At 38.1% G+C, this 144,179-nt stretch overlaps 1 protein-coding gene across 1 annotated transcript; it reads right to left on the bottom strand.

Moving 5' to 3' along the window:
- Positions 1–27,732: 27,732 nt before the first annotated feature.
- On the bottom strand, positions 27,733–127,441 carry FYB1 (FYN binding protein 1). Its single transcript, XM_052659099.1, has 18 exons — positions 126,286–127,441; positions 73,011–73,167; positions 62,005–62,051; positions 59,644–59,663; positions 59,166–59,200; positions 58,073–58,193; positions 55,112–55,271; positions 54,469–54,613; positions 49,311–49,333; positions 48,178–48,244; positions 47,030–47,167; positions 45,376–45,401; positions 43,383–43,449; positions 40,404–40,494; positions 39,257–39,419; positions 30,928–30,961; positions 28,540–28,571; positions 27,733–27,755 (listed from the first exon to the last, which is right to left on the bottom strand). The coding sequence occupies exons 1-18, from the start codon at positions 127,418–127,420 to the stop codon at positions 27,733–27,735; spliced, it is 2,484 nt and encodes an 827-aa protein (XP_052515059.1). The 5' UTR covers positions 127,421–127,441.
- Between the last annotated feature and the right edge of the window lie 16,738 nt (positions 127,442–144,179).

Genomic DNA, 144,179 nt, shown 5'->3' with positions numbered 1-144,179 from the left:
AGGTCCCGTGCGGGGCCGGTCCCTGCCCGCGGCCCCCAACCCCGGCTCCTCCCCAGTAGGACGCCCTCGCCAGCGCCCTGCGTTACCTCGGGTCAGATCCAGCGGGACGTTCTCCTCGCCGCTGTCATTCCGCCCTGCGCGAAACAGACACATAGCCCCAATTAGGATTCGCTCCCAGGCCAGCGGTGGCAGCCCTGGCTCCGACCAGCGCCCCGGTTCGCTCCACCCGCCCAGGGCCCGGGGGAGGCAAGTGCCAGGGGTGGCGGTTGCCGGGCGGCGAGGGGTGAGGGCTGCAGTAGACTTACCTCGTATTCGGAGGTTCTTTAGCGAGCGGCCGCGGCCGATCGCCGCCATATTGACGGGTTTCAGTCACAACACCGGAAACCTCGCCCAATCGCGCGAGAACCCCTTCCCCTCCCCGCGCGCCGCGCCTGCCCCCCGCGGCATCTCTCCCGCCCCTCGGCGGCGGCTGGCGGCGGGCAGCGGGTGGTGCCGGCTCACCCGGGGCGCGGAGGGAATAGGATGCCGACTCGGGATCTCGATAGAGCTTTCGACGGAGGGTGGAAGGCGCCGCGATGTGCTCGGCCCTCCGGAGCACGTCCGCCAGGAGGGGGCATTTCCCACGAGGGGAATCCCATTGATGCGAATTTGCAGCGTGGAGGATGCTTCCCGTCCAGCCGCCGCGGAAACCGTAATCTAAACCGACGCTAGGTGGGAGGAGGCCGTGATGCGCCGGACTGGCCACCTGCTGAAACCATCCCGGATGACTGTTTTCAAGTCCTGAAACAGCCCGTCTTCCTTATTTATCAATTAAAACGATTTTATTAAAACAATACAAAAAAAAGAAAACTTCACCGTTTTAATGTAACTAAATTCTGGCTAGAATCGCTTTGCTCCAACCAAGTTAACATATAACAAAAGTTTGTTCTCCGTCCTCGCTCAAACCTCCGTGCTAAGCAGCCTTGCGTTTGATTTTAAAAGCCACACGCAGCCAGGCTGGCTTCTTTAAGTGGAAGTGGTCGGGTGGAAGTTTTGTTTTTGACCGCTTGGAGCAGAACCCGAGAACGGGATGAAGAAGTCAGGGGTGCAGGGTGGTGGTCCCTGGCGGTGGGTGGGATTGTTCCCGCGCACGCGCGGGCGCCTGCAGGCCCGGGGAAAGGGTTTCCTTTCTTCCTGGAACCAAGAGTAGTGGCAGAAGCCTCCGTCCGGGTTTTCCCTCTGTGTAACTCCTGAAACAGTGGCTAGTGCAGATGTTGTGGACCAATGTTTTTTATAGATGAACCTAACACTTACTAAGTGTAGAGACTTTAATCACTATATAGGCATCTGGCCACAGACCCAGCAACTTTGTTTTACAGTAGATTAACTTTGTTTTTTATTAACTTTTTATTTGGTATTGGGGCACAGCTGATTAAAAACTAGATTAACTTTAAAGAGAGGGGTGACTGTTTCGTGTCTTCCTATTCCTCAACGCTTTCCTTTCTGTTCTATAAGACTGGAGGTTGATTAACAGTAGATATCTTGCTGTCTTTTCCCAGCTACCCGTTAATGCATTGTCCATAATAAATAAGTGTTCAATAAATAATGAATTATCTGAATAAATGCCCTAGATTCCTTGTTTCAACGCTCTTTTTGCTGTTTTAAAAAAAAAGCCATTTGTACATACCAATTGCAGTCGTTAATAATAAAGAACAATGGGAAAAAATAAAAGTAGGAATTATGCAGATTATTGCAGCATTTGAAAATGATGCAGGTCTAGTGTATTTGTAGGAAATAATGTTCATGATATTAAATAGCAAAAGATTAGTTCTCTTTTTTATAAACAAAATACATAAAAGTATATAAAATATTTTACATGTCTATGTATGGAGAGAAAAGTCTGATATATACATCAAAATGTTAACTTTTTTCCTTTTTAAGTGGTGGTATTAGACATAGGGTTTATCTTCTTGCTTGCTTGTCTGTACTTTTAAAATGTCCGATGATCAGTACATATCGTTTGTAAAAGTAGTAAAAATTTTAACGAGAAAAGTAAAAGCAGGATAGAGTAGCATCATCAAGAAAATAAAAAAGGAATACTTATTCCTTAAGATACCATTTTCTGTATATTTCAGGTCCTTTTCTTAGGAGATCTGCAATCAGATATCTGCTGCTGATACACTTCTTAGATTCAAGGATGTGATACAATTAGCCTACTTTTTAAAAATATACTCTGATATTAATATTCTAGTTACAGCTTAAGGCAAAACCTGAAGTCTAGTTAGAACATTAAAATTTTGTATTTCATCTCTTTATGTAGCACATTTCACCATTTTAGAAAAGCAGAAATCTAGCAATGAAATTCCACCAGCATCTTAGGATTGTTACAATTTTCAACCACCCTTTAAATCAATTAATGAAATTCTCATCTATTCTGAATTAACTCTTTCCCAGTACAATTTAACTTTGTTTTCTTTTTCAGTCTTCCATGAAAATTGAGTACAACCAATACAGTTTTAAATGACTTAAGATACTTGAGAACCTGAATCTAACAGTCTTTTATCTTTATAACTATCGATATATGTTCCTATTTAAAGATCATTATTCAATTACTCCATCTCTTTCAGGAGAAAAAAATCATCTTTCTCCAAGACTTACATCTTACAATGAAACTAGTTTTTTCCTGTGTTACTATCGCAGTCATTTGACTGGCTGTGTTCTCCATGTTTGTTCTTAAGGTGAATGGCATTTCTGGTAAACACACATTCTTAGTGTTTACAAATGACATTCATCTAGGAAGCAGGAGTTTCGGTAAATTTTAGTAGGAAATACATTTTACATTGTTATATTGGCTCTTAATTTAAACCGTAATACTACATTATTAATCTTAGGTTGTTTTAAAATCTCTATTTTCTAAACTTGCCAATAGTTAGCCATTTCTCATTTTGAAACTTGTTTTTCTTCCCTGTTTATTTTAGCCCACCCCTCTGTCTTAACTCATTTTGTTTACTTCTTACTACTTCTCCAATTTTCCAGGTCATTTTGATTCTAATCTGGTCATTGAGAATGTGACTTCCTCTTCTTAGTTTTCATTTCCCAATTAAGTTTCATTTACTGTGTGAATGACTGTTTTTTCTTGTAGTATTAGTCATTGATAAAAAATGTTACATGAGATTAGGTCCAGGACCACACCTCTGAAAGATAACTGCTTGATTCCAAAGATACAATGACTTTACTGATAGTCATTCTCTGGGTTCTATTTCTATCCAATTACACACAGTTAATAATTCTAATTATATACCAAAGTGTATCGGTTTCAGATACAGTGGTAACACTGAAAAGAAATGAAGCCTTGCCAAAATCTTAGTTCCCTTTATCTGTCTGCCTTATGACATAGGCCATATGAAGATAAAGTTAAGTCAAAAACCACAACATTTGATCAGTCTATTTTTTGGTAATTTCATCCCTTAGTTAAACCACAATTTAACATCTAGATAAAGGCCATTAAAATGACAGATGGTGGTCTAAAATAGATAATATAATCCTCCACAGGATTGACAACTACAAATTGACCTTCCCTCACCACCTCTTTGAAACAGTTCCTCAGAGCTATGAGATGCTGTCTCCCAGGCTGCAGTCCTCATTTTGCCCAAAATAAAACTCACATTGTGCATCTTTTTAGTTGACAGGATTAATTATGAGGATTCAGCCTTGTCACAGCACAAAGTTGTTTCTTAGTATTATTCCTTTCAATTTCAATCTCTGTCCCGAAACTTAATGTAAACTTCGTTTTTTAAAAAAATTCTGTAAAGTATAAAGGCCCTCAATGAAAACAGCTTTAAATGAAATTAAGAGTATGTTTGTGAAAGAAGATGAATAAATTCATAAAATCTGGAAGGGTATGTGCTAAAATTTCAACAGTGTTTATCTCTGGTTGGTAGACTTCTGAGTGATTTTATTTTTCTTTTTCTCATTTTAATTGTTTTAAAACAAAGTATTACTTATGAAAAACTTTTTTAAGGAAAACTGTTTTAGAGAAATTTTGTTGGCTGTCTTAACCACAATTATAAACATTTGATTGACCTATCAAAATTGTTTATGTATCTCATTATTTAAAAAGAACATTTCTACACATATTCTAATACATGTATATTAGCTTTTCTATTAACTAAAATATAAAGCATAAAGATGCAATTAAAATGGCTCAAAGTAATTTTTTATGTTACTTTACTAATGGCACAAGTAAAAGCAAAGGCGCTGAATATACTTCGGTATTTTAAAAATCTCTTGTTAAAATCTTCATGGTATAGCAATTCAAAAGTAATTCTAAGAAGAGTTTATTGGTATATTGAGTTTTAGTGGCTGGACAAAAAAGAAGTCAAAAGTCGAACTATTCTATTGGCTGCGGTTTTCTAAATCATAATCCTCGTTTTTTTCAAATCCATCCAAATTCCATTCATTCAAAATTTTAAAAATGTAATTGAGCTAATGAATGTCCATCTCTCCTCATGTCAATTCGCTTTCATAGCAAACCGGAAGGCATAACATTTAGAAATATTTATCAAATAATTTCAAAATGGTTTCAAAACTCTTTATCCAAAAGATTCTAAGCATGTTAATAACTCTGTTCCCATGATTTTTAAGTGTGTAGATATAAAATTTATTTAGGTGATGTATTTATATTTGTGTTCAGAAGAAGAAAAAAATAATTACAAAGCTATGTGTTTCCAAATACCTGTTATTTAAATGCTCTCTTCCTAGCACACAGTTCTCTGAAAAATCAATAGCTTTATTAGTTGGTCTCATCTTAAAGGAAAAGATTAAATTTAATCTTTTTTAAAATTTCTGATAGATACAATGCTACTGGACATAATCAATCATCACAAAAAAAAGTTTGGCACTAAATAGATAGCAAACACCTGCATGATACAAAAGCTCTTCATAGTCACTCCACTTCTCATTTCAAAGCATTTGAAAACTAAAATGTATTTTTCTGTTTCTGTGTGAATTCCTTTAATTAATTATAATTTATAGAAACCTCTGTTGTTTTTTTCATAAAACATTGCTTTTTTTAAGGTAGTTGTTTACTGCTAAGGATATATGTTCTTTGGTACATCTTTGCTTTGGTGCTACAAAATAAAGAGCAGTTATTGGTGCGTTTTACCAATGAACAGAATTTAGCAAACAACATAAGCTGAGACAAGTGTCATTTATGCTTCCATCCAAGTGCACAGAAAAGCTTTCATAATACCTATTTGTTTAAGTACCTTTTCCTTCAAATTGTCAGTTTGTTTTTTCTTTTCCTTTTTTTGTTTTGATTGGCCAATAGGACCACATGGACCTCTTTGTTGCTAAAAAGAACTATTTTTTTGCAAAGCAATTCAGTGCTTTGTTGTTGTGTTCAGTTGCACTGTCATGTCGGATTCTTTGCAGCTCCATGGACTGCAGCATGCCAGGCTTCCCTGTCCTTTGCTATCTCCCGGATTTTGCTCACTCATGTCCATTGAATCAGTAATGCCATCCAACCATGGCATCCTCTGTCACCCCCTTCTCTTCCCACCTTCAATCTTTCCCAGCATCAAGATCTTTTCCAATGAGTCAGCTCTTCAAATTCAACACTGTATAACTTCTAACATTACTGAAACAAAATAGAAAATTATTTTTATAATATCTTCAATTATCTGCATAATATTTTGAAATATTTTACTAATCAGATAGCTTTATACTATAAGTAGATAACATCCCAAGGAACAGTGTACACTTAGAGTAAAATAATATTAAAAGATAATGTGCATAAATTCATATTTCACATAATTGTAATCATTTCAATTTTTTAAAATGTTGACTGACACCTGATTACATTCAGTTCAGCTCACTCAGTCGTGTCTGACTCTGCAATGCCATAGACTGCAGCACACCAGGCTTCCCTGTCCATCACCAACTTCTGGAGCTTGCTCAGACTCACGTCCATCGGGTCAGTGATGCCATCCAACCATCTCATCCGATTACATTATCATTGCTTTTTCCTTACGATGATGTTGATAAAGTGCTAATATCAGGCACGGGAATATCTGATCTTCCATATTTTAAAATCTCCTGCTTGTGCTTTCGCTCTTTGTGTTATATACACACAGGTCCTTTGCAAGATTCTTTGTAATCTTGTATCTACCATGTATCCACTTTTTGAAAGATAGTTTAAAATATACTCCTCAAATCCACTTATCTGGATGTAATACATGGACATATGATACCCACGGGAGTGTTGTGAACTTCTCTGAGTTTCAGAACACCTAGTCTTCCCTCAGGATACCTTATATGACTCATGCCAATTTAACCTACTAATCAAATGACAGCTTGATTGTTAATCTGTGTAATAAATACCAATAGTTTATTTTATCTTTTCTTGTTCTTTTCCTAAAAAAAAAAAACTCCAAAACTTCACTAAAAGCCTAACAGTGTACTAAAATTAGAGCAACAGTGAACAAATGGAGAACTGGAAAAGCCAAGCTCTCTAGAGGGCAAAGGCTAATAGCATACCAGGGCTTTGAAGGCCAAACCACTACCAGAAGGTAGAAAAGCAGAACATTGACACTTTTCTGCTTTAAGCCCAAGATCCCAGAGGTGGACCAAAGTGGACCCAGGTTGGTAGTGCCCCCTGGCTTCCAGAAGTAGCAATTACAAATCCTTTCTGGGAAAAAGAAAAGTTAAGAAAAAGAAAGTTACATACGCTCTATGTAACTCCTAGGCTCTTCACATTTAAGATCAAACAAGTAAAAGTCCATGTTAAAAGGTCATTAAAATCATAGGAAAAAGTCACCATGAATAAGAATCAATAGAAATAAAAATCAGAATTATATCCCATCAGCTTCAGAAATTGATGATCAGAAACAGAATATAGGGCAATATCTAGTTAGATGATTGGTAGATGGATATATAAGCAGATAATTTTTTAATTAAGAATTTCTGATTCTATCCATGATGGAATAGGTGTTGGGTTTACTTTCCCACAATAGATATTAATCTAGATAAAATATATTAACAACTGTTTTTAGGCATTGGACAATATATATAGTGTGGACCATGATCTTGATATTAAGAAAGAAAGTGAAGTGGCTCAGTCATGTCCGACTCTTTGAGACCCCATGGACTGTAGTCTGCCAGGTTCCTCCGCCCATGGGATTTTCCAGGCAAGAATACTGGAGTGGGTTGCCATTTCCTTCTCCAGGGGATCTTCTCGACCCAGAGATCGAACCTGGATCTCCCACGCTGCAGGCAGACTCTATTATCTGAGCCACTAGAAAAGCCCAAGATTTAGAAGGAGATTAAGAAACAAAGTCAACTCAACATTCTCTCTTGCTTTTTGCCTGCTGACACCTTTCAAAATAAAACACACTTCTGTGGAAACAAAATAGAGAGCAGCAATCTCACTGAATGGAGGAAAGAAAGATTAAAGTTCAGAAATAATGAAGCAATTGAAGTTTGAGGGACAAAATACCAGGAAGGAGGGAGCTGTACAGAGTAGGAATTCCAGAAATCTATATATGAATCCTTTTGATTATTTAGCTGAACTTAAAGCTGCATAAGTATTGGTACTTTGTGAGACCTGGCAGAGAACAACTCCTGGGGACTCTGAACTAAACAGAGAAGATCCAGAGTTTGCAGACTGGTGAAAGACAGTATGAATTTTAACCAGGAAGTAGAGACTTCGGTGAACACTCTGAGCATTCAGTTAAGACTTCCCAAATGGCTATAATTTAGGGAAAGGGGTGAATGGAGAAACCCCAACACTTATAACTTAGGGAAAAACCTGCACCAATCCTAAAATAAAGAATACTATAGATGCATCCAAACAAAACATGAAACCAAGTCAGAACAGGATCAAACTGATTTGCCGGTATATTAGCTAATGACTAGGGGGGAAAAAATCACAAAGCCATTAAAAAGAAAACAATATCCCAGTTCTCAAACATATAGTTTTTACAATGTCCAACATATAATAAAAATTCTATTAGATGTGACAAACCAGGAAAATATGGGTCATCATTAGAAAAAGAGTCAATTAAAACAGACACAGAAATAACACAGATATTGGCACTAGCAGAATTTTATAAATATAGTTAAATATTTTACAGTTGGACATAATAAATAGACATATGGGGACTTTGGCTAAAGAAATGTATACTGTTAAAAAGAACCAAGTGAAAATTTTCAAAAAGAAAAATACAAAATTAAAATTGTAAAAATCCATTAAATGATGACACAGTAGACACTAAAAAAATAAAGGACCAATGAATTTGAAGAAAGAACAATAAAATGACTAGAGAAGAAAAAGACAAGAAAGACAAAAGAAGGAAGAACAAGTTTCTGTAATCTACGTTAAAAAAAAAAAACAAAAAAAAACAAGCACACAGCCTGAAACATATGTAATTGGAATCCCAAGAGAAGTAGAAAGAGATTGGGACAAAAAAACAGTGTTTGAAGAAATAATGCTGAAATGTTCCAAACATTATGAAAGCAAAAACACAGATCCAAGAAGCTGAAAGAATCAAAAGCAAAGAAAACCATTCCCAGATATATCATAGTCAAATTGTCAAAAATCAAAGCTAAAGAGAAGGACTTCCCTGGTGGTTCAGAGGTTGAGTCCACCTGCTAATGCAGGGGACACAAGTTTGACTCCTGATTTGGGAAGAATCTACATTTCCCCCTGATTTGGGAAGAATCTGTGGGGCAGTTAAGCCCATGTGGCAGTACTGAGCCCATGAGCTTCAGTTATTAAAGCCCACAGGCCAAAGCCCATGCTCTGCAACAAGTGAAACCACTGCAATGAGAAGCCCACACACCTCAACTAGAGAGGAGCCCCCACTTGCTGCAATTAGAGAAAAGCCCACAGGCAGCAACAAAGACCCAGTGCAGCCAAAGATAAAATAAAATTTTTAAAAATTAACAAAGAGAGAAAGAGAAAAATCTTTGTTTGTGCCATGCAGCTTACAGGAGTTTAATTCCCTGACCAGGAATTGAACCCTTAACCTTGGCAGTGAAAGTGCAGAACCCTAACAATTGGACTGCCATGGAATTCCCAAGAGAAAAATCTTGAAAGCAGAGAAGAGAACCAAAAGCAAATTAACTACAAGCAATAACAATAAGAATTACTGGTGACTTCCAGTCAGAAAAAATGTAAGCCAGGCAAAAAGAATATAAGATATCAATTAAATGACAGCTTTAAAGTGAGAAAGAAAAGAAATGTCTAAGTCTAGAATTGTGTATCTAGTAAAATCAGTTTTTAAAAAATGAAATAGAGACATTTTAAGACTTTCAAAAATTTGAAAGAATTTTTCATGAACAGATGTATTCTACAATACATGTTGAAGGTAGTTCTGCAGACAAGAGAAATAATTCCAGATGGAAATTCAGATCTACATGAAGAGACAAAGAATGCAGACAACAATGGTTAATATATACGTAAATGCAAAAGATGCTTTTTAAAAGATAATTTCTTGTTTAAAGCAAAGGTAACAACAATGTATTGTGGGTTTAAATTATAGAAGTAAAATGCATGACAAAACCAGATTGTTATAATGTTCTTGTAGTATGTATGAAATGGTGCAATATTAGTTCAAAGTATACAGTGATTAGTTAAGATAATATAAATAATTAATTAATATAATATAAACAGCTAAATAAATAACTAATTAATATAATATAAATAGCTAAATAATTAATTAATATAATATAAATAGCTACATAGGCAATTTCTGCCCTTCCATGTCAATTATTATATTAAAAGTATATAAGTTATACACTTTCTGACTTTAAAACTTACTGCAAACCAACAGTAATTAAGGCAGTGTAGACCTGGCATAAGGATAGATGAAAACAAGAGGCAAAAGCCAAAAGAACTGCAAGGATAAAGAGATAAATACACATTTGCAGTCAAAGACTTCAACTCTCCTTCATCAGTAATTAAGAAAACAAATATGCAGAAAATCAGAAAACACATTCTTTTTAATGCAACCAGAATAGATACAAGAGAGAGCACAGTCTGGGCCACAAAATAAATTCTAAGAAATCTGAAAAACTGAAATCATATGAAACATGTTCTTGGACCATACAAAGTTAAACTAGAAACCAATAGCACAAGAAGGTCTAGAAAACTTCCAAATATTTAGAAATTAAACAGAAAAGAAAGAGTCAAAGAAGAAAGAGTCAAGAGGTAAATTAAAATGTATTTTGAATTAAATAAAAATGACAGCTTAGGATACCAAAATTTTTGCATGAAGCTAAAGCAGGGAATTAACAATATTAAGTGTTTTTATTTAAAAAAAGAAAGATCTCAAATCAATTGTTTAAACTATTACCTTAAAAAACTAGAAAAAGAACAACAAATTAAAGCCAAAATGAGCAGAGGGCAATAAAAAAGTTAAGTGCAAAAATTAATGAGGACAGGAAAACAGAGAAAAACAATGAAATCAAAAGTCATTTCTTTGAAATAAATGAGTGATAAACTCCTAGCTAGATTGATCAAGAAAAAAGAAGCTGCAGATTACAAATATCAAAAGTGAAAGACGGGACATCACTGTCAAACCTCCAGATATTAAAAGACTACAAAAGGAATATTAAGAGCTTGATGCCAGCAAATTTGACAACTTAGATGAAAACTGGACCAGTTCCTTGAAAGATAGAAAATACTAATGGTTATTCAAGAATCTCATTTATAAATATTAACAAAATGACTCTAAAGTTTATAAGGAAAGGCAGAAACAGAATAGCCAAGACAATACTGAAGAAGAAAAACAAATGTGTATTTTTCACCTGGGCCATACAGCTTCTAGGGTTTTAATTCCCCTACCAGGGATCACACTGGAGACCTTGGCAGCGGTCTCCAAGTCTAACCACTGGACCACCAGGGAATTCCCAAGACAGGGTAATTTTATAGAGAAGGATAGATGTAAATGAAATGAACAAAAATAAAGAGCTCAGATATAGTCATATCTTCAATTAATTTTTTTACAAAGTTGGGAAGACAATTAAATGTTGAAAGGATAGTCTTTTCAACAAATGTGTTGAATAAATTGGATATCCACATACAAAATAATAAATTTTTATCTGCATTTCATGCTTTATGTAAAAATTAACTCTGAATAGATCATAAACCCAAATATAAAGCCTAAAACTACAAAACTTCTAAAAGAAAAGAGGAGAAAATCTTTGTAATCTTTGGGGAGGCAAGGATTTCTTAGATATGTTGCCAGAAGCATGGTCAATATGAGAGAAAAACTGATAGATTGGATTTTATGAAAAAGAATAATTTCTGCTCTTAGACAATTTTAAGAGAATAAAAAGATAAATGATAGACTTTGAGAAAATATTTTCTTTTTTAAAGTAGTGTATAATTAACAAATAAAAGGATTGCTGCTGCTGCTACTGCTGCTAAGTTGCCTCAGTCATGTCCGACTCTGTGAGACCCCATGGACTGCAGCCCACCAGGCTCCTCCGTCCATGGGATTTTCCAGGCAAGAGTACTGGAGTGGGGTGCCATTGCCTTCTCCAAAAAGGATTGCTAACATTGAGTTAATTAACACATTTCTCACCTCATAGATTTACCTTTTTTGTTATTGTTGAGAACACATCTGCTCTTTTAATAAATTTCAATGACACAATACAGTATTATCAACTATAGTCATGTTATAGATTAGATCCTCAGAATTTATCCCTCTTGTAACTTAAAGTTTGTACCCTTTTACCAACCTCTCTTTATTTCCCACACCTTCTGCCCCTGACAACCACTAAACTGCTCTCTGATTCTAGAAGTTCCATTTTTCAGAGTCCATATATAAACGAGATTATGCAGTATTTGTCTCTCTCTGTCTGGCTTATTTCACTTAGCATAATGCCCTCCAGTTTGACCCATATTGCAAACAGTAGGATTCCTTTTTTTATTGATAGTAATGGTTATGTGACTGTATGTGTTTGTTAAACTTACAGGACTGTGTATTAAAAAGGTCAAATTTATCTGTGTATAATTTTGACCTTTCAAAAATGGGAGTAAAAATTACCCCAAGGTGTAGAAAATATACAGAGTGTAGTATAAGCTCTAACATACTTTAAAAGGATTCTCAGAAAGAAGGGATTGAGATATTAAAGAAGATTCAATATTTGAAGAGAGTAGGGTTTACATCTTCATGGATTTATTAAAAATTCAAATTTACAAATACCTGAAGGACTAAGTATGGCAAGCAGGATAAATAAAATGAAATTCACACCTGGACACTACATAGTGAAAGTGCAGAGCATCGAAGACAAAGAGTTCTTCAAGGCAGATGTAGAAGAAAAATATATAACCTACAGGAATCCCCAGAAGAAATAATAGATGCCAGAGGAAATTCTCTTTAAAGTGGTAATAAATATGACTGCCATCCAAATGTCTGTACTAAAAAAAAAAAATCTGTCTTTAAAGAATACAGAAAAACAAAGACATTTCTAGATAAACAATGGGAACATTCACCACCAAAAGACTTGACTATAGGACTCTTCATTATATGCATTTCAAGAAGAATAAAATGGTTTTGAAAGGATAGTCTAAGATACAAAAGAATGATGAGTAAAGAAATTAGTAACTCATATAAACAAATGTAAACAAAAAGTTTGCTTCTGAAAATATTTTAATATTAGGGATTAAAAAGGAAAGAAATAAAATACTGGACAATATTAGTTTGTTATGTAGGAATGATGATCTGAATTAATCTGTCCAAAAATACTTATATTGTTCCAAGAGAGGGGATAAGTAATTAACCAGCTTTAGACTTCTTGAAGTATCCTGAAAAAAATGCACGTATACAACTAAAAGAAAAACAATGGATTACAGAGCTTACACATGAGTGATATGGGGTTATGGAGAATGAACTAACAAAAATAGCAAAGGAAGAAATAAATCGGTCTTCAAAAAAAAGACAAGAAGGAGAACAAAGAAGCATAATACAAAACAGAAACCTGGCAAACAGAAAATATAATGCAAGATTAAAAACACATCTAATTATATGTACACAGATGGAATGCTTTATCTGTATTTAATTATAAATTGACCAGTTAAAAGTCAGAAATAATGAAATTAATTTTAAAATTCAATTATGCTATTGCTATACACTAAAATTTTTAAAAAGTTTAAAATTATACAGATGAAAAAAATGAGTGTTTATATGAATATGAGAAAAAATAGACTAAGTCAAAAAGTGTAATTAGTGGCCCAAGTTATCCCAACATAATGAAAAGAGGCTCAGCGATAAGGAAGATTTAAAATTATAAAATCATGTGTACTTAATAAAATAGTAACAATACAAAACAAAACAAAAATAGAAATAAATGAAGAAAACTTGCTGATCATTATAAGAGGAGAGTCCAAAATACTTCTTCAACTATTGTTAGTTTAGGCAGATTTCTTTTCTGATGAATGCTGTTAAAACTTGATTTTCCTGTAAGGAGTCTTATCAGAAAAAGCAAGCACAGAAGAGGAAGTAAGTAGGATTCCTTAGAAAAGAGCTTCAAAGCGGTGGTTTACTCAGGCTCTCATTTACTTTCAGTGCAGACACACAACTTGTCAGTCAGAAGAAGAGCCTTGGGACATGCCTCAGTCAGCTTTAAGAACAAATATCATAATCTGTGAGATTTCGTTTTTTCAAAAGAAGAAAAAATAATTACATGGTTGGTGCCAGTCATTTTCAGATCCTATTTTAGGATTTTCCTGAAGATCATGCTAGACATTCATAAGAATTCTTTTGTTTAAGAAAGTAATTTGTTCAATAGAATTGCTCTTCTAGGGACTGAAGTGTCTATTTCTGCTCTACGGCAGTACCCTCTTTCCAGATATACCTTGAAAACTGAGGTTGCTTTGTCAGCATGAAATCAGAGAAATCGTTTCCTTATTTTTTGATAAGTTTACTTATTTTGTGCTGTGCTGGGTCTTCACTGCTGCTCGGGCTTTTCTCTAGTTGCAGCATGCAGAGGCTACTGTCTAGTTGAGGTGCATGGGCTTCTCAATGTGGTGGCTTCGCTTGTTGCTGAGCCCAGACTCTAGGGAATGTGGGCATCAGTAGCTGTGGTGTGGCTCCCAGGCTCAGAGCACAGGCTCAATAGTTGTGGCCCATGGGCTTAGTTGCTCCATGGCGTGTGGAATCTTCCAGGACCAGGGATCAAACCCATGTCCCCTGCATTGGCAGGCAACTTCTTACCACCAGGGACAACCAATAGTTAGATTTTTTGAAGAATATTTTAATATTAGGTTTTAACAAATTGTGTCTAATATTCCTCATTAACTTTTCTGACTTTTGTAAATTTCTAATTTGTATTTATGCTTTTATTAGTCTTTTCCTTTAGTATTCCTACAAATGATAATTAATTCTTTTAATTTGCTACTATCATGGAGATTTTTAACAATTATTATGGCTTCTTTTTTAATAATTTATTGATGCTTCGGGCTTCCCTAGTAGCTCAGCTGGTAAAGAATCTGCCTGCAGTGCAAGAGAGCTGGATTCAGTCACTGGGTTGGGAAGATCCCCTGGAGGACAGCGTGGCAAACCACTCCAGTATTCTTGCCTGGAGAATCCCCATGAACAGAGGAGCCTGGTGGGCTACAGTCCATGGGGTCGCAAAGAGTTAGACATGACTAAGCAACTAAGCACAGCACAGCAGAGCACATTGAATTCTTTAAATTTTTTGTAAAAAGTGCTCAGAGTCTTGAAATTATCTGGTCAGATAGGAAGAAAAGTTCAGCATGAATTTAGCGGAAACAAACATGAAGCCCTGGGAATGAGACTCAGAACAGATATAAACGAGACCTTAGCATGTGATGGAGAATTGGTCTTGCATTTAGTGAAGACAGTTGAACCAGGCAAAAGTGGTTTGAAGGAGGAGCTTAATTGGGGTGGGGGAAAGATTCACATTTTCAGGTGGATTCAAAGAATTAAACATGGAAAACAAAATGTTCAAACTTTTAGAAGTATAGAATAACTTAATGAACGGGTAATGATTAGAGTTTCTAAAATAAGACACACAAGGACCTCCCTGTGGTCCAGTGACTAAGACTTTGTGCTCCCAATGCATGGGACTGGGGTTCAGTCCCTGGTCAGGAAACTATATCCCACTTCCAGAAACTAAAGATCTTGCATGCCACAGCTAAATATCCCACGTGATCCAACTAAGACTTGGTGCAACCAAATCAATAAATAAATATTAAAATGAAAAGAAAACCAATTGGAGATACCAAATGGAGATTTTTCTTGTGGAAGTGTCTATTCTTGTGGAGGATGCCCCATTCTAAGATTTAAAAGTACCCCTCCTGGGTATAATGACAGAGAGAACCCTCATATGTGCTCCCACAGAAACTGACATGAATTTTCACAACAGCATTATTTATGATGCCAAAAACTGGGAATATTCAAACTTAGATGGCAGTTTAAAAATAGAAGTATCTGTGATTTGCTTATTCAAAGAATGATATACCTTTTCCAAACATAATGAGGAGTGACAGAAGCAGGTTGCTGATAAGTAAATATAGTATGATACTAGTTACATCAAATTTTAACAAATAAAAAAATATTTACTGATAAATTTTGAAAGATACATACATATGTAATGAAAGTATAAAGAAGTACTTGGGAATGATGAACACCAAAATGAGGCACTGTTTTTTTCTGAGGAGGAAAGGAAGAAATAAAATGTGATTGGAATGAAGCACACAGGGAGCTTTACATATATTTATAATACTTTATTTAATGATAAAATTCACTTTTAAAAGATGGCTGAGGGAGAAATAAAAAACTGTTATACCATTATTGTAAATGTAAGATTTAAATATTCAATGAAATTTATCTTTAGATACTAAGAAAGGTTAGATGAACAAGAAAATACCATCAACTTATAGTCACAGCTTAATTGTCCATAGAAGCCTTGCTCTGATTGCTTACCCACTTTATACCCTAGATGAAGTTTAAATGGTTTTAGCCTACTTGTGAAAAACAAATCTACTTTCAAAGGATATACATTTATTATCTTTTGATAACAAAGATATTAAAAATAATTTGTTCTAAGTTCTAAAGGCAAATTTGAAGTGAAATTCTTCCTTTTTTGGCCTAAAAACAAATCTTAATCTTGTACAAACAGTTGAAACAAGTGTAGATACCTAAAATTGACTGCTTTGAAAGAAACGAAAACTAGGCTGAATGTGTAAATTTTGATATGTTTGCTAAAAAGTCCTTCACTATATATTATCTTTTTTTCCCTGAAGTTATTGTAGACTTCACAGTTCATATTCTTCAAGCTGACCTAACAATAACTGCATTTGTATTTCAGTCTTGTAAGTCTTTCTCTTGAAACTGGACTCTGTACCTTACTCAATGCTAAATTTTCTGTTTGTCATCTGTATTATAATAAAAAAAGAACCAACAGTGTTTCTAGTTTCTGACTACTTTGTGCCCTAGTGATAATTTTTATGTCTGCCTTCCTTCCATTTTTTAGTGTTCAGGAAACAGAGGGAGACGTATGTATCAGATGCATATGGAAAGCAGGTTATCACAGTAACAAGAACTCGGGTGCAAAGTGCAAGCCTCAGTGGCCATGTAACTTGGGAAAAGCATGGATCATCTCTGAGCCTTGTTTCTTCTAGTTGAATGAGCCAGATGTAGAGCTGATGATAGGTTGATGATGTAGGTTGATAAGGTTGACGTAGGGTTTAAATGGGACAAAGCTCATAGCACTCCATTCAGTCTAGCACATGGGAAACTTTCAATAAATGTTAACGAATGGTGATGATGATGACAATGCAGCATATACATACTGGAAAAGTTGGCTTAAGGTTCAACATTCAGAAAACTAAGATCATGGCATGCAGTCCTATCACTTCACGGCAAATAGATGGGGAAACAGTGGCTGAGTTTAATTTGGGGGCTCCAAAATCACTGCAGATGGTGATTGCAGCCATGAAATTAAAAGACGCTTAGTCCTTGGAAGGAAAGTTATGACCAACCTAGACAGCATATTAAAAAACAGAGACATTACTTTGTCAACAAAAGTCCATCTAGTCAAGGCTATGGTTTTTCCAGTAGTCATATATGGATGTGAGAGTTGGACTATAAAGAAAGCTGAACGCAGAAGAATTGATGCTTTTGAACTGTGGTGTTGGAGAAGAATCTTGAGAGTCCCTTGGACTGCAAGGAGATCCAACCAATCCATCCTAAAGGAGATCAGTCCTGGGTGTTCACTGGAAGGACTGATGTTGAAGCTGAAACTCCAATACTTTGGCCACCTGATGTGAAGAGCTGACTCATTTGAGAAGACCCGGATACTGGGAAAGATTGAAGGCAGGAAGAGAAGGGGATGACAGAAGATGAGATGGCTGGATGGCATCACCGGCTCAATGGAACTGAGCTTGAGTAAATTCCGGAAGTTGGTGATGGACAGGGAGGCCTGGCTTGCTGCGGTTCATGGGGTCTCAAAGAGTCAGACATGATGAGCGACTAAACTGAACTGAACTGAAGTCAATCACATACATAATTACATGTAATTATCTCACTCTTTTAAACAGTGAGATTGGATGGCTTTACCATTTGGATGAATGTATAAAAGACAGAATAATAATAAATAGGCTTATAATGAACATTCACCTTTAACTGCCTCTCAGCTTATTTACCCCGTGTACGTTTGGTGACAGATGATGCTGTAGCTGAACTGATTCGGGGTGCTGACAGGACCTTGACAAGCCAGGACAAGCCCTTAAGGATGTGAGGAGGGCTTGCTTTAGCATTTGGCTCATAAAATACACACTTTTGAATCCCTTCCAATTTGATGAGAGAACCACTATTTCTGGAGGAAACTGATTTCTGATCTATTCTTGGTAAATTTTCCTGGCAGGTGCACACATCCTTCAGCTTCTTTAAGAAGTGGCTGCTGTAAAAAAGAGTGCAGTAACGCCATTTCCATGGATGAACCTAGAGATGATCATACTAAGATATGACACAAACAAACTTATCTACAAAACAGCAACAGATTCACAGACATAGAGAACAGACTTGTGGTGCCAGAGGGTGGGTCAGAGGAGGGTTGGACTCAGAGTTTGGGACTAGAAGATGCAAACTATTGTACGTAGAATGGATAAACAGCAAGGTCCTCCTGTAGAGCACAGGGAGCTCTACTTCATACCCTGCAAAACACTATAGTGGAAAAAATATATTAAAAAAAGGAATCGCTCTGCTGTACACCAGAAACTAACACAACATTCTGAGTCAACTATACTTCAACAACCATGAAAAAATTTTTTAAGTGGCTGCTGAAGTTCACAGCTGTACCTCACTCCAGGGAGTCACCCTTGGCCCAAAGGAACAACGTTCCCCCGAGATGCATTGGAGAATGAGATTGGGAGAGGAGGAAGCCTCTGGTAGCCAAAGACTGTTGACAGGGGAACACAAGCCCAGATGCTTTGCTTCAGTGAGGGATGAGCACTGTCCCAGCACTTCCTTGTGGCATCCAGCTGACCCTGGGCTGCACCTGTACCCGTCCGTGTCTTTGCCTGCCTTCTTTTCCTGAACTATCCTGTTTCCTTTTTCCTTACAGATTTCTCCTGGGAGATCTTCCTCAACAGACACCTCACAGAAGAATTCCAGTCTCAAGTTCTGTTTCCAGAGGACACAACTTAAGAAACCTTCCTAGTAAGTCTACCTTGATAGCCATATTAGTAACAGGAGAGATTTTTGTCTTCTTTCTCTTCTAGACGAATGCCCAAAAAACTTTATATGTCCCTGAATTGTTTGGGGTTTCAGTTTTCTAGTCCTCTATGTTTCTAGTCCTCTAGTTCTTGAAAGTTAGTAACCAGCATAGCTTAGCTTACCTCTTTTACATCTATACATATTAAGAACGAGAAACCAAAAGAAAACTTTGGTCCCCTGAGGTGTCTGGGCGGCAACAGCATTTCAGTGCTTTTCTTAATGCAGTTTTACCATTTAAGGTGAAACTCCGACAAGCATATCATATTAAAGTACAACAACCTAACTTTCATCATAACTTTAAAGTTTATTCAATAGTACTGCTAGCAGTATGATGGTGAGGGAAGCTTCAGTAGCTCATGGCATGTGTTAAATCAGAAATTTGAAAGGTAAGAGAGAATTTACACGCCTGAATAAAATGCTTCACCAACTTAAAGTTTTGGAAAAATATTAACAATATTTCAAAGATCTATTTCCGAGAACTGAGATAAGAGGGTTGACATTGGTGGTCATAGAAAGTATTTCTTTGCTCACCTTTGTTTATAAGAATCTGACCACAAATGAAGAAAATAGCTTATATTAGCAACTGAATATCATTCTCAGCTGGGCAAACCCCAAACCACAATTTTGACTAGATTTCCATTCCAGGACATGGCATTTGCAGTATATCAGAGGCTAAGGAATTTGTATGTGGCAACATTAGATTTTTTATGATTGTATTCCTATTAGACCTCTCAATGGCATTTGGTGTTAAAATGGAATCTGGCTGTAACAGACACTAAATAAATTTAGTCCACCATTTACACAAAAAGACTCATTACTGGCAAGTTGGGTAGCTACACAGTGGCCTGTGTTCCGTCTCTTTGATTTCCCATCATAAATGGCTGACATTGCAGGTGGACCACATGGGTCAAATCTGGCCAATAATAATTTGGGAAAATAATTAGGGTTAATTTGTTAGGTCTGAATAGTGCTTTTAAGAAAACTTGAATCAAAAGTAAAAAACAAACAAACAAAAAAAACCCTAGGAAGTATATAAACCTTGACATCACTTCTTTTGAAAAATTGAAGACTCTGTTGACACCAGACTCACAATCCATGAGATTTGAGTCATACATCAGTAGCACCCAGGTGAGAACCAGATGTTGGTGTTCAGTTGCTCAGTCGTGTCCGAATCTTTGTGACCCCATGGACTGCAGCATGCCAGGCTTCACGGTCCATCACTATCTCCTGGAGTTTGCTCAAACTCATATCCATTGAGTTGGTGATGCCATCCAACTACCTCATCCTCTGTTGTCCCCTTCTCCTCCTGCCTTCAATTTATCCTACCATCGGGATTTTTTTCCAGTGAATTGGCTCTTTTCATCAGGTGGCCAAAGTATTGGAGCTTCAACTTCAGCATCAGTCCTTTCAGTTCAGGGTTGATTTCCTTTAGGCTTGACTGGTTTGATCTTGCAGTCCAAGGGACTCTCAGGCATCTTCTCCAGCATCACAGTTCAAAGGCATCAATTCTTCAGTGCTTAGCCTTTTTTATTGTCCAGGTCTCACGTCTGTACATGACTACTGGAAAAACCATAGCTTTCACTATACAGACCTTTGCAGGCAAAGTAATATCTCTGTCTAGCTTTTAATACACTGTCTAGCTTTTCTTCCACAGAGCAAGCATCTTTTAATTTCATGGCTGCAGTCACTGTCCACAGTGATTAAACTCAAATTGGGAAATTGGAGGAAAACTTTAAAAATGGATTGATTACACATGTGTGGACAGTGTGTGTGTGGGAACCATAAAGTAAAGAGCAGTACCCTGCTGCTGCTGCTGCTGCTAAGTCGCTTCAGTCATGTCTGACTCTGTGCGACCCCATAGATGGCAGCCCATCAGGCTCCACTGTCCCTGAGATTCTCCAGGCAAGAACACTGGAATGGGTTACCATTTCCTTCTCCAGTGCATGAAAGTGAAAAGTGAAAGAGTCATGTCCGACTCTTAGAGACTTTATGGACTGCAGCCCACCAGGCTCCTCTGTCCATGGGATTCTCCAGGCAAGAGTACTGGAGTGGGGTGCCATGAGCAGTACCCTAGAACCAGGAATCTTAGGGAGCGACTACAGTCTTGGTGGAAGGAGAGGGAGAAACAGTGGAGCCAGGGAGGCAGCGCAATGGAGAAGCCTGTCTGGTAGAGCTGTGACTTCTCATGGAGGACACAACGAGCTTGTGGACAATGCCTCAGGGAGGAAACCACAGGAACAAATAGCTAAAGTTCACTCTCTGTCCCTCTGAGTGTCTGCTAGTGCTCCTCATAGGCTGAATGAAGCTAAGTCAAGGGAGCAGCTCATAAAGGGTAGTCCCGAGGGTCACAGAAAAGAACGAAGAAGATTGGAGCAGGGATCTGCATGTCCAAGTAGGAGATTCTCAGTATAATTAGCAACTCACCCCTGTAAACAGGGGATTCCCCTGTAGCTCAGTCAGGAAAGAATCTCCTGCAATTCAGGAGACCCAGGTTCAATTCCTGGGTGGGAAAGATCCCCTGGAGAAGGAAATGGCAACCCACTCCAGTATTCTTGCCTTCAACCCACTCCATGGGAGAATCTCATGGACAGAGGAGCCTGGCAAGCTATAGTCCATGGGGTCACAAGAGTCAGATATGACTTAGCAACTAAACCAAAACCACCTGTGGACAGAGCTTATATTCCACTGTTTGCCACAGTCCCCACCATTCCTTATTGTCCTCATACCAAAGATAAGTATCAGTTGCCAGTGATCATCATGTTGACATCATGGTGTTTCTTATAGGAGAGAACCATTTCTCTATGTCTCTATCAAAAGTGAGCAAGGAAAGATAGAAGAGCAAATTCTTCAAGAGAACTCAAAATATACGAATATCTATCTATACATTTCTTATCAAGAAATATTGCTAACGTGTTTAATATGCAAACAAAATACACATTTGTCTTTCATATATATACATGCGCACATACACACCTTGGCTGCTTTACTCACGAGGTCAGGTTTCCTGTTCTTGGCAGCACTCTGATTTTTGTATTGGGAAATTATCTTCCCACCATTGAATACAGTCTTGCTTGAAAGGATGATTTTTGGTGACTTTCTTTAAATTGGGAGTCAAAGAAGTGAGAGCCTCCCTGCCCCCACCACGTAAGCAAGTACATGACTTAACCACAGTCAATGGATTTCTCTCTCTAGGGACTTTGATTCCATGAGTGAGTTATGCAAAGGCAACAGTTAATTTTGTTGCTTGCAGCCAGGAACTCTGAATTTTCATCTAAACTCGAGTAGGAAAACCATTAACAAGTTGGCGTTTAAACATACCTTTAAAAAAATTATTTAGTTAGTCATTTTTGGCTGCGGTGGGTCCTTGTTGCTGAGCACAGGCTTTCTCTAGTTACAGCAAGTGCGGGCTACTCTCTAGATGCAATGCACAGGTCTTTCCTTGTGGTGGCTTCTGTCATTGTGGAGTATGGGCTGTAGGCTGTATGAGCTCAGTGGTTGTGGCACACAGGTTTAGTTGCTCTGTGGCATGTAGGATCTTCCCCGACGAAGGATTGAACCAGTGTCTGCTGCATTGCAACGCAGACTCTGAACCACTGGACCATCAGGAAAGCCCCCTTTTGACATTTGAAAAACTCTTCTAATTCAGTAAGTTGTGAAGACACTTACAGAGGAATTGTTGCATGTGGAAAACCTCTCAAAGATGGGAGGTACCTGTTGCACATTCATTATTTTGCCAAATTTGCAGTTAAAGCTGAAGACTATGACTATGTCCTAGCCTACTCCAGGAGACCATACGCAGTTCAGTTTAGTTCAGTTCAGTCGCTCAGTCGTGTCCGACTCTTTGCGACCCCATGAATCGCAGCATGCCAGGCCTCCCTGTCCATCACCATCTCCCAGAGTTCACTCAGACTCACGTCCATTGAGTCCATGATGCCATCCAGCCATCTCCTAATATTTTCCTTAGTTAAATAGAGTGAAAACTGTCACTGAATTGGAAAATAGACTTGCTGTTCAGTTGCTAAGTCATGTCCCATTCTTTGTGACCCCATAGACTGCAGCATACCAGGCTTCTCTGTCCTCCACTATCTCCTGGAGTTTGCTCAAATTCATATCCATAGAGTAGGTGATGCTATCTAACCATCTCATATTCTGCCTCATCCTAAAGAAAGTGAAAGTGAAGTGAAGTCGCTCAGTCATGTTCGACTCTTTGCGATCCCATGGACTGTAGTCTACCAGGCTTCTCTGTCCATAGGATTTTCCATGCAAGAGTACTGGAGTGGGTTGCTATTTCCTTCTCCAGGGGATCTTCCTGACCCAGAAATTGAACCCAGGTCTCCTGCATTGCAGGCAGATGCTTTACCCTCTGAGCCACCAGGGAATCCTAAAGAAAGGTGAGCACTAAGGAATTGGTGCTTTTGAACTGTGGTGCTAGAGAAAACTCTTGAGAGTCCTTTGGACTCAAGGAGATCAAACCAGTCAATCCTAAAGGAAATTAACCCTAAATTTTCACTGGAAGAACTGATGCTGAAACTCCAATACTTCAGCCACTTGATTTGAAGAGCTGACTCGTTGGAAAGACTAGATGCTGGGAAAGATTGAAGGCAAAAGGAAATAGATGCTTCTATTATAAAAACCAGGATGATTACCTCCCTAGGTGTTTTAGGAGATATCAAATAAAAAAAAGCTGTCCATCCTGTAACCTGAAACTCAGATGTAGGAACTGGACCTGATTGAGACATTAGGTTTATTTATTATTACATTATTTATATTTATTGTGTTAAATCTTAAGTGTTTCAGTGTTACTTCCAAATTTGTTGGTGGTGTTTAGTTGCTAAGTCATGTCCGACTCTTTTGTTACCCCATGGACTGTATCCTGCCAGGCTCTTCTGTTCATGGGATTTCCCAGGCAAGAATACTGGATTTGGTTGCTATTTCCTGCTCCAGGGAATCTTCTCAACCCAGGTATAGGGGTATAAAACAAGTAAGGCAGATTCTTTACTTTTGAGAAGTTCTGCTTAATGATGAGTCATTGGACATGAAAAGTGAAGGAGCAGAAGCAGAGAAACTTTTGGGTTTTGAGCTTGAGTGAATGGATGATTGATTTGTCATGGAAATAGAATCTATAGGAGGAATCATCAGCTGAAAGGGAAAAGAGGATGAGTTCAGTTTTGAGTCACATGAAGTTAGAGGTACTTGTGGGATATCCACAGAACCTTGACTTGAGAGTAATTGTAGTGGAAACCAGACTGCAGTAAGTTGAAGACTGAATATAACTTGAGAATGTAGTAGAGGGTGAATACGGGCCAGAGCTTCACATTAAATTCATATTTGAGTGAGTGAATGAGTGAGTGAAGTTGTTCAGTTGTGTCCGACTCTTTGTGACCCCATGAACTGTAGCCTACCAGGCTCTTCCATCCATGGGATTTTCCAGGCAAGAATACTGGAGTGGGTTGCCATTTCCTTCTCCAGGAGATCTTTCCGACCCAGGGATTGAACCCAGGTCTCCCACATTGTAGGCAGACAATATTTAGAGTTAATTAAAAATTGATTAAAACGAACAAGAATCTATTGTGTTGCACAGGGGATTGTACCCAATATTTTATAATAATTATCAAACAATAATTTAATAATAGATTATATATATGCATAACTGAATCACTTTGCAGTACACCTGAAAACTAACACAACATTGTAAATCAACCATACTTCAATTAAAGAAAATTGATTGAAACATTTCTTCACCAGATATTCTGATTCAGTTGATCTGAGGAGGATGTGTATTTTTACAAACTCTCCAGTGCTACAGTGGTCCGTGCAGGTCTTCTGGAAAGCAAACAGCAAGATGGAGTGAAAATGCAGTAATATGGGAGAGGGGGGAGGGGCAAATACATGTGTCAGAGGAAATGGAAGGAAGGCAGGGAAGGCTGGAGGAATCAATAGGGAGCAAGGCAAGTCTGAACCCAGAAAGGGAGGAGGAAGAGATGGTTGGGGCAAAGCATCTCAGAGTGCTATGATGGTAAGAAAGGGTTAGCCAGGCTGCTGGAAGGTTTTGTATCTTTCAGGAACAGGCCTGCCACACCCAATTGCTGGGTACATAGGAGCAGTCTCTCGGAAGCCTGGCATTGGTAGGACTGGGGCCTTTGGTTAATTAAGCTCTCTGTGGTTGAAGGTCCATGAGGCACATTTTCCTGGCTGCCACACATAATCTACTTTTTTGGGGGTGTGGGGCACATCTCATGTGAGGGTCTTTCTTCCTTGACCAGGGATAGAACCCAGGCCCCAAGCATGGAAGCATGGAGACCTAACCACTAGACCACCAGGGAATTCCATATACCATACCATTGAAAGACAACAAGGTGAGGTAAAGAAGATAGAACAAACTGTAGTTAGAGGGGTATTTGGATAGTAGGCAAGATTTCCTGTTTTTCTAGCAGGAAAGACTTGAGTATGTTTGTAAGCCTCAAGGAGGGAATTTGCATAATGGGAGAAAAAGACAGAAAAGAGGAAATGTAGGAGGGAAAGAGGGATGGGGAAGAAGTGAGACAGGGAGGCTGAGAATGAAGTAATTGTGAAAGAAGAAGACTCCAGAGAAGGCAGGAAAATGTGAGATAACAGGTGTGGCTTTGACTCTGACTGGTAATATCTTATTTTCTGGGTTAGTGTCTGGATATGGACTAAGGCTGCACCTTGTAGGATATTCGAAGCATTTGCACTTGGTTATCTCAGTTTCTATCACAAAACAGGAAGCGGGTCTCAGGGATATCAGTGGTGGAAGGTTTGGTTTGAACCGGAGGTATCCCATCCTCTGAGGCCGAAGCCAAAAGAGATAGGAATGGGCTCAAACACAGTCTTATACAGATATGGGATCAAGTTATGGGACAGAAAGCCTGCTAGCCTTGATTTCTCGATAAGTAGGAGGCAAAGTTATCTGTGAAAGTATTATTTATTTGTCACTCTTCTCACATGACAAAATTCCTTATGTAAAACCAAAACAGAAATAATATTTAGTATATTAAAATTAATACTTCAGATATTTCCTTATATTAAGGCAATTACCTATTACATAAATCTTTCACAGGCATGTATCTGTTTCTTTGTATATGAACCAAAATTCTAAAAGATTCTCTTGATATAATTTGGCATTTTTAAAACTGACATTGTATTGAGTTTATACTATTCTCAATCGGAAGAAAAAATTACTGGAAACATACTGTCAGTGTATTCTGTATATTTGTTACCTGATTTAACAAACAAAAACCACATTTGGATGATGTAATTTTATCTGGTTTTGAAGTAAATTCATTACATGAGCAAATACTGTCTCCTTCTATCAAAAATTAGGCATCAAAATATTTCATAATTGGAAGAGGTCTTTTAAGATCAGTGTCTTCTAATCTGGGGGCCTCAGACTAGAGAAACAATAGTAGTTGATGATCTATTTTTACATTTCAAAGTACCTAATAGAAATCTCACTTAACTCATATGAAGACTTTGAATTCCTTTACAATTACTTGGAATTATTTCAATTCAGAGGGGCCACTCTTCAGACTCTCCAATGGGTGGGCCTTTGCAATATTAAAACATGGGTAATGCATTAATCATTATTTCATCACTGAATTTTAAAAATCAGGAAAAGCTTCTAAAGCACAGGGCTAGGGCAGAGGAGGATTATAGAAGTTAACTGATAGTGAAAACATTGGGAAAAACTGACTTAGTCTAATCCTGAAATTTGCAAATGAGATAACTATTAATAGGAGGAGGATTAATAATTTATCCAATATCACATCAAGGTTCATTAATAGCAGGGCCAGCATTAGGATTTGCTCAATTCATATTTTGTTTGTTTAGTCACTAAGTCCTGTCTGACTTTTTTGTGACCCCATGGACTGTAGCCAGCCAGGCTCCTCTGTCTATGGGATTTTCTAGGCAAGAATACTGGAGTGGGTTGAAGTTGAAAAAGTTTCCTAATATACTTTTTTTTGGGTGTGTTAGGTCTCTTCAGTTTGTGTCATGTTTAGTGTTCTTGGCATTTGGAACCCAAATGATTCACATTTTGTTTTGGGATTGTTTTTGGTTGGGTATGTACTAATATGAAAGACCCCAGCCCAAACGCTAAGATTTATTAATTTGTATGCCCTCTGTTGGCTAACTTTCCAGTAAAGTGGTTTAAAGTTTTTTCCATAGAGGTAATTGAAAAACAAAAACCTTTAAAAGAGTCTTCATAGCAAAGAGGTGCATTAAAGGCTAATTACTTTCAAACTTCATTCTTCATAATTTTAGGGTAGTCTTCATTCATATCCACTCTAGTTACAAGAGCACTTTAAACAGAATTATACTGTTAGCATACAATTCTACAAAAAGAAAACATTTTAAACTCTTCCACCGTTTTAATCTTAGGTGTGTATAGGAATTGCATACATTCTCATCAAATAATTAAAACATATTCACAATTAACAAATAGAGACAAACTTTATACAAAAGTTCCACTACTACTATCATTTTTAAAAACATTTAACCCACCAATAAGAGAGGAGACAGCCCTTCCTTTTAAAAGCTAGGTAATTTGAATGGAGAATATAAGATATGATCATTAGAAGTACAAACAATAGTTTCCCCTCTTAGGAAAAGTCTAAAAATTTCCTTCCTTATATTTTTTGTTGTTCTTTATGTTTCTTTAGACAGCACAGTCATTTCTTCTCAAATGATTTTTTTAGGAAGAGTTGTCTATTGATGGACTAAAAGAAGTGCCTTCATTGTAGCTGAGGCAGAACTGGGTTTTTAGTATTTCTTACATCTCATAAATACAGTCTTCTAAGACGTTGATTAGGCAGAGCTATCACTTTCCAAGTCCAAAATTTCACAATGTGTAAAAGTAATTGGAATTTTTGGATAAAAGTACTAAGTAGCTTTGTGCATTCATTTTCTATGATACTCGATAACAAGCCAATTAAAACCCAGACTTCACACTGATGTCAAATGAATGTAGCAGAAGAGCTACTGAGAGCTAGTCATTGTCATAGATGTAACCTGAAAGGAGAAAACAGAAATTTAAATTAGTTACACAAAATACATATTCTCTAAGTGTTCATAATTGGAAATATAAATGATTCATACTCTCCTGGTTTAAGATTAAGGAAAAGTAGAATTGGCTCACTTTATGAAAAAGCAGTTAACTGGAAGACCATATATTTATTTAACACTCGTTGCTTAGTGTACTTTTCCAAACAAAGTTTCTGGACAAATCTATTCTCTACCAAAATGAGACTCAGGATTATTTAATCTGAAACTTTATTAAATGTACCTTTTGAAAGTAATTCTGGATGAGGCTGAAAATATTAGACATCAGTAAGAATCGTACATTTAAAAGGAGACTAAAAGGAACATTACACTATGCTTCGTTTCAGGTGAGATTAAACTTTTAGATCGTAATTTAGAAGTGTTCAATGCTTAGATAATACTAATAAGTAATACATGTTATGAAATATGTACCTATTTACTGTCTAAGCACAAATATTTTTTGTGGATAAAAGCAATTTTTATTAAGACTCATGGTATAATGAAAAATTCACTAAATATTGTTATTCTTTTATTTTCAAAGGAAATAAAGAAGAGATTTTCTCTTGATTTCCAGTCATTTACAAAAATAAGTTTTTTTCATTATACCAAGGTATTTACATTTCCTAACATTTTCAGGTAATTCAAGTTCTGATCAGATTGGAAGGCTCTTATTAATCCAGTAAGCTATTTCCAGTATTTGTAAGAACAGTAAATTCACCATTCTTCCCTGTGGTGAGTGCCACATGAGACTTACCATCAGCAATATCATCATAAATCTCTCCATCACTGTTAAGTAGAAAATAAATTTTACTTTAATGAAATAATCTTCTTAATATTAAAGTAACATTAGGTTAAAAGTTTAATAACATTATTTCATGTGATACAAGGCATTTAAGGATGAGAAGTATTATGATGATGAGTATTACGTGTTATACATTTATAAATGGGAAGAAATTTCATATACATCTGGATCCCCTTTTATTGACTTAATCTAATCTTCTGTTTCACTCTTAAACACACATGCACACACACACCACACACATAGCTTATTCCATATCATAGACATACAAAATAGTGAAAACATGCCCCAAGAACACAGACCATGCCTTATTCATCTTTTAATTAAACTATAAGCCTAGCATATATCTGTCCTTGGTTAAGAAATATTTGTTGAACTGAACAAACTGAAAAATCAAAGCACAGTACTCTACTGGGGGCCCTCATCCAAAACTCTGATGAATTCTTTATGTTTGTTAATATCAGATGTATACTACTTTCATGTGAATTTCAAGTGTTGAAGGAAATACAAAAATATTTGGCATAGGAAATGGGTGTATCATTTTTAAAGTATTTCTAATTATAATTTATAAATATTAATTAAAAATATATAAGTATTGATTACAAAATAAGCAGCCAAGATATGGTTCATAGGTGATTCTTATGTTATATAATTTAAAAAATGTTTGTGGTTATAGGCAGCATCCCTAATGATAGTTTGTGACTTTTACACATTTCAGGTTTTATCTGATCCTGAATCTTTGTGACATACTCTATTCCATACACACGCTGAGTCCCTCCTATGTACCAGGAAATTTATAAGTAAGACACAGCCTTTATTTCTAGAAGCTTTTATAAGCTAATGGAGGAGAGAATGACATGCAAGTAATTAAAATAGAATTATAAATATTAATAGAACCTTGGAATAGAGGACACGGGTTTGAAGTGCAGAAATGTGAGGTGAGTTTGTCACTTAGTCCAGACATACTCGTGGTTCCTGTACTACCTTTGTGCATTTAGAAGCAGCAGGCTTTTCAAATTGCTGCTAATCATGGCAGATGCTGTGAGTTCCCTATGTCTTCTGTTTGAATCCTTTTTCTGAGATTGAGGAAGGATTTGGCTAATGGAAATTTGATACAAATGCAAAGAGGACAGATTTTTTTCTACTGTTCATTCAATAAGCATTTATTAACTGTTCACTTCAATAGATGGTAAAGCAATAATTACTTAGAGTACACTTTCTGAATTCTCTCTAAATCATCCTGTAATAATCACCGATGAAGATGTGGTCCCATTATTTGTCACACATTCTTTCCTTGAAATTTGTATCTTTCATAGAGTAAAGCCCATTGAAAAATCCAATGCCTACTACTGTGATTAATGCTCTGAAGAAAACAAAAGTGTTATGATTATTTTTCTCTTGATTCTTTACTAGTTTGCTGACAGAGCCCTTAACCTGCAGTTGTCTCTTTCTGATGGTGTCAGATTGTTTATGGATACAGTCTGTGAATCCTCCTTGATTTCTTAGTTATGCCGAATTCTGTAAATCTCTGGATTGGTATATGACCTACTGTGATAATGGAGCTCATTTCTTACACTGGTTTACTTGGAACAGAATCTTGTAACATTGGGGAGGGGGAGGGGGAGGGGAGTGTGACTATTAGCACTAGTACCAGACCGTGACAATGTCCTATTCATAAAAATAGAAGAATCATTGACCACTATCTTTTCTTTTTGGCATGCTTCCAAAAAAGACAACTTAATATTCTATGATGCATGGCGTGAGTAAAGAAAAGCCCTCAATTAGGAGCCAAACTATAAACTGTTAACAGGTGATATTTGTACCTACTCTGCAGAGCTATTGATCTCCGATCAATCCAATCCACTGCATTTTTGTTGTTTTGTTTTGTTTTGTTTTGTTTTGGCTATGAGGCATGAGGAATCTTAGCTCCCTGATCAGGGATCAAACCGATACCCCCTGCATCGGAAGGTGAAATCTTAACCACTGGACTGCTAGGGAAGTCCCTCAACTACATTAATAGCTAGTGAAAAGCAAAGTATTAATGAAAGTGCTAGCAATTTTGACCTGTATCCAATGTTGCTATGTCTGTCTCCAATGAATATATAAAACCAGCAATGGTATAATCATGAATGAGAAGGGCTCCTCTTTTAGATTTAAAAGAGTGATACTTAAAACTAACTTCATTATGGATACTACCATATTGACATTAGGATAGTGTATTGTTTTAAAATTTATTTATGATAGTTTAGTAGATTATGTTATTTAAATGATATTAAAAATCCTTCCTAAAGAAAAGAATATCATTCTTTTTGAAACTATAGTAGGAGGAGAAAATAGGCTTACTTGTCCACCAAGTAGCTCCGGAGGACATAACCATCTAAGAAAGAAAAAGAAAATATATTTTAGTAACAATATGAACTTGAAAACTCTCTGCTATTTTTAAAGAAATTGAAATAGAATTTAATAATTAAAAGAATATCATATAATATATTGAATAATTACATCTATCTCCAAATATGACTCATTTTTGTGTCCACTTTTCTCTTTTTTCTCTCTTTCCTGTTTTCTGCCATTTACAATATTTCCTCCTTCTCCCTTAAATTAAAAACCAATATTTTCTTTTCTAAGCTACTGTATGTTATAGCCCAAGCTTCTTTCACAGTTTAATCTACTTCTTCAAGGTGTTGCCCCTGTGGCACAATTTTAAGAATTTATTAAGCGTAATTTCTCCAGTTACAAGAGTAGGTCATGGGGGTGTGTGCTTAGTCCTTCAGTCAAGTCTGACTCTTGGAGACCCCACGGACTGTAGCCTGCCAGGCTCCTCTGTCCATGGGGATTCTCCATGCAAGAATACTGGAGTGGGTTGCATGCCCCACTCTGGGTTGGATCTTCCCAACCCAGGAACCAAACCAGGGTCTCCTGCATTGCAGGCGGATTCTTTTATCAGCTGAACCACAAGGGAAGCCCAGGTCATGGTAGGGATTTTAAATATCTCCAGGTCTAAGACTTAACTTTTCAACTTTTTTTTACACTGAACAGTCAGAATTATATCCTACGCCCCTTTCAGATCCGCAGTCTAGTGGTTACTTGGGGGAGTGTGCATTCGAAAAGGTTTCAAAACAGCTCTCTTGTAATCAGTGTGAAAGATCTTTCACTATTGCTTTTGCCGCTTGACAGAATGTCAATGTTTGTATTTTCATCTTTGATGGAACAAATAATTATTGGAAGAACAGATATCAGAGATTCCAGTGATTCCTCTGTTAAATAGAAAATAGACATTTTATACAGGAAAGCAAATTATTTTTTTCCACTTTATTTTTGCCCCTCTTGAGCAAAGTACTCCTAAGAAAAAATATGCACTATTTTTCACAAGAAAGTGTCTGCTGACATCTAATTAATTTACTAACCCTTATAGCTGTTAGTTTTGTGTTAGCACCTAGTCACTATTGCTTGCTTGCCATTAGTACCGTTTATAGTTTTGCCAATCAGCATCTAAATAATTTCTTGCACTGAGTCAATTTATTGGTTTTATTCCACCTCAGATCTGGTTTTGGGCTCTAAATCAGAGTAAATGTGTAAAAAATGACAAAGCAAGAGGTTCATAAATGAAAATTAATACCAATGCTAATAAACTTACTTAAACATGGTAATATCATATTGTCACTGACTTAACACAAAAAAACTTTAAGCTAGAATCATAACTGAAATTGTGCATTAAAATTTAAGGAAACAAACTTTCCTTTGAAATATTCCGGGGTAAAAATACTCCACCAAATATTCTGTCAACAGATTCATTGCTTTTTGATAAAAACTTTTGTTAAATTTTTTAATCTTATTTTATAAGAATCATATTTGGAAAATAAAGAATCAAAGTTATCTTTGAATTGCTGTAGCATAGAGGTAATGAAGCATGTGTCAAAATCATAAAAACAGACTAATATTTTTCTTGGAATATGAAAAAATTAGACCACGTTATATCTTCCATTTTATTTCAATTAAAGCAGATGTGGAAAAAGTTAATATAAAGGTCATCTAAAATTAATATCTATGATCCTTGGATTGCCTTTGATTCCACAGTTCTTTCGTTTCACAGTAACAAATTTAAAAAAATTTAAGGTTGAACATCATCCATTTAGCGTGATTTTTAAAGGGGGATAAGTTCATCTTTAACAAATTCAATTCTCTGTGTGTCTCTCAAAAGAGAAACTCTGCAAATAACAGACTTTTAGAACAAACTGCAGATTTTGTATCAGGGTTCCAATAGTGGAAATCTGTCTTTACCTGTACCTGTGTTTAGGGCTAACATTAAGTGTGAACCATTTCTACAGACAGTAAGAGCCATAAACTTTATTTTTTCGTTAGTTAAAACTGATGGTTATGTTTTCATTTTTAATTTTCTCTTAAAAACAAATTGGAAAATAAAACAAGTTAAGTGTTCCCGTGATATTCATGTTTAAATTAATAATTTAAAAATAACGACTGAAGCCTTCAATGATGAAGTCAATCTCTTTGTTAGTTGTCTGGGCTTTGTAAAGTATATGAACTAAAATTAGAATGTAGACAATTAGAGAAATATATAAAAAATAAGAAAATATTGCCAAAGATTGGAGTTATTCTGGCATCAAATATATTTGTTGTCATTTGTAAAAAATATTTAGAAGGTCAAAAGAAACTAAATCCAAAATAAAGAATATAACCCTCATTTTGGGAATTAAAGGTTTTTATTTTCCATTGCTAGAGGAGCCTGGGAGGCTACAGTCCATGGGGTTGCAAGAGTCAGACATGACTTAGTGACTACACCACCACCACTATAGGACATCTATTTTTTTTAAACTCAATTATGCTAAAATTGAGTCAACATGGATAAAACACTATCTGTAATTAGGCGTAAAACAGTACTTTCAGTGATCAAAGTTAATAACTCATAATACAGTTTAATTACCTAATCTCACAAAATTAATTATAAAAAATGTATTTTCTTAGCTTCTCAAACCTCGATTACATTTCCTCCTATAACTTGTCTGTTCAAGAGTTCTAACCACTTTTTCGTTAGAGGAAAGCACTAATGTTGCTGCTGTTTTTGTAGTTGTGAGATACATAAACATCAATGATTGGGAACATTATTTGAGAGCAAACATATTAAGGGGTTGGAGGAGGGTTGGTCCCGCGCTGCTCTATTTTAGTTCCCTGAAATGATGTGATCATTTAGGGCTCATTAGCTATAAAATTACTATTAAATAGCATTTCTACAGGGTGAACAACTTTTAATACAGCATAGGTTTTGCTGTCTAGTACCTTTAAAAATCTCTGCTAAAACTTCATTATATTAGAAGCATGATTCACGACAGTGTCAGAACAAGTGTCTTACTATGAGTTTTTATACAATCTCTCCATTATAGTTCCTAGAAACAAATTTTTGTTTGCGGTAGAAAATGTTCTCTTTGCTCACATGTTCCATGTACAACCATCATAGGGAACATTAATGAAAAATACAAACAAATGAAATAAACAGAAAACACACCATAGTTCTGAAACATGCAGAGGAGCTGCTGTGTTTAGTTAGCTCTATAATATGATGGACACTGGCACACCAGGGAGTCTCATATATCATATGAGATTATTATTTGGAAACTTCACATTCATAAAGCAGAACATAGAACACAATGGCTTGAAACAAATGCTTTAAAATATGCGGTGGGTTAGACCTACTTAAGAAAGTCACACCCACCCCATATACATGCCAGTTAATTTCTTCCCCTAACGTTTATTTGCTACAGGTCAGATGTATCCTAGAACTAATGACTGACCTTTCTGAAGGGTGTTGTGAATATAAAATTACCAAGGATATACAAAGCCATCTTTGGAATAAAATGAAAGAGATCGTTGTTCTAATATTTTCAAATTTTTTACTCAGTAAAAATGATGAATTGTATTATTTCCTTATCATTTCATTTGTCGTAAGCAAGCCCAGAAATAAAAATTAAATTTACTCACTTTGGCCTCATGCAGTTTAAAAACAATAAAGTCACACTGCATACTTTTACCGAGGCAAGCGAAACAATGTCCAACTTCAAGAGAAAATGCTCATAGTGGAATAGAAATTAAAAATGAAATGCAGTATAAAATACTAAATATAAATTATTATCCTAGTGTATTAGAAATGTTATCTTTCCTCTCTTTTTCTCTCCCTACTTAGTTTTAGGGTTTCAAATCAGATGAATTATTAAATTTCTGAATAAAAATTTTTTTCTTCAGTTAGCATGTGTTGTTTTAAAATGGAAAACAAAATTACTGAAGCAAAGAAATGATCAGTTGGATTGGGGACATTCAGAGTACCTTTAAAATTCCCCTTCCTTTGATGCCCAAAGGAAATGGAGAACATTTTGACCACAAATAACTCAGCTCATGTCTCATTCCACACATTTTTGTAGGAAAATTTTCTCCAGTGACAGGAGGTGGGGAAACTCCAGCTTATGAGAAATTGAGTTGAGGAAAATGCACAAATATTATCAAGAAATTCTAAACATCTGGGAATGTGCCATCAAATATATATTTAAGATCTCAATGCCGTTACAATATGCTCTTCCACAAGTCTGTGGGTGAGACTTTTTCAAATGTGCTAATGCCAGTAAAAGTGGTTTGTACTCTACTCTACAGTGAGAAGGGATTACTGTTCATGCTTTAGCCTTGGATTTCTATCATTACAATTATGTTTAAGTAAACTATGGTTTTCTCTTTTTTTGTGTGTGTGCCAGATTAAAAAAGAATAGAAAGTAAGGAAAATGTTAGGATCACCATGGTGCTGGATTGCAAATGCTATTACTGCTAATTACATGTAGAAAAAGGAACGGAAAGATTTAGAGTCTCTCAAATGATACACAAGTGAATGGAATCACTAAGGCTAAGACAGAGAACTTGTGTCTAAAAACAAGTTAAACTATTCAACAGACTTCTTCCCACAAATGTCAGTATGTCAGATTTTCATCTGGTTAAACAATTGCAGTCTCTAAATTCTTATACTCAATTCAGCGAGTCCCAAACAAGGTACCAGGCAGTGTAGAATGTATTGGCAATACAATGTTGAGAACATTTCATTGAAGTTACTCTCAAACTCAGAGTTTAATAAGAGTAACATGTTGTTAAAGCAATAAGGACAATTGCCGCAGTAATAGTAGTGGTATGGTAGAGCAAGGAGAGATTAATTGTGTTAGGGAGGAGGGAATGAGTGTGCTTCCAATTTTAGATGACAACTGGTTTGTTTTTAATAGATAATTTATGGGTGTTCCAAATAGAATACAATAGTATAGAAGGATGAAATAGCATAATTTACTCAGGGAATGACAAGTCAGTAGTCTGTATTTCTGAAGTATCACCTGCAGATGGGAAATAGTTGAAGAGGGGAAGGCGAGATCATAAAAGATTTTATATACTAACCCTAAAGACTTCATGTTTTTAAAAATAATATTCGGGTAACAGTGTGGTGAGTGGACTGGCTGAGAGTAATGGTAAGGGAGACATATCTTTTGAAAGGTTACTGGAATAATTCAGATGAGAGAGGGTTAAATCCACACAGCAATGGTCCCAAATCCTATAGTGATATTTGAGGAACGGATCAGAAATTAAGAAAATTAAAAATGTCAAGGATTCAGGTCAGGGAAAGAATAAGGAGCAATTTTGGAAAAATTAAGAAAGATAAGAGATTTGGGGAAATAAAAGGGAAATGAAATAAACCTGATCATTGAATTGTGGAATAATGCAATTGAAGATGCTTTTGATGGCTCTCCCATATACTTTCACCCTCATGATTTCAGATCTGTGGTTCGACTTGCAACTGATAGTAATTGCATTTTCTGTTTATTTACTGATGACTTTTTTTTTTTTCTGGCTTCCAGAACTCTCTTTGTCTGCTTTCTCAGTGTCCTGAATGACTGGCCACACGCCCAGGGGTAGTCTTCAATTCCTGATGGACAGGAGTTGGTGTATAAATATCCCTACTTGTTTCCCACTGGATGGGATAACACTGCTGCTTGAGCCTGCCAATGCAGGAATAAGAGATGTGGGTTCAATCCCTGGGCCAGGAAGATCCCCTGGAGGAGGGCATGGTAACCCACTCCAGTATTCTTGCTGGGAGAATCTCATGGACAGAGGAGCCTGGCAGGCTACAGTCTATAGCGTTGCAAAGAGTTGGACACAACTGAAACATCTGAGCATGCAAGCTCCACCTACCCAAGTGATACCTCTTTTTGATAACAAGGTTTTATTAGCTGCCTTCTCTTCCCAGTCTACTCTGCCACTTGCCCATGGGAGTTTCCCAGACTCACCTTCCAACTGGGGAGGCCAAACTAAGACACAGTCCAGGCCAAAGAAAGTTTTAAAATAAAAAACAACTAGTACACAAGATATAATAAGGTGATTTTCATTCTGTTTGAGATGAACCCCAAACCACCAAAGAATTGAATTAGTTATTAGTGAGCTTGGGAACTGTATACTGCATTGGTCCTACACTAGGAAAAAAAGAAAAAGATAAAAGTAACAAGGAACCCTTGATTTTATCATGTAATGTTTTCACTTCTCATTTTTAACAGATGATAAATTCTTAAGAGGATGGGAGCCCTCTGGTATTCATAGTAGTATTTAGAATGATTGATGTCCAAATAGAAAATGACAGCAGATTACGAATTATCCCTGAATGGCTGCTGCTTTTTCTCCTGTTTAAGGTCTGTTGATTCCTAGAGAGGAGTCTGCTCCAAATTTCTGTTCTTGATGCTGAATCTACATCTGCCCATCTGTATCTATACATGTTTGTTGCTGAGGTAATTTACATCCTGTTACTCAGAGTCTGTTCTGTGGACTAGCAGCATGAATTATGTGAGACCTTGGGAAAACTCCTCACCTCAGATCTACTAAATTAAAGTCTACATTTCTAACAAGATCTCTGTGAAGTGCATGTACTTTTAAGTCTAGGAGCATTGCTCTAGATGGGGTCTGTTGTTAAGGACAGGAATCTCTGGACAGCAGGTCAAAACAAGCCTGAAACTTGTCCTCTGGAGAAAGGTCCATATAACAAGCATTAGAACAATTGTCTGTTGTGAAAAATGTGACATAATTGGAAAAGCAGAGGGAAAGAAATTATCAGCTAGGCCCATCACCCTGTGCATGCGTGTATGCTCATTCGCTTCAGTTTTGTCTGACTTGCTGTGACCCTATAAACTGTAGCCTGCCAGGCTCCTCTGTCCATGGGATTCTCCAAGTAAGAACACTGCAGTGGGTTGCCATGCCCTCCTCGAGGAGATCTTCCTGACCCAGGGATTGAACCAGAGTCTCTTATGTCTCCTGCATTGGCAAGTGGATTCTTTACCTCTAGCATCACCTGATAAGCACCCCACTCCATCACCTTAATCAGCCATTATTAGCATTTTAGTTTTATTTAAATATTTTTAAAACATGGCTGTAAAGAAATCCCATCCTTTATTAAGCAGGCTTCTTATTTCTGTTACTAATGGATCATGAGCATTTCCTCATGTTATCATAATCATCCTGGAAAATATTCGATTTGGTATATTCATCATAACTTTAATAATTTAAAAACCTTGAGCATTTAAAAAATATTTTGGCAGCCCTTTAAAGCATGCAGTTATCAGCATTTAAGACTATTCCTTAGGGTGTGTGTGCACAAATCCTGGATTGAGTTGGGGTATTCTTTGTCTCCTGCAGCTCTGTCTTCAAATGATCTCCCATGACCTAGTCTTAACACTACATACCCCTGCCTGTTATCCTTTGTACCCACATTCCATTTTTCCCTTTTACAGCCAACCACACCTTGTCCATAAAAACTTTAGATCCATTTTCCCCACCCTTGAGTCACTGTGTTTTATTCTTGAAAGATCCTTTTTGGTTCCTGTCCCTGAGTCACCTTCCTGTCATTAAAATTGAACTCAAGAGTTTTCCGTGCAGACTTACTGGGCTGATATGGGACAGCCAGGCTGGCTATTCAGTTTTAAATATAGGACATCATAATTTTGACTTACTCTTCCCTGGACTTTAAATGAAATAAGCTACCTTTTAAAATTGGACAAAAACATTTCCATCTGTCAGCTTAAGTATCTGTCAGAGAGGAAAGGACTGTCTTGTATTTATTTGGAAGAGTAGGTTATATTAAATGTGCCAAATAGGAAATGAAAACAAGTGAATTTGCAAGGTAGGAAAACTGGAAATGCTAGGTGTGACATATGAGATATAATTTTAAAACCAGACCAGAGCAAGACTCACTCAGTTCTTTAGCACAGTGGCTCTCACTTTAGTGTACATAGGAACAAACTAGGGAAGACTTACAGTCTCTGTCTGACCCCCAGAGCTCATGACTCAGCAAGTCAAATGTGGGGCTAGGGTATTGCAATTGTGATAATCGCCTCAGAGTTTTCTGATGCTGGGGGTCTGTGGGACCATATTTCCAGAAACACTAATTTGGCTTTATCTTTGCAACTCAGTGCCAAATATAGCAGGTGGGAAATGAAAAAAATTAAAATGAAATACATTGATTCCAGCCCAGCAAGATCTCCAGTTTCTTAAATTCACAAAGCATGGAGCAAAAAGAGTTTGGAGTGATCACTAAAACTTGTTTAGCTGTTAAATGCTGGAGCATCATATTTCTGAATAGTAAGTAGTGACTTACATTTTCCTTCTTCATTCCTGCAGAGAACTTTTGTATCATCTGTGTTTTGTATAACTTCCAGCGATTCTCCAGGCTTTATCTGTAGATCTCTGTTGCCCCACTTTTTAGAAGATAAGGAGGGTGCAACTTTGGTGGAATAGAGGACTCTAATTTCACCATCATACTGGAAACATAAGGGAAAGCATTTATTATTGATTGATGTGTATTATTAAAGTAATTCACTTATTGACAGACTTATTAAGAAATTTTGTTAAAAATTTCAGCAAAATTTCAAATTTTGTTAAAAAAAACTAGTTCCTTGTTATCTTTTCAAAAGATAACATAAGAAGATTAAAGAAAACCTTTTTGGAGAAAAATCACTTGCTACCTCACCAACCTAAAATAATAATTATTTTTAAATTTAAAAATTTAAGATGTACATGCATTGACTTGTCACACTCATTTTCTGCAAAATGATTACTATCAAAACTTCAATTCTATTGGTTCGATCACTTTACATAATTACCATTTCTTCTTTGTAGTGAGAACACTTAAGATGTACTCTCTTAGGAATTTTCAAGTATGTAATACAGTATTGCTGACTATAATCACCATGCTGTAATTAGATCCCTAAACGTACTCGTCTTATAACTGAACATTTGTACTCTTTGACAAACAGCTCCCCCTGCTCTCCACCTCTGGTGATCACCATTTTACTCGGTTTCTGTGGGTTTGGTTTTTTTAGATTCTTCATATAAATGATATTATACAGTATTTGTCTCTGCCTCTTGTCTGACAATTTACTTAGGATAACGCTCATGAGGTCCATCCACATTGTCACAAATGGCAGGATTTCCTTGTTTTTCATGATTGAATAATATTTCATATCTCTATATATATATCACATCATTTTTAATCATTCTATTTTTAGCTTACCTTCTTATTGAGTTTCAAAGGACAGCTAAATTTAGATGATTACCACAGTATATATATTGGGCATGTACAAGAGTTTGCTTAATTTCTTAAAGGAATAAATCTAAATCTAAAACAAAGTTTGTAGAAAATAAAGGTGTTGTGATGGATAACTGTGATATTGATATTTACACAGATAAGCACCAGTTTTTTCATTAAGGCTTTGAACTTTGTATGATATTTAAATGTAACATACTTTAAATTTTTTCCTGAAGTCTTTTTCTTCTTTTTCTTGCTTTTTTAGCTTCTTAGGGTCTTTTTCTTCAGCTTTGGTCTTGACTCCTTGACTAGGATGGCAGAACATACATAAAACAGCATTTAGTTTCAAAACATAAAAAGAATAGTGTATAATGGAGAATTCATAGCATTACATTTTTGTTAAATTTCATTTTCAATTAATTTTTTCTTAGAAATCGAGTACATTCACTGTGATAAATGATGACTTTTCTTAATGTAGAATATTCTTGAAGAGAGTACAGGCTGAGTTAAAATGGAAGTTTGAGATTATCATGTTGAACAATATAAAATGACTGAAGTATAGTTTAAACATTGTTACATATCAGCAATTTCAGATGATCCAACCTATTCTTGAATCCCCTATATTTTTCAACTCTTCCTAAATAATCAAGTGGTTTGGCTAATGTCATAGAAAAAACTTTTTTAAAAAGAAACATTAAAAAAAAAATTGACCACGCCATGCAGCTTCTACGATCTCAGTTCCCTGACCGTGGAGTGAACCCATGCCCCAGCACTGAAGGTGCTAAATCCTAACCACTAGACCATGAGAGAATCCCCCCCCCCCCACCCCCCGCCCCACCACCAAAAGAACACTTTTTGAAAGACTGATTTTCATGGTTTAAAAATTTATCTATATATTAATTTTTTTATATCTACTTAAAGTGAAGCCAGGGTTGTATCTCATGATACCAACTAAAGTCAATTACTATAAGAGAAGTCAACTGGTCTAAGCTAGTGATTCTCCAGCCTGGTCACAAGTAGGATCACCTGGGGAGTTTTTTTTAAGATACCACTGCCCTTGTCTAAATCCTAGAATTTTTAATTACATTAAATTAATTAAAAATTCTAATTAATTAGGTTGAGTGAGGTCCAGGTACTGACACACATATTTTAAAAGCTCCCAGGTGATTTAATCTGCAACCAAGGTTGTGAACCATTCCCCAGTATTAAATATGGTTGCTAGGAAAAGGCTGTGAATCTCTGTAGGAAGGAATTTTAAAAAGCAGAATATTTGTGGATAATGACAGTTTTTAATCACTGATATTAATTTTATTTTGATTACCTAAGATAAAGCTTTGTTTGTAACTGAGCTATTTAAAGTTGAGTTTATTCACTGGGAAGTGAATTAGTATACACCGTCCGGCCGTAAGCTCTGCACTGTCCCTCAGCACCTTCGGTCTGCAGGCCTCCCTGGTAGCTCAGTAGTGAAACATCTGCCTGCTAATGCAGAAGACACAGATTCCATCCTTGGGTTGGAAAGATCCCTTGGAGAAGGAAATGGCAACCCATTCCAGTATTCTTGCATGGGAAATTCCACGGACAAAGGAAGCTGGTGGGCTACAGTCTACAGAGTAGGAAAGAGTCGGACCCAACTGAGCAACTAAATAATACAATCTTCTGTCTGCTGGTGTCCTGGGCAGTGATGGAGTCCCTGGCCCAGATAAGCACACTGGAGCAATCAGAACACACACAAATGTTAAAAAGGCCCCACACGTTCTCTTTAAAGATAGTTTATTGAAATTTATTTTTAAAAAATGCAGTGCTATGTTAGAGAATACACAATTGTCTTAAACTCTGAAAACAAGAATGGGAAAGAAAATAGTCCCTATTGCATAATGTTGAATCAGCTGGGGCTTATTTTGCTTAAAGAAAAGGGCCAATGGATGACTCTAGGTTCCTAGAGAGCTATTTAATGGAATGTGGTGGCATTTCTACAGTAATATTAAACACAAAAATGCATTTAAAACTATCAGGGATAGAAGTGACTTCCCTATGGTGAAGACTATTAGATTTTCTTTTCACGGAGCACTAAAAAAGGAGAATGATTCTCCTTTCACATTTCTGGTGTGTTTTGCCTGTAGAACTTGATCTTCATATATAAATAACAACATATTTTCCCCTCGGTTTCTTTGATCTTGACACTGCATCTTGTTCTGTAAAATTAGTTTAACAATGTTGGTAAAAAAATAAATATTTACTTAAGAGTTCCCTCATGCATTTTTTACCAGTACAGCTCAGAATACACCACTTACTATATTCCACTGATGTTACTTTCATCCTTTAACTGAACAATTCTGAGATCTTTTTATTCATCTTTCTTTTTTCTTGAAAAAGTTAAAGGTGTTCTTGCTTTTAGCATGTATCAGATCATCTCACATACTCACTGGAGTACAAGAAAGCATTCTATCATGTTACATTCTATTTCAGAAGAGTTTTCAAAAGGTACTCCTCTAGTATTAACTGATTTTAGATTTTCTTACAATTTTTGTCTAAAATTAAATTGAAGCCTTAGGGAAAATAAAGAATGTCACTATTCACTGTTGACTGCTTTTGTTGTTGTTGCTAGTTTGAATGGAACCTTTGAGAATCTGATGCTTTTGTAAACGTATGACGTAACTTTTAAAAGTCCTTTCAAAATACAATTCTTGCTCTCATTTTTTTCACAAGAAGAAACAATCCTCTTGAGAAGGACAGAGGAGGTTTGAAGCAGGTGGGTTAGGATTTGAGATACAAATTAAGCAATGTCTTCAAGACAAACAACGTTTGGGAAAAAGTAAAAATAAAGGGAGGGGATGAATTAGTGAGATCAATTGCTACCAGGCTTTCAGATATTTTCCCAGTGAATGAGAGAATAAATGAACATAGACATTGGTGGGTCACAGGGCAGAGGGTGACCAGGGGACCAGAAGGCCCACTGGGGAAGGGGGAAGGGGAAAGGAGAAAAGTGGGGGAGGGGAGAGAGAAAGAGGAGGAGGACCTGGGCTATCCATCCATTCACAAACCTGGCAGAGACAGCAGAGCTGGGATCAGGGAGAGGAGAACAGAGCCAACAGGATGGCACATAGTACAAACGCACCCCATTGGGGTTTTATCCAATTGAATGTTCTTGAACTTTTTGATTTTCATTACTTCACTGTAATGAGAACATTTTAATTACCTTATCTCTATTGGGGGAGGAGGGAAATCAGAGGCATCCACATCATCATAAACTTCATCTCCCATGTCTAACAAAAGATAGAATAGCAAATGGTGAAACACTGTTAGTGGACATTTTGATATGAGCATTCAGTGATATTTTTAATATAAAGATTGTTTTGAGGACAACAAAATAATTTTCCCCGAGGTCTCTGTACATTTCTCCTGGATGCATCATCTATTCTTTAAAGGCGAAAGATTTTTCTCTTCCTTGATGCATGTGTTAAAATTCCTTCAGCAACAACAACAGTGACAATGATTATAACTACTGTTATCAGGAAAAAACCCTCAAGTAGTGACTGAGATTATTTGAAGATCCACAAGTATGATGAAGGGCAAGATCAGTTGATTGCTGACAAACAAGTCAATATTCCTGGCCATTAGCAGCAGGTAAAGATATTGAAAAAGTACTTAAGAAACTTACCTTTGGGGTGCTATGATAATAGCTATCATTTTACGTATATGCTATGTCTTTGTCTATGTATCTGTCTTCTTATCTATTGATTTGTCTATAACTCTTTTTTTACTCACGGATCTGTTCTTCATTAACTTTAACCTTATAGTAATATTACCTGTGGCACTACCTGAAAATAAAATGTGCTTGTGATACCTGAACGTTTTGAGAATCAGTATTGGTGGAAAAGTGGCTATGACCTCAACTGCCCCAGGGATTTTTCCAATCTGTAGACACTTTTCTTCCTTCTAGACTTCTTGTTATTAAAGTTAGGAGTGCTGCTTCCTTTCCGTACCTATTAAGTTGCCCCACAGCAAATTACGCTGAAGAGATGGCTTAACAGGAGTACAAATGTTTTGAGGAATGATTAGCACAGAAAGCTTAAAATGCTCTCTAATAGTGGCAAGAATTTGATTTTCTTTAACTCCCCCCTCTTCTGTATATATGTACACACATATACATGCTGTATTTATATGTGCATATTTTCCTTCCACTCAGATTAACTAATTTCACAGCATAAAAACTTGTTCAGCTACCTGAACAATCTAGAATAAATATATAAAAAATAATGACATATCACTGATATTCAGAAGAGGAAAAATTACTGTTCCATGCGCATGCACTTAAGACATAATTAATAAAGACAAAATCAAAACAAGCAACACATTTTTACTTAATTGATCACATTTGTTCCATTTTATACCTACTCTTTGTGGAGCTAAGTTTCTTGAGTACTTTTTAAAAATTATAAGTTAAGATGTACGTTCATCATCAGTTATTAATCAATTTGAGCTAGAGACTTACATATTTTCAAATTGTTAGATGAAAACAAAGTCAGTTGAACAGTCTGGAAGAATAGATTATCTCTGTGTTTGGTCTGCTTTTTCAATTTATTTATAAATTAAAATAAACTTTTTGAAAACCTCTGAATATTCTTGCGAGATATTTTATTTTGTTCAAAGAAAATTTCAGAAAAATCCTTTAAGTCTCCGCAAGGGTAAAACATAAGATGATCAAAATTGTACAAAGGATAACTATTTGACATTTAGCAGTGGAAAAATTTCCAAAGACAATATAAACAATACATTTTTAAAAATCAAAGAAATTTAGATTCAGAAGGATCTTGGTTGCATATAGTGTGGCACGTGTTTAGAAATCTTTTTGTAGAAATCTAATACATCAAACTCTAACTAAATTGGGGTGGGATCCATTAGGATTGTTGGGGCCATCTCTACTCATTTGTCCCTTTCTCCATAGTGATCCTGTGACTGGAAGAACTGTTTAAAAATCACTGAAAGTTAAAAATTTCCTTTTCCCACTATTTTACTTTTGAGAAGCTGTGACCATCCCAGGTGAAGTTACTTGACAAAGTTACACAATTTATTATTTTCAGAGTCAGGATTTTAATTCAGATAGCGTGACTAAAGCAATCGTTTCTGCTACCCTATCTGCAAGAAGTGAGATTTAAAATATATTAACACAATTAGTTTTTATTACTTACCCACTTGTTTAGGAGGAGAAGGGAAACTGGAAAGAAAATGAGAACATAATTATAGTCAGACCAATATAAATACAGAAATTGGGTCTTTTATTTAGGAAAGGCATGAATAAGTAACAGCCTTGAGGCTTATGAAGGCTAATTAATCTGTTGAGTATTATTCCTTTCTCATCCTCCATTTCTCTGCTGAGTCCCAAGTTTTTGTCAAGCAATTTGGAATTTAGCAAGACTTTTTGTGAACTCTGGTATTGGCCAAACAAATCAAGAATCATGACATCCAGCGGTTTATTTTTCTCACAGCCATTGGACCAATGTTTTTGAATCTGTTCTATGAAGTTTGGGCATATTATCATACCAGAGTAAATGAAATGGTCTAAATATGTCGGAGTCGTTGCAGTGTAGCTCCGGACGAAAACAGTTTGACTCAAAGAATAGAAGTGTAGAGTCACAACAAAAGTCACAGGAATCTTCATATGACCATATGGTCATATGTCACAGTATGACATAATATTGTTTGATAATATGTACACATATATCCCCAAACAGAAGAAAGGTGAATAAGAGAGGAATAGCCACTGAAACTAGAGAGTGAGAACTTATTAATAAAAGTGATTTGAAATCAGGATTGGGTGACTTTTAGTTGCAACAGAAAAAGACCTTAGTTTTTATTACTTTCTGAACTTTAAACACACATACCCACATAACTGGAAGAATGGTGCACAGTTACACTGAAGTGTGAGAGGTCATTAGTAAAAGTGATTTAAATCAGAATTAGCTGGTGTGTTATTGAGCAAAAAAAAAAATCTGCTTTTATTTCTAAGTGAGGACTACATTTGAGTAATGATACATGAAGAGAAGATTTGCTACGTTTACTTACAATTTTAAGTATCTCGCTTAGTGAGTGTTGTTTTAGCGTCTCACAAAAGGATTTAAAATTAGGAATTCTATGTGTAATTGACATCTTATAAAGACTTCTGTTAAAGTGAGGTGAGTCTATTAGCATATATAAAACAACGAAAATTTGAGTGTACTTAAGGTCCTTCAAATTTATACACATGGAACTTATACTAAAGGATTATTTTTGTATAGAAAGATAAAATGTATGCTTTAGTCTTATTTATACAAACTGAAGATACTTAGAGTAATTGTAGTATAGGACAAACATGTAATTCAAGTGGAATTAATATATCATTATTGTGAAAGTTACAAAGACTTTAGATACTGTATTTAGAGAAAAGAAATTCCAAATTTTGTCCTTTTTTCTATAAGTTAACTTTTAAAACAGAATGTATATTTTAAACAGTCAGTATAAAATATTATATAGTAAAATGCAGTGTTGGAATTCTGACCTTTTAGATGTGATTTACAGCTTAAAAAAGGTCCTACTGAATGGAGGGTGAGTGTATGCATGTGTGTGTGTGTGTGTGCATGTTTGAACGGAAAACAAAATACATTTTTGATGTATATGATGATCTTATGTAAATGCATGAGTTTAAAAGTGACACAATAAATGAGACTAGAATGATTAATAGAAAAACACATTAAAATTTCTTAAGACTGTCCGAATTTGGTTATCGGTTATAAAATATTAGTAGCATTTGATTGAATTATTAGTGTAGTTATTGTGCACTGGATTTGGTGGTTGTTTGACTCTTACGATGAACCTTCATCATTGTCTGACTCAGAGTCTTTAGGTTTCTCTCGTATACTTTTCTTTTTGTCATCTTTTCCCTTTAACATCTTCAAAATCCCCCAGGACCAGGTGTTACTCTTCTCTTCAACCTGTAGCGTGGAGCTTTGGAGCATGCAGGCATTGATCAGATTTTTTATAATTATACTGTGTTGATCAGTCAGGCTGTAAGCTACTTATTGTATTCAACAAGATGAAGCTATTAAGTTTATAAGTCATGGTCTTTGAATACTGCTGTGACTAGGTAAATAGTAGGCAAGTTATTTTCTCCTATTTGGTAGATTTCTTAAACCTTGTTTCTTAAACCAGTGAGCTGAGTCAAAAGTTTTAAACATCAATTTAGCTTTGCTATGATTAAAAGTAAGTTGTTATTAGATTAAAATTTTTAAATATGTATTTAAATTTAAAAACGCACCACTTCAAAAGTTTAAACACTTAAAGGATTAAGTTTTCAATATTGCCACATATAGCCACAGATAAACATATGATCTCAATTTATCTGGATTGCTTACAACTATGATTATTATACAAGGGCTTCACTGGTGGCTCAGAAGGTAAAGAATCCACCTGCAGTGCAGGAGACCTGGGTTCAGTTCCTGGGTTGGGAAGATCCCCTGGAGAAGGGCATGGCAACCCGCTCCAGTATTCTTGCCTGGAGAATCGCCATGACAGAGAAGCCTGGCGGGCTACAGTCCATGGGATCCCAAAGAGTTGGACACGACTGAACAACCAAGCACAGCACAGCACATGATTATTATACAAAGGCTAGCCATGCAACTACAAACTTTCCAGAGATTGTCACAAAAATGAAGTATTGATTGATAAATAAATGATTGGGGAAGGTTTGAATACTTGTAACCTTTACCCTTATCCATTTCACTCCTTTTGGCATAGTTGTCAAGGTTCCAAGTGGTATATTCCAAACAGTATACCACTTCATTTGAAGTGTGGTATAATTACAATTCCTCATTTGCCATTGCTGTTAATTAAACATTTTTGGTTATGTAACAGGGAATGCTACTTTCTGCTTTTTATTCTAACCAGAAATTAAAACTAGTGACAATTTTAGTATATACAATACTTTGCAAAGAGGCAATTAAGCTGATTATTCTTACCCATCAGCAGCATCCTCCTCTTCTATCCCATCATAAATATCATCATCTGGGGGAGGTGGGAACATCCCTTCATATGAATTAGGGGGAAAAAAATCTGTTAATTTTGTAATTTGGTCACAAATGCTCACTCAAAATTTGACAATAAATGTCTTATGCAGAAATAAGATGTAGAAAGCATCTTATTTTCATATCAATTATTTAAATTAAAGTAGCTTTATTTTCCCACTCTTACACAGAAGTAAACTAATTTTTTAACATGATTTTATAAGGAATTCTTAGAAGTGAACTGTAAAAATATGAGGGATGATATAGAGTACTGTGCACAGGAGGTGATAGAAGTGGGGGAAATAACTGAGAAAAAGTAAAATTAAACAGAGGATGGAGTTGAAATTTATTGTGGAAAAAGAAGGGAAAAGTTGATAAGAAAAACTTAATTAATACTAAGGAGACATTCAGAAAAAAGCATTGATCAAGATGTAAGTAAAGGAAAGCAAATGAAAAGTGACTCTCTAAGCATTGATGGGAGCTGGGACAAAGAAAAGAACGGAAGGTGACTTTTTCATTTCTTTATTTCATTTCATCAAAGGAATATTTTAAAAGTTAAACCCTTGCTTGATTTGTTATCCTATGTTTGCTATTTGACAAATATTTCTTTAACCAATGTTTACTGACTACCTTCTTTGTAAAAATGTGTACAATAAAGTTGAAATTAGATTTTTAAGATGAGAATTTCAGCACTGCCAGGTATTAGCAACCCTTATTTTGTTGATGGGATAATGAGAAGTCTTTAGGAGTCATAGCTATGGTGATTATGTAAGGTATCATCCAAATAGGGACATTTCTGAAAGTGAAGGGGGATACTACTAGAAATTGTGCTCAGACACCTGCACAAATCAAGACTGCCCTGGGCACATGGAAGTGGAATCACCCTATGACCAGTAACGTGGAAGAAAGAAGTGACTTGTTCAGGGTCACTCAGTGGCCAGGACTGGACTCCATGTTATTGATTCCCAGTCTATCGTTCTTTCTACCACATTAAGATCCTCCTCCTTATTTGCAAACAAGAGCATTTTGTCAGTAATATACACAAGGACGTCGAAGACTTGAGAAACTGATAAAAGTGGGTAGCTTACCTCCACTTCCACTCTGACTGTGGCTAGGAGAAAAAGAGTAGACATTAATTGATATATTAACTATTTAGCTGTCAGGAAAGGAAGTACATATGGAGCAGTTAAATGAGAGAAAAAATAATATTCCAGTCAACAGTTATCAGGATGTTATTTACAATTGTCAAGATATAAAAACAACCTAAATGTCCACCAACAGATGAGTAGATAAAGAAGATGTAGTGTATATACACGATAGAATGTTCTTCAGCCATAAAAGAAGAATGAGATTTTGCTATTTGCAACAATACCAGTGGACCTGCGGGGTATTATATTTAGTGTAATAAGTCAGAGAGACAAATACTGTATGTTGTCACTTATATGTGGAATCTAAAAAATAAAACAAATGAATAAATATTACAAAACAAAAAGAGACACAGATTGGAGAACAAACTACTGGTTATCAGTGTTGGGGTGGGGGTGGGAGTTAAAGGAGTACAAACTACTATGTATAAAATAAATAGGCTATAAGGCTGGATGGCATCACTGACTCAATGGACATGAGTCTGAGTGAACTCCGGGAGTTGGTGATGGACAGGGAGGCCTGGCGTGCTGCGATTCATTGGGTCGCAGAGTCAGACATGACTGAGCGACTGAACTGAACTGAACTGAAGGATATATTGTACAGTGTAGAGAATATAGTCAATATTTGATAATAACTTTAAATGGAGTATAACTTATAAAAATGCTGAATCACTTCTATACCTAAAACTAATATAATATTATAAATCAGCTACTTTTTAATTAGAAGAAAAGTTATTAGATGTTATATGTGAAAAGGAAGAAAAATTGTTCCTTATTGTAATAGATGAGTAGTAACAAAGCAAAAAACAAAACAAAACTAATAAGGATCAAGTGAGATTCAGTACTCCATAAAATTTTCTAAACAATGATATTGTTTGTTTCTAGCATTTTACCATAAGGCAATTTTCAGGCAAATTACATCACTCCATAGATGGACTTATTAAAAAAGGAGAGTATTATTCTAGAACCGTTACTGCATTGAATTCATTTTCCTCTCAATATCTTATAATGACAGCATTTAACTTCTAGTCCAATAGCATTACATTTTTTTTTTTTTTGCAGTATAGGATTCTGCATTACATTTTTTACAAAGGGAATACTTAAAAAAAATTTGAAATCCTATTCATGAGGCCTTTGTAAAGTGTAGCTCCTAATTCTCTAAATCTCTCTTTCTATAACATTCTATACCTCCCCTCTTTTAAAATTGTTTTCTTGCCCATTTCCCCACTAAATCGTGACTTATGTGAAAGCAAAGGAAGTCATCTAGTTCATTTTGCAGAAGAAAAATTGAGGCTCTGAGAAATGAAGTGATATGACCATGTCCACTTTGATTAACTGAAAAAATGAAATAATCTCAGTGTCCTGCTTTCCTGTATGGACGACGTCATTTTTACTACACCTCGCTGTGCCCTCTGTGTCATCATTTTTGCCTTTTAGATAATCTTCTAAGAACAGATATCTGATATTACAATCGCATAGTATATTTATACAACATATGTGATCCTTAACCTTTAAGCCAGAATAACTTCAAAGTCTACTGCTAATCTAGAAATAAAAAGTATTTTCACTAATGGAACTTTGGAGAAAAACATGCTATAAATGTCTTATATACAAATAGAAATGATTTTTGATGAAGCTTAAGTATATTTGCTACTTGCTTACAAACTATTTTCACACTCACTGTCTTCAACACTTTCCTCTGAGCATGAAGTCAGCATTTAGAATTATGAGAAAAACTGCAAATTTGGTTTGGCTGCCACTTCTGGCAAATACAACATATTCCACCTTGGAGACTTCATATCCAATTTCCGAAGAATTGGGTGATCACAATCAGGAACAAAGGCACTATATATTATTTGAATTCTAGAGCAGTTCTTCATTTTCTCTTTGGAATATAAACCATTGATCTGGTGAGCTAGAGGGAAGGAAAGGAGAGTGTGAGAAAAGACAAGGAAAGAGAAAGAGGAAAGGAGAAATGGCAGGAAAAAGGTTGGGAAACACACCTAGAAGAAAAGTTTTTTATATGATGAAGGAGTGGTATTTGTACTTGTAATTTCCTTTTGTTCAACTTTTCACTTTTATTACAAAAAACTGCTTCACTGAGAAGAAAGGGAGAAGAACAGCTGCCAGGATCTATGCTTTTTAAGCCTCCTGTCTACTCTCAGAGCGTGAGGTATTCAGTTGGATCCCCTAACCCTGGAGAAATTGGGAACGAGTTGGTCAAGAACCTCCTGATAGGAGCCAGGAGGTATATGGGGGAGGGAGAGGAAAGGCTGGTGCTTTCTCTTATTCTTGCCGGAACAAGCTGCCAGCTATACTCAGCATCTCTCCTTGTTCTACTAAGGACAAAGCATGTTCTGTTATAAGATCTCTGCCAGCAGCAGCTGTAGTTTCAAAAAAAAAAACCCACAAAACAACTTGTGTAGAAGTGATGTCTCTTCTTCCATTTTCTTATTAAATATGCATAAAGAAGGAATCAGTTCAGTTCAGTTCAGTTCAGTCGCTCAGTTGTGTCCAACTCTTTGGAACCCCATGAATCGCAGCACGCCAGGCCTCCCTGTCCATCACCATCTCCCGGAGTTCACTCAAACTCACGTCCATCGAGTCGGTGATGCCATCCAGCCGTCTCATCCTCTGTCGTCCCCTTCTCCTCCTGCCCCCAATCCCTCCCAGTGTCAGAGTCTTTTCCAATGAATCAACTCTTTGCATGAGCTGGCCAAAGTACTGGAGTTTCAGCTTTAGCATCAGTCCTTCCAATGTAATAGATGTTAGTAAATACTGTGGTGCTGTACTTGTTTAAAATATTAATCAGTGAAGCTATACACTTCCTCTAACCCCATTTTATTAAACAGAAGATCCCTTTTCTGCTACATGTTTACTAACTGGAGATGTCTCGTAGAGTTGTGGAATGTATGGTGGTGGTGGTTTAGTCACTAAGCTGTGTCCTACTCTTTGCAGCCCCTGGACTGAATGTAACATGCCAGGCTCTTCTGTCCATGGGACGCCCCAGGCAAGAATACTGGAGTGGATTGCCATTTCCTTCTCCAGGGGATTTTCCCGACCCAGGGATCAAACCTGGATCTCCTGCATTGGCAGGTGGATTCTTTACTGCTGAACCATCTGGGAAGCCCTGTGGTATGTACAGACTAGTTAAATGAAAAAAGTAATGGCATTAATTTGGGAAAGTCACTTATTATGAAAATAATGCTTCATTTTAAGGATATCATCCCTTTTTGTGGATTTATTTATTTTTTGAGTATTTTCATCAGTGTAAATATATATATACATATCTCACTGCTGCTGCTGCTGCTAAGTCACTTCAGTCGTGTCTGACTCTGTGAGACCCCACAGACAGCAGCCCACCAGGCTCCCCCATCCCTTGGATTCTCCAGGCAAGAACACTGGAGTGGGTTGCCATTTCCTTCTCCGATGCATGTAAGTGAAAAGTGAAAGTGAAGTGGAGTTCTTTAATTCCAAAATAAGAGAAATTGTGTTTTTTTTTTAAGATAAAAGACAAACATAAGGTATAGTGAAGTAGTTCAGTCGTGTCCAACTCTTTGCAACCCCATGGAATATAGCATGCAGGGCTCCTCCATCCATGGGATTTTCCAGGCAAGAATACTGGAGTGGGTTGCCGTTTCCTTCTCCAGGGGATCTCAGGCAGACTCTGCCATCTGAGCCACCAGGGAAGCCCAACATAAGGTATATATACTGATAATATATATGGTAAGACACACTCATGTCCAGAAAATTCTGTAACTCTCAGAATATGGCCATTTGGAACTCTGATATCAAATTTGACATTTGCTAACTTCAAGGTAGGTCAAGGTGTTTCTTATTACTAAGGTCAATTTACAATCTGTAAACTCCAGTGCATACATGGGATGTTTTGATATGTATTGCATAATTTATGATCATAATATGTTAAGACAGCATTGCTATCAGTCATTTTAGAATGATGAACTGCCAGAAAGCAATATAAGTTTAACTGATGCCATAAGCTCAAAACCATAAAAGGGAAATTTAATTCTTTATATGTTTCATAACTATTAGTATTAATAAATATTAATATATTTCTATTTTGATCTTTTGACATTTTTAGGATGCTTAATAATAAAAACATTTTTTACTTTGAAATTTGAGTTATAAAGAATGCAGACACATTTTTTCTCAAATGAAGATCTTGCATAGATCATGTGGGGAGGTTTCCCTGTTTCACAAAGTGGACATAGAAAAATGAGGATTCCTCACTGGGTTGGAGATTTTCCTTCTCCTTTTCCTTCAGTTTAAAGAGATTATGGCTCTACCAGGAAAGGGAGATATTGGAGGAAAGAAGGAATGAAAGGAGAACAGAAAAGGGAAGAAAAAGAAAGAACAAGGAAGATCAGAGCTAGGAGAAAGAGACAGAAGAGGAGGCACCATAAAGGGAGCTGGAGACGAGAAGGAAGAGAAGGAAAGTACGAGAGAGAAGTTTGCCCTCCCTTTTGATTCCTCTAGAAAAGATGTCTTGATCTGTCCCTCTACCCCAGAAAGATGGTCCTGTAATTTTTCCAGGGAAGGTCACAACGTCCAATGGAAAGTTGAACCCTTAGTTGATTGCTAGGGATCATAGTGGATTGAGCTTTTACATTTTTACTCTTAAAGAGCAAAGTTGTCATAAAAAAGCATTTCTATTTGTTATATTTTCAAATAACAATGACAAATATATTTAGACTCAGATTTCAGAGAGAAGTATTTTATATTTTTAGAGCTAACTTTTATATCTCATGCTTCATCATTTACAAAGTCATATGTATTCTAGGCATATCCTTAAAGTCAAATCAGAATGAATATTGCAAAACAGTATTTTGGATTGACACCATATCTGCCAATGGCCCATTACATTTCAAGCAGTATTTAACACAAAGAGCCAAAGAGTAAAATGAAAGACTATAGAGTTTCAAATGAGTTATCATCCATATTGAAGTGATTGTAAATGGTAATTTAATATAGTGATAGAAAGTAGTAGGAAATTAGGAAGGTAAAATTCTAGCATCTTAAAACCCACAATCTCTGACAAAGAGATAGTTTGATTTGCTTTCCAATTTGTTTTTACGTATACCTGCTAACATTTTCCTGCTCTGCAACGTCATCATACACTTCCTGGTCATCTTCAAAAGGTCTCGATGGAAGAGTGCTGAGACAGCCTTTTTTCTGTTTCAAGGAGTCATAGTCAATCTCTACAGCTGTTGTTTTAATATAGCCATCTACCAAAAGGGGAACAATTTATGTTCAGATAACTGTAGTTTAAATATCATAGAGTTGTAAATAAAATATCAATTATACACTTTCTTTTTACATTTTCCCTTTATTTCTTTGCTTGCAATTCTGACTTAAAGACTTGTTGACACATGCTTCACTGTGCTTTGTCAAAGTCTCATGATGTTGTGCTTTGGGGTAAGTCTGGAGTCTGTTTTCAAGGTTCTAAAGTGATTCAGAAGAAATATTTTTGCTTTTTAACATCAATGAAGAACCTAATACTCTTTACTCCTCCTTGGGATATTATATTTGCATTTTTTCCCAACTAAAAATATTACACAAATGAGGTGAAGATGGAGCTATGCTTGTCATTTAAAATCTTCTTATTATTGTCTACTCTGTAGCATACTTCCAACTTAATGCTTATGACTAGTTTGGGAAGAATTTTCACATTAAGATTGGCTCAAAAGAAAACACTTTGAAGTCTTAGAAAAATATGCACTCACATGACCCCCTGGCTGTTCTGCCCAGCCATTTTCCTTCAGGGTTGTCTGTGATGCGAATTATTTCAATATTCTCTCCTTGCTTGAAGCTCAGTTCATTCTTTCCGCCTTTGACATCACAGCAAGCTTTTGCTTGATGGATTACTTGAATAGGGCCTGTTAGCTGCAAAGAGGGAAAAAAAAATCACAACCAGCTTCTTACTATTCAGGAAATCCTTAAGGAATGCAGTTTTGAAAGACTAGGTCCACTACTTGCTAACCTGCTTATTACCAACATTTACAGGTTTGAACCAGAAGTTGAGGGTGAATGTTATTTCTGGTGAGGGTTCTTATAGGAGGGGCTAGGGGAAAATTGCAGAGGTCAGACAGAGCCAGCAAAAATAGGTAAGCACGTGTTCAGGGGCCAGGAGAGAATGGCAGTGATCTGGTTAATCTTGGGAACTCTGTAGAAGATTTGAAGAGGAAGTGACTGAAAATCAAACACCACTTATATATGTGACATGCTGGGTGCTATGTGTTTTTATGGGGTATGCTGGTGTTCTGCTTACTAGACAGAGGTTATTTCCCTCTCTGCTTTGTGCAATTATTCTGATGGTTCTCTGCAGACTTAAAATAGCAAGAGAGAGAGGGTTAGTAGTGGTGGTAGGTTGTACTTGTGAGAAAAACATTTTCTTTCCTTTTTTTCCGACTTCATGGTACTTGCTGTCTATAAACTTGGAGTAGACATTACCTGTTATAAACAAGATAACAGTTTAGAAATAGCTTTGTGAATAAAAATAAATAGCAAACCAATATTATGTGATGTTTTAATAATTAATATCCTGAAGAGTACAGTGGTTTCTTGACAGCAGAGGAGTAATCTAGTTTAGAGCCCATGAATGCTAAAGTCCTAATTTCCTAATCTTTTGTCTTTTCAACAGAATTTCTTGAGTCTTTTGATATGCAAATATGCATCATGATTTTTGAAGAAGCTCTACTTTATTTATTGAACTTGTGATATGATGAATTGTGAGATACCATCATTAATTATATACTACCAAGAAAGTAAACTAGCTTGATTTAAACTTTGATGTGCCAACAATGTTACAGTGCATCCAATTTCGGAATTTTAAAATGTGAAATATTTTGTCATAGAATTAATGAAATGTGGAACTGTATAACAGTTCTCACATTTATTTATTTAATTTGAACATCTATTAACAATTCTGTGAAAGGAATATAGCGTGTGAAGTCCTAGTCTTGATAAATGTTTGAGTTCATGTTTGGCAGTGTGATTTCATATCTTATCTTTTTCTTACTAACAAATATTATTTGAATAAATGAGTGAAACCATCCAAAATTGGCTTCTCCAAAAAAAAAAAAAAAGACACCCAAAAAGAAAAGCTTTACTAATTCCTTCAAAACTATAAACAACCTCTTCATAAAAAGTATGTTATAAAGATTTTCATTTAAGAAATTAATTTTCCATATTTTCTACTTGAAAACTATGAACATTGGTAGCCATACATTCTGTATGAGTAAAATATTTTAATAGTCATATTGCAATCTTACTTTTGCTTGTATATAGTAAGCAAAATTGAATGAGAGCCTATAATAGATACCACATATTATTTTATTTAATCCCATAACAAACTTTCAGGAGAAATATTGTCTACTCACTTTAAAAATAAGAATCTGAGGTTCAGAGAAGTTTAGCAATATGTCCACTATTATATAACTCACAAATGCAGCTGGAATTTGAATCCACATCTGTCCAACTGACTCTAAGTTTTACATTTTCCCTGTGCCTGCTGTTCCTTCTTTGTTTCACTATAGTCAATATACTGGGAAATTATATATATGCCAGGCTTTTATAACTCAAACCATATATTAATGCTCTGGAGGAACTAAATATTTAAAGGAAACTTGATATGAGCCCTTTTCAAAGTGAAGAATAGTTTTGTGACTAGATAATCACTCTAAATATAGCTGACATACCAGACCCATACCAGATGGGCTGTGTCGTCAAAGCCTAGCCAAGAGAGTATAGCCTGCAAGTATAGTGGTGGTGGTGGTAGTGATAGGTGTCATCCAGCTAGAATGAAAGATGAGAGAAGACAGAGGTCAATGAGGAAGAAGGAGAAACAGAAGGTATGAGAAGTCAGCATGTACATAGGCTTAAAGTAAAGGCACAGATGTGAGTCAGGTCTAGACAGCATCAGTCAGGGTGGCTCACGGAGTTTTATTGAGATGAGTCTGCTTAATCCAGACACTTCTGTCCCATGCACCATGATAATACATGCCACAGGGATATGTATGTGTGTAGTCCTGAGCCCATATTTAATCTCTTAGTTGCTCAGTCGTGTCCAACTTTTTGCGAGCGCATGGACTGTAGCCTATCAGGCTCCTCAGTTCATGGAATTTTCCAGGCAAGAGTACTGGAGTGGCTCGCCATTTCCTTCTGCATGGGATCTTCCCGACCCAGGGATCGAACCCAGGTCTCCCACATTGCAGGCAGACACTTTACCGTCTGAACCACCAGGGAAGTAGGTTAATATGAAATGCTCAGTCATGTCTGACTCTTCGTGACCCCTCGGACTGTAGCCCACCAGGGTCCTCTGTCCATGAAATTTTCCAGGTACGATGAAACATATAACGAGGAGAATCAGAATGGATTTGAGTAACTGAGTATTCATTCACTGAACTGACATAAAATTTCTTGAGCTCCCACCATATTTTGTTTAGATTTTATCCAGATTATAAGCCATATATTTTATTTGGATTTTATTGTATTGCATTTTTAGTGCAGGGATAATGGAGTGTAGCAGACAAAAACATTACTGTTATGAAGGAAGTTACTCTTTAGAAAACAATGATTAAGTAGTTGTCCAACCATATAAGGTTTCAAAAAATGGTGCCCCTTTTGTGTGAAAGTTATAAAAAGAGAGGTTACTGTTTTTCACCCATCATCAAGCAAGCTCTTACTTTAAATTTCTTCTTTATTTCTTGTTCTTTCTTTTCTCTCTCTTTCTGTTCTTTTTTCTCCAGCTCTAATCTCTTCTTTTCCTCCTTTTCTCTTTTCTTCTCTTTTTCTTTGGATGTGTCTCTGTGGATAAAAATTTGGTTGTTTCAGCACCTGCAGGCATTTATGTGTTAGGGCTCACTATTTAGAGAGGTTCCTACCCCAAACAGAAGATAATATGTGGAATAGAGGTGAAGGTACAAAGCTAACTCTTGTCAAAATTCCTGGGTGTGTGAGACTGTTCTTAAAACCTGCAGGAGGCATTCAAAGGAGGATGCCTTCCAAAGGTCCTGCTACTTTTACAACCCCTGAGGGCAAGTGGAAGGCATTGTTTTAAAGGTTCCTGCAGCCTGTCAGCATGAATACAATTAAGCATCCCCCCATCCCACCCAATCTCTCTCACAAGAGTATGCTCACTGGTACAAGCTCACATATACATATTCACTTGTACTCATAGGTACAAATCTTCATTTAGAAACTTTACTCAGAATTAGCTGAATTCTGGGTGGGGAAGATTAACATATTTGAATCAACAAAAGTTAAAATAAGAGAAAATGCTCATTTTTATTTTCACTCATTTGCTAAGAAATTTCTTAATCCTGGTCTACCCAGAAACCCATTTGGGAACTCTTTTTAACATTTTTCTTCTTAAGCAGGTTAAAACTTTGGCATCCGGTGCTGTGTTAAATCGTCTCTCAGAGTACTGCCTAGGTGAGGACATTGTAATATATACACAAATTCATTTGCCCAGACACACTGAGAGCAAGAAATACAGATTCCTGGCCCTGTAATTCCTTGCCTGTGGGCTGTCTAGTGGGTTGCAGGACTCTGACCTCTCACACAATGGCATTTTAACAGAGTCCTCTGTAAAATCCTTAGACAAGAAAGGAATCTTTAGTCCTTTGTATTGAAATAAAGGTTATCATTATATGCCCGTCACTTGAACAGTTGAACTTTCCCCCTCCTAGTATTGAATATCCATTCATTCTCCCTCATACAAATGATTATATTCATCTAAGAAGAAAAATATCATGGTAAAAGAAATGTTGCTCATACATGTCTTCATATGTTTCTCCTTCACTCTCTTGTTCCTGTCAAGAAAAACATTAATAGTGATTTACTGCAATTATTCAATAAGGGAACAAATATATACTACATTGCTCAAATACTCAGTAAAACAAACATAAATTTGTGTGTACATTTTGCATATTTAATTTGTTTTTTTTTCCTTTTTGGAGACAGACTGGGAAAGGAAGCACAGAAAGATTTCATTTTATATCTTGCTATGTAATTCAGATTTGTAGCCAGGCTTCAGTTTCTGTTTAGCATAACAAAATTACTGAGTCAGTGAAATGACTGGGGTTTAATGTCTCAAGCATTTCGGGTGAAATAAGATTGCAGTGGAAAAATATTACCATTATTCTTAAGAGTTTTCATTTGTTGGTTTATGTCAGTAGAAAATAAATCACAGCAATTGTTACATATTCTAGTTATAGCAACATAACATGAGAAGAATAAAAAAAGAGAAACTAACCTCATCTAGATTTCCAGTACCTGAAGTGTTTAAAAAAAGGGATAATAATTAAGAAGTGCTTTAATAGAGGATTGTTAGATGTAACATAACATAATACTCAAAACAGTTCATAATGTTAACAGAATCTATACTTTACCAAAGGTTTAGAAGTAGAGAATAGAATATGTGGTTTAGATCCTTACTGTGGCTTTTCCAAACCTTGTAACTTGTTATAATATCATTTCATTAGCTTTCATAAAATAATGCAAAAGTGAAAAAAACTGAAGACACTCTTTAGTCTCTTTACGAATGGACGCTGAAAGCATCCACATTTGTTTTTTTTGGGCTTGTGTGGAACACAGGCTTTACCAGAAAATCACAGGTTCACACTTTTTGACTCATTTGTTCCCAAGGATTTGCTTTCATGTATCAAAAAATTAAGTTAATTAGGTTTTTTAAAAGATATTTTACTGCTCAAGTGTTTAATAATATCAACAAATTTTCAGGTATTAAGACATCATCTAAAACAATAACAATAAAAACCATGTGGAACTGATACATGAATGAATAGACCAGTAGAATAGAACAGAGAGCTCAGAGACAGATAAAATTTACATACACACAAATAGGAACACACATTTGTTGTTGTTTAGTTCCTAAGTCTTGTCTGACTCTTTTGCAACCCCAGGGACTGTAGCCTGTCAGTCTCCTCTGTCTGTGAGATTTCCCAGGCAAAGAATGCTGGAGTGGGTTGCCATTTCCTTCTCCAGGGAATCTTCCTGACCCAGAGGTCAAACCCAGGAACATTATGTACACACAAACACACCTATGTATGAAAACACACAAACACACCAATAGTTAATATAGTAAATGTGGTACTATAAATTAATGAGAAAAGAGTGAATTTTATAGTTTCATAATGGGAAAACTGACTTTGTATATGAGAAAAAAAATCTAGGTTTCTACTAATTCCTCAGAAGTGGACTGCAAACAATCAAAGACCTAACTATAAAGGATAAAGTTCATAGAAGAAAATAGAAGATAATATTTTTATTTCCTAGGGATAGGAATTCTTACATAAAACTTTAAAAGTACAAATTACAAAGTAAGTATTAATAGATTTGATTATATCAAAACATATTTATGTTCAATGAAGGACAGTATGGACTAAGTTAATAGACAATGGACAGAATGAGAGAAGATATTTGCAATTCCTAAAAGCTGCTGCTGCTAAGTTGCTTCAGTCGTGTCCGACTCTCTGCAACCCCATAGATGGCAGCCCATCAGGCTCCCCCATCTCTGGGATTCTCCAGGCAAGAACACTGGAGTGGGTTGCCATTTCTTTCTCCAATGCATGAAAGAGAAAAGTGAAAGTGAAGTCGCTCAGTTGTGTCTGACTCTTAGCGACCCCATGGACTGTAGCCTACCAGGCTCCTCCGTCCATGGGATTTTTCAGGCAAGAGTACTGGAGTGGGTTGCCATTGCCTTCTCCACCCTACAACTGACATGGTATTAATATCTGGAATACAAAGGAACTCCTGCAAGTCATCCAGAAAAGGATACCAACCCCAAGAAAAAATGGTCAAGGAATTGGAAGTAGCAACTTACAGAAGAGAAAACCACAAAGGCTAATAAACAAATCAAGGTTTTGAACTCAGTAGTAAGCTGAGATATGAAATTGAAACAAGACATTTTACACACAGAAGATTGGAAACAGCTGGAAAGCTGCCTCTGCACTGGTGAAAGGCAAGCATCTTGGAATCTTCATGCCCTGGGATGGGACTACACACAGATGCAGCTCTTCTGGAAAGTACTCCAGTACTACTCAGTCAGAATGAATATGCCATAGCTTACAAGCAGTCACTCTACTCCTTGATACACATCTTAAAGGAAGGCTCTCAGATATGGACAAGAAGGTGCATTGAACCATTAATATCATTTTCGGTAATAGTAAGTTGGAGGTGAAATATGCATAGGATGCATACTGTGGAGAGCTGTGCGGTAGTTAACAGAAATAAATTAAATATACATATATTCACGGGTGAGCCTCACAAAACACATTAGTCTGAGTGTAAAAAAATGACCAGAATGAGCTATAATATACTGTTTATGCAAACTCAAATATATACATATACACATACAACAATATACAAAGAATGTGTATAAAATACATATACACACTAAGTGCATTAAAATATTTTACGCCGATGAGATAAGGAAGGAAAGAGAGTGGGTCGTGAAGAAAAAAGGGAATAAATAAGTAAAACAAGAGGACTTGCATGGACTGATGATGATACTGACTCATTAATGACCCTATGAGAATAATTAACTCGAACTTTCATATCTGAGGGAACAAAAAATAAAACATCATTTGCCTCTTACCATCAGAGTGCATGACACTATCTTGATTTTCTTCATTTACAGGGCCTCTGAAAACAAGAGAGAGGAAAAAGTGAAAATGGGGTAAGTAGATGCTCCTCTTACAATGAAAAAGAAAAAAAATAAAAGGATTCTTTAAAAATAACTCTTGGGCTTCCCTGGTGGTCCAGTGGTTGGGAATCTGGCAGGGGACATGTTTGGTCTGGGAAGATCCCACATGTTGCGGGCACCTAAGCCCGTGTGCCACAGCTGCTGAAGCCATGCTCCACAGCAAGAGAAACCACCAGCACGAGAACCCCATGCCCTGCACTAGAGAGCGGCCTCTGCTCGCCACAGCCAGAGAAAGGCAGCGAGCAGCAACAAAGACCCAGTGCAGCCAATAATAGTAATAAAAATCACAAAATTTAAAAAATAAGATAAAATAACTCTTTTCTCTTTCACATCTACTCTGATTTAAAACTTCAAAGTCAGTAGAACAGGTTTTAGCTTTGTACTGACGCTGCTACTGCTGCAAAAAAGTAGAGAATTGGGGAACTTGTGTCCAGCACTGTCCATTCAAAGTGAGCACCTACAATTACTCCATAGTTTCAGGGCAATAATATGTTTTTCTGTTAAAGTGAAAGTGAAATCTCTCAGTCATGTCTGACTCTGCGACTCCATGGACTGTTGCCCACCAGGCGCCTCCGTCCATGGGATTCTCCAGGCAAGAATACTGGAGTGGGTTGCCATTTCCTTCTCCAGTGGATCTTCCTGACCCAGGGATCGAACCCACGTCTCCTGCATTGCAGGCAGACGCTTTAACCTCTAAGGACAGTATATCAATAAGTCAATTCTGAGTTCTGAAGGCAGATAATTGGCTGTACGGTATAGATTTCAAAGGCCATTAGTTTCAATCCTGGCTCCTCCCCCCTTTCTAGGTATTCTCCACCTGGCTTTGCTTCTATCAGCTGTGGCTTGGACTCCAAGGTGCTTCATTTCAAACCACTTCACTCCAACTACTCATAACAGTTATCAATACCTGGGCCCCATGAATCCCTAATGATTTATGGAACCATCTGTATTTTCTATTTCTATTCTTGGGTTGATCAGCACAGCTGGGGAAAATTGCCATCTTACTGATTTGGGAGATTACAAATAATTGACATTCAGTCTCAGCTGCACTCCCAACACTATCCTATAATCTCGTCACACCTTTTTCCTAGTCAATCTTCTCTTACATCATTCTTGATAACTATTCAAGACCTTCACTTCTTCCCTTAAATCTCCTATTTCTCTCCTTTCCTTTGTCATTAGATGATTCTGTTTCTTATTTCACTATTTAGCTGTTATTGGGAGTGAACTTTCTTAAGAAAATACGTTTCTTTAACTTCCAAGCTTATCTACAATTACACCCATCCTTACATCTCCAAAGTTCTTTCCGTCTGTGTTCTGAATGCTATCTGAATGATCAGTTATTTCATACCTTTTATTCCTTTTGTGTGTCATCATATCATTTATTTATTATTATTATTGTTCTTCTTCTTTCACTCCCCATCCCTAAATATCTCACTATAGTAAGTCCTCTACAAACAAATCTTCAAGTTGCAAGCTTTCGAAGATGTAGATGTGTGTATGTGTTTGCATATCCAGCTATGTCAGGAGTAAGTGAAACTGCAGCTTGCCCTCCGTCTCCTATTGCTGATGATCCTTCAGCTCTGCTATCTCCCACCTCTTCTCCCTCCTCCAATTAGTATCTCTTCTTGCCTGTTCACTCAATACCAGCCTCTGTATGTCAGCTATTGTAATGTTCTAGTGTATTTTGAAGACACTGTACCATAAGTGTAAAAATATTTTTTTTTTACTTTTTGTGTTTGTTTTTTATGTATTATTTATGTGAAAAGTATTATAAACCTATTACAGGACAGTACTATATAGCCCATTGTGTTAGCTGGGTACCGAGGCTTGCAGTTACAGCCTAAGCAATTCTTACAACCTAGGTTAGAACAAATGAACTTATGAGCTTTCTCTCGGAATGGACCTTGTTCATATGTAAGGGACTTATTATACTGTTTCCTCCCTCAGCTCAAGTTACTCTCATTCATAAAGAACACACATTTCTCTTCACCTTTTTAAATTCTACACGTCACCACAAGGAGGTCTTCCTCTTCCTAGTCCAAGTAGGAAAAACTGTCCGTACTCACTTTACTGGCTCTTCTCCTCTTTGTCTCTTCATTGACTGCAGTCTAACTTCCTTCGCTAATCCTGCACTGAAACTACCCTTATGGCTATTTTGCCTTCCTTTGGTTCCATGAGAAATCTCGTCTAGCTCATGTCTTGTCTCTCTGGTCTCAATCCCACAATTTTTTTTGTTTCCTCTGACTTCTCTTTTAATGATGGTGTTCTTTGTGTTCTTGTCTTGGCTTCTGCATTTTTTTCCTTCTACCTTTGCCCCCAGATGGTCTTACATTCTCACATGCTTCCTCACCTTCACAAAGTATCTTAACGTCGGTGACTTCACACTGAAATCTCTAGCCCATAGAGAATCTCATATTCTTTGTTTCAGACACATCTATCTGTCATCTGCCTATCTATATATTCATCTTTCTATCTGTGTTTGCATGTCCCACGGATGGCTCTATATTGACATCCCTGAAGTTGAGGTTTTCCTTTCTCATTTCAGCCTAAATCTATGTTTCCTACTCAGATTCCTACCTTGGTGAATTGCACCACAAATTCACTTCACCACCCAAGCCTCACTCAAAAAGTGAGAGCCTTTATTTCTCACTCTTTTACAGTGCTATGTCAAATTAATCAAGTTCCGTCACTTCTATATATTTAATGTCTCCTATAATACACTTCCCCTTCCATCTCTCTCCCCTGTCCTGCTAGACACAAGAGCAGGATTCTACCATCACTAGTGTGGAGCCCTGCAGTGGCCTTCGGGATAGTCTTTTAGTAATGAGAATTGTGCTTCATTTTTTCTACCCTTAAAGTCCTTTCTTTATTCAGCTGCCAAAGTGATCTTTCTAAAGTGAAATTAATACCATTTGAAGAATGTGAACAGGAAGAGCCTTGCTATCACTAAGGCCATAAAAAAGGCTTAGTGGATGTCCTTGTGACTCTGGAAGAAATACCTTAGATACATATATGTAGTCATAAACTTTTATCTAATAAATTCACTTAAAAAATTGAACATTTAAAAATTAACATATATGCATAGCTTACTATCTAGGTAAGTGTGAACGCCCAGTGAGATTGATCATGGCATGACACTTGTTTTTCTTCTGAATCTTAGAAGATTCAGAATTAAATACAGAAAGGATGAAGTAATTCAAACCCGTGATACAAAAATCTGTGAAATAAATTTTCTAATCATTGGGACAATAATGTATGTTCAATATTTTAAGTGTTTGTTATGTTTAAGAAATTTGTCACATTAGATATTTGTGAGTTAGGCTTATTATTTTAGTTGAAAACTCAGGACTCTTAAGTGTTGAATGTCTATGATTGCTGGCCTCACAAAACAGAGTTAGCTAAAACTATGAGCTCCTGATAAAAAAAATCCACCATCACTTAGGAAGGAGTCTTATGTCTACCTAAACAAAGAGAGAAGCATATTTAGAAAATAGAACAAAATTTGATCAAGCGCTTGTCTATATCCAACAGCCAGTTTACAGAGGAATGGGGAACACATACGCTTACTATAAGGAAGCAATCAGCACAGTGTAGACTGTGGGCAACTATAATGCCCCCCAACAACTTGATGTATTCAACAAATAAGCTGCAATAAGTAAAACGAAAGTAATGCAAGAGGAACCTATAGCTTGAAAGAGAATTGCAAAACATATAAACCACAAACTTTGCTTGGATTCTTACTCAAACAAACAAAAAGACCCACACAGGATTTAAGAGACAACTGAATAGTGGCTTGATGTTTTATATTAAAACAAAGGGTCTATTTTTAGGAATACCTACTGAAATATTTATGAATGTAATTATATGATGTTTGATATTAGTTTCAAAATAATACAAGATGAGGGAAGTGGGTAGTGTATAGATAAAACAAGATTGGTAGTGAGCTTATAATTGTTGAAGTTGGGGAGGGGTATATGGGTACTCATTATATTATTCTCCTTGCCTTTTATATGCTTAACATTTTAAAAAATAAATATGTTTCTTTAAAAGTATCTGAAAAATCCAATTATAAATGAAATTAGATTATTTAAAGGAACTGGATATGATTTAATAGATTTATGAGTTGTTTACAAGTTCTTGGGAGGGTTTTGCTGAGCAAAGTTATGAAATCTGTTCAGTCAGGCATCAGAAATGCTTAAAAGTAAAATTCAGTATGTAAATTCATACATGCAATGTCAAACATGTGAATGAAGTTTATTATGAGCATAAGTATTGATATGAAAGAATTTAGTCTGAGTTGTCCAATCATTGATCAAAGATCCCCCTGAAAATAATAATTTTTATTGAAATAAAAATTACTGGGTGTATAAATAGCATAGCAAATTATGTGAATTTAAGTACTTAAAATAAATTAGGCCCTTACACTATCAACTTTAGTAAATTGAGTATTAATTAAAAGCATAAGATGTAAAACACCTCAGACATCAAAATACATTGACATCCTATAGAATAAAGCCTATTGTCCTTTTCATAGTGTACCGGTCCTGAAGATCAGTCCTGCTCTTTTACAGTTTTATTTTTCATATTTCCTCTTCTTACATTTTCTTTCCAGATATTAACACTGAATTCACTTATTCTCTGAAGACTGGTTTCTTGTTCCTCCATGCTTAGCCCATGCTATTGGCCTTCTCTGGAGTAATCCTCCCTTCTCATCATCCCCTGTGGAGGCCCTCCTTAATCTTTAAGATTCTCCTTAAACACTCCCTCCTCTGTGAAGTTATCTCAACTCTCCCAAGCTCAAGCAGTTGCTACCTCCATATGTCATACATTGCTCACTACAGAGACTATTCTGGATTACTGTAATTATACAGCAGTTACTTGCAGGTCTCTATTCCTTCACTTCATTTCACTTCATTCCTACTATGAGACCGTAAACCCTTGGTATGATGAGATTATGTCTTTGTTAGTTAATTTATTATTATGACTGTCATTTTTAGGAAGCTGTTAGAATAATTCTTGTCAGGTATAGGACTTTTGACTAAATTAATGCTGTCTTAGTAACACTAAGAAACTAGCATTTATTACTAAAGCAAACTGTTTATTATTTTTGAAAATAATATTAAGTTAAAAAGACTACTGGACTTGCAGTTAACTTCCTGAAACACACCAAAGAGTAACAAATATTTGCAAAATGAAGATCTGTGTAGCATGCTCATTCATATCTACTTACACTTAATTCAAACCATTTATTACTTATAGATAATGTTTACATGCATGCATATATTCATGGACCCAACATTATAGCATTTAAATTTTAGTTTTATATAGGTCTGAATTCAACACATATAGAACAGCAAAATATTCACTAAGTATGAAATAATATTAAGAATAGGAATAACAGTGAAGAATAAAAGGAAGAAAGATGAGGGGGAGAAGGAGGTGAGCATCATGGATAGACCCAGATCAAACTGTAAAAAAAGAAAAAAAAAGTGTTACAGGCATTGAGAAAAGCCAAACAGAGAGAAACAGACAATCAATGAAACTAGTCACAACCCAAGTCCTAGAAAATGAAGCAGAGGGAGTGGGTGAAAAAGAAAAGGAGGCTTATCAGTTGTTACAGTAAGGACGTCTATTCAAGAAGGTCTTTCACTATAGTTCTTTGTTTTTCTACTTTAGCATACAGAATTAAAAAAGAAAAGCAAAATTAATTTAATGTTATGACTGTCATGCTCAGAAAGCTATTAGAGCTCTATCTCCTGACTTTTAAAGATGGGAAGCTATTGACCTTTATACCTTATTTGCCATTCATGACCTTTATTCTGTGACTTTAGTATTTGTCAGTTTGATTTTTAAAGACAGAGGAAATCTAAGTGACACTTTGTTCCATGCCTGCCCTCACTGAAAATGAAATCCAGTGAATTTTTCTCTGGAACACGTCTTCCTGTATTTAACGCATGAGAAATTATACAATTATGATGACTTGTTTAAGCCAATGGACTTAGGTAAGTCTGTCTGGGAGTGCATGACTGATATGGCAAGTCTCAAACTCCAGAAAATGTTAAATATTTCTAACTAATAAAAAAGGTTACAATGGTGAATTCTTACATTTCCTCTAATTTTAGAGCCAGAAAAATCTTACACTAAGAATGACCTCAAAATAAGATCTGGTTAAACTTTCCTTTTTCAACTTTAGTCATTTCCATTAGTTATTATTTCTTATTATTTCACTTTTCCTGTCTCATTACTATTAATAACCATGTAATTTGCCTTGTATACTAAAATATTCAACTATTGGTTCTATATTCATATGAATAATCAGTTACATTGTTAAAATTATAATTACTTTTTTAAAGTGGCACCAAGAAATATGTTACCCTAAAGAAGTTGATTTGAACACTGAAAATGATAAATGAGCTCTTCTGATCCATTTCATTTCCTCTTCAGACATCTGAATAAAATAGAACATGGAGCTAGCTGCTTTCTGACCACTAGGTGGGGAAACAATACAATTTAAAATGCAGTATAACTTTGGCTTCAACTACTTTCTTTTAAAATATGTTTATTATTTTAAATTCTCACTTGCCTCCAATTCTTTACATTCTTAAGGAAAATTCTGACCTGAACAATATAATTACAAGTGACTTCTAGGAAGTAAGCAGGTAATAATGGCCAGGTGATCTTCTGAAATTCTTTCTTTGATCCACATTAGAAGTTCTTTTCCTTGCCTTAAGCAATACAGACTCAACACCCTGAGGGGATATGTGAACCTTATCAGTCATTTATGCCTCTTGAGAGCCAGTCCCTCACTTGAGCACTGGTTCTTTTTGTAATCCTTGGTTCTAGGAATGCACTTCCTCTGTGATCCTAACAGTGTCTGACTTGAAGCATGGAGTACACACACATGACAAACACATATTTATAACTCAGAACTCCCTTCCAGCTCTTCACTTCTTACACCTAATTGCCTCCTCAACATCTCTGCCTGCATGCACACCACAAGTTTGCACAGCTGGGCTGTCCTGATTTTCCCCACTCCCAAACTTGGCTCACATTCAGCCAGTCTCATTCAGTTATGGACGCATCATCCTTGGAGTCACTCAGGCTCAGAACCTTGGAGTCGCCCTGGATCCTCTTTTCCTTTCATACCCCAAGTCCAAATTCTGTGGTCTCTACCTTCAAAGTACATCCAGCATCTGGACCCCTGTCATCTCCACTGCACCATCCTGGGTAGAATATCTTGCCTGCATTTCTGTAGGATCTGCCTAACTGGTTTTCCTTCTTCAACATTTGCCTACTACCTCTTTCCAGACAACAATTAAGGCAATACTCACAAAACGTGAGCCTGAAAACATCACTGACTGAGCAACTTCACTTTCACTTTTCACTTTCATGCATTGGAGAAGGAAATAGCAACCCACTCCAGTGTGCTTGCCTGGAGAATCCCAGGGATGGGGAAGCCTGGTGGGCTGCCGTCTCTAGGGTCGCACAGAGTTGGACACGACTGAAGCGACTTAGCAGCAGCAGCAGCAGCAGCCACTCAAGCTCTTCAGCGTTTCCCATGTCACTTAGGATAAGAGCCATCATCTCTATCATGACTTGCAGGGCCTGCATGAGTCTGTCTCTACTACACTTTCCATCTACTTCAGCCTCAGTTACCGCTTTCCGAGTCCCTAGACATTCGAGGACTTTGTCCTGTCTGTCCTCTCTGATTAGAATGGTCTTCCTCCAGATTTGTGCATGCTTTAACGCCTTTACTGCCTTGAGTCTTTTCTCAAGTATAACTTCCTATAACGGGAGCGACTCTCATCTCTCCTTTTAAAGTTGCAACACACTGTCCCCAGCCCTCACACCACCTAACCTGCTCTACTTTATCCCATATCACTCGATATTTCCTAAAATTCTATATCCTTTACTAGTTTCTTATTTTTTCCCTTATGTCTCTTGCCACCTGCTTTATGTGAGTAGGGATCCTTATTTTGTTCACTGATAATTCCTGAACTTCTATTACAAAGGCACGAAGTGGTGCCTCACAAAATCATTACTAGAAGGGTGGTGGTGCAAAGTAAAAGCACAGAGACACCCATCTTTCACAATTTTACTTAAAGATCATTCTATAAATTTCCCTCTCACATGAAATATAAATTTGTGAGTCTGACTATCAAGACCCATTTTACTTTCATTTCCTCTTTGTGTCTTTTCTAGCTTCCCCTACTTGGGGGAAAGTTTCCAACCTAGATATTTCTTCATTTTGGATTTTACTTGGGCTCTTTGATGGAAGCCTGAAAGTCTTACACCATATACCACATTTTTACTTTTGAAAAAATAATCTTCTGACAGATATTCCTTAGCTTTCATCTTCATCTGATATTTAACTTTTAGATCTGACAGTTCCAGGGTATCTAGGCAATGTAACATCTAAATTCTTGTTTCTCAGCATCTTTTTTTTTCTGAGAATATACATTTTGAGGAGTTGGTAACTCTTAAATGAATCAGACTTTTGAATTAGGAGTCCTTAATAAAATGGAAATAAGGATGAAGTTAAGTTTATTACAACTGTTGGATTTTGCTAATTTCTAATGTTACAGGCAAAAATTTGAACCTGGTTGGTTGGTGGACTCTTTTTGACTTTGTAAGAATTTCCTACAAATGTGGGAAATTGACCAACATTGGTAGGCTGCAGTGCTCCAGGCTACCTGTCTCTTTGAAATTTGTTCTTCCTTCCACACCTGTGTATTCCTCACCTTATCACAGTGGATTCTAGGGGCAGGTTTACAGAAAAGAGTTAACATAGCAGGCCTGAAGCTGCTATTTTAAAAAGAATCTTCTACCAAGATAGTCTGTTGGCTTATATCTGGAAACTCAACTTCTAAAGCATTCCTTGCACTGATAGGAAAAGTTGCCTAATGATAAGAGTGCTTTGCTGTGCCTAGACTGTATAAACAACACGACTTATGGTGAACACCTGCTTTACTTCTAGAAGTCTGGTATTTTGGTAGTTGCTAGGCAGAAGGTGCCTAGGTGGCAGCTTTCAATAGAAAGATGACTCTAATAGGCTTCCCTGGGAAGCAATACCACACATGTATTGCATTTTTGTAGCTAGAGAAAGGAGCACTGTCCAAGTTTAGAAGAGTATGACTAGGATAAATCTTAGCCACAAGTACTCCTGTATGCTAGGTCCTGTGTGTCCTTGTGGTTGATCACCAAACTTAGGACTGGTCCTGGGGACTCTCAAACAGGAATAGTGATAAACCCACCTCAATGATTTCTTCAGTCAAAGAATTACCAGTCTTTTTGCCTTATCAATTATCAAGAATTCATACTCAAGGTATTTGCTGAAATTTCTCACTAGAATTACACAGGATCCAGAAGCCTAATTAAAGCCATCTGTTGGGATAGAGTCATTATAATAAGCCTCAAAAGTACTGAGATCAAAATGTAATGGGTTAAATTCTTCAGAGTAGGATAAAACATAGGATTTAATACATGTGAAAAGAAAGCAATTTATACAGAAATCAAGTTTATATAAGAGCACATATTAGTTATTTTAATTAAGTTAATATTTATTTGACACTCATGTGTTAGTAGGCAAATGGCTCATATTCTGCTTTGGTAGCTGGTTGTCATATAAACTAGGATTCATAAACTCGAATGCCTGGAAGGGCATGTGGTTAACATAAATGTAAAATGCAGGTTGTAAGTAAGATAGTAAACTGCTCTAACATCTTCTAGTCAGCTGGAGTTTTGCTTTTAACCAACAGCACCCCCTCACTCCCCATCAAAGCCTAATAAAGTGAAACATAGCACTAGCCACCCATGACAAGTGTGTTTTCAACTCTTGTTCTAAATTGTAATTATCAGCATTGAAGGAAAGCTGTCAATCAGACATGGTATTAACTGAGTCTATCATAAGGATTATGGATATTAAGTACTTTAGATGTAATGAACATCAATCTCGTAGGGGACTGAAGTGAAGGAGAAACAACTGTAGCTAAGTATTTTTGGCATATTTGTGGTGAAGGATAACCATGCAAAATAATTTTTTAGAAGAAGAAATCGAAGATCTACTCTGACTTGCCAATAGAATCTATGCTTGCCATTGTCTATTTCTCTTTAAAACAATATTTCATTCTATCCCAGTCTTCTGCTTGTGTTTTTCTCAGCCAGCTCTTCTGGTAAATCACGGATAAAGAGCCTGTGCATAACAACATATACAGTTTTGACATGTCTAAAAAGTACCATCTGAGAAAAGTGAGAGTGGGCTTGAATAAGTTTCCTATTTTTTAAATACACAGTCAGAAATCTGGTTACTTAGAGAAAACCGCTGTTTTTTTACTTATAGGAGGTTATTTAGCAGAGTGGTTAAAAGCATACAGGACAGTCTGCTATTGAGAGTCACTTAACCTCTGTAAAGTTCCATTTACTCATCTGTGAAATGATGAAAACACTACCCACTCAATAAAGTCATAAGGATTATATATGTAAAGTGCCTAGCACATTACAGGCCACCAATAAAATGTGGTGGTACTGGTGGTATAACGGTGGCATGAAAATGATGGTAGCAGTGATGATAATGGTAGTGGTGGTGGAAATGATGAAGATTAAGGAGATGGTGGTTGTGTTGACCTGAAGAATGCTTCAGAGCTTCCAAAAAGGCTCTAGAGATTTTCTTCAAATGAACTCTTAACGGGAAAACCATTGCCAAAGCAGATAAATAAGAATTGCGAAAGGATATGGAGGTGTGAGAGCAGCTTGCTAAGCCATCTCTTCTCCCTGCTAACTGACCACTTCTGTGGCTCCACCAGAGTCACATGGAATCCTCAGCACTCAGCCAAGCATAGTTTGAAAATTCCTGACAAGAGACTGACAAAGAAATGGTGAAATAATCTTTTGCTTACTTGAGGTCTAAGGGAGGTTTAATGTTTCTGGGAGGTAGACTTGGGGCTGGCAATTGTGTTGGGTGAGATGCTGGCAATGGTGGTTGGCTGGATGGATGGGATGGTGGAGGTGGTGGCAGGGCAGTTGTTGAGAAAGTCATTGGTCCTTTGTTGCTACCTACGAAGCAAAACAAAAAATACTGTGAATTAAGACAAATCTTCACCATGCAAGAACTGACCCTTCCAAGTATGCAGAAATGAGGATTTTAAACATAATAATGAAGGAAATGCATTGTGGGTTGAATTAATGCTTTAAATAATTTAATACTCTCAGTATCATGGGACATAGATTTTTAAATGTTCCATTTCTCCCCACCCCCCACCACCCAGTTTACTAATGTATAATTGACAAATAGAATTTTAAACTGTATAATGTGATGATTTGAGACACATATATATTGTGAAAGGTTTCTCCCCACCAAGTTAATTAATATATCTATCACTTCACGTATTTGTCTTTTTGGGAAGGGTGGCAAGAATACTTAAGTTGTACTCTTTTAACAAATTTCAGTTATACAACTGTATAGTGTTGTCACCTGATAGTGTTATCAACTGTAGTCACCATGTTCTGTTTTAGATCCTCAGACTTTATACATCTTACCCTTTGACCAACCACCTCTCTTTTTTTCCCCCCAACTCAGCCCCTGGCAACCACTTTTCTACTGCTTATATATTATATAAAAAGTTTCCTAATTCTTTTTAGATATTTCTGCCTCTCTTTATGGTAATTATTAAAAATACTATCCTTTCAGGAGCCTGGCTACAGTCCATGGGGTCGGAAAGAGTCAGACACGACTGAGCGACTTCACTTCACTCCAGTCTCTGCTCACTATCCTAGTCCTCTTGGAGTTTTAAAAATTGTCCAGTCCCTACACCCATGACTCGTGACATTGCTTGACAGGAGAAAATCTCACAGGCTTAGCTTGTGTTTTCTTTTGCCAGCCAATTTTTTTTGGGTTGAGGTAGGGATAATTAGTTCCCTTATAAATCTGATAAATGAAAATTTCTGATTACATTTATATGTTAGAGATATTTTTGTCTTTTTGTCATGAAGTTAAAGTTTTTTGATATTTAAGGCTAACTACTTTTTCTTGAATTTGATTAGTAAATTTTTTCATGGATAATTTGTCACTAGAGTTACATTTAAGAAGGCCTTCCCTACCCTCAGTTCAGTTCAGTTCAGTCACTCAGTCATGTCTGACTCTTTGCGACCCCATGAATTGCAGCAAGCCAGGCCTCCCTGTCCATCACCGACTCCCGGAGTTCACTCAAACTCACGTCCATCGAGTCAGTAATGCCATCCAGCCATCTCATCCTCGGTCGTCCCCTTTTCCTCCTGCCCCCAATCCCTCCCAGCATCAGTCTTTTCCAATGAGTCAACTCTTCGCATGAGGTGGCCAAAGTACTGGAGTTTCAGCTTTAGCATCATTCCTTCCAAAGAAATCCCAGGGCTGATCTCCTTTAGGATGGGCTGGTTAGATCTCCCTGCAGTCCAAGGGACTCTCAAGAGTCTTCTCCAACACCACAGCTCAAAAGCATCGATTCTTCAGTGCTCAGCTTTCTTCACAGTCCAACTCTCACATCCATACATGACTACTGGAAAAACCATAGCCTTGACTAGACGGACCTTTGTTGGCAAAGTAATGTCTCTGCTTTTGAATATGCTATCTAGGTTGGTCATAACTTTCCTTCCAAGGAGTAAACATCTTTTAATTTCATGGCTGCAGTCACCATCTGCAGTGATTTTGGAGCCCCCCAAAATAGAGTCTGACACTGTTTCCACTGTTTCCCCATCTATTTCCCATGAAGTGATGGGACCAGATGCCATGATCTTTGTTTTCTGAATGTTGAGCTTTAAGCCAACTTTTTCACTCTCCTCTTTCACTTTCATCAAGAGGCTTTTTAGTTCCTCTTCACTTTCTGCCATAAGGGTGATGTCATCTGCATATCTGAGGTTATTGATATTTCCTCCGGCAATCTTGATTCCAGCTTGTGCTTCTTCCAGCCCAGCATTTTTCATGATGTACTCTGCATAGAAGTTAAATAAGCAGAGTGACAATATACAGCCTTGACATATTCCTTTTCCTATTTGGAACCAGTCTGTTGTTCCATGTCCAGTTCTAACTGTTGTTTCCTGACCTGCATATAGGTTTCTCAAGAGGCAGGTCAGGTGGTCTGGTATTCCCATCTCCTTCAGAATTTTCCACAGTTTATTGTGATCCACACAGTCAAAGTCTTTGGCATAGTCAATTGAGAACACATAATTATTAACCTTATATTTTCTCCTGTTTCTAATTGGATACATGTTTTTACATTTAACTTTTAAAAATTATTAGTAATTTATTTTGGAATTAGATGTGAGATCAGGATCTATTTTTATGGGTTTATTATTGTTCTTAAGTCATTTACGAATGTCCCAGGACTATTTGTCTAATAAGGTATTATTACTCACCTCTTCTTTCATAAAACAAATATTAAAAATCCTAGTGAATGAGACAGATGAAAATGCAGATTGTTATTTTAATTTATAAATAATATGGTTTGATAGAATCATAAGTGACTTGAAAGCTTTACACAAAGAGAATAAGCCACTGTGAATGGATAATAAACCATTGGTGGTTTAGTCACCAAGTCGAGTCCAATTCTTGCCACCCCATGGACTGTAGCCCGCCAGGCTCCTCTGCCCATGGGATTTCCCAGGAAAGAGTACTGTAGGGCGTAGCCATTTCCTTCTCCAGGGGATCTTTCTGACTCAGGGATTGGACGTGGGTCTCTGCACGGCAAGCAGATTCTTTACTGACTGAGCTACCAGGGAAGCCCTAACAAACCATTATCCAAAGAGAAGAAAAATTATTTATTAGCCATTTTGACATCTTTTCACGGAAAATGTTTTGACAAGTGGGAGACCCCACCACATGAGAGTGCTCTAAGGCCTGAAGGTGAGAAATTATAGACATGGTTTGGGGAATGCTGAACTGGGTAGACTAGAACCCAACCTACCCTGAACTCTGTGCTACGGATTTATCTTTACACAGGATTAGGAGGCTTTCTGATGGGGCTGCTGGGGCGACCCCCTGCCCTTCTTCTTGCCAGGCATCAACTCCCTCTTCCCTGGTTATAATAACTTGAGCTGTCCAGAAAGTGGGGTGAGTGCCTGGACTTATAACTCCAAGGGGTCCTCAGGGAACTACGACAGCCATCTCACCATCACCACCACCAGAGGGCGTGCCTGAGGGTGCAGTCAAACTAGAGGAAGGGAGAGCTGGGTGATGGAGAACTGGATGGTTTGTTTTTTCAAATTACTTTTGGAAAACTCTTAGAGATAGTCTGACAGGCTAAATAAGACACTAAACTATAAGTGTCTTGTTCATTAAACTTGAGGGAACACACACTAAAGTATTCTTATGTTACACCAGTATTTAGCAATGGGATATTTTGCTTTGCAAAATCTATGGTCACTTTCAAATACTACAAGGAATATATTTGCATGCATACAAAATAATACTAAGGAAAAGCATCTTAGTTTTTCAGGGAGGCAAAAAACAGGTAGACTTGCCTTACTCTAATATGATTGGCTTTAAAATTTTAATGTAAACTTCAAAAATTGTGCCAAAATATAATTAATAATATCAGAATTCTCAAAAGCAAAAATCTAGTCTGATGTCATGGAAGCAAAGAATGGATATTGAATTATAATAAAGCAAATAAAGAAGAAACAGAAACAATCTATAGGAAATTTCTGAGATTAATTTTAACATTAATAAATCATTTTTTTGCTAGGAACCATTTTAGGCATTTTGCACATGGAATTTTATTTAACTTACATAACACTTCTTTAGGTGTTATCTAGTTTCCATTTGATAAGTAAGAAAACTACCCAACTTCAGAGAGTCAGTAAGCAACAGAGGTGGAATTCAAACTTAGCCAGAATATAAAACTTAGTTGATATCTTATGATGTTTGTGCCCTTTCTGCTATGTTCTGTCCATGCTCTTAAGTCATGAGATGGAAATTATTGCTAAGTTCAAATGGACGTATTAACAGATTTTCATAAGTCCAACTTTTCTAATTGGTGCTTTGCCTCTTAGTGAAATATTGAACAACTGTTTTCAGTTTTATTAGGGCAATATTAACTCTGGAGACTATAAAATAATCTAGAAAGGAATTCAAATAAAGTAGTGTTTTGGATACATGTTTCAGAATTTGACAATCAGATAGCAGGAAAGTAGACATCCAGGAGTTAGTGGAAAATAGGCCCCCAAAGATGGATGACTGATACAGGTTAACAGGGAAAAAAATGTCTCATGATTTGGAATTGAGGAGCTTGAAATAAAATCATGAAAAGATCTAAAATATATGAAATAAAACAAAGGGAAAGAACAACAAGTTTAGAATTTAGTTAGTATCAAGAATTAGAAATGTAAAATTTGAGAGTTAACAACCAAAACTCTGATCAATCTATCTATCTATATATTTGGGTCTTATCCCTCAAGTCTCAGAGATATCAATATTGCCTAGGTAGTCTGTGGCTTTACAAGAATTGAAAGACCATTTGGAATTTCTTCCTCCGAGAAATGTGCAGGGATATGGGCCACATTGTAGCAGACAGAGCAATACTACTGGACAGCCCAGGACCGCTCAGGTGCAGTGAGCTAAGCAGGTAAATTTATATCCTACTGCCCACTCTCATCCCAAGTCAGATTCAGGAATTATGTTCCTGGACCATTTAATAGGAGCTTAAGGCTTAAGGCCTTAAGTATATTTTCACCCTGCTTATTTAACTTACATGCAGAGTATATCATGAGAAATGCTGGGCTGGATGAAGCACAAGCTGAAATCAATATTGCCAGGAGAAATACCAATAACCTCAGATATGCAGATGACACCATTTATGGCAGAAAGCGAAGAAGAACTAAAGAGCCTCTTGATGAAAGTGAAAGAGGAGAGTGAAAAAGTTGGCTTAAAGCTCAACATTCAGAAAACTAAGATCATGGCATCTGGTCCCATCACTTCTGGAAATAGTGACAGATTTTATTTTCTTGGGCTCCAAAATCACTGAAGATGTTGACTGTAGCCATGAAATTAAAGATCCTTGCTCATTGGAAGAAAAGTTATGACCAACCTAGACAGCATATTAAAAAGCAAAGACATTACTTTGCCAGCAAGGTCTGTCTACTCAAAGCCATGGTTTTCTACAGTAGTCATGTATGGATGTGAGAGTTGGACTATAAAGAAAGCTGAGCACTGAAGAATTGATGCTTTTAGACTGTGGTTTTGGAGAAGACTCTTGAGAGTCCCTTGACAGCAAGAAGATCCAACCAGACCATACTCAAGGAAGTCCTGTCCTGAATATTCATTGGAAGGACTGATGCTAAAGCTGAAACTCCAATACTTTGGCCACCTGATGTGAAGAACTGACTCATTGGAAAAGACCCTGAGGCTGTGAAAGATTGAAGGTGAGAGGAGAAGGGGACAACAGAGGATGAGATGATTGTATGGCATCACTGGCTCAATGGACATGAGTTTGAGTAAGCTGCGGGAGCTGGTGATGGACAGGGAGGCCTGGCGTGCTGCAGTCCATGGGGTCACAAAGAGCTGGACATGACTGAACAACTGCCCTGAACTGAACTAAGGCTTCAAGTAGATGCTGGCCATTTTGCTAAAAAGCAGAATGGGAGTTTGACTTACACCTAGTTGTAACACTTGAACTTCCACAAGAGATGTAATAAGTTTGATAATAAAATTCTTAACCATAATTTTAAAGTATGCCTAATAGCAAAAACAAAAGAGAACTGACCGTACTTACAGTAGGGAGCAGTTCATACTGGTTACAGAAAAATGGGAAGAGTTGTGAACGAAGGGGAGCAAAATTGCAGAACTGTCTAGGACATGAAAACAGCTCTCAAGAATCTGGGAAGTTAACAACTTCTGATTTGAATTTTTCATTCTCTTTAATTTTGGGAGCTTAGTAGAGGCCTTACACAAGTCATGTGCTCTGACACATGGGTGGAACACTCGGGCCATTTTACTAGGAGGAAATGCCTGGCAGGGGCCTCCATGAGTCTGCCATCAGTCCCCAGGCATTATCTGCCCTGCCCTGAAGGGTGGTTCCAGGTTCACTGAAACACCAGCTACCCAAAGTGGTGATGTTATGTCAGGATCTAAAACTATAAATGGAAAAGCAGAATTGAAGGGGAAGGGAAGAATGAGTGGAGAGAAGGGGAGGGGATAATTAACGAAGAAACTTTGACAGTGGTAGTATACTTATATATAGAAAATGGAAATTGTGTTATTTCACAAACTTTGTACTTGAGATCTTTTTTTTGTTTTTAATAAATACTGGTTCCTGGTATTGTGACAATTCTCTTGTAATGTAAAGATCTATGAGGACTCAGGAAATCTACCCCTTAGATTCTGACACTGATGACTTTTGATGAAGAAGGGGCTTGTAACCTTCACGGTCCACGAGGTCTAGGGAGCATCTTGAGTTGCGGTTCTGGATTTCCTTTTCAATCCATGGATTCCTTAAGAAAACCAAAGATACTATGAGGACTTCTCTGGTGGTCCAGTGGCTAAGACATCACACTCCCAATGCAGGGGGCCCGGGCTTGATCCCTGATTAGGGAACTAGATCCTGTATGTCACAACTAAGGGTTTGCATGCCACAACCGAAAGATCAAAGATCACATGTGCTGCAACTAAGCCCCAGTACAGCCAAATAAATAAAATAAATATTAAAACATCCCAAAAAACAATGTATCATATCATCCCCAATTGCCATAAAACCTTGACTGTAGAGTTAATTTCCAATCATGATTTTGTTGGGATGTCTTAGAATTGAGTCAGACATTAGAAAACTGATTTTACCACCAGCTTTACACCAAACAGTCCTTTATCTTCAGCAAATCATTTAATTTCCATGTGATTTAATTTTTCTATCTGTCAAATGGGAGTGGTATGACCACTTTCATACCACCTTTCATAAAGGTTTAAAGATTAGATGAGCTGATATGTATTGAAAGCATCTTGAAAAGTCTGAAGCATAGTATAAACATAAAAGATGATCACATAAGGATGAGGAATGTGACAAATAAAAATCATTACTGAGCTATCCTGATGAGTTATTTTGAAATCAATAGTTTGAATTTTTATAAGGTCTTCAGTTATTTATTGGGGAATTATTATGTGCCTGCCCCAAGAATTGATGCTTTTGAACTGTGGTGTTGGAGAAGAGTCTTGAGAGTCCCTTGGACTACAAGGAGATCCAACCAGTCCATCCTAAAGGAGATCAGTCCTGGGTGTTCATTGGAAGAACTGATGTTGAAGCTGAAACTCCAATACTTTGGCCATCTGATGTGAAGAGCTGACTCATTTGAAAAGACTCTGATGCTGGGAAAGATTGAGGGCAGGAGGAGAAGGGGATGACAGAGGATGAGATGGTTGGATGGCATCACCGACTCAAAGGACATGGGTGTGGGTAGACTCCGGCAGTTGCTGATGGACAGGGAGGCCTGGAGTGCTGTGGTTCATGCGGTCGCAAAGAGTCAGACATAACTGAGTGACTGAACTGAACTACATTGCCCCAAGATTTAGCCATTGAACTGGCAATGTGGAATATAAACTTTTATCTTCTATACACTTGCGTAGGTCGACATATGGCTATTGTTCATCCAAATGGGACAAAAAGCTCTAGCAACTGTCTGGTATTTCCTGAATCTAGGCTGATAAACTCTGCACTAAGAACAATCTAAGTGTATATTTGATGGGGTCCCTAGTAAATGTCTGCCCAAGCGAGTCATTTACACCTACCTAAACATAGCCTCTTCAGAATCTGGTCTCACCGAGACCTTATCACGTTTACCATAATAGTTGTTTAAAAGCTCCCCACATTCCTGGACCCTCTCACTCCCTCCTCGTTCACCACGGATACTTTACCTTTTATTTTACCAAGATCATGGAGAGCACTCTACTGGACCACCCCCATTTACCTTTTGTTCTAACTTAAAACCTCCTTTCATCTTGCTTCCCTTTTTTCCTTTGCCTCTGATTCTCTGGAAAAAATGTCATTCTTACCAATACTAACTGCCATTCTTGGTTCATAATATGCCTGCTTTTTTATAGACTTTGCTCCATTAATCAATAACTCCTTCACTTTCATCAAGTAAGAAACAATTATTAAGCGCTTACTCTGTGCTCTGGACTGTATTTCAGTCTTTACGATGCACTTCCCATCTTAAACGTGGTTTGATCTCCTGTACGTTAAAGAAACACAACAATATCCTTACTTCCTTGTCCCTCACTCTAGTTAACAGCTGCTGTTTCTCATTCCCTTCACAGCCACATTTCTTGAAACAAATGTCTTATATTTGCCACTTCTATATATATCTTTATTGTGCTTCAGTGGCTTCATGGCCGAGGGAAGAATGAAAAGTTCTGGCATAGAGAGTTTTGAGTTTGAATTCAGATTTCACCACTCATATTCATTTAATTGTTTATTACTCAGTTTTGGGCCATGAGTAAGTTGCTTGACATTCCCCAAGTCTTTCTTTTCTCATCTGTGAAATAGTCATATACACCCACCTTGCAGAAGCATCTGAACATTATAGTTCTTAATAAACATTCCTATTAGCTATCACTTAATCTGGCTACATCATTGATACATGGCAGTCTCCCCATCTCAACTGTAAAAACCAAAAGCTTTTCCTCAAACCAATTATGAATAATTAGGATATGCATAATTAGGATATCAGTTAGGATATCTTGGAATGGACTAAGAATCAGGAAGTTTAACTCCTTATCCAGCCCTTCAGGTAATGAACAAACAAACATTGCTTTTACTTTCTTGATTCCTGTGTGTGTATGCTCAGTCGTGTCTGACTCGTTGTGACCCCATAGACTATAGCCTGCCAGGCTCCTCTGTCCATGGAATTTTCCAGGCAAGAATACTGGAGTGTGTTGCCATTTCCTTCTCAATTCTTGATTCCTGAACAACACCAGAAGGAAGTTTTCAGCACGGGAAGTGGAATGGTTTGATAGAATACTTGTGCTGGAATCATTCGGATCTAGGTTTGACTACCAATCCCAACTTGTAGTAGTTGTAGGGCACTGGATAATGTGTTTTGCTTTTCTGGGTTTTATATTCCCTGGATGTTAAAATGAGACTACTGCTTCCTAACATGCAGGATGGCTATGAGAATTAGAAAGAGTATGTACCTACTATTTATACGCAACAGGGGTGTTCTGCTTAAGAAGTATCCTAGCATCTAGAACCATTTTTTTCCTACATGGGACAGGCTCTTATTAAACCTTCAGGGGCACTTTTATGTCTCTATGTGTAGAGAGACTAGGATAATCAAAACTTACTATGCTTTTTTTTCTTATAATTTTTGTTGAGACATAGTGAATGTATAATACCGTGTTAGCTTCAGGTATAGCCTAGTACGATTTCTTTTAAAAGTTTTCTAGGGACTTTCTTGGCAGTGCAGTGGTTAGGACTCTGGGCTCCCAATGCAGGGGGCATGGATTCAATCCTTGGTAGGGAAACTCGGATCTACATGCATGTGAGATCAGTTGTTTCACCTGTGTCCAGCTCTCTGTGACCCTATGAACCATCGCTTGCCAAGCTCCTCTGTCCACAGGATTCTCCAGGTGAGAATGCTAGAGTGGGTTGCCATGCCCTCCCCCAGGGGATCTTCCTGACCCAGGGATCAAACCCGTGTCTGCAGTGTCTGCGGCAGATTCTTTACTGCCGAGCCACCGGGGAAGCCCAAAGATCTACATGGCAAGGCCACACACAAAAAAAGTTTTCTAAACTTCCACTTGTGCTTGAAATAACATGCTATGCTGCACTTGTGACCATTTTGCTACAAGCAAGCTTCTGACAAGCCACCTGTTTTTTTTAAGCGTCGTGTGGTTGCTCTCCTTATACTCTGGCTTGACACCATGCAGCCGAGTGCTGCTGGGCGAACTCTCTCATCTGTATACAGAGCACTCACACATGGTTTCTTATGCTAATTTTATGTTTTGTAAAGTTCCCATAAATTACGTTGTCACTTTTAAATTTAATCTCTTCCTAGTTAAATAGTAAACTGAGGGTGGGTCTGCACTGTCACCATCTGTGTCTGCCCCACAACACTTTACATCTATCATACATAGCAGGGTATTTCATGTCTTACTGATTCAGACTTTTTTTTCCCTCTCTTTTCCCTTTAGGAAAAAAAATAGTTTATTGTGGAATAAATATATGCACAGTAAAATGCTTAAGAAAAGATAAGAGGGAATACTGAAAAGAAACATCTCACATTCTAATCCCATCTCCCATTTTCCAAGGACAACTGTTATCAGCCTCATATGCGTCTTTCAAGAAATATCCCATGCATGTTGTCACATAAATTGGACCTTACTACATACAGTATTCTGTACTTTGCTCTTATAGCAAATTTTTCACAAATAGGGCAATGAAATTTTCATAACTGTGGCATTCTCCATTGCATAGATTTAGTATCATTTATTTGACCCATCTCATAATTGATGGAAATTTTGATTATTTTTTTGAAAATTATTTTATCAAGTAAGAACTATATGGGTTTAAAGAGTATACTTTAGGGACTTTCCTGGCTGCCCTGTGGTTAAGACTACCCCCTCCCAAGGCAGGGGGCACAGGTTCAAACCCTGGTTGGGGAGCTAAGATCTGTGTGGTGCAGACCAAAAAAAGAAAAAAGGAGTACAATTCTATGGAATCAATATGTTTGTATTAGTGCAATCATCATCCTAATCTAATTTTAGGACACATGAATCACCACTGAAATAAAGCTGACTGATTATTTTCCTCACCCCATCCTCTCCCCCTTACTCCTGCCTTAGGCAACCACTGATTTACTTTTGGTCTCAGTGGATTTGTTTATCCTGTGTTCTTCATTTTGATAGAATCATACAATATACGGCCTTCTGTGACTGCTTTTTTCACTTGGTTGTTTTTGAGGTTCAATCATGTTGCAGCAGATATCAAGATTTCATTCTTTCTATGGCTCGTTTATATCCTACTGTATGGATACCACATCTTATCTATTTTTCAGTTGATGGACTTTTGAATTGTTTTCATTTTTTAGCTGTTACAAACAATGTTGGTATGAACACTTGTGTACCAGTTTTTGCGTGGACATATGTTTTCATTTCTTTTTACTATTAATATATGCCCAGCATAGAATTGCTTAGTAACTGTATGTTTACTATTGGGAACTTTAGTTTGTTTTGTATTTTTTGATATCTTTGGGTTACTAGACAAGTACAATTACAAAATTATTCTTGTACTTGATCACAAGTCTGAATATATGTGTAGGGTAAATTCTTAGAAAGTGGACTTTGTGGATCGAAAAATAGAACATTAAAACACTTTGGTAAACAGTGCCATTTGTTAAGAGTTTATCAATTCATGTGTCTTCTGACACAGGAGGATTACACCTGTTTTACCATAACCTCCCTGACAGTGAGGTGTCATCACATTGTTTTGGTCTTAATTCTGATATGTAAAAAAAATGCTATGACATTTTAGCTTGCATTTCAATGTTTGCAAGTGACGTTAAGGATCTTTTCATATGGTTATAAGACATTTTGTGTGTATGTGTGTTTCCTTAATATAGTATGTTAGTGATACAGCACCCTATTTAATTAAATTGCTGAAAAAAAGAACTTACTCTTCTATGATTGACAGTTGATCGAATACATTGCTGTTTGATCTAAAGTAGAATATCATTTACAGTATAGGCATTCATGTAGATATTGCCATTTATGTCAAAGCATCTTACAAGTTTTCAGAAGATCTTCAGTAGCTTTCAAAGGTAAGGATTTGAAAGTATTTATGAGCCTATCTGGGTCACAGGCTTAGAAAAACTAGTTTTGCAGAATTCTTTTTCTTGCCTAATTCAAAGTCATCTATTCTTATCTTCAAAGAATTTATAAGCCCATAGTGGATGTAAACCCACAGAGGATGGGAAATTTTGGAAATCAGTTTAGTTGAAAACAAAGTACTGTAACTATATTAGTGAAAAACTCTTTGCTTTGAAAGCAAACTACCAAGAAAATGTTGGTCAGCTTAGAATATTCCATCAATGTGGAAAGAAAAATAATACTGAAACGTTCCTGTTTGAATAGATAATTAAGCAGAAATTAAAACGAAGGTGAAAAGTAGAGATCAAAACAAATACAATCAATTAGAGGAAAATAAGTAAAGAAAGGCTTTGATCACTATCTTAAACTTCCCCCATCTCAGATCTAACTTTAACATTCAATGTCTCTGAATCTTTTTTAATTCTTAAAAATTTACTTCCCCAATAACTTTGTTGGATAGTCACAATTTATGTAGTTATTTTTATAATTAGATGTAATCTTGAAGCGTTAAATGTTTTTATTTTCAGTTCATAAACTGACATGAAATTCAAATCGGGCAGTAATTTGACTGAAGATTGCTGGCTTCTGAATCTTTCTTTTTTAAAAAGGTTAAGGGATTTCCCTGGGGGTTCAGAGGTTAAGACTTGTGGCTTTTACTGCCAAGCCCTTGGTCTGATCCCTGCTCAGGCAGCTGAGATCCTGCAAGCAGTGCCGTGTGCGTGTGTTAGTCATTCAGTCGTGTCCAGCTCTTTTATGACCCCACGGACTGTAGTCCACCAGGCTCCTCTGTCCATGGAAATTCCCAGGCAAGAATACTAGAGTGGGTTGCTATTTCCTTCTACAAAATATTATATTAAAAGGAAAAAAGTCAGTGTATAGGAAAAGTTTTTTGTCAGAAGCTGATACTTACAGAGCACCTTTCTTTTTTCTAAGATAGAGTGCTTGGCGCAGAAGACAATAATTGAATTTCTTTTCTTCAAAGGCTAAAATTTTTTTAAAAATATACTTAAACTTATATAGGAGTAAAGGAAGTCCTACTAGAACTCAAGGTTTAGAAAAGTCTCATATGAACTGATTATATGTTGAAAGGATAGTGAATGTTTTGAGTCAATCATCATTTTTAAAATAAAAATCAATATAACCCAGAAATATAACATCTATGAGCAGAGAAGGAGTAAACATTGGTGATGCAGAGATAATATTATAGCTTCAGAATATGAGCAAATAGAGGGACATCTAAAGCAGATGCTCCAAAGTCAACTTTCAGTGGAAGCCAGGCAGCAACATGCATTTGTATGTATTGCTGGAAATTGACTGGTGAGCAGGAAATTTGTGTCGTCTTGATGGGGTCACTGCTACAGGATTCCAGCCTACTGTAAATATGTGGAGAACAGTTCTAGATTTTTCTGTGAAATCTTCCAATTTTTTAATATTGGCAACTAAGTAAACAAAACAAAACAAACACATCAAACATATACTCCCACCCCACCCCAAACTCTACACACCAAACACATCTCAGTTTTGCATTACTTTGTGATAGATGTGGAATATGTTGTGAAAATTACGTTGTGATAGATGCCTTTTCTTTTTTTTTTTTAAAGTAAGAGGAAATGCTATAAAGAAAAGGACTATTAAGGGAAATTGCCTGATCATAAGTTCATCCAGGAGGCCAGATTTTTCCTGCTAAAACTGTAAGGTTTTGAAAGGGGTAAATTAGACCATCAGACCAAGCAGACATGAATTGAGGAAAGAGAACGAGAACTGCCAAGAAAGAAGGCAGAACTTCCTTGTAGTGCATGGACAGAGTATGAAGTGACCAAGACCCAGTATAGCTGGAAGCACAGCTGTGTAGACAGACTGGTTTAAACAGAAGGTTCAATTCAATTGCATGCTCAGTCTCCCCTCCCCTGGATGAGTGCATGGAAATCCACTCCAGCATTCTTGCTTGGAAAATCCCATGGACAGAGGAGCCTGGTGGGCTGCAGTCCATGGGTTCGCAAATAGTCAGATATGACTGGTTGACTAACACTTTCATGCTTACATTAATTTTTTTTTTAGATTTTCACTAAAATGATAGTATAATTTAAGAAATATATAGAGGATCTAAGGGACTCTGAGAATTTCCAAAGGCCTCACATTGAAATATACTACCGTGACAGTTCACAACTCAGTCAGATTCGGGAATCACAAATAAAGATTTCTCCACCTCATTTACCTCATCTGTGTGCTTTGCTTAATGATTCTAACTGATCAAACAATACCAAGTTTTACTGTTCCTAAATCTAATTAATAAATTTCTTCACTATTTTATGCAAAGTAAATAATATATTACATTTACATTATGCATCTAATTTTGTATGAAGTCCAAATAGTAAATTGGTGACATTAACGTAATCAATATAATATTTAACAACCACTCATATTGATTCCTATTTTGTGTTTTCTTACTCCCTGTACCTAGCATGTGAACAATTTCTGTCAGTGCTACCCATGAAACATATTCTGAATTCGTCTTCTTGTCTCTCCCACCCTAGTCATTTCTCACCTGAAAGTCTTCTAATCAGTCTTCAGATTTATTCTTATGTGCCTACATTTTATGCTCCATGCAGCGGTCAAAGAGAAGTCCCCAAATGTAAACTAGATTATAATATTCTTCTTCATAATGCCTCCAATTTCAGTGGCTTCCTATTACAAATTCTGAACTATGACCTTCTAGAACCCAAGGAGTTTGGTCAGTGCCTACTGTTACAGCCTCATCTTGAACCACTCTCCCTTCACATAGGTATTCTAGCTGACATAAGGGCTTGCTATTTCTCTAACCACATCAAGCTGATTCTTGCCTAAGTAATTGTCACTAACTCCTTTCTGCGCAGATAATCCTTTCCCATATCACCGTGTAATTGGATCCTTTCATCATTCATGACTCTGCCTGAATATTATCTGCTCAGAGACGTCTTCACTGACTATCTCATCTAAAATCACTTCACCTTGTCTGCTACCTTCTCAATCACTTGGTTGCATCATTGGTTCTATTTTATTCACAACACTAAGCATTCTCTGAATTTGTTTACCCATTTATTTGTGTTTTATCTGCTCTTCTAACTAGGATGTAGGCTATATGAAGGCAAAAACTATATACATCATTCTTATTGCTGTATTCCCAGGCATAAAACTATGGCAGTCACTCACTAAATATTTGTTGAATAGATAAATGAATAAACAAGAGATCTTTTGCTGGAAAAAAATAGGAAATGTCAAATTCTCTTGCATCTTGCTCTTAGAACAAAAGCAAGGATTAAACATAAAGGATTTATTTTGTAATTCATGTTTATCACTAATATTCATACTAAGGATCATCATCATTTTCAGCATGAAGCAGTGAAACTGAATGCTACAGGGCACCGAACAGAAAGAATGACAGGCAAATATAGGCATAAAGTGACATAATTAGTATAAAGAATAACATTTAACATCAGACTTGGAACTGGAATAAGAAGTCATCCATAGAAAAACTCACTAGGTCAAAGTACAGTTAAATTTTAAATCAATGATTGACTGAAAGACAGTAAATCTTTGGAAATAAGAGAGTCAGTCCAGTCAGGAGTGCAGGACCAAAAGAAAGGATTCTAAATAGGTAAGAAATGGACTGGTCAAAAACCATCTAGATTAGGGGTATTTATCCCAGTTGGTGCTAGTGGTAAGGAACCTGCCTGCCAGTGAAGGAGACATAAGATATGTAAATTCCTGGGTCAGGAAGATCCCTTGGAGGAGGAAATGGCAACCCACTCTGGTATTCTTGCCTAGAGAATCCGGTGGACAGAGGAGCGTGTAGGCTGTGGTCCATAGGGTCGCATGCACGTGCAAGCACATCCTAGAAATAAAATGGGATTGAGGTGAGGAAACAGGTGGGATTATAGCTGGCCTCAAATACATGAAAGACTAATTTGAGGATGAGTCATGTATTTGAACATACTACAGAGGCAGTATGAACACCAAAGGAAGTTATAGAAAGATTTCAGTGGAAAATAAGATTAAAATTTCTAGGAGACAGAACATGCTAAGAAGCGGATTCTCTAGTCACAGGAATTTCAAGTGTAAGATGGTGCTTCCAGGGACTTCCCTGGTGGTCCAGTGGTTAAGAATCTGCCTTCTAATGCGAAGGATGCAGGTTTGATCCTTGCTCAGGAAACTAAGACCCCACATGCCATGAGGCAACGAAACCCATGCTGCAAGTACTGAGCCCATGCCTCAGCTAGAGAGAAGCCCGTGCAATACTGCATGTGTGCCACGACTAAGGCCTGATGCAGCCAAATAAGTAAATAAATTAAAAAAAAAGAGATTATGCTGCTACATAAATTGAATGAGATAATGTGCATAGTGTACCAGGTACAGATTCTGCAAGCAAGTAGGAGCTCAGCAAATAAATAATGGTCATTATGGAAACTTTGCAACTATGAGAAGACAGCCCAGGATACTGATGACTTGATAGCTTGTAGAGGCCATTCAGACTCTCCAAGGCTTCTCAGTTCCCCTGATATTGATATTGAACTATTCAATTGATATTGAGCTAATATTTGAAGAGAAAGGACAAATTTATGACTATTATTTCAGCCAATTTCTTTTATTTTGTTTTCAGGAAAAAATATTGCCAATATTCATATTCATTAAGACCTCAACAAAAGCATTATATATATATATAATATATATATAATATATATATAAAGGAATTGGTCTGGTCAAAATTCATACAGAAAGATCAGCTGGGAAGGAGAAAAGAGTCCAAGATAGGCAGCCAATGTAGAGTTTCAGTCAAAACCTTGTACTTTGGAGTTAATCAGACTTGGAGTTATGGGCAAGTTATTGAGCTTGCCCATAACTGCTCCTCTAGTCCATTCACTGAGTAATCGTTGTTACTCGGCTGCCGTGTGCCTATATATATATATATATATATATATATATATGTAATAGTTAATCATTGTTATATAACTTGTGGACAATGAAGCAAGATAGTGCTGGTAGCCTAGTAAGAAGTCATATGTGAAACAGCGATACCAGATGCAGATAATATGACTTGTTAAATGCAGATTTTGCAACCATGAAAGTTAGTGATACTGGAATTTTAGCATGATGAAACTGGGGAGGGAAGGATAAGAGGCTTAGTAAAACCCCATTTTGCTCTTTCCACATGTGTCAAGAATTCACAAATGAAATATTTTTTGTCCAACATATAATGGACACCAACCCAGTTTTCCTGAAGAACTAGGAGATATAAGAAGCTATGCTCATCTAAACTCTCCCAGTCTGATTTCTTCTGATATGCTTTGCTAACACTGTATTACTTACAGTTATCTTGGTAAACTTTAACATCTACAACTTGTGTTATAGTGTTCATTTTGACTAAACTTCTAATGCAGTCTTTTGTAGGACTGCTCAAAGGGGCATACTTAACTTAGATTGTGGATAACACCCTTGTTGAAGGGCCAACTGCTACTTTCAGTCAATTCAGTTCAGTCGCTCAGTTGCGTCCAACTCTTGCGACCCCATGAACTGCAGCATGCCAGGCCTCCCTGTCCATCACCAACTCCCAGAGTTCATTCAAACTCACATCCATCGAGTCGGTGATGCCATCCAGCCATCTCATCCTCTGTCGTCCCCTTCTCCTCCTGCCCCCAATCCCTCCCAGCATCAGAGTCTTTTCCAATGAGTCAACTCTTCACGTGAGGTGGCCAAAGTACTGGAGTTTCAGCTTTAGCAGCATTCCTTTCAAAGAACGCCTAGGGCTAATCTCCTTTAGAATGGACTGATTGAATCTCCTTGCAGTCCAAGGGACTCAAGAGTCTTCTCCAACACCACAATTCAAAAGCATCAATTCTTCGGCACTCAGCTTTCTTCACAGTCCAACTCTCACATCCATACATGTGTACAGGAAAAACCATAGCCTTGACTAGACGGACCTTTGTTGGCAAAGTAATGTCTCTGCTTTTGAGTTGCTGCCTAGGTTGGTCATAACTTTCCTTCCAAGGAGTAAGTGTCTTTTAATTTCATGGCTGCGATCACCATCTGTAGTGATTTTGGAGCCCCCAAAATAAAGTCTGACACTGTTTCCACTGTTTCCCCATCTATTTGCCATGAAGTGATGGGACCGGATGCCATGATCTTCGTTTTCTGAATGTTGAGCTTTAAGCCAACTTTTTCACTCTCCTCTTTCACTTTCATCAAGAGGCTTTTTAGTTCCTCTTCACTTTCTGCTACTTTAGAAGCTAAGAATTATATTTAAAGAAACCCCCATAAGTTAGAGATATCTAACTAGAAATCATTAAACAAGTACAAGCAAGTCAATTATTTAGTGACCAAAAAGTTAGTACATGATGGGGAAGAATTAAGGTATGTACAGCAATCACAGAAAAACTTTCAGAGTACTCTTATTTCATTATAGGTGATACATTAATAAATTATATAGCATAGCTACATATTTATATCACATGGCTATATATTTATATTGCATAGCTATATACTTATATCACATGGCTATAGTTTAATAAGATCCGGCTATGCTGGGTCTCAGTTGTGGCATGCAGAATCTCTTTTTTTAGTTGCAGCATGTTGGGGTCTAGGGATCTACCAGGGATCAAACCTAGGCCCCCTGCACTGGGAGCATGGAGTCTTAGCCACTGGACCACCAGAGAAGTGCCTATTATAGCTATTTTGAAACTTAAAATAGTTAATATTTTTAGATGTTTCAACTTAAATATCATCCCTAGTTCTAAAAAGAAATCACCTTTTAGGCTGTCATTAACTTGTCAGACTTTTCTTGTTCAAAAATTGAGTATAAGGCTGACTATTGAACTTGGAACTGTAGCAGTAGTTTTCAGAATTTAAGAATAACTTGGTGAGTATTTAATAAACAGGTTCTAGGAACCCGTCTTTAGAGATTCTGATTCAGATGCTCTCAGATGGGGCTCAGGGATCTGCATTCTTGCCTAGAATCTCAGGGAATTCTGATGCATGTAGACTATGGACCATGCTTTAAGAAACACTAGTTTTGCTATCGTCTCCTTTAAAGAAACAGTGAAACTCAAGCCAGCGAATGTTGGTACTACTGATGTGTTAAAAGGTTTAGATTAAGATAGGAAGAAATGTTTTACATAGATTGCTTAAAGAATCTTAAAAAATAACTTAGAGATAGCATTTATCCATTTTCTTCTACTTAACATTCAACAATATTTCTTAAAGTGTAGACCCAACACTAGTAGTATCAGCATCATTTGAGAACTAGTTAGAAATACGAATTCTCAGGCCCCGTCCCAGATCTAATGAATTTAGAGATTCTGGGGGTGGGTTCCAGAAATCTGCATCTTAACAAGTTTTCCAGGTTGTTCTGATGCACGTCAAGTGTGAGAATCACTGGTGCAGGCTAAATGGTGGGGATCTGGTATGATTCGAAGGGCAACAGGGTAATATAGAAGGCTGTGAAGAGACTGGTAACTTAAGTAGTCATTGTGCTACCAAGGTGTGCAACCTGTTGCCTGGATGCTGGATCCAACCGGGGCTAGACCCCAGTACCTGGAGTGTGCTATTATCACAAATTCTCTTTCTTAAAGCACAACTTGCTTATTTTGTTTTTGACCCTCATATTGGTTACTAGCTGATGCTTTCAGTTTGTACTTTATTTTCAGTTCCTTCTGGTTATTTCTTGTCCTTTCTGTAGGAACCAAACTTTACAGGATCCAACCATAGTTGTAATAAGAGAACCTGGTGATTATAAAACAGGGAAAATCTCATTAAGATGATACCACACTGAATTAGGAGGTTGGGCTTAACATATACACACCAGATCTTCCCGACCCAGGAATCAAACCCGGGTCTCCCACATTGCAGGCAGACGCTTTACCGTCTGAGCCATGAGGGAAGCCCCTAAATGCAAAATAGGTAACCACAAAATCACTGTGGATGGTGACTACAGGCATGGAATTAGAAGATGCTTGCTCCTTGGAAAGAAAGCTATGACAAACCTAGATAGCAAATAAAAAGCAGAGACATCACTTTGCTGACAAAGGTTCATATAGTCAAAGCTTTGGTTTTTCCAGTAGTCATGTATGGATGTGAGAGTTGGTTCATAAAGAAGGCTAAACCACAAAGAATTCATGCTTTCAAACTGTGGTGATGGAGAAGATTCTTGAGAGTCCCTTGGACATCAAGGAGATCCAACCAGTCTATCCTAAAGGAAATCAGTCCTGATTTCCAGTCCTTCATGGCAAGGACTGATACTGAAGCTGAAGCTCCAATACTTTGGCCACCTGATGTGAAGAGCAGACTCATTTGAAAAGACCCTGATGCTGGAAAAGATTGAGGGCAGGAGGAGAAGGGGATGACAGAGGATGAGATGGTTGGATGGTATCACTGACTCAATGGAGATGAGTTTGAGTACATTTCAGCAGATATTAAAGGACAGAGAAGCCTGGTGTGCTGTAGTCCATGGGCGTTCAAAGAGTTGGACACAACTTAGCGACTGAACAACAGCAACTAACCACGACCTACTGTATAGCACAGGGAACAATACTCAAAATTTCGAAGTAGCCTATAAGAGAAAAGAATCTGAAAAAGTATATATATACATATATGAATCGCTGTGCTGTATACCTGAAACTAACACGACATTGTAAATCAACCATACTTCAATTAAAGAAAAAAAAAACGTAAAAAAAATGATGATACCACATGACCCCTTTTATAATTGGATGGATGGGGAAATGAGAAGTAGGGGTGAAGGGTGATAATCACAAAGGCGAAGATCAGCAGATAACTTTAGGAGATGGCAGACTGAAAAGATTGGTGAAAGGAAGGCAAAGTGATTAGGAGCAATCTTTAATGAAAGTTTATAGAATACTGAATACCAGTCATCTCTCCATAAAAGAAACAGAACCAGGCAAAGGTAGATTCACGAAGGAGATAGAATTTATTTTGACTACCTATTTGCAGACATGAAATTAAAAGACGCTTACTCCTTGGAAGAAAAGTTATGACCAACCTAGATAGTATATTCAAAAGCAGAGACATTACTTTGCCGACTAAGGTCCCTCTAGTCAAGGCTATGGTTTTTCCAGTGGTCATGTATGGATGTGAGAGTTGGACTGTGAAGAAGGCTGAGCGCCGAAGAATTAATGCTTTTGAGCTGTGGTGTTGGAGAAGACTCTTGAGAGTCCCTTGGACTGCAAGGAGATCCAACCAGTCCATTCTGAAGGAGATCAACCCTGGGATTTCTTTGGAAGGAATGATGCTAAAGCTGAAACTCCAGTACTTTAGCCACTTCATGTGAAGAGCTGACTCATTGGAAAAGACTCCGATGCTGGGAGGGATTGGGGGCAGGAGGAGAAGGGGACGACCGAGGATGAGATGGCTGGGTAGCATCACTGACTTGATGGACGTGAGTCTGAGTGAACTCTGGGAGTTGGTGATGGACAGGGAGGCCTGGCGTGCTGCGATTCATGGGGTCGCAAAGAGTTGGACACAACTGAGTGACTGAACTGAACTGACCCTATACCTTTCTGGAGCAAAGAGCCTAAGAATTAGGCTATTACGTCTACTTCTCAAGACAGCCATAAAATTGTAGGACTGAAAGTTCTTGTGAGTTTACTATTTTTGTGCCTTTCACATAATTTGGCATAGAAAATTTGTTGATTGATTATGAAGCTATCTTCCTGCTTCTGCATAGAACTTTGAAACAGAGAATAAGAGAATCACTTATTCTTGTCAGCCTTGTGTGTGACAAAGCACGGAATATCTCTTTAAAAAGTCCTCAATTCTGATCAAAGATAAGAAATTATCTGAGGTCCAGATAAGTTTAGTGATTCATGAAGGAATGCAAATCTTAAAATCATGAGGTCCTGATAAAAGAATCTTGTTTTCCTTAGTGAAGTCTCATGTTCTTTCTACCATCCCTGGAAATAAAATCTCTCTCTCTCTATATATATGTAATTTGTTTCTAAACCCTAAAGTGATAAAATTTTAGCATCTTCCTTTTGAAAGTTTTTTCAGTATCTCAACATTGAAGCAACCCAAAATATACATGTTACTGTCCAAATGAAAGAAGCAGCTAAGGAGAGACTAGACAAAATAGAAAGTCAATAACTAACAGACTTATATGTAAACAGATCAGGCAGAACTATTCTCCAATAAAGAAACAGTCTCCCAGTTGTTTTTTGTGAAAGGGAGGACTGTTATAATTCCCCAAAGTCATGAGTATATGGTTGCTCACTCACATGTATGTGTGTGCATGTGTGTGCAGAGATGATTCTGGGCGTGAGCAAGGCTGATAAATAACTTTCGGGAAAGAAGGGAATTATTCATAGTTAGATCTCTGAGTTGGAGGAAGGAAGGAGGAGCTTAGGATTGGAAGACAGAGCAGAGTGGAAATTGACCCAGGCAAACTCTGTGTTGAATGTTGAGTCTTCTTTGTGGATAATCCAAGAAAATGTCAAGGAAGGGACTTTGTGGGTGGAAGGTCATGTGTCAACAGCAATCTATTTGATGGGGTTTGGAGAAGACCTCAGTTGATCGATGTTGCTGATATAAGCACAGAGCTGGGTTTGATTGTGTTGAAATGGTTCTGAGGTGAGAATGTCTCACATGGGCTGGAGCATGGATATGTGATGGTGGGAAATAGAGAGGGACTTGTTTTGACCTCATTGAGCAAAACCCCTGCTTTCTGGAGACAAAAAGAGAAGTAGGACGAAAGTTGCTGCGATAGTATAATATGTGGAATTGCCACTCTATAAGTTCATAATGAGTTCAACTATTAGTGTTTCTTTTATTGGCAGGTTTCTTACTACATAGGATGTTCCCAGAAGATTTTAAACTGAAGACTCAGACTGCAAAGTGCTCTGCTTGACCATCCTGACAGGATGCTAGGCAGAAGAGAATACCCATATGCATCTGCTCAAGGGTCCAAATGGAGGTGGTTGGCAATACCAGCTTCAAAGGAAGCATTTGGAATTGAGGCTGGGGGTGGGAGAGGAGGGGTTGATTTTGGCTGTTGATTTTGGTTGAGTGGCTAGTGAGTGCTACTTGCTTTTCAGTGGCTAGAGATCAAGGAGGCTAAAATTCTTGCCCTAGGCAAGACTGTTCTACTTGAGGAAGAATTGTGTGTCTCAGGCTGCTGGTGGCATTCCAAAATTATGAAGACTTCATTTTATACATGAGATCCAGGGGTCTCCAAAGCACAGAGCAGCCCCATTTAAATACAGAAATGTAGCATCTCTGCCCCATAGTGGCCCCCTCATGCTTGTCCTCTTTCATTCACAAAATCCCAAGTTACTTCTATCCACCCAAGGACAATATAATTATAAAGGCACACTGACACTGCTCCACTCCCGTAATCAGCAAAAGCAATTCTATATTTTCAAACAACTAAACATATAATAACTCCCCACTCTGGATGATCATATGATTAGCCTTCATTTGGCATCAATGATTAGGAGTGGCTTTACTATGAAAGTGCCAATTTTTGAAAAGATAAATCCCTCTTATCTCTCCAAATAGTCATAAATGGTAGGAAAAGAAAGTTGGAAACTTGAGAGTTTTTCAGAAGTGAGGCTTTTTGCTCGAGTTAAAAATAAAATAGAAATAGCGACACAACTTCCTGATTTTCAGATTCAAGTCATTTCACGTGCTAGTCATTTGGTTTGCCTTCCCAAGTCTACTTTAATTGAGATGGTGTAGGCAGTGAAAAGTGTACCCGTTAAACCACGAGGAGGTTTCACCTTGAGAGACAAGACAAAAACAGGAAGGTAAGAAGTCAGCCTAATTTCCAGAGACTGAGAAGTTACACTTTTAATGAGGCATTATGCACCCATAGGAGGAAGGTTGTAATCCTTCTCTTATGTAGTATTTGTGACTTTAAAAAATGTGGACTCTGGCTCAGGAGCTCTGGCCCTGGCAACCCTAGAAGATCACTTTGTGACAGCTGTCATTATTTCCAGCCCTTCATGGCCTACACTTACTATTTCAGGCCCATCCTGAATTTAGTAACATGACACAGCGGCCTGCAGGCTGGAGCCTAGACACCTATCTGGTTTCCTGAGGGCTGTGGCTAACCTCTCAAGTTCATTGTTTCTGTTGCTGCCTTCTTACTGCCATGCCCCTGCTATCCAGACAGGTCTCTATTTTCCTTGAGGAATTAACAACCAGTCTTGAGATCTGAGACCCACCTATTCCTTTAATTTCACAGATTTTCAGAGCTGCAAGGCACCTCAGGGGTGATCCAGTTCTACCCTCTCCTTTTGCAAATGAGAAGATGGTCAAAGAAATTATTTGTCCAAGATCAACTGCAGTTGACAGAGTTGAAGGGAACTCTTGACATTAAACCCAATTTTTATTAACTGCAGGTTGATTAGTCACTACTATTTATGGTGCTGAAACTGGTGGGCATCATAGAATCAGGGAACAATTCAGCATGCAAAACTACTTTTTCTCCAGTAAGTTTTTAAGCTTCAGCATTACTTTACTTCCAGCCTTTGAACCTCAAATTTTATATTGAAAAGGGTGCCACCAAAATCACCAATGTCCTTCCTCACCTCTCTCCTGTCCCTGAAGTTGTGTGTGCACGTGTGTGCTCTCTGAGAGAAGGTGTCTTACACAGCTGGCTCTGAACAACAAAGTTGCTGAAGCTGTTAGAAGCTGCAAGAATACCCACTTCCTACTTTACTGGTGACATATTTTTGCAAAGCCGTTCTCACTCAGCTTCCCCATCTCAAGCAAATTAAGAGTTAGAACAGTGACTTCAAATTCCTTTTTATGAAGTTTCTGCTCTGTATAGTAAAACAACTCAGCAGCAAAATATTTTTCACCAGTGAATTTGAATTGCATTTATCTCATGCAGCATTTCCTTCAAAGCTAGTTCCTGGGAACATTGGTCCTACTGAGCTATTTTGAGAGAGGGAGGGGAAAAAAAAAGAGGTCTGTGGTCAAATATGACTTGGAAATTGCTGCAAACTATATTTTCTGCTTGATATTCATAGTACTCAGCAGTATATTAAAGATCTGACATTAAAAAACTGCCTTTCCTTGCAATATTTCCCAAGCACACTTGAATTGCTTTTCCCCATAATATTTATTAAATCCTGCAGAACTCTCAGTAGATGGGTAATTCTGAGAAAACATTAACCTTTCGGTATATCTCAGTGTTCCAAGCACTGAATGGGAATACATTTTTTTTTAAGGCTCAAATATCAGAATTCAAAATAAGATTCTGTAGTCAAAAGGCTCAGGGTTCAATTTTGGCCACATCTCCTCATACTAGTTACATAATTTTGGGTAAATTACTTGTTTCTGCTTTATTGACTATGCCAAAGCCTTTGACTGTATGGATCACAACAAACTGTGGAAAATTCTGAAAGAGCTGGGAATACCAGACCACCTGACCTGCCTCTTGAGAAACCTATATGCAGGCCAGGAAGCAACAGTTAGAACTGGACATGGAACAACAGACTGATTCCAAATCGGGAAAGGAGTACGTCAAGGCTGTATATTGTCACCCTGCTTATTTAACTTATATGCAGACTACATCATGAGAAATGCTGGGCTGGATGAAGAACAAGCTGAAATTAAGATTGCTGGGAAAAATATCAATAACCTCAGATATGCAGATGACACCACCCTTATGGCAGAAAGTGAAGAAAAACTAAAGAGCCTCTTGATGAAAGTGAAAGAGGAGAGTGAAAAAGTTGGCTTAAAACTCAACATTCAGAAAACTAAGATTATGGCATTCTGACCCATCTCTTCATGGCAAATAGATGGGGAAACAGTGTCAGACTTAATTTTTTGGGGGCTCCAAAATCACTGCAGATGGTGATTGAAACCATGAAATTAAAAGATGCGTGCTCCTTGGAAGGAAAGTTATGACCAACCTAGACAGAATATTCAAAAGCAGAGACATTACTTTGTCAACAAAGGTCTGTCTAGTCAGGGCTATGGTTTTTCCTGTAGTCATGTATGGATATGAGAGTTGGACTATAAAGAAAGCTGAGTGCCAAAGAACCGATGTTTTTGAACTGTGGTGTTGGAGAAGACTCTTGAGAGTCCCTTGGACTGCACGGAGGTCCAACCAGTCCATCCTAAAGGAGATCAGTTCTGGGTGTTCATTGGAAGGACTGATGTTGAAGCTGAAACTCCAATACTTTGGCCACCTGATGTGAAGAACTGATTCGATTGAAAAGACTCTGATACTGGGAAAGATTGAGGGCAGGAGAAGAAGGGGACGACAGAGGATGAGACAGTTGGATGGCATCACCGACTCAATGGACATGAGTTTGAGTAAACTCTGGGAGTTGGTGATGGACAGGGAGGCCTTGAATGCTGCAGTCCATGGGATCGCAAAGAGTCGGACACAACTGAGCAACTGAACTGAACTTAGTTTCTGAGCCTCAGTGTCTTCATTGCAAAATGGGAAAAATTGGAATGGATTATAATATAATATCAGGAGAAAACGGAAAAAACCTGGTAGAATATCCAAATAAAATAAAGGAACATGAGCAATACTTGGGTTTTTTCTAACTACATGTGTGCATGCTAAGCTGCATCAGTTGTGTCCAACTCTTTGCCACTCTGTGGACTGCACCCCACCAGGCTCCTCTGTCCATAGGATTCTCCAGGCAAGAATACTAGAGTGGGTTGCCATGCCTTCCTCCAGGGGATCTTCCAGACCTAAGGATTGAACCCATGTCTCTTGTATCTCCTGCAAAGGCAGGTGGGTTCTTTACCACTAGTGCCACCTGGGAAGCCCATTTTTTTTTTTAACTACACCAAGATAAAAAAAAATACAGAAGTCCTGTCATTATGTTTCTGATAATTATCTTTAATCTTTAAAGAAATATTGCTTGGGAATTTATTATTGGATGTGATAGGACAGATTTTTTTTTCCCTTAAAATCTTTTACCATATTGTAATAGTTTTCTAACAGGTAGCTGATAATTGTCTCAAAATCTTAAGAAATCTCTAAGAAAAATATTATCTTGTAGAACACACAGAAAATTTGCCTAAATCTTAGAAAAAGTCTTCCTAGTTCTGACTCCTAGTGAATTGGTTCGCAGAGAAGGCTGTAAGTTGTTTCCCTTGGAAGTGTAGGTTAAACACTTATTTCCATGCTATCTAACAAGAGTCCTTTTAGCCCAGGCTGATAGCAAATAACATTTGTAGGGTACCTCCTATGGGCCAGGCATCTGTATTCTCAAAGTTCTGCTTTTGGAAATATTCCTATAATTCCTAAAAAAATTAGAGGTAGGTAGCCTTATTGTTCTCATACATAGATGAGGAAACATGCAGATTATTATAACTTGTCCAACGTCTGACAGCTACTGGTGGGCAGAGCTGGGACTGCCACCCACATAGTCTGGCTCCAGAAAGCGTGTGTCTAACTGCTACGCACTGACTGAATGGCAGATTCCTGTAGGGGAGAAAGAGACATAGGGTAGAGTAGAAAAAGAGAAAATAAAGAGATGAGATCGTTTCCATTTCTAGGGAACCAAGAACAGTGTGTAGGATTTAATCTTTTCAGTACTTTTTTGTATTTTCCACACCTTGTCATTTCTCCCACAGATACTCTTTGAGTTACGGAAAAGTCCACCGTGGGGCCCCTGTCAGCTCTCATTTCTCTCCAGATATCATACGTGCTTATCTCCCTCTCCACCAGCCCTTCTTTTCAGCCTCTTGCCTCTTCCCTCTCCAGTACTCTTGCCTGGCAAATCCCATGGATGGAGGAGCCTGGTGGGCTACAGTCCACAGGGTCGCGAAGAGTCGGACTCGACTGAGCGACTTCACTTTCACTCTTCACTTTCCTGCATTGGAGAAGGACATGACAACCCACTCCAGTGTTCTTGCCTGGAGAATCCCAGGGACGGGGATGCCTGGTGAGCTGCCGTCTCTGGGGTCGCACAGAGTCGGACACGACTGAAGCGACTTAGCAGCAGCAGCAGCAGCCTCTTCCTTCACTGACCTGATTGACACTCTTTTCTGAGAGGGCTGGGGGTGTCTGCTTAGGTGTCAGTTCCTCCTCCTTTAATTCCCAAGAATGTTACAACTCACAGTACCCAGTAGCCTGTGCTCTCCTCTCCTTAGAATTTATCAGGGATAGTATATGTGCCCACTGACTTGTCCACGGCTCCTAGCACGAGACTAGTGTCAGAACGGTGCAGCATTTGTTACCTCTCTGGCAGGTCCCTAGGGTCCCACACAGCACCTAGCACATGCCTGGTACTAAAGAACTATTAGCAGCTGTCCACAGCTATTGTTACTGTTGTCTAGCTGCTAAGTCCTCTCTGACTCTTTTAAGACCCCATGGACTGCAGCCCTCCAGTCTCCTCTGTCCATGGGATTCTCCAGGCAAGAATACTGGAGTGGGTTGCCATTTCCTACTCCAGGGAATCTTCCAGACCCAGAGATTGAACCCGCATCTCCTACATTGGCAAGTGGATTCTTTACTGCTGAGCCATCAGGGATGCCCCATTCCCCAGTGATTCACCATGTCCAAAATAATTATCCCTCACCTATGATTTCCTTCTTCTTTGTGCTTAAACAGAAAAATCATGTTTGACCTTACATGCCACTGGGATAAAGGAGGAGGAGTATGTTTCTACTCAAGTTTTGCTTCTTCTGTCCTGTTTCATGTGCCTCATCACCCCTCCTGGGCCCTCCACTGATGCTTAATTTCTATTCTGACCCTCCCATCCTTCTGTGTGACAAGGCAATCCCTTGTAAAAATACTGATGAACAAATACAGGTTGGGTGTTGACTAAGACTTGGGAAAGTTCCTATAGTGACCAGTCCCAGAAAGACTATGTGGCCAGAAGGCTCAACAACATCATGGTTATCTGGCCAGGTATTCTGGCCCTTGAGGGATAGAAACACAGATGCTATAGCAACAGATGTTATTCCTGTTACTGTCTCCATGAAGTGGTACCTGGTGGTATGTGCTACCCACTGAACGCTGGTCTCATTAAAGCTGAGTGTAGTAGAGACAGAAGGCAGCTCGGGAGGACACCATCTCCTTTCTCACTCCTGCCTTTCCTCTGATTATGTTTTAATTATGGGTAATAAACCCTCTTACTGAAGCTGTCTTATAAACCAGGTTATATTATTCTCTGCTTCCAAATTTCAGTAGTTATCTCACCAGTGTAAGAGATTACATAAGTGATTTTTTTCTACATATTTTGGGAACAGAATTTTAGATGTTATCTTGCTCAGTTACCCATTCATTCAAGCAGTGCTTACCAAGCACATAGTACAAAGGCCTTTGGCTGAGTGTGAGGGGACTTGAGGATGAGTAGGGTATGGTACTTGCTTTCACAGAAGTCACAGTACACAAGAGTTCAGGTACAGAAATAACTAGCACCATGTAACATGTAATTGGCGTGATATTGTTGGTGATATTAATTCAGTTTTGGAGATGTAACTGAGGCACCATTAGATCAGCATGTGTGGTATAATGTTCTAGGATGATGAGAATTTTAAAATCTGTGCTGTCTTATACTATAGTCACTAGCCATAGATAGCTACTGAACATTTAAAATGTGATGATTGCAATTAAATAACTAAATTTTAGATTTACTTGTTTAATTTAAAGTTAAATTGCTCCCTGTGGCTAATGGCTGCTGTCTTGGACAGCACAGATCTAGATAACAGCGTGTCAGACAAGCAGAAATGTAAACACTCAGAAAAGCACTGGGCCCCAAGAGTCATACTGAGCTATCAACAATGTGGAGAGAGAACTGAAGCTGCTCTGAGCACCAGACCCTTGTAACTATCTGCCTTTGTGACGGCTCAAGGACTCTCCTGATTGAACGTGTTCAAGAGAAAGATCATGGTCTTCTCACATAGCTAACCCATCATTTTCTAGTCGATATTTCTCTCCTATCCACTCTCTTTTTCCACCTCTACTGCCACCTCTTTTGTCCAAGCTCCTGCCTGGATTACTGCAGTGATCTCTTACTTCTTTATATTGTTTCTAGAACCATCCTTCCCAAACATCGAATCTAGCCAGGTCATACTCATGTTTAAGCAAAAGTCTTAAGTCCTTTACATGGTCTATAAATATAAAGTTGGACCCCTGCCTACCTCCCTGGTTCCCTCTTTTACTGCTCTTATTCCTTTCTCTCCATTGCAACCTCACTTACCTTCTTTTCTTTCCTTTGGTCAAAATATTTTACAGCATCATTCACTCATTAAAAATGTTTCTTTGAATTTTCACCTTTTAAAAGAAGTAGCCAAAAAACTTAATATTTAGCTACTAGCTGTTTTACACACTTAGGGGCATGTGTCAGAAATCTTTTTTTTCTTAATTTTATTTTTTTAAAACTTGAACTTTTATTCATTGTGGTAAAATGCACATAACATAAACTTTACCATTTAAACCAATTTTTTCTCCTTTTTTAAAAGGTTGAAGATTTACAATGCTTTAGTTTTAGGAGTTCAGCATAGCAATTCAGTCATATATATATATATATATATATATATATATATATATATATATCTTTTTCAGATTCTTTTCCCGTATGAATGCATGCATGTTAATTTGCTTTAGTTGTGTCAGACTCTGTGACTCTATGGACTGTAGCCCACCAGGCTCCTCTATCCATGGGATTCTCCAGGCAGGAATACTGGAGTCAGTTACTGTGCCCTCCTGCAGGGGATCTTCCAGGACCAGGGATTGAACTTGCATCTCTTACTTCTCTTGCATTGGCAGGAGTGTTCTTTACCACTAGTGCCACCTGGGAAGCCCTCTTTTCCTTATAGGAAGTTATAAAATACAGAGTATAGTTCCTGTGCAATATAATAGGTCCTTCTCATTTACCTTCTTATTGTCCATTAAACAATGCTAGTGTGAAGGGAGAGCAAGTGGCCTGTACAGATGCTATTAATGTGTGAGTGTGTATGTGTGTGGTTAAATATTATCTACTATTGCCATTTGGTTTCACTAAAATTTGTGGAAGCTCCCAGAAGCACTGTGCAGGTGTGTCTAAGCAATAGAAATAGATGTTTTTATTTAGGCCTGGGGTCTATATCTATTTAAAACAAGTTTTAATTAAACAGAAGGCTTTCAAAGGGACTCAGGTTATATACATCATTTTAACTAGGTTAGTGTGACCTATGCAGGAACAATGTGGGAAAAGTAAGCTTATTTGAGCACCATCATATCCCTCACTAACTTGTTCATCACAGACCTAAATCAGGGTAAAAACAAGGAGCCATAATTTAAGATCTTTGAAGGTCAGAGTATGTAGCATGTGGGTGATGTGAAATATTTAGTAAAATAAAGTACCCAGCTGGAGGCGCAGAAGAATGAGTAAGAGAAGACTTTCTTCACAGCATTTCTCTAGAGTAGTTGGCACCTTGGTTTGATGTATTTTGTGTTATTGTTTCTTTTCTGTTTGTAATTGTTATTAATTTTTTAGGTGCTTCAGGAAAATGTCATTGTCCTCAAAAGTTATTCAGGACAGAATTGTCTTCTTAGGCAAAAGGAAACAAGTGTGGGCAGGCCTAGTTCTAAGCAAAACTGAGTTGACAAAGTTCGTCTTCAAAGGTCCCTGTGTCTCCTGTTTGCAATCGTTTCTCCTTTTAGGTACTCTCAAACTCTGGTCCATGAAGAAAAGTTGTTATATTGAAGACGTCTTTTTGCCACAACCAAAATCAAGCATAGTCTATGCATTTACCTGTTTGGGCCTATCCTAAGAGCACTTGACTCTTTGAGGAAGATTGGCTGAAATCCCTAGCATGGTGGGAGAATAAACGTTGTCCAGAAGTTTTCTCTGATTCTACACAAGCTGACTGACAAATGCCAGCTCTAGTAGCACTTCAGGCCAGCCCAGCGTCTATGACAAAGTTGTATGGAATGATGGCTCAGGCCAACTGCCTGGTTTACCAGTTGTCCTTTTCTTTGATGTCTCTACCTTTCCATTCCTACTCTATCTGGGACTTACCTAAGGAAAATGAGTTTCTAACATTGCTCAAAACAAGCCATTGTTTACTTTAAGACACCAAAAAAGGCCTTTGCCCGGTAAAAAAGGGCTGATTTTAAAAAAAAGAGGAAACAAAACAAAACAAAAAAGATTTAAGTTTTCTCTATTGTCAAGGTGCATAAGTATTTCCTGCGCAGTCATTAAAAATGGAGATAACTTGGCCTCAAAGCCAGAAGTTCTGATTCAAAAAGGTGGCTATGGTGGTGGTAGAATTGTGAGGCAGCAGTGATTTTGAGTTCTGTAAAGTGCCTAAACCCATTCTGATGTAAATGGTCAACAGGCCACACCTTAAGAAGTGACAGGTAAAAAGAAAATTTTGTGACAGTTGTCAGGTGAGCTATTCTGAGAAGATGAAAATTTACTTCTAATGGAAGACCCAGTCTGCCACTTAGCAACTTAGAATAAAACCTAATTTTCAATTATTAGAGAAAACATATTAATGTATTATAAATTGATTTGCTAGGCTAATTTTGTGACCATATGAGAAAATGTGATTAAAACTATCTAAAGCAGATAGCTGCCAAAGTTTTAGGTGAATTGTAATTTAACAAATTGATTGATGAAGTCTAAAACATTTTGTAATGTTGTATGTGAAATAGAATAACAATAAGTTAAAATAATAAACAATTCAAGCATTTTAACCAAAAGAAAGTTTGGTAAGCTTTATTCTACAGGGAGGTATACTTATCCTAATTAAATCAGTAATGTGGTTACCTTTTAAAATTATTTTAAATTACCAAAAGGTAAAAACTTGAAAACAAAAGTTAAATGGGTTATTTTCGTGAATTTCAAGATGAAAATAAACTATTAGTAGTATAGTTAATTCAGCTCTCTCTTTTTTCTGTTCATTCACAGAACACAAAAAATCCCAAGGAAATTTCCAAAAAGTTTTTCCATTGGGTGATTAGGCCATTTGAAGACTATGAAAAGACTCTTTTCATTTTTGCAGAGAATATTAACAAATATGCTACTGCTATTGCAAACTGGGCTTTTACTTAAATATTCTTTGTTGAATCAAGATGCTGAAGTAACTTGCATCAGTTCACTGCTGTGACTTAGGAAAAAAAAAACTCTTTAGTAAATGCATATATCTTTAGACAGTTCATCCTGTGCCCCTAAATTTGTTTAATAGTGAGTGCTATAGAGAGATACCTGCTGAATATATGTTTTGAATCAGTGTTCATTTAAAAGTGAGAGATTGAGGGGAAAGGCAAGCAGGGATAAACTGGGAGATTGGAATTAACTTATGCAAACTACTATATATAAAATAGATAACTAGAAAAGACCTAATGTGTAGCACAGGGAATTCTACTCAATACTCTGTAATGCTCTATACGGGAAGAGAATCTAAAAAACAGTGGATATATGTACATGTATATGTAGCTGATTCATTTTGCTGTATACCTGAAACTAACAAAACATTGTAAATCAACTATATACTTCAATAAAAATTTTTAAAAATTCTCCACCAAAATAAAAGTGAGAGATGATGCACAACCTATTCTGATTTATATACCTATAAAATCTTATGGAAATTGTGTTGATTTTACTTATCAAAGATTAATTAATTTTTATCCCATAGTCATCTTTTGACTTTAATTTATTGATTTCCCCTCAAGTAAATGGAAAGCACTTCAAGTAAAAACAATTTTGACCCAGCTTTAATGAACGTGGATTCCGGATCATATACTTATAGCATTTATACCTCAAGTCTGGAATCCAAGTAAAAATCCATTTTTGAGACTACGTAATTTTTACAATGCCAAATAATGAATTATGTGTCCCTTTAAGGTGCTCAGATACATTTTTCAAAGCTCTTTCTTTAGATCTTATAAGTCCTTATAAATAGGGAAGAGTACTCATTATATGTAAACATTGTTTTTCTTGTAACATAATTCAAGAAGCGAAAAGCCCACATAAACAACTATCTTCTTTAAGATGGTTGTCTTTTATTATTACCAGGTGCAAGCTCTACACTGACACATATATACTATCAACACGTGAGGATGGTTGAATTTTTCACTGTTTTCTACACTGTGTAAATTCAAACTTTAGATGATTCTTTTAAGACAGCCCGTTAAGCACTTTTTCTAATCTTAATGCTTTACGACAGTTAAATGGCTTACTAATGTTTTTCCCTTAGATATATGATTAAACGTTCCTAGTCAAATGGCTGGTGGATTACCCACCCTAGCAACTCTGCTCACCTCAAATCTCTAGATATTGTGGAAAAGATTATTGATGAAAACAAAGAAAAACTGTAAACATACTGTAAAGCAAGAAAGTAAATCCACAATGGACCAGCCATGCGGAATCCCTAAAAGCCATGAAGAATCCCTAAAAACAGATTTGAAGAAGAGATCTACTTAAAGAAGAAACAGAAGCTCAAATGGACCACAAGAGAGAGGGCTATAAAAGAGTCAGAGAGCTCTGCGCTCAAAAGACAGAGATTGCTGGGGCAAGAAAGGTCTTTGGGGAGTGCCTGGAGGGAATGAAGCGGTATCAGTATGACCAGAGATCATGGGAACAATGACGGAGTTCTTGGGTGGGAGAAGCTGAGCAGAGCTCCAGAGGTGCAATACCCAGGAGGAAAGGGGTGTCCTGGTGAAGACAAGCCGTCAAAGCCCTGTCCCCCAGCACTCAGCTACTCCCTCACGCCACTGAGCCCTGTCTTTCCCCCAGAGCCCGCCGCACAAACAGAAACAGCAGTCTAACTAAATCTCCACTACCAACCTGCACACAAAGAATCTCCCCCAATTCAGGAAAGGCCAGCACCAAGAAAGGAGGACTCTGTAGTGAACAAACGGTAGAAATCACACCTAAGAAGACAGCAATACTTGGATGCAGGATGATAACTGCTTCTCAAAGAGAACCAAGTTAAAACTGTGAAAATGAAAATCTCGCATGCTGCATGGAAACAAAATAAAAAGTGATTTAAAGTCTGCAACAATTGGATGATGTTCTTATTAGTACTGGTTGATACCAGAGGTGACTGCTGATGGCTGCCCTTTATTATTCATCTATTTTTCAATGAGGTCTTTATTTGAACATTATCTTCATTTCTCCTTTAATAAATGTAACTAAATTTCTGCTAATGATCTGAGTCTTCAGAATACATCAGGAATAATAGTATATTTTATACCATTTCATTGAATCCTCACAACAATTCTGTGACACAAAATTGATTTCTTATCTCCATTAACAGATGAGAAAACTGGAGGCTTGAGAAGCTAAGAACCCTCCTTAGGGTCATAGTAAGTAGTTGAGCTTGTACTAGACCCTGAGTCTCCAGCAACAGATCATCTGCTCTGAATTCTCCCTGATGAAAAACAATTGTGTAAACGCTTGCATTTTTCAAAACCAAAAAAGCACTACTGTCTTTAGAATACATTCCACTTTCTCATAGATCACAGGGTGTTCAGAGCGTTTTCTGCAAGTTCGCATACTAATTTCAACAGCGAGATTAAAAAGAAAGTTTCCAGCTTACAAAAATATGGTGATAAGATTGAAAAAAATCTGGTTTTTTTTTTTTTTTTCCATGCTACATCTACCCTTTCCTTCTCTCATTAGGCTTATAAGAGCAGGAATCTGTCTGCAGCATGAAAACTTGAGACAACTTTTCTCCAAACTTGCATGGCTTTGAACATCAACAAAAACAGCACTACAGAGGAAAGTGAAGTGAAGTCACTCAGTCGTGTCTGACTCTTTGCGACCCTGTGGACTGTAGCCCTCCAGGCTCCTCCATCCATGGGATTCTCCAGGCAAGAATACTGGAGTGGGTTGTCATTTCCTTCTCCAGGGGATCTTCCCGACCCAGGGATCGAACCCAGGTCTCCCGCATTGCAGGCAGACGCTTTAACCTCTGAGCCACCAGGGGATGATTCCTTTATTTTAGGACAAACATTTAGTTTTCTTTTGCCTTGGCTAAATTTCTAAGTTCTATGTGAACACAGGCTTATTTTGAAGGTTAGCAAATTAACATACCCAGAGAAGGTGATGGCACCCCACTCCAGTACTCTTGCCTGGAAAATCCCATGGGCGGAGGAGCCTGGTGGGCTGTAGTCCGTGGGGTTGCTAAGAGTCGGATACGACTGAGAGACTTCACTTTCATGCACTGGAGAAGGAAATGGCAACCCACTCCAGTATTCTTACCTGGAGAATCCCATGGACAGAGAAGTCTGGCAGGCTACAGTCCATAGGGCCCCACAAAGTCGTGAGGGATGAGTGAAGTGACTTAGCATGCACAGCACGCACAAGGAGGGGTAACTAGGCCAGTACAGTTGCACTTGGGCACTAATCAGATTCAGAGCATAGAAACACCCAGCACTTTTAACTTTGCTCATCCCTTGGCCCTCCTGGTCAGTTTCAGTGGAGGGGACTCACAATTTCCAAGCATGGAGATCTCCCAAGGAAATAACTGTGGCCACCCTAGGCAGGACTGTAGGCTCTCCTGTTGTTCTGGCTGCCATCAATATAGTGGTAGTTCTTACAGTGATACACAATGATTCAGGTTTCCAAAGTCTCTCTGTCTGAGCACTTGCATTTTTCCCTTTGCCTTGAGTACCACCAATGGGGCTTCCCAGGTGGTGCAGTGGTTAAAAACAACAACAACAACACAAAACAGGCCTGGCAATGCAGGAGATGCAAGAGATGCGGGTTTGATCCTTGGATCAGGAAGATCCCCAGAGCAGGAAATGGTAACCCACCCCAGTATTCTTGCCTGGAGACTCCCATGGACAGAGGAGACTGGGCTATAGTCCATGGGGTCACAAAGAGTCAGTGTGACTAGAACACACACACACCACCAGTAGTGCTAAATAAGGTTTTTTAATTTGATGAATAGTAACTATAAGTGGCATGTGAAACACAATGCTGAGCTAACCCGATGGCCACTGCAGGGCAGAGGGAAGCAAAGAAATGGAAAGAGAAGAGAATTGAGAACAGAAAAAAGGAAGAAAGGAGATAGAGGGAGCAAGTGGCAAGAGCCCTTGGTGACAGGTGTTCCGTGGGGGTACACTGCACTCCTCCAGGCTGGCCGGCAGCCGGGCTGTACCAGCCAGCTGATGTGTATGATTTAACCACCAGCCTTTAAAACGGCCTAACTAGTTGAAGCTCCTGAGGGTTCCAAATACCCCCAGTCACCCCTGGATATCTCTGTCATCCAGCAGCACACAGGTTAATGCCTGGTACAGGAAAAGACTTTCAAAACTCCAGTACCAGCCACCTAGATGGTAGATATTTGAATAGCACCTTCTCACTTTCCCTAACCAAGCAAATTTTTAAGATCAACACTTGGATACTATTTGTTTACTTAAACAGATCACTAGGTCATTTCCATGTTTTGATGTAATCACTAACTTCTAGTATCCTGTCTCATTGTTTCAGAATTCCTTTTGTTTACAGGAAAATACCTCTGGCTTAGAAATCCTTCCTCTTCCGTTAGTCCCTTTACCCCTCCCCGACCAGAACAGTTCTCATAAACAGCAGTATATCTTAACTGTGGTCCAGAAACAATTTGCAACAGAACCACTTGGTAATGTTGACAACTATTCCGATTCTTGGGTTCCATCTCAGGCTTCTTGAGCTAGAAGCTTCAAGGGCATTCCTAAGCAATTTAAAGTTTGAGAAACTTTGAAGGACTAAGACCCAACTTTGATGTTCTCTTCGCTTCTTCTGAGTATATGACATATTCACTGTTGATTGGAACACCTATCCATTTGGGTCATCTTTTTCTTTAGGACCCATTTAATGTCACAATGATCTGGAAGACATGTAAGGGACATAGGTTTCCATGGCTGTCCTTGTTACATTTTAATTCAGGCAAAAGTCTGAAAACTTGCAAATCCCAGATCTGACAGAAGAAAACCACTCTCCAGCACTCTTACTTTTTAAAAAATCCCTGGTTATTAGACACTGAACGTAAACAAAAGAATAAAACTACCTGACTGACTATAGTACTATTTGGAACAATTCAGTTCCTGTACTTTTATCAGGACCAACCAAACTCTCCTGGATCTATTCTATTCATCATCAATATTTTTTCTAGTAATAAAATGCATATCAACCGCAATATAAAATAAAACTATTTCCGCTGTCCCCACCCCTGGCCATCCCTTCCTGCAAACTCCTTCCACTCTCAAAAGACGGTGAGATGGCCTTTGAATACGAGACTCCTGCTTATGTGCAAGGGAAGACCCCAGCTGAGTTCCAGGATTCGGATTAGAGACAAGTGAACTTTTCTGAATAAGGAAATGGAAAGAGTGTTCTCATTTTTCTTTACCATTGAGAAAGAGGAGTCAAAGAAGTGAGGAAAACAAAGAAGAAGGTGAGTCGCTGTGGTGGGGACAGAAGATTGAGTTGCAAAGTGCCCAACTGCTTTTGAAGAATGATGGTTGCCAAAGTTCCATCTTACACCTCTAGCCATGTGAACTGCTGTCTCCACACACACCTTCACTAAAGTCTGTCACTCACGCACACTCTTGCCTTCAGTGAGTGGTTCACAGTGAAAACTAAAGGAAAGAGCCAGGTCTTGTTTGGGTGTTGCGGTATGGAACAGGGTCAGGGCAGCAGTTGCTAAATGATCCCAGTTAACTCAGGAGCTTAAAGCAAGAAATGACCTTGAGAATTCAGGTCACATGGGTTATTCCTTTATCTTCTGAGGGGACCATTAAATTTGTCCATGAAACCTAGGCTGGCATTTGGAATGAAATTTATCCAGATTTTTCAGGAGCATGTTAGCAACTTTTATTTCCTACTTTAGCTTTTTCATTTCAAAATCACGTTGACGCATGTATTTAGCCATGCTTTCTTAGTAGTTCAGAGTTCAGTCACCTCTTTGAGCCTCATGCCTCCATAAATCTCAGCTTTTCTGCAGGTTTTATTCCCCAGGCTTCACTGTCCCCCAAGTTAAGAGATTAGTGGTGATGGTGGACAGGGATAGAAAAGAATAAGATTTTTAAAAAGGAAACATAGCTTAGAAGATGAGAATGAAGAACAAAGCAAGAAAATAGGAGGGAAGCTGATGGTTGGGGGAGTGGTGGGCTCTCATTTGCAAATTTGAGTGGCAGAGGAATGTTTGTGTTCCTCCAAAATTTACATGAAACCTAATCCTTATTGTGATGATATTTGGAAACTTTGGGAGGTAATTAGGTTAAGAGAGCGAAGCCGTAGTGAATGGGATGAATGCCTTTAAAAAACAGACCCCAGAGAGCTTTCTAGCTCCTTCTGCCATGTAAGGACACAGAGAGAAAACAGCCACCTATAAACCAGGAAGTGGGCTCTCACCAGACTCTGAATATTTTGGTTCTTTGATCTTGGACTTTCCATCCTCCAGAATTGTGAGCAATAAATGTCTGTTGTTGCAAAGTCACCAATTGATGATATTTTTGTAATAGCAGGCTGCACTGCCTAAGAAACTATGTTCACTCAAACAGAGAGACTATTAGACAATCACTCAGAGCCAGCAGAGAAAGCAGGCATTCCTAAGTGGTAGATAGAGATCGAGCCGAAGATAGTGATCTAGAAACCTTGCATGCCACTCAGCCAGAGCACGACTAACTCCTCCTCTTGAGGGCTGAGAACTCAAGTCTTCAGAGGAATCAAAGATAGCTTCTTAAAGCGTGAGATTTCCTGCTTGTCAAACTGTTTTTATCTGGTCTACAAAATCCTCTTTAACTGAGAGTAACATGAACGACTGAACTGTATTTTATAGACTTGCCTAAAATTCCTTCCACATAAAACAGCTTTTGAAAGAAAATAGCTGAGGAGCCTGTCAAGGCTGTATTGTGTGTGGGGTGTGTGTGTATGTGTGTGTGGCCTTCTTACCCCATCTAGATGAACAAGAAGCAAAAGATTGGGAGAAGTTGGAGGCTAGACCCGTAATAACTGAGAACACGTGATGTATCTCAACTTGTTTAAGGTGACCATTTGGAAGAGAAAAAGGGACTATTGCAGGATTTAAAAACAAACCACTGAGAGGGGCTCTTTTCGGCATTGCTAGAGTAATGCCTAGAAGCTTCTTTCCCCACCTAACAACAGTTGAACAACTTTCATTCTAGATGAGGGGAACAAATACTCAAACACTCCTCGGATCTCTGTGATATTTATCTGCCTTGCCGTTTTACAGGGACAGACTTTTAGCTGCCTGGTTGCAGCAATCCAATCACCACAGGGGTTGCTTCGGAAAATCAGATGATCTATCTTATTGCTCTAGTAAAGAAAACCAAGAAAAGAGAGTGGCGGGTGTTACGTGGCAAGAACTTCCCTGTGCCCCTCTCTACCTCAACAGACCCACTGTGGCCCCTGGAGAAACACCTGCCCGGTTGCCTGGAGCACGCTCGCCAAAAGAGCTGTTGTGGTGTTCAGGAACACAGCTGCAGAGAGATGCAGACTTCTGTTAACAAATGCAAACAGCTGATTCTACAATGCAAGTTCTTGCTTTGGGGAAAGAAAAACCTCACATGGGTTTTTGTACAGATTGTTTTTTTCGACAACAGATGTCTCATCTTCGGTTACTTTTTCTTGATAGCATCTTTGGGTGTTTTTTTCTACCTGTGCTTTGCCAGACAACATGAAGTATAATCTGTTTTCTTCAGCGGCAATTTAAATGGAAGAGAAATAGGTTTCTTACCTACGTATTTACTAGTTAATATGTCAGTTGGATTCTCCAGCGTATGGACTTTTTTTCTTTTTTTTCTCACATGTCGGAAAAACAATCTATTGTTCTAGATGGTTCTCTGGGCTTTAGAACCATGCCAGACCACCATGATTGTGCTTCAGTTCACTTTAGTTGCTCAGTCGATTTTGCTTCCTCTATTAATAAAAGGATAAAATATTTTCAGGTATTTTTTTTACAAAATCAAGTAGCTGAATTTCTGCTCCTGAGGCATATCTTGCTCTTCTGGAGCTATTCTTGTGTTATCAAAGTTAATTCATTTTGTTTTGAGACTAAAACATACATGCACAAAGAGGTATTTTTTGCATTCGAACTCATCATATTCAAAAATAGCTATTATCGGGAGTTAAAAAAGGAGCCTTCAATGGCAAATGAATATCATGAAATTCCAATTCTTTGAAAAAAATAAAAAGGGTTTTCTTTGGCTGAGCGCCGAAGAATTGATGCTTTTGAACTGTGGTGTTGGAGAAGACTCTTGAGAGTCCCTTGGACTGCAAGGAGATCCAACCAGTCCATTCTGAAGATCAACCCTGGGATTTCTTTGGAAGGAATGATGCTAAAGCTGAAACTCCCGTCCTTTGGCCACCTTATGTGAAGAGTTGACTCATTGGAAAAGACTCTGATTCTGGGAGGGATTGGGGGCAGGAGGACAAGGGGACGACAGAGGATGAGATGGCTGGATGGCATCACTGACTTGATGGATGTGAGTCTGAGTGAACTCTTGGAGTTGGTGATGGACAGGGAGGCCTGGCATGCTGAGATTCATGGGGTGGCAAAGAGTCAGACACGACTGAGTGACTGAAGTGAACTGAACTTGGCTTGGATTGGAAATTATTTTAGCAGATTATATGAAGCAAGAGATCTCTTGTCCAGTAACTGGACTGAATGTATGTTTGTCCCAATCTTCCTATCTAAGGTTTTTAAAAACTTTTTAAAGTGCAAGCACAATTGAAATTAAGGAAAAGCTTGTAGGTATTTGATTATTAGACTCATATATATTTGTATTTGACTCTTAGCTGTGACTTTATTTTTTACCCCCTTCTGTCCTCAAGTAAATTGCTATTTAATTTTATTGCTTTTATTTCTATGGGTTGCATGTTTAACTTTTGCCAGTTTTATTGAAATATAATTGACATACAGTACTGTGTAGGTTTCAGGAGTCCAACAAAATAATTTGACATATACAGCATGAGAAGATTACCAAAGTAGATTTAATGAACATCCATTATGGAATAAATAAAAATTAAAGAAATAGAAAAATAGTTTTTCCTTGTGATGAGAACTCTTAGGATTTACTCTCTGAACAGCTTTGCATGCTTATTTAAAGAATTAAACACTGTTGACCAAATTTGTTATATATTAAATCATTTTGTATGCATTTCATACTTTAAGAGTAAGTGAGCCAGTCAGTCATTATAAAACAATATATTCATTTATGTTATAAGTGGCCATAGCTTTTCTGTCTAGCACATATATTACGTGAATGCTAATATAATGCCAGTTGATTGGGCAATATTTCCATATTTTGCTTTATAAGTGGCTTTAAAATATGCCAATTTCTGCCCCTTGGTCACAGGAAGAATTATTATATCAGGGTAAGTCATGGTGTGTTGCTCCAAACTGGGATTTACTGAAATTTCTCTTCTCATAATGAGGAAAAGGAACAGTCCGTCTTACAGGCATGGTGACTATCACTGAAAGGAAACTTTTTCCTGTGAGTTAAATGATAAGAATGGATAATTGTGTCAAAATTAATATTAAAAGACTAGCTGGTGTCTGAGCCATTAAGAATGAATTTTGATGCCCCAGCAAGAAAACAGGAACTTCAATATTCTGAAGGGACCTTTAGTGGTGACAGTGATCCTGGAGAGGGGGACTCTGCCTTCCCCAGGAATCAGCCCGGTGGTCTTTTCCTTTTCCTGGTTCATCTTCCTAGCCGGTATTCAATTCCTCTCTTAGTCTAAATATAAGCTGATTGGATGCTAAGGCTTAAAATATGATGGCTCTCAGGGTATTGTAGTCGGTAGAGGTCAGATGTTATCAACTGTCTGAGGGAAGCCTCCATCGGGTAGCCCCCTCACCCCTTCTTGATTGTGTCCTGAAGACTCCTCAGAATAGGAGACTTGGGGTGGGGGGTAGGAGGGAGTGGTCATACAAGTGTCCACGCCCGGTAAGCCCAGTCCAGAGGGTCCACAACAAAGCTCTCCGTAGGCACTCAACGTCACATGAGTTTCCTTTCTGCCATCTTGCTGCCTGTCCTGCCGAGGGGTGAACTTCACAAGGTCCCTTTGGAAATACTGCTGACTCCTGGATTATAGCTGAAATACTTAGTTGGTATTGAACAATGAGGGAGGGACTTACAGGATGTCTCTCTTCTAATTACCAAATAAAATAGGAAAAACGAAATAAGGCAAGATAAATATTCTCCCAAACTCAGTTGCAGTCACTGCACAAGAAAAGGAAAATAACTTCATTGAATAAACTTTTAAAATTAGTGACTAAGGGAAGAAACAGAAGAGTCTGGTGCCACAGGAGGCAAGTGAGGCTTTCCACTTGTTATGTGGGCTCAGAGGCAAGATGGGATGGTGGTGGTGGTAGGGGAGACAGGTATTCTAGGGAAACCTATGGATGCTCCCTAATACACACCAGGTTGGAGAAGTGGAATGAATAGCCTGGGGAAGGTCAAGGCAAAGTCTATAGTATGAAGCCCTAAATACCACAACAGGATTTCCCCAGAGACAGAGCGGGAAATGAGCTGCTATGGTTGGCCTTGCCTGTGCACACGCTCTAAACAAGATGTCAGAAAATGGAACAGTATTCATGTCCCCTGCAAAGACTGCCCTCAAGACCAGCACAGCTCACCTTCGTTTTGCAGGTGAGCTGATTAAAAGCAATACTCAGAACTCAAATCACAGCTCTGAGGGGAAGAAACATTTATCACACTGGATTAAAGTGAGTAGATGCGTTTGTCATCCATCAGTCAGATCAAAAGAAGTGGTGACGCCTCCATGTACATGGACCAGAAAATCTCTGAGAACTAAGAGGAATATCATCTCAGAAAATACTGGTGATAGAATGACTGACACAGATACATCTTGGCTAAATTTTAAACCTTAGTAAAGACAGAAATTCCTTTGGGAATCCAGACAGAAAAGCAAGTCATTTTCAAAGAGGGGAGTTCAGGGTGGTTTCATATTTCTCTACTGCAAAATTATATGCCAGGATATAAAAACAAAGACCATGAAGATTGTTTATAATAGTGATAAAAATATTGGATAAAAACCCCCAAAGCATGCTGTTATAATACAGCAGGGGATAGGTTATTCAAGAGAACAGGGATTTGACTGAGGAGCTGGTTTATAGAAAAATGGTTGTATTGAATGTTTCCCGGTAGGTTTAATTAACCCCTATATGCACACCTGCAGGCAAGCTAGGGGTCCTTAACAACTCACACTTTGCTGTGAGGCACACACATTGGTGTCTGGGAGGAAGGCCTTTCACTACTAGCTCAGGAACCAAAAGGAACCACAGAAAAGGTTAGTTCAGAGAACATTTTGATATTTGGATTTTTTTTTTTTTTTTTTTTTAAGTTTAGGCTTTTGTACCTTCAATGATTCTGGAGAGAAGAAAAGCTAGTCATCCCATGCTCAGAAAAGTAACAGGTTATATTCAAGCTATGGTTACAAGTAAGTAACGGAATAGATCTACAATATGGGTCATTTCGTATAGATAGACCTTGGAGAGGAAAGACCAAGAATGAGAAGATCATAGTATTTGATTCAGCTTTTTCAGTGTTCTGAAACAGCGAGATGTTTCAGAGGAATTTTCCTGGGATGTTTTTAGGTACCTTGTTCTTAGAGTCCAAGCACAAAGCAGTGTAGTAATGCTTGAGGAACTCCTGCTGTAAAGGATCTGCTCAGCCTCACACTTCTTAAGTGTGCTTGAGCATTGAATCCCTTTTTCACGCAGTGGTTAGGATCAACACACACTGATATCAAACATTTTCAAATATACCATCTAATAAGGTGATTTTAAGAGAACACACATAACAGGAGAGAGAAAGAGAAGAGACATGAGAGTTTCAGAGTCTGTGATGGAAAATCTTGCCCCTCCTAGAAACAAGTGGCTTGCTGATGAAAATAACCCAAGCACCTTTTGGTTCCAAGTTAGTGCAGAATGGATTAGTTAAAGTGATACAAACGAAGAGGGAGTGGGTCAGCCACATCATTAGCCCTTTGTTATTGCCCACTGGAACCCTGGTCTTACCCCTTCAGATGTCAAGATGATGAGGTAATCATTCTCTCTCCTTCTCTCTCTCTCTCTCTTTTTTTAAAAAATATTTATTTATTTGACTGCACTGGATCTTAGTTGTGGCATGAGGGATCTTTGATTTTTGTTGCAGAATCTTTTAGTTGTAGCATTTAAACTCTCAGTTGTGGCATGTGGGATCTAGGTCCCCAACCAGGGATTGAATTTGGCCCCCTATCATTGGGAGAATGGAGTCTTAGCCACTGGACCACTAGGAAAGTCCCTGAGCTGATCATTCTTAAAACTAACATATGGAAAGATGAGTTTTAGTTTCTCTCTAGTTTTAAAAACAAGACCAGAAAAATGGTTGTATTGAATGTTTCCTGGTAGGTTTTATTAACCCCTATATGTACACCTGCAGGCAAGCTAGGGGTCCTTAACAACTCACACTTTGCTGTGAGGCACACACATTGGTGTCTGGGAGGAAAGCCTTTCACTACTAGCTCAGGAACCAAAAGGAACCACAGAAGAGGTTAGTTCAGAGAACATTTTGATATTTGGATTTTTTTTTTTTTTTTTTTTAAGTTTAGGCTTTTGTACCTTCAATGATTCTGGAGAGAAGAAAAGCTAGTCATCCCATGCTCAGAAAAGTAACAGGTTATATTCAAGCTATGGTTACAAGTAAGTAACGGAATAGATCTACAATATGGGTCATTTCGTATAGATAGACCTTGGAGAGGAAAGACCAAGAATGAGAAGATCATAGTATTTGATTCAGCTTTTTCAGTGTTCTGAAACAGCGAGATGTTTCAGAGGAATTTTCCTGGGATGTTTTTAGGTACCTTGTTCTTAGAGTCCAAGCACAAAGCAGTGTAGTAATGCTTGAGGAACTCCTGCTGTAAAGGATCTGCTCAGCCTCACACTTCTTAAGTGTGCTTGAGCATTGAATCCCTTTTTCACGCAGTGGTTAGGATCAACACACACTGATATCAAACATTTTCAAATATACCATCTAATAAGGTGATTTTAAGAGAACACACATAACAGGAGAGAGAAAGAGAAGAGACATGAGAGTTTCAGAGTCTGTGATGGAAAATCTTGCCCCTCCTAGAAACAAGTGGCTTGCTGATGAAAATAACCCAAGCACCTTTTGGTTCCAAGTTAGTGCAGAATGGATTAGTTAAAGTGATACAAACGAAGAGGGAGTGGGTCAGCCACATCATTAGCCCTTTGTTATTGCCCACTGGAACCCTGGTCTTACCCCTTCAGATGTCAAGATGATGAGGTAATCATTCTCTCTCCTTCTCTCTCTCTCTCTCTTTTTTTAAAAAATATTTATTTATTTGACTGCACTGGATCTTAGTTGTGGCATGAGGGATCTTTGATTTTTGTTGCAGAATCTTTTAGTTGTAGCATTTAAACTCTCAGTTGTGGCATGTGGGATCTAGGTCCCCAACCAGGGATTGAATTTGGCCCCCTATCATTGGGAGAATGGAGTCTTAGCCACTGGACCACTAGGAAAGTCCCTGAGCTGATCATTCTTAAAACTAACATATGGAAAGATGAGTTTTAGTTTCTCTCTAGTTTTAAAAACAAGACCAGAAAAATGGTTGTATTGAATGTTTCCTGGTAGGTTTTATTAACCCCTATATGTACACCTGCAGGCAAGCTAGGGGTCCTTAACAACTCACACTTTGCTGTGAGGCACACACATTGGTGTCTGGGAGGAAAGCCTTTCACTACTAGCTCAGGAACCAAAAGGAACCACAGAAGAGGTTAGTTCAGAGAACATTTTGATATTTGGATTTTTTTTTTTTTAAGTTTAGGCTTTTGTACCTTCAATGATTCTGGAGAGAAGAAAAGCTAGTCATCCCATGCTCAGAAAAGTAACAGGTTATATTCAAGCTATGGTTACAAGTAAGTAATGGGATAGATCTACAATATGGGTCATTTCATGTAGATATAATATTTATTTTGTATCAAAGCTTCATTCAATTGAGAATAATTCTATTGGAATGGGTTATATAGTTTGTTAAAAGTAATTGTTAAGCTATAGAGAGTATTCAGTATCACAGTAATCCAAGTGTATGCCCCAACCAGTAACGCTGAAGAAGTTGAAGTTGAGTGGTTCTATGAAGACCTACGAGACCTTTTAGAACTAACACCCAAAAAAGATGTCCTTTTCATTATAGGGGACTGGAATGCAAAAGTAGGAAGTCAAGAAACACCTGGGGTAACAGGCAAATTTGGCCTTGGAATATGGAATGAAGCAGGGCAAAGGCAAATAGAGTTTTGCCAAGAGAATGCACTGGTCATATTGTAAACACCCTCTTCCAGCAACACAAGAGAAGACTCTACACATGGACATCACCAGATGGTCAACACCGAAATCAGATTGATTATACTCTTTGCAGCCAAAGATGGAGAAGCTCTATACAGTCAGCTAAAACAAGACTGGGAGCTGACTGTGGCTCAGATCATGAACTCCTTATTGCCAAATTCAGACTTAAATTGAAGAAAGTAGGGAAAACCGCTAGACCATTCAGGTATGACCTAAATTAAATCCCTTATGATTATACAGTGGAAGTGAGAAATAGATTTAAGGGCCTAGATCTGATAGAATGCTTGATGAACTATGGACGGAGGTTTGTGACATTGTACAGGAGACAGGGATCAAGACCATCCCCATGGAAAAGAAATGCAAACAAGCAAAATGGCTGTCTGGGGAGGCCTTACAAATAGCTGTGAAAAGAAGAGAAGTGAAAAGCAAAGGAGAAAAGGAAAGATATAAGCATCTGAATGCAGAGTTCCAAAGAATAGCAAGAAGAGATAAGAAAGCCTTCCTCAGCCATCAGTGCAAAGAAATAGAGGCAAACAATAGAATAGGAAAGGCTAGAGATCTCTTCAAGAAAATTAGAGATACCAAGGGGACATTTCATGCAAAGATGGGCTTGATAAAGGACAGAAATGGTATGGACCTAACAGAAGCAGAAGATATTAAGAAGAGGTGGCAAGAATACACAGAAGAACTGTACAAAAAAGATCTTCATGACCCAGTTAATCACGATGGTGTGATCACTCACCTAGAGCCAGACATCCTGGAATGTGAAGTCAAGTGGGCCTTAGAAAGCATCACTACAAACAAAGCTAGTGGAGGTGATGGGATTCCAGTTGAGCTATTTCAAATCCTGAAAGATGATGCTGTGAAAGTGCTGCACTCAGTATGCCAGCAAATTTGGAAAACTCAGCAGTGGTCCCAGGACTGGAAAAGATCAGTTTACATTCCAATCCCAAAGAAAGGCAATGCCAAAGAATTCTTAAACTATACAACTGCTCTCATCTCACATGCTAGTAAAGTAATGCTCAAAATTCTCCAAGCCAGGCTTCAGCAATATGTGAACCGTAAACTTCCAGAAGTTCAAGCTGGTTTTAGAAAAGGCAGAGGAACCAGAGATCAAATTGCCAACATCCGCTGGATCATGGAAAGAGCAAGAGAGTTCCAGAATAACATCTATTTCTGCTTTATTGACTATGCCAAAGCCTTTGACTGTGTGGATCACAAGAAACTGTAGAAAATTCTGAAAGAGATGGGAATACCAGACCACCTGACCTGCCTCTTGAGAAATCTGTATGCAGGTCAGGAAGCAACAGTTAGAACTGGACATGGAACAACAGACTGGTTCCAAATAGGAAAAGGAGTACACCAAGGCTGTATATTGTCACCCTGCTTATTTAACTTCTATGCAGAGTACATCATGAGAAAGGCTGGACTGGAAGAAGCACAAGCTGGAATCAAGATTGCCGGAGGAAATATCAATAACCTCAGATATGTAGATGACACCACCCTTATGGCAGAAAGTGAAGAGGAACTAAAATGCCTCTTGATGAAAGTGAAAGAGGAGAGTGAAAAAGTTGGCTTAAAGCTCAACATTCAGAAAACTAAGATCATGGCATCTGGTCCCATCACTTCATGGAAAATAGATGGGGAAACAGTGGAAGCAGTGTTAGACTTTATTTTGGGGGGCTCCAAAATCACTGCAGATGGTGATTGCAGCCATGAAATTAAAAGACGCTTACTCCTTGGAAGGAAAGTTATGACCAACCTAGATAGCATATTCGAAAGCAGAGACATTACTTGGCCAACAAAGGTCCATCTAGTCAAGGGTATGGTTTTTCCTGTGGTCATGTATGGATGTGAGAGTTGGACTGTGAAGAAGGCTGAGTGCCGAAGAATTGATGCTTTTGAACTGTGGTGTTGGAGAAGACTCTTGAGAGTCCCTTGGACTGCAAGGAGATCCAACCAGTCCATCCTAAAGGAGATCAGCCCTGGGTGTTCTTTGGAAGGAATGATGCTAAAGCTGAAACTCCAGTACTTTGGCCACCTCATGCGAAGAGATGACTCATTGGAAAAGACTCTGATGCTGGGAGGGATTGGGGGCAGGAGGAGAAGGGGACGACAGAGGATGAGATGGCTGCAGGGCATCACTGACTCGATAGACCTGAGTCTGAGTGACCTCCGGGAGTTGGTGATGGACAGGGAGGCCTGGCGTGCTGCAAATTCATGGGGTCACAAAGAGTCGGACACGACTGAGCGACTGAACTGAACTGAACTGATAGAGAGTATGAATACTAAATTCCAATTAGACTTTGGTGGGAAGACAAATTTAAACAACTAACAAGAATATATTATTTCTGTGCTCTACATAGATCTTATTTATGGTATTTGTAGTATTTATGGTGGTATTTATAGCAAAACAAAAAAATGACAATTTTCAACCAAAGGACAGAGAAAAGGAGAAGGAAGAAGAGTCTGTGGGCTTCATTTATGCTTGATTTATTATTTCATAATATCTTATATTTCAAGAGGGGAAAGTAGTAGGGAGGGTGATGAAGGGGTCACAGTCTCTGAAATCAGAGAGATAGGAGGACTGTGCCCAATGTCCAGGACCAATTTCTCCACCTAGTCACATTGTTGATTTGGGCAAGTCCCCTAACCTCTCTGAGCTTTAGTTTCCAGGTAGAATTCCCATTTCCATTGGTTTCTTAGGAGGAATAAACAGGGGTAACATGTATCTAATATGTAAGAAGTACTCAATCAATGATAAGCATTCTTTTTATTTTTAAAGTTTTTTTTTTTTTGATGTGGACCATTTTTAAAGTTTTTATTAAATTTGTTAGAGTATTGCTTCTGTTTTATGATTTGGCTTTTTGGCCATGAGACATATGGGATTTTAGCTTCCCAAAGAGGGATTGAATCCATGTTCACCTGCGTTGGAAAGCATAGTCTTAACCCCTGGACCATCAGGGAAGTCCCCTTACTGGCTGATATATTGGACAAAGATGATAAAAGATGGAAGGTAGATTTGGGAAAGAGGTTTAAGGAATTAAATGTGAACCTGGAAAGGAAGGAATCAGGTAGAAGGCTAAGAAAAAAGTTCTAGAGTTTTGAAAACCTACAGAGTTAGATGAAGTTTCAATTAATTTGAATACTATGATATACTTTCAAACTCTGGTATTTTTTATCCTTCCTAAACGGAATGCTAAACTGCTTAGTATGGAACAATAGCAGTGGTGGGATTAGGAGTCAGCAGACCTGACTATTAAGAAATTCTCTTTGTTCAGTAAACAAGTGTTCATTTTTGTGATGACACATATACAGAGTTAACTTCTGCAGCACTGTTTTGAGGAGCAAAAGTTTGAAAACAATACAAATTGTTATATCAATTAGGCAAGTCATCCATTTACCAGAATATTAGGCAGCTCAACAGTAACCTCTTATTAAAATGTGTAAAGATAGGCAGGAATTGTATTTTCATTTTAAAAATACAATCAAAGGATCAAAGCAATGCATACTGAATTTTATTTCTTCAGTAAAAGGCAAGAGGATTAATATCTATATTTATATTTGCTTGGGTAAGCATAAAAAAACTTTGGACAAATATAGCAATTAGAAGAGTGGTTTCTGTGGAGACCCAGCAAATGGTGGAGACTGACTAAAAGTGCTTTTCACTGTATATCATTTTATAGTTGTTTTTGAGCCAGATATAATTTCTACTTAAAAAAATCAGTTAAAAATTAAACGATTTTTAAAAATTGTGATTGCTGTAAAGGGGTGTTACTCAGAATTAGTTATGAATTGGATTGCTTTATACTGACAACAACTTGATGTCAGTTCAAATAAGATTGAGTTTTGAATTTATGGTTGCCTTGGGGGAAAGATGGGGGAAAAACCAGCTAGGGAGCTTGGGACTGACATGTATACACTGCGATATTTAAAATAGATAACCAATAAGGACCTACTGTATTAAGATAGGGAACTCTGTTCAATGTTATGGGGCAGCCTGGTTGGGAGGGGAGTTTAGGGGAGAATGGAGACACATATATGTATGGCTGAGTCCCTTTGCCATTCGCCTGAAACTATCACAACATTGCTAATCGACTACACTCCAACAAAAAATATTTTTTAAAAAAATTCAGAATCCCACCTCCCACCAAAAAAAAAAAAAAGATTGAGTTTTGATTTCTGGAAGAGGTGGATGAAGAGCGAACAGTTTGAAGCTTAATATGTATCAGGAATCAGAGGGTAGAGCTGGGTTACATTGATGAGAAGATTTAGAATCTTAACTGTGTCATGGGACACTTGAGCAGTGGGGAGGCACATCCGGATGGGGACAGGGTTGCAAAGAGAAGGAGAAAGAGGGCAAGAATCAACTTGGCTTCCTGAGCAATTTTGCTTGAGTCTCTGGGAGCTGTATTTCACTGAAAATCAGCTCCAGGCTTACCTTGCTGGGATTACAGAGCCAAAAGAGGGCTTCACTGGCATTTCAATAGCACAACAGCAGATGTCTGAGTACCACCATTCAAACCAGACAGTGCAGTGGAAATAAAGATGGTGGACGTAGAAGAAACCTCTCAAGGATTTCTATTTTGCATCAGGACAGTTTTCTTTGACATGAAATCAGAGCCATAAAATAGTGGTTATGATAGCTCATTTTCACCTGAGACACAGAAGAATTAAGACTGGGAATTAGAAATGGTCCTTTAGAAGATTAAAAAAAAAAAAACCCAAACATTGCTGAGTTATGGATCAGTATTAGAACTAGTGATCCATAACTCAGAAATGCTTGGGTTTTTTAAAGAAAAAATCTTCTAAAGGACCCTTTCTAATTCCCTGTCTTAATTAGAACCAGCACATGATGGAAGACACATAAGGACTCGTTCTAGAAAACAGATGATGGGGGGGTCACTCCAAACTTGTTTCTCTGTGAGTGATTAATGGGGCATTTGATTACTGATCTGTGGTTTGACATAGAGAATACTGATCTCAGGAAAATGACATATTGCAAAATGCTTCTACAGGACCAAAATAAAACAAACTACCTTTATACTCAGAATTGCTTCAAATAGATCACATTCTTGTAAGTAAAAAGATATATCTAGTAGTGGTGTGGTCACTTGTAACCATCCTTTTCCTGTTCTCATGATAAACAACAATTGCACATTCTTTGCCTAAAGTCTTTATCATTTCAAGCATAAGTGAGCTTCTTTCATCCCTTGGAGGGTTACCAATCTTTACCAAGTCATTCAGCATCAACTGTTATCGTATACCATAGCTGGGTGGTAACATCTCTGATAGAAAATTAAACTATTTACCCAGAAGGAAAATAATGTGTCCCTCTGTCTGGCTTATTATCCTTAAGTACTACTTTATCAATCAGGAATGTTCAGAAAACTTTATGCTGACTGAAAAAGAGTAGCTAAAATATAAAACAGTAAGTGCCATTTCACGAGTCCTGTGCATCTCTTCTTTGAATACTGGACTTAGGAGACACATGATAAATTTGTGGACATTTAAAATCATTTGTAACAAGGTTTCTCAACCTCTGCACTGTTGACATTCGGGCCTGGATAATTCTTTGTTGGGAGGAGCTGTCCTGTGTTCAGTAGGGTGTTTAGCAGCGTCTCTGGCCTCTGCTCACTGGATGCCAGTAGCGCCTTGCAGCCGTGACAGTCAAATATCCCCCGCGCTCAGCCACTTGACTCGGAGGTTTGCTCACCTTCTAATGCCTTTGTGGTACGAGAGGGAGCACACCTCACTCTTAATTCAACAGAAATGAAACCCAACAAAGGAAGTAAAGGAATTGGTCATCATTAAGCAAGACTGCCTAGTATTCAAATGGATGTATTCCTCCCCAAGCCCCCAAACCAGCTCCCTCAAGGCACTTCCTCACAGAATACAACTAAGGATTTCAACTCTCTCAGATGTCCCACACCAGAAAAAAGAAACCACCAAGGAAAAGTCGTCATACACACAGGAGTACTGGTGATGGAATCATTCCTTGCTACAAATTTTTACCCGGAAGCTAGAACACCCTCTGATGGGAAGCAAAACATATGAAATAACAAAGGAGAAAAGAACTCACTGTTTCCAGAAGTGGCTTTTCGGAATTTTGACAGGTCAACGTGGGGTGGTCTGCTGGGTTTTGGTGGAGGGGGTCCCAGGGTAAGCAAGGAAGGCAGCGGTTTCTGCCTGGGGGTCGCTGAATTCTTATCCCCCTTTTCCTTGTCTTGACTTTGGCTCCAGGGCCCTGTCGATGTCAACTTCGAAGGGGTCTTCAAGAACCTGCCAGGAGGAGCCCCAGAGGCCGACTCTTCCTGAGTAATTTTACTCAGGAAGATGTTCTTAGCAGTGTCCATCTTCCTATCTTCTCTTTTCTCTTCAGTATTTTTTGGGAGGCCTCCAGGGGCCCCTCTGTTTGCAGCAGGTTTCAGAACAACTCCAGGAAAAGGAGATACTGACGTCTCACCTCCATGATCTTTATTCTCTGGCTCTTCCCTGGCTGGTTTCAAAGGGCCAGACTTGGCCTTGGCTGCCATGGGGGCCAGGGGCCCTCTCTGTGCGGCCGCAGTCTTGGTGGGGCTCTCATCTTCCTGAGAATCCTCTGTATTCATGGGTGGCTTCTGGCCAAAGACAGGTTTGGGGAAGAGGGGCTTGGGGTCCAGATCTTGTGAGGCTGACAGAAACTTGCCTTTTGCCCCAGCCAATTTTGACAACACTTGTTTTGGTTCATTTTCCAGGGCTGGAGGCATTGACCCCGGCTTGGGGCCTGGTTTTAAGTCATGGTCTTGGTTTACACTGGGAAGCGAAGGTTTAGTCCCAGGAGGCCAGGGAAATGCAGGTTTGGTGTCTTCTTTTGGTAAGTTGATGGGCTTGGGGCCTACAGGTTTCAGAAATCCTGCTTTCACCTCGGAGTCTCTGGTGGCCGAGTTAGCCTGTGGTCCAAACCTGGGACTCACTCCCGTTGGCTTTAGAAATGGGGGCTTGGGCTCCTTGTCAGGCTTTTCCTCAGGAGAAGGTTTCACACCCAGAGGTGGCTTGGGGGATCCAAACTTGGGCGAGTTGCTCAGTCCTGCAGGAGGGCTCGCATTTCCTTGGTTGTTGAACAAGTTCTTTTTGGCTTGAATTCCTGAAGGGGAGTTTTGTCCCGGGACCTTGAAGGGCCGGCTGTTGATGGAGACCTCCTCCGTGGGGTTGCCCCCTGTGTTAAACTTCGCCATGAGGGACTTCACATCTGCTTTTCCATCCTGCAAGCACAGGGAAGAAACACTTGCTGAGAGCCTGAAGTCTCACTTGCACAATTTAAAATACTACACGTTAAAGGTTTCCTGGTTTGAGGCCTTCAGCGTTGCTGATTGGTTCACGAGATATTGTAACATTTATCTTCCTCTATGGCAAAATAAGTTGTGAGACTTTCTTCAAAGGGGAGGGCTGTGATACACAGACTTCTTTTTTGGTTGCCTTAGACTGACTTGGTATTTTTTTTTTGTTGTTAAGTCACAACTTCTCTTTCCTTCTTTCCTCTCACTGTTTCTCTAACTCTTTTGTGGGATTTACTCTGAACTTGGTATTTATCTGTTTTGTTGAACTTGAAAAAAATGTGAAAGTGACTAACAAAAGACTTCTTCCATATTTTACAGCTGAGGCTTTTAAAGAGAAACTGCGTTTCAAAAATGAAAGCAAGCTCTTCTGTAAATTTAGGTTGCATGCTTTATACAGCATAGCTACATTTGACATCTCTGTGGTTTTCGAGTCTGTTCTTGTTCATATGTATATTTAAGTCCATCTGTTTGCTCACGGGGAGATGCGGCAGAAAAACCCACTCATTTTTATATATAAGCAATAAAGTGAGTTTTGTTCTGCTTATCGATACGTATTTAGTGTAAATGATTCAGCTGGAACCAGACTAGCAGGCCGACTGCACTTGTTTTCAAAGGGTGTAGAGTCTGGGACACTGGAAAGGTGAAGAGGAAAGGGCTGGAGACTCTCATTTCCAGAAGCTGGTTTCTCCAGTCTGCTGCTACCGTTTTTGTCCCTCTTGTCTAGAATCAGGGTGTTACCTAGGAAAAGGGCGGGCTGTCACCTTCTCTGAGACTATAATCCTAAGTAACCTGGAAAAATTCATGGTGGGTTTCCTTTTTTCTCCCAAAAGCTGGGAGTTGAACTTCTGTAGTTCTTTCAGGAAATTGAAAAACAAAAAAAATCACAGATAACCATGACAGTTTCCATTTCTGTGCTTTAAAAATTCACCTAGAAAGGTTTTCTTATTTCCCACACTCACCTATCATTGCCACATGCCCGAGCATATTTCTTCTCTCAAGGCCCCACACAGATACCAAGAAACCAGAGATCCTCTCTGGTTGGAAAGAACTGCTTTCTCCTCTTCAGTCATGTAGCACCGAAGGCACTGTGATATACCCCCATGTTACTTTCTTTCATAATAATAAGCGCTACTGTTTAGTGTGTAAACACATGTGCTTGATTCTGAACCAGGCATGTCATCTATGTTGCCCCATGTCATTCTTTTGAAGGATGGCATTGTTTTATTCCATTTCAAAGGAAAGAGCACTGAGGTTGAAACTGTAGGAGGATGTGATGGTAAGAGCATGGGAACTTGGTTGCAATCCTCATTGATTCACAGGGCCTCAGTGATACAATCTATACAATGGGGATAATAGCGATTATCTGCCAGAATTGTCACATGTGTTAAAGGTGGAGTTTGTGAAGTGGCTCCATGACTCTCAGCCTAGGCTCAATGAAAGGAAACTACTCTTATTAGAAACGTTAAGTAGCATATTCAAGGGCTCACAGCCATAAACTGTAAGGCCAGAGATGCAGATTCAGGTCTGTCTTGGGCTACAAAGTCCAGAAACTGTCTCATTTTCCTTTGTATAGAACCTCTGCAGTTCTAATATATTTGGGGAATTGTTCAGGTTGACACTGAGCTGAATTCTGTGAACGGTGATTTTTAAAAGAAATGGTCCTTTTGTTAAGAATTTCTCTCTGTACTAACCTATAATGTGTGTGTACTTGCAAGATGGGGGTTAGGAACCTAGATAGGAGGAGAAAACCAAGTGGAAGCGGCATTTTCCAGGTTGATTTTACGCCTTTAATTTATTACCCTATATCCAAGTTGCTGAGAATATCTTGCTTTCTACCTTGCCTCCTTTGACCATTTTTTTAATCCACATGATTTCCTCAAATCCTCAAGCAATCCCTGGGTGTAACAGGCAGGAAGACCAGAGAACCAGGGAGAATTTGGTTGCTGGAAGAAGGAACAGGTGAAGACAAGTTCTGCCTTTGCCTCCCGAGATCATAGCTATGGAAGACTAAATCTTAACACAAAATGGAAAAAGAATTATCAATACAAAAATTTCCTCTGTTTGCTTTCCTCTATTATGGGACTAGTAAAGCCATGTCATAGGGCTGTTAGGAAGATAAAACAAATCAATATCTGTAGGACATTTTAAAGAGTATCTGGAACTTGGGAGGGTTTCCTATTTTTACAAAGCAAGTGGAGCCTTGGAAATACATAGTTCACCTCTCTCACTGCATTGGTGACAGAACAGAAACCAAAGGATTTGAGTGACATCCTTTTTAGTCACAGTAACTTTACATCTTGGATTTTGGCTGGAGTGGGGGAGGAGTTGGGGGAAATCCACGAAACACACTAACCCATTGTCAAACCGCATGCTCTGCTTTTACTTTAAAAATATGGACGTGGTTGATTTGGAATTGTAATTTAAGTCCCAGGTGCCAACCCAGACCCAGAAGGCAGTGTAACAACAGGGTTAATAGCCCTGGCTCTGAAAGTACTGACTTGGGTTCAAACTTTGACCCGACTACTTACTTATTGTGTGACCTAGCGAGTTACTTAACCTTTCTGAAACTCCATTTTCTTCATCTATAAAATGAGAATTGTAACAGTACCTATTCCTCATTGGGTTTTATTTTTTTTAAATAAAAGGATTAAATGAATTAATGCATGTAAATTTTCTTAGACCAAGAATTGCAATGTAATATACGTTCTATGATTATCTGCCATTGTGATTTTTTTTTCTAACTCACTAGTCACATAACATCATTTTCTCCAAGTGACCAAATTCTGAAGCTACAATCATTAATGTTATGTCCTAATTTTATATCAATGTGACTGAAACCAGCATACTGCTGGGTAACATTGTCAAGTTATGATGTTTGAGTTTGACTTACCTCCCCACCCCTCGCCCTGTGTCCCCCAAACTTTAACTGGTTGTTGAAAGACAAGGAAAGAAAGAGCCACAGATTAGCAACAGCCTCTGTGTTTACTAATACTTCCCCGGCGGCTCAGTGGTAAAGAACCTGCCTGCAATTCAGGAGACCCAGGTTCAATCTCTGGGTCGGGAAGATCCCCTGGAGTAGGAAAGGCCAACCCATTCCAGTACTCTTGCTTGGAGAATTCCATGGACAGAGGAGCCTGGCGGACTATAGTCCATGGGGTCACAAATAGCTGGGAACGACTGAGTGACTAATATGTTCACTTTCTGAATGGCTCGAAATCCACAACTATTAATCTATTACATGGACTACTTAGGTTTAGAAGTTTTGGTTGTTATCACTTTTAGTAAGTTTATTAGTTACAATTTTCAATACCCAGGTTCACCCTTCATCTTAACAATAATAGTTGAATTTCTTCCTTAATAATAATGATAGAAAGGCAAAAATGGTTAAAAATTTTTTTTTTTTTTTTTACATTCTCCTGTATTGATTTCATTGTAGACTGAATATTCATTCCATTTTCTAGGGCTCTTTTTGCTTTGAGAAAATTAAAAAGAGGATAAGAACAATGTATTTTATGATAAAGGGAAAAGTAATCCTGCTCTGAAGAGTTGACTCATTGGATGCTGGGAGGGATTGGGGGCAGGAGGAGAAGGGGACGACCAAGGATGAGATGGCTGGATGGCATCACGGACTCGATGGACGTGAGTCTGAGTGAACTCCGGGAGATGGTGATGAACAGGGAGGCCTGGCGTGCTGTGATTCATGGGGTCGCAAAGAGTCCGACACGACTGAGCAACTGAACTGAACTGAATCCTGCTCTAAAACCTGACTCTCTAAACCCTCCTGCCCCAGGTCTAGGAGGGTCATATACCTAACTTAACAGTACAACACAAGTTAATGCTTATTGTTCTGGAATAATGATTAATAATCTTTCCTTTTATTCTCAAAATTGACCTGCTTTAAACAATAAATTGCATGGAGAGCTTATTCAACTCCTCTCTAGAGTCAGTCAACCACTGTTATCAGTTTCTTATGTATATTTCTAAGCTATGTATATATTGATAAAAATGTATATAAATAAACACACATATATCTTTTCTGTCCCTATGTTTTGTACATGTAGGAAGCTCTGCTTTGCACTTTACTTTTTTCCTGTGTTACACACCAGCTCAGCAAGATAAACCATCAGTAGCCATTCTGATTGGTTCCTAAGCAATTCTAGTTGTTAAATACTTTCAGTATCAATTCTGCTTTTTTCCCTTAACAATTGATCCTTATCAGTGCCTATTATTTACACAGCTTTTTAAAGCCTTACTTTATTTTTTACAACAATTTTAGATTTATGGAAGAATTCAGAAGATAATACAGAGAGTTCTCACATAATTTACATCATTTCTCCTATTATTAACACCTTACATTAGTTTGCAGGACTTTTTAAACTTTTAATGATTTAAGGATCAGGCTTCTGCTTATCCTTAAGAAAAGATATTTCAGAATCTACTGTAGAAGATCTCAGAGTTTAAGATATTTTAAGTAAAACAAACATTTCACCTCAAATTACTCAAAATTTATTTTCCAAAGTTATTTGATGTAATTTGCTATTTTTTTCCATCTGTTAATATATTCGTGCAGATCTTTCTCCACTTATGACGGGGTTTATCACTGCCATTAGTTGTTAAGGCTTGTGCAACTCTTCTGCGATCTTGTGGACTGGAGCCCACCAGAATCCTCTGTCCGTGGGATTTCCCAGGCAAAGATTCTGGAGTGGGTTGCCATTTTCTTCTCCAGGGGATCTTCCTGACCCAGCAGTCAAACCCATGTCTCCTGCAGCTCCTGCATTGGCAGGCAGATTCTTTACCACTGAGCCACCTGGGGAGCCCTATGATATCCCTATGATAGGGTTGAATCCCAATAAATCCATCATAAACTGAAAATACCTAAAGTAGAAAGTGCATATAATTCACCTCACCTAGAGCACATTTTAGCTTAGCCCAGTCTCCCTTAAATGTGCTCAGAACCCTTATGTTAGCTGTTAGTTGGGCTAAAGCATCCAACACAAAACCTGTTTTATAATAAAGTGTTGAATATCTCATGTAATTTATTGAATACCACACTGAAAGAAAAACAGGATGGCTGTCTAGGTACAGAGTGGTTGTAAGTGTACTGGTGTTTAACCTGTTTACCCTCCTGATTGCTCAGCTGACTGGGAGCTCTGAGCATCACCTGAGAGTACAGTACCACATATCACTAGCCTAGAGAAAGATCAAAAATCAAAGTTTGGTTTCTGCTAGATGCATCATTATAATGTTGAACAGTTTTAAATTGAACCATTTTAATTCTAGGAATGTCTGTACAATGTTTAGCCAAAACTACTACCCATTGCGCTATAATTACATAGATATAATTGTAGAAATGCTCTTGATAGAAGTGAATTTCCTTTAGACCTCATATTTTCCCCTTCCTGAGAATTATACATCTTCACTGATATAAATGTAACGTTTTCCACAGTCCCTGGGAAGATACAAAAATACTTTAGCTACATCCTCTGAACTTCTAGTTAACAACTCCAGATTTCCGAAAATCTTTTTGGCTTTCAGCAACTTACATAAAGTCAGTGAATCAAATATATATACTTAAACAAAGACTGAGATGGCATTTAGGACAGACATCAAGAAATTACATATCAAGAAAATGTTTTCTTTTGTAGCTAGTTCATCTACATATTTTCATATGGAAAAATTAGTAATACCCTATCACTGTTATTGGTAACTTGGATTTTGCTTGGTTTTAAATATGTCTTGGATATTAGGTTAATCCAGTGGTTCTCAAATTGGGGCAGTTTTTGCAATGTCTGCAAACGCCTTTGATTGAAATGGCTGACTGAGAAAGTGCTCTTGACAACTCATGAATAGAGGCCAGAGCTGCTGTTCACCATCCTACAATACCCAGGACTGATCCCTGAAACTAAGAATTATCAGTCCCAACAGTGCTGAGACTGAGAAGCTTTGAGCTAATCCTCTTACTCCTGGATTATTAGAAACATCTTACCAGAAAGCCTGTTTTTAATTTTTATAATGCAATACACTCTAAAACCTACAAAAAACTGTAGAGAAACTAAATAATACAAGAGACTATCACTAGATTGTTTTCAAAGTTCCTTGTCTTTCAAGTCTCATTTTTGTAAAGTTTCACTTGTAAAACACAAACGAAATGAAACACCCACAAATCTTGGGTAACTAATGGATTTAAAATAATTTTGATGATTTCTTTGGTGATGCAGTGGATAAGAATCCGCCTTTCCCCTGTGCCAGGGGACACAGGTTTGATCCCTGGTTTGAGAAGATTCCACATGCCACAGAGCAACTACACCTTGAGTCACAACTACTGAGCCTGCATGCTGCAACTACTGTAGCCTGAGTGCCTAGAGCCTGTGCTCCTCAACAAAAGAAGCCACTGCAATGAGAAGCCCGTGCATTGCAACTGGGGAGTAGCCTCTGGTCACCACAACTAGAGACAGCCTGCAGAAAGCAACCAAGACCCAGCGCAGCCAACAAATAATAAAACATAAAATAACTTTGAGCTTGATTTTACTCCTTAAGATGGGGTAGTATCACTTTTGTAATTAACTCATGAGGAAAATGAACCCCTAGTATGGATGCTCTTATTCTTTCCTAAATGGAGACCATGGAATAAGAGAAGAAAATGATTTTACTTGATCGCATATAATGCTTTTAATCATGAGGAAAGTTGGCAAATAACAATAGTTTATTCAAATCTTTCTCTATGTCTCTGATCCTCCTTGTTCTTTCTTGAATCTCTGATCAATTTTACCACGTATAGATTTTCTTTTTTTATTGCTATGTTGAGATAACATATCATTGCTCAAATATGGTCTGAATTGTTGGTTCTACCTGTGGAACAAAATTAGTTCCTACCACTGTCACTATTGCCCAGAACAGAACCCCATGTAGAGTGACATCAGAGGATAATATGAGGCTGAGAGCAGATGCATATGTAATGGGAAAGTATTCCAGGAAGTCAGCCTTACTCCTGCCCAGTGAAGAGGGAAGGAGGCAGATGAAGGGTGGTGCACTGCACTGGAGAGCCCAGCTCCTGCTGAAGTAGTGGCTCATATTGTTCAAATTTAGGATCCACTCAGCCCAGGACTGACCAGAAGTATAGCAAAAAGACTGAAAAGATAGCACATTCTTCTATAAGCCAGATAAATTTACCTCCCCTGAGGTAAGAATAGGCTGGTGAAAATTTGGATTAGACTCATGCAATTCAAACTTTCATAGAACAATAGTAGTATTTAGCCTCATTGATTTCTGTTGCTTAGATTAAAGAAAATAGAAATATATTCTTCATGACCAAGCCAAGCCCTCCCAAACTTCACACATACACACACAGATAAGTTGTTTTTTCTCTTTAAATAGAATTGATCTGCTACACCTAGTAAACTTGGAAAAGAGAATTTTTTTTTGGGGGGGTGCAGTTATTTTAGTCTGAAAATAATATGTCTTAAAACCCCTTTTTGTTAGAAATTATATAATAAAATGACTCTCATTGTTTTTGATTGTCAAGATAGAGTTCATGGCAGCTGACTAAAAATATAGTACTTATGACACAGCTTCTCAAGATGGTAGACAGCAAGTTCTACAATAGACATTGAAACTGAAGTAAAGTCTTTTCATCTCTGTTAACACTGTCTAAATATTTAGATGAATCATAATTTATGTATTTAATGTGTGTACTCTGTTTCCTTAAGGATTTGAAAAATCAGGGACCTGTTTTTTTTTTTTCCTCAAAAATGTCCCCCCTCTGTCTCTCCCCACCCAAATAAGGACTCCCATATTTCCTGACTCATTTCTTTTCATAATTGCTAATTTTAATTTATTTTTATTTAAATATTTAAAATATTTTTACAATGTTGTATTGAAAAGTGAAACTTTAAGTCACTCTGTTGTGTTTAACTCTTTGTGACCCCATGGACTGTAGCCCACTAGGCTTCTCTGTCCACGAGATTGTCCACACAAGAATATGGAGTGGGTAGCCATTCCCACTCCAGGGAATCTTCTTGACCCAGGGATCAGACTCAGGTCTCCTGCATTGCCAGAAGATTCTTCACCATCTTAGCCACCAGGGAAGGACCTAATGTTGTGTTGGTTTCTGCCACACAACAACACAAATCAGCCATAATCATATATACATAAACATACTGGCTGATGGGCTGAATTGTTTGAATTTCTCCATGACTGATCAGACAGATGATAGTAAGAGAAACGATTTTCTTAGCTTCTTAAGAAGTGTTGAACCCAGCCATGAATCTATTCTCAAAACCACCCTGTCTACTTCATGGCAAATGGGCTGTTATGAATTCCAGTTGGCTGAGCCTCTGATGCTGAAGGGAGCATCAAGCCCCTCTTTAACAGGATGTGGGAACGTGCCTCTCACCACAAATTGAGTTTCTGGGGCAGGAGAGGGCTGTTACAGGCTGGTCAAAGCCCAGGGAGGAGGGGCTGGCAGCGGAAGAAGCAGTGGCAGCCCCCACTGTGACAACCCCTTACATTTTTGTCAGCGACTTGAGAAGGTAGAGAGGGAACGGTAGATGACCCACCTCAGCCTCGCGTTGTGAGGTATAATGTAGTAAGAAGAAAACAGCTGGCACGAGTGGGGTCTCTGGTAGCTGTGTGTGTGCCTGGCTTCCCCCTGGAGGCTAGACTGAGCAGCACCTTGGCAGTAACCTCTATCGATGCCACTGTGCATCATCACTCCCTCTTCTGTGATCTCAGGCACCTGCTGCTCTGCACTCCTTCCCGGTTCCCACTGGGTTCTCCCTTCTGGGTTGAACTGAAGTAGGGGAAGCCAGGTCACTCAGCAACTGGTAAAGTTTAGCTGGTGAAGGCCCATCTCCCAAATGCTGAGTCACCTTGAACTCTCCAGGTATATTGATCGGTTCGGCTTTTGTGTTCCCTTTGTCCTGAAAGATCAGGTCTGAAAATCACCATCACTTTACAAATTAGAACCTTCAGACATCTTCCTGGTTATCTGACCAAATAGCTCCTGCATAAGTACAATTTTGTCTTTGGCATGGCCTCTGATGGCTTAACCATTAACGGATGAGGAAATTAAATATGACTCTTTAAGTATTTCTGAAGTTTGTTCTTCTGTAAATTTTTGACTTCTTGATGTTAGTGGAATGCTGATAGGATGTTGATAATAAACAGTTCTGAAACCATGGGTTTTTGTTATTGTTCCATACAGTTTTTACAGCAAATTTAGCCCACATTTGCTTAGGATATAATTCATTTCAGTTCAGTCACTCAGTCATATCCAACTCATTGTGACCCCACGCACCGCAGCATGCCAGGCTTCCCTGTCCATCACCAACTCCCGGAGCTTACTCAAACTCATGTCCATTGAGTCAGTGATGCCATCCAACTATCTCATCCTCTGTTGTCCCCTTCTCCTCTTGCCTTCAATCTTTCCCAGCATCAGGGTCTTTTCAAATGAGTCAGTTCTTCACATCAGGTGGGCAAAGTATTGGAGTTTCAGCTTCAGCACCAGTCCTTCCAATGAATATTCAGGACTGATTTCCTTTAGGATGGACTGGTTGGATCTCCTTGCAGTCCAAGGGACTCTCAAGAGTCTTCTCCAACACCACAGTTCAAAAGCATCAATTCTTCGGTGCTCAGCTTTCTTTATAGTCCAACTCTCACATCCATACATGACTACTGGAAAAACCATAGCTTTGACTAGATGGACCTTTGTTGGCAAACTAATGTCTCTGCTTTTTAATATGATGTCTAGGTTGGTCATGGTTTTTCTTCCAAGGAGCAAGCGTCTTTTAATTTCATGGCTTCAGTTGCCATCTGCAGTAATTTTGGAGCCCCCCAAAATAAAGTCTGCCACTGTTTCCCCATCTATTTGCCATGAAGTGATGGGACCAGATGCTATGAACTTAGTTTTCTGAATGTTGAGCTTTAAGGCAATTTTTTTCACTCTCCTCTTTCACTTTCATCAAGAGGCTCTTTAGTTTTTCTTCACTTTCTGCCGTAAGGGTGGTGTCATCTGCATATCTGAGGTTATTGATATTTCTCCCAGCAATCTTGATTCCAGTGTGTGCTTCATCTAGCCTGGCATTTCGAATGATGTACTCTGCGTATAAGTTAAATAAGCAGGGTGACAATATACAGCATTGACTTACTCCTGTCTTGATTAGGAACCAGTCTGTTGTTCCACGTCCAGTTCTAACTGTTACTTTATAACAAAGCCTTTGTTGTGTGGATCACAACAAACTGTGGAAAATTCTTAAAGAGATGGAAATACGAGACCACTTGACCTGCCTATTGGCCTACATACAGATTTCTCAGGAGGCAGGCCAGGTGGTCTCGTATGCCCATCTCTTTAAGAATTTTTCACAGTTTGTTGTGATCCACACAACAAAGGCTTTGGTGTAGTCAATAAAACAAAAGCAGATAATTCACTTAGCCTGCATTAACTATATGAAATCAGAGGGTAATCTCTGAGGAATTTACATTTTGTCTAATGAACTTACAGATAACTGAAGTGTTTTTATAGATCTCTTTCTAGGGGCTTATTTGGATCTTAGGATAATATTTAATGTGCACATGGTGATACAACATAAGTCATTTCATTTTTCTGTATCTCCAAGTGTCACCCCAAAGAAACCTTATGTTCATCTACTATTTCTAATGGCTATTCTATTTTCATAGAAAAAAAGAGTATGAACCAGCGAAAGAGAACACACTTTGCCAAACACATGAAATTTGAAATAAAACATTCTTGATGGCTGAGAAAGATACTCCTTGGCATAGGAAAAACAGGACAGAAATGTTCTGTTCTTTTTTTCCTCAGCCCCCACATCCCTCTCAATACACGTAAACACACGTTGACACCAAGCCTGGCAGTTCCTTTCTGCCCTTGACGGGAAGTTAGAAACTGAAAGGGCAAGGTCTACATGGAGTGGGTGGGGGTGGGGAGAGGAGGCCATCCGTGGGGTTTTCTAGAGACTTCCTTCCCAGCATTGAGAAGCTCCGTGTGACGAGAACCACTTAGAAGAGGAAGATTTCAACAGGCCCATCAAGACAGAGGGCAGCTAGCTGCCGGTCAGTGAGGGAGCCAGAGTGTGATTTGAGGGGAAAAAACAAAACAAAACTAGACATTAGAAATGGAAGGTTATGGGAGATTCACATCCATCCACAGAGACATGTATGATTTTTGAAACCTCACTTTACAGAATATGTGGACTCCTTCCCTCATACCTCTTTCTTCTCAACCCATTTCTGTTCCATTTCTTTTGAACTTGGAAGAAAATGCACTCACTATTTTAAATCAGGATTAAATAATATAATCACTCCACAGTCCTGACCTCCCTTGTTTTCCTCTCCTGGAAGTCACAGCAGCAAGAGCCTGCCATGAAATGAGCAATTTCTCTCATCTTTGTTGTCATGGGGTCTTTACTGTCGGTTGCACCTTTTCTCATTAAATCTCTGATATTCTCAATTTCAACCTTTTCATGGTGTATATCCTGCTCTTAACACCTAGCCACTCTCTTTTCTCAGGCACCCTCAATTTTCCAAGGTGCTGCATGACGTCAGCTGCTCTGGGTTTTCACATACCCACTCATTCATGCATTTCTTTATTTTCTCCAGAGGGTCCTAGTGATTCCTTGCTAATGTGTTAGTTCTGGTATGTGGCACTTTGCCACTATCTAGTTCAAAATCTGTGCTTTACTAAGATTACTTATTTAGGGTACAGATGATCTCAATATTTTTTTTTGTTTGCTTGTCTATACGGCAAAAAACATTCTGGAGTTTGGTATTTTATACCCATTACTAATTCTATTATTAGAACTAATAATCAAACTTAGAAACAAAAATTCCACGTGTAATATCTCATTTGATCCTCCCAAAGCCTGGTAAATTCTTCTTGTTACAGAAAGGTATATGGAGTTCAAGCACATGGTAGAATGGAGATCCAAACCCAGATTATCTACGTCTCATGTTCTCCTTACATCATAGAATCATGACTTTCTTTCCTTCTTGTGTAGTTTGCATTTGGAGTTTAGAGTCTCAGCTCACATACAGAACTTTTTGTTTCTTATTCTAATCCAAAAAATTTCCCACCAGACCCTAGTAATTTACCTTCAGTTCAAGAAACCCTCATCATTGCAGATGATGTGTTAACATCTGTTCTATCAATACCCTGACATGAACAAGGAGACAGAATGTGACATAGGGGATGTAGGTCTCCGGCCAGAATATTCTGACTGGTTTTGCAACATCACAGATCACCTGGAAAGGGGGAACAGCTAAGAGAAGACAAACAATGGTGCCTGCTGTTTTTGATGTTTGGTCTAAGTGTGTCTGGTGTAGGAGTTGGGGTTTAAGTAGATAACTATATTAGATCTCTTTCCCCTCAAAGAGCTGTTCCCTACAGTCAGTGACGTGAGTCCTGTAACTGTCGGTTTAGGGGTCTGGAGCACCATTCTGGTTTATTCATTGTCCTCTGGGGCTAGTGTTGATTGTTCAGCTGACTGAAACTTCAAGTTTACTACCAGAGGGAAGTTGAAGAAGGATGTGAACCAATATGAAAAAAATTGCTTTTATATTTTCACACAGTGAGATTTTTTTTCTTTTTATCTAAGTTACAGTGATTGAAAGAGCAAAATCAAAATGACTCCATCCCTCACACCAGACACAAAAATAAATTCAAAATGGCTTGAAGACTTAAATATAAGATGAAAAGAAAGAAAAGTGTTAGTTGCTTAGTTGTGTCCGACCCTTTGTGACCCCATGGGCTGTAGCCTGCCAGACTCCTCTGTCCATGGAATTCTCCGGGCAAGAATACTGGAGTGAGTAGCCATTACCTTCTCCAGGAGATCTTTCCAACACAGGAATGGAATCTGGATCTCCTGCATTGGCAGGAATTCTTTACCACTGAGCCACCAGGGAAACCCTCCAAAATATACAAACAGTTCATACAACTCAAAAAAAACAACAAAAAATAAAAAAAAACCTAATCAAAAGACCTAAATAGACATTTCTCCAAAGAAGACATACAGATGGCCAACAGATACATGCAAAGGTGCTCAAGATCACTATTAGAGAAATACGAATCAAAACTACAGTGAGGTATCACTTCATACCTGTTGAAATGACCGTCATTAAAAAGTTTACAAATAATAAATACTGGAGTGGATGGAGAGAAAAAGGAATCCTCCCACACTGTTGGTGGGAGTGTAATTTGGTGCAGCCAATATGAAGAACAGTGTGGAGGTTTCTTAAAAAGCTAAAAATAGAATTACCATATGATCCTCCAAATTCACACCTGGGCAAATATCTGGAAAAGATGACAACTCTTAATTTGAAAAGATACAAGCACCTCAGTGTTCACTGCAATGCTATTTATAATAGGCAAGATGTGGAAGCAACCTGAGTGCCCATTAACAGATGAATGGATAAAGAAGATGTGATATATATATAGCTATATCTGTATATATCAATATATATATATTCCAATATATACACAATGGAATACAGCTTAGCCATAAGAAAGAATAAAATAATGCCATTTGCAGCTACATGGATGGACCTAGAGATTCTTAGACTGAGTGAGGTCAGTCAAATATCATACGATAGTGCCTATGGATGGAATCTAAAAAATAATAAAAATGAACTTATTTGTAGAACAGAAACAAACTCACGAACATAGAAAACAAATTCATGGTTACCAAAGGAGAAAGAGGGAAAAGAGATAAATTAAGAGTACAGGCTCTCCTGGTGGCTCAGCGGTAAAGAATCTGCCTGTTAATGCAAGAGAGGGGGGTTTGATCCCTGGGTCAGGAAGATCCCCTGAAGAAGGGAATGGCAACCCACTCCAGTATTCTTGCCTGGAAAATCCCATGGACAGAGGAACCTGGTGGGCTACAGTCCACAGGGTCACAAAATAGTTGGACCTGACTTTGCGAGTAAGCAACAACAATGGGATTAACAATGGGATTAACACACTACTATGTACAAAACAGATAAACAACAAGGCTTTACTGTAGAGCACAGGGAACTATAGCCAATGTCTTATAATAAACTGTAATGAAAAATTATATATTTATATGTACATATATATATACCTGAATCAATTTGCTTTACACCTGAAACTAACACAGTATTGTAAATCAAGTATACTGCTACTGCTAAGTCACTTCAGTCGTGTCCGACTCTGTGCGACCCCATAGATGGCAGCCCACCAGGCTCCCCCGTCCCTGAGATTCTCCAGGCAAGAACACTGGAGTGGGTTGCCATTTCCTTCTCCAGTGCATGAAAGTGAAAAGTGAAAGTGAAGTCGCTCAGTCATGTCTGACTCTAAGCGACCCCACGGAGTGCAGCCTACCAGACTCCTCCATCCATGGGATTTTCCATGGAAGAGTACTGGAGTGGAGTGCCATTGCCTTCTCCAAGTATACTTCAATTAAAAAAAAGAAAATGTCTCAAAAGGGAGGAAAAATGGTATTTCAATAATATCTAGCTTATATGTAAACATCTTACTGCTCAGATGAAATTTCGACTCAATATTTTTTTTAATTTCTAGAATATTTTAAATGACACATGTAAGTGTGACTAACATGTAACAGTGGACCAGTGTCAAATTTCTAATATGAATAAAAACAAAATCGACTTGAGAAGTACAAGCACATTGTCACTGACTAAAGCTATTTTTTGACTGATGAAGTAAATACAGATATTTTGAATGGTCTACTTTGAGGTTAAGACAAGGAAAGAGGCACAGGGTGTGGTGGAATCACCCTGGGGATTTTTTAAAGCTGCACATGCTAAATGTCCCAATGCATCCTGTTTTGTTTCTTCAAAGATTTCTTTATGGAGACTGACCAGCCCAGCCAGTACAAATGGGAAGGTGTGACATCACCTGGTGTATTTGGGCACAAAAATGATTCAAAACCATTGGGACCTTGGATCGCTCTTGCTCTTATCCTCACATGTTTATTGAGTTGCCGAAATTCAGTGGCAAGGATTGGAACGTCTTTGGGGGCTACCGTGATTCAGCATGGGCTTTCCTGGTAGCCCAGATGGTAAAGTAACTGCCTACAATGCAGGAAACCGGGGTTTGATCCCTGGGTCAGGAATATCCTCTGAAGGAGGGAGTGGCAACCCACTCCAGTGTTCTTGCCTGGAGAATTCCAGGGGCACAAGAGCCTGGTGGGCTAGAGTCCATGGGCTTGCAAAGAGTCAGACATGACTGAGTGACTTTCCCTTTTTTTCACTGATTCAGCATGGGTGAATGGAACTGAGATGCAGAGGCTGACTGCTTGTCTTTTTAAATTTCTGCCCTGTCTTCTCTACTCAACTGAGTCGTTTCACTGGTAGCAACCTCAAAATATATGTCCATGTCTCAGAACCTGTGCATGTGACCTTATTTGAAACAGAGGGTTGTGTATAATTAGGATCAGATGAGGAGATCATCCTGATTTACCAGGTGGCACTAGATCCAAGGACTCGTGTCCCTGTAAGATAAGATACAAGGAAGAAAAGACCAGAGAGGACGAGAATGCCCTGTGAAGGAGGAGGCAGGCTTGGAGCGATGCACCCACAGGCCAAAGAATGCTGGAGGCTGCCAGAAATGGGGTGTGTGTGTGTGTGTGTGTGTGTGTGTGTGACTCAGTTGTGTTTGACTCTTTGCAACTCTGAACTGTAGCCTGCTGGGCTCCTCTGTACATGGAATTCTCTAGGCAAGAATAATGGAGTGGGTAGCCATTCTCTTCTGCAGGGGATCTTCCTGACCCAGAGATTGAATTCTGGTCTTCTGTATTGTGGGCAGATTCATTATCATCTGAGCCACTAGGGAAGCCGCAGAAGTTGCCAGAAGTTGGAAAAGGCAAAAACTGGATTTTCCTCTAGAGCTTTTGGGGACAATGTAGCCTTGTGGACACCCTGATTTTAAAACTTCAACCTCCAAAACTCTAAGAGAATAAATTTAAATTTATGTTGTTGGTCGTCACCTAGTTTGTGATTTGTTATAGGATCCACAAGGAATGAATACACCCACCCTCACAAAGATCCAGGATGCCTTTGTTCTGATTACTCTAAATGTCTGAGCACCTGCATGGGTGCTGTTTAGGATGAAGGGCAGGAAGCACTGTTTCATAATTATCTTTTCTGGGCCAACATAGTTATCATCTCAGAGCAAGGTGTCTCTAGTGGAATGGTCCCTGGCTTGGAACAACAGAATAGAGAATTATTAATATTTATATGCTGTAGGTGAGTTTCAGTGGCATTTACAGGCTCTTGGAAGCAAGATCAGTTACTAGTTTAACCAACATGGGTGGCACAGACTTAGCAACACTACTAATAAAGTATGTATTGAATTTGTACAGCTCAAAGGTTTTGTTGGTTTCCTGTCATGTTAAGGAGGCTAGTTAGCGGAGATAAAAAAGAAAACAAAACACGTTCTGAACTCTTCAAATGTATGAGAAATCCTAGACCAGCTTCTGACGGGGGAATATTCTTCAGTTTCTAGGACTTTCCATTGGGTTCTCATCCTGACCTAATATATACTTGGTTTATTCCTTGTGACTGATACAGTGAAAACTGTATCAGTAGTTGTAGCTATAGTTGCTGGCTATTTCTCATCCGCCAGCAGCTGTAGAAATAAATGCTTGACTCTGGGCTTTGGTAAAAAGAA

This window comes from Budorcas taxicolor, chromosome 20 (genome assembly GCF_023091745.1).
Source record: "Budorcas taxicolor isolate Tak-1 chromosome 20, Takin1.1, whole genome shotgun sequence".
NCBI lineage: Eukaryota > Metazoa > Chordata > Mammalia > Artiodactyla > Bovidae > Budorcas > Budorcas taxicolor.
Note: the sequence above shows the minus strand (reverse complement) of the source record. Positions and strands in the feature narration are given on the sequence as shown.

Excerpts from the sequence above, each read along its gene's own strand:
- FYB1 (XM_052659099.1), bottom strand. The coding sequence starts at position 127,420 with ATGGCGAAGTTTAACACAGGGGGCAACCCCACGGAGGAGGTCTCCATC. Across the intron at positions 48,245-49,310 it reads CAGTCAGAGTGGAAGTGGAG|GGATGTTCCCACCTCCCCCA; the intron begins GTAAGCTACCCA and ends ATTCATATGAAG. Across the intron at positions 43,450-45,375 it reads TTCTCCTCCTAAACAAGTGG|ACATGGGAGATGAAGTTTAT; the intron begins GTAAGTAATAAA and ends ATCTTTTGTTAG.